The sequence below is a fragment of the Cupressus sempervirens genome, chromosome 9 (assembly GCF_028749045.1).
Source record: "Cupressus sempervirens isolate cs-2001-9-10 chromosome 9, ASM2874904v1, whole genome shotgun sequence".
Lineage (NCBI taxonomy): Eukaryota > Viridiplantae > Streptophyta > Pinopsida > Cupressales > Cupressaceae > Cupressus > Cupressus sempervirens.
Window position 1 is genome coordinate 451,662,010 of NC_143126.1, and position 144,179 is coordinate 451,806,188.

Genomic DNA, 144,179 nt, shown 5'->3' on the forward strand with positions numbered 1-144,179 from the left:
TTGATTATAACCATTTTTTTTTATAATTGAAAAATATGGTTTTTTAATATTTCATTGGTTAGGACAATGGGAAAATTACATTATTCAAAGAAAATTAAAAAAATTCAAATATCATAACAATACAAAAATTTAACAGCTTTATAAGAAATTATCCAGATATCTCTGGAAGGTAACCCCAGATAAGCTATGGGAGACCTAAAAAATGACCAAGGTTCTACATGTATTAATAAAATCTTCTGATATGTTTCTATTGATGTACCTAAAAATATTGCAAGCCATGAATCCATATTTTTAAGGTATGTACTATAATGATTTTTTTGTGCTTTGATGAACATCCATACCTTGTTTCAAAAACATCCATTTTGACTTAGGAAAAGAGGATGTTGGAAAATAATGTAGAATTTGGCTTTGCAACTAGCACTTGATTGTGATGGATTCTTCCTCAATTGGTCCAAATCCATAGGTTTGACCACATGTTATCTTTGTTATGGAAACTTTATTAGCATTATTAATTTCAAAAGGTTGCATTGTGATCACTTTAGGGGATGGAATTTATGTTTCTAGACATGAAAATTCCATACCATTAGATGGAGATGCACTTGGCCACTTGGTTGACAAATATTCATGTGTTTTTTAACTTTTCCTTTTTTCCATGCTAGTGCCTTCCCCTAAAACTCCACTTATATCATCTTCCACCAAAGGGCTCTCTATTTCCAAATATGAAATTGACCTGCCATTAGATGGAGTAGATGTCCTATATTATTCAGTTGACATATATTCAAGTGTTTTCTCTCTCTTTCCTTTTCCCATGCTATCAACTTCCCCCAAAAATCCATTAGGAATGTTCCTTAGTTTAATATGACATATTGTAATCTACATGCTTTATTTCCAATGTGTATGTGTACCAACCATCTTATATTTAAATTCCTCTATGCATACCCTTATGTCAAATGATTCTCCTTCATGTACTCGCACAACTTGTTTGCATTGCAAACCCATAAAATAGCAATAGTGATACAACTTCTGGATATCCAAGAAATCATCTCTTTGTGGATGATATTCAAGCATGACATATGCATAATTCTCAATTTGGTTAAAAGAAACCTTTATTAATTGAGTCCCATCAAGATGATAAAATCAAGCCACAACTCGACACCTATAAGGATGAGCTCAATGTAGTGAAACTACAAAATAAATACTAAAAACTATTTAACTTGACTACCTCACAAATCACACTCCCATGTTGAAATTCTTCCATCATAACACATAGTGTAATTGACAACACATTATAACTTGAATTCATACAAGGATATGTTGGTGTGAATATAGAAGCTAATTCATAATAGTTGTGAAGCTTAATTCAAAAGCTCTAGCTTGATTGAGAGAAACCCAAGGTACTAAGTATTGGAGAAAGTTCCACAGGTACACATTCAAACCAAACTTAAGGCACTAAGGATCCAACAAAGTCACGTAGGTAAACACTGCAAGTATATATTGAAGTAAATGTTTGCAATACAAGGAAATTTTAATGTGCTAGTACAAATAGTAAAAACCACAAAGAAAAAATGTAAATATTCATATAGGAAACTCTCAATTACAAAATATTAGTTAAAAGAAAAAATATAAATATTCATATAGGAAACTCTCAATTACAAAACATTAGTTAAATATATTTTTTTATGTTCAGAAGTACAAGACCATTATAATTTTATTTATTTTCTATTTACTTTCTTTGATAAAGGAATATAAATTATCTAGACATATTATTTTAATTATAATTTTTCAGATTTTTTTATTAATTTTAATTGTGAAGGAATATAAATTATTTAGTCATTTTATTAATAGTAGCATTGTTCCTTATGTTAAAGATTTAAATAATTTTGTATATGTGTAAATAAACCTTTATATTTTATATTTATTTTTTATGTAAATGAGTATAAATTATCTAGACAAATTATTACTAGACATATATTCTTGTAATATTTGCATTGTTCTGTTTGTTAAAGATTTAAATTTTATACAACGATTGTTTGAAATGATTGTTCAAAGAGAAATATATTAGAGAATTATTTTACTTTTTAAATTTCTCATTGTCTTTGATCTTTAAAGTTCATTTCCATTAAACTCCATTGATTTAACATCAATGTATAATAAATGAATGAAACCCACTCCTTATATTATTTTAATAGTGGCATTGTTCCATTTGTTAAAGATTTAAATTTTATAGAATGAGTAGTTAAAATGATTGTTCAAAGAGAAATATATTAAATAATTATTTTACATTTTAATATTCTCATTATCTTAATATTTGAAGTTCATTTCCATTGAATTTCATTGATTTATTCATATCAATGAATTGATTTATTAATATCAATGTATAATAAATGAATGAGACCCACTCAATTGTTAGAATGATTAGAATAATTGAAGGGGGGGGGAGGGGGGGTGAATCAGTTATCCTTAGGTCCAGATGTATTAATTCAACTATCAACAACTTCAAACAACTTAATCAAACTCTTAAATCCACTCAGCCAATATATAAATTCATTAGTTATCCAACGTATTCATCTCATCACTAGCTCTCTATTTAGTATATGTTGAATAACAAAAACACATAATAGTAAATAGTATGAAACGTGAAAAAAAGATTCACACAAGTATGATACTTAGATTCAAAGTGGAAACCCAATTTGGGAAAACCACCAAGTAACATGCTACCACTTTTCACTCTTCTAAAGTGAGCTCGATTAAGAACCAACCATGTTAAAGGTTACAAAACACAATGTTAGGTGTGACCCTGTTAAAGGATTTAATCACTCTGTTAGGAGTGGTCTTGTTAGAGGTCTTTAAAACATCTCATTATAATGTCATCTTTATTAAGGATTTACATTGATATGATTGTTAGGTCAACCATGATTAAATGATTTTAATGCCATAGTGATTAGAGTGTAAAAACTAAGTTGATCTTATTAAAAACAACTCACTTTGCAAGTTCAAATCTCTATTTGGCTCATTGATTGGACTTCATCACATTCTCCATCTCTCATCTACTTCACAATCCTTCAAGTAATCACTCTTTCACCAACTTCTCACTTGCCTCTACAACTCTATTCTTCACTTGTTCTCCACAAATTTTCTAGTCCAACAACCACAAATTATCTCTTATGCCTCCTTTAATAGACAGGTTTAATATTTTTCCACTTAAGCATTAACCTCAGATCTTAGGTTTTGATCAAATTCATTAAATTTGTTCACCATTTTATCCTTCTTCTTCTTTCTTGAAACTTCTAGAAGCTTCTCGTTAAATCCTCATCTTAGATTGCTTAACAAACTCAATTCATGCATTAAATACTCCAACTCATCAATCCTTATCTTTTACACATTTTAACCAATTCATAAATTCAACTATGTCACGCTAAAATCTTGATTCTTTCACAAACTATTAATTTGTTGATACTCAGTCATCACTATGTTCTTTAACTTGGTCATCACTAGGTAGCTCGGTCTCTATTGATATATCTCGCTCAACTTTCATTAGCTCACTCGGCTATTTCTAGGATCAGTCACTACTACAATTTCTCTTTATTTCACTTAGTCATTACCATCACTTGGCTAATACTATTTTATTTGGCTATAACTTAAGTTCCTTAATCTTCTTCTTGGTAATGTTTAACTTCTTCATTAACCTAGTAACTTATCACTTAGTCATGCTTAATGTTTTACTCAACTTCTTGTCCTCTATCAATCATCTCTTCTACACTTCAACTCATATTTCTTCTTCACTTATTACAATGATCAAACAACACATTATCTTTTCAAATACTAACTGATCAAGTGCCCATTATAATTCCATTATACTTACTCCTCTTCACTCAACAACTCTACAAGTTCATCTTGTTATCTCTATTTTCAAATCCTCTTCATCAATCAACTAATATGGTACTCTACACTATTATTTGATGTATAACTAGTAAGGTTTGACATCAATGACAACATAACAATTGTTCCAATTATAGTTTCCAATAATCTCCCTCTTTGGCATTGAGGGCAACACCTTTAGTTATCATGCAATGGAAAAAATTTCATGTGATTTTTACTATCAACTTCCTATATGTATCTTCTCCCTCTTTGATACTTGTTTCATATCTTCATTAATATCCTTAGTTTCATTATGATTCTCATCCATGAAATCTTTGATATACTCCTTATGTTTCTTTAGATTTTTCTCTTTATGATACCAATTGAGATTCTTCATTGTAATACCAATTTTATCAACTCCCTCTTTGACATATTTCTCATGATAGTGCATATATCACCCTTACACATCTTTAGATATTGGATGGTAATTTAGCACATATCTCCCTCTTTGACAACCATGCCAAAGACATCATCCACTATACACATCAGCTCCTTCTTTATCTTCTGAACTAACTCATATTTGAATATTCTCTCCCTCTTTCACCTTTGATTACTTTTAACTCTATCACCATGTGTCTACTTGCAGCTTCATCAACTAATACTATTTTCCTTCATTTCACAACTTTAGGTATCTCCTAAAGTGTGATCTCCAACATCAATCTATAAGATATTCTTATCATAACAATTGCTGCAATGCTACATCTCTTCTTAGTTTTCTTAAGATAGGGGAATGTCCCCTAACTTACCTCTTAGATACACAAATAAATCCTTAGGTAATGCCTTAGTGAATCTATCATCTATTCTCGTCTTTGTGTTCACGTACTCTAGTCTTACTTCTTTGTCTTGCAGTAGTTCCCTTGAGTAATGATAATTGAAATATGCTTGATCTTTATGTGCATCACAAGGTTCTTCGATATGTTTATATCATATATGTTATCACAATATATCACCATAGGTCCAGTAATCTCTTCCTTCATTCTTTCCAGTAGTTTCTTGATACACATTATGTTTGAGCAATCAACTGCTACTGCAACATATTTAGTTGCTGCTATGGATTGGAAAATACAAGTTTTCTTCTTACTTGTCCATGGAATCAGCATCTATGTAAACTTTCAGCTCAAACTTGTCATTCTTCTTGTACCATAAACCATAACCTTTCAGATATCTCAATATCCTTTTCACATCCATCATGTGATTCTCCTTAGAATTATAAGAAAAAAAATTTAAAATTCCAATAGCTAATGAAATTTCAAGTCTTTTATGAACAACATATTGCAATTTCCCAATCATTGATTTATACAATGTCTGATTTACTTCAGTAGAATCATTATTTCATTCCAACGGTTTTCAATATATCCTTGATATACTTTGATTGTGTAATGTATATACCTCCTTATATTTTATAAACTTACAAACCAACAAAGAATTTAATCTCTCCAAACATTGACATCTCAAACTCTTTCTTCATCTCATTAGAAAATGACTTGCACAATATATCATATCATCCAAATATGATATCATCAACAAATATTTTAGCTAACAATATCTTATTTTCATATTCATTTTTCAAATACAAATTTCTATTGTCATTAGTTCTTGCAAAACTAATTTTCACCAAATATGTGTCTAACATTTCATACCATGCTCTAGGAGCTTGTTTTAAACCATACAATGCTTTATGAAACTTACACACCTTGTTTTTCTTGCTAGGGTCAACAAATCCTTCAGGTTGTTCAATGTAGACTCCTTCCAAGATTCCATTCAAAAATGTAGATTTGACATCCATTTGATATACCTTGAAACCTTTGTAAGTAGCATAAGCAATTAATCTTCTTACTCCTTCCAACCTTGGAACTGTGGAAAATGTTTCTCCATATTCAATTCCTTCCTCTTGTGCATATCCCTTTCAAAATAATATTGTTTGTTTTCTTCAATCACATTCTTATCCTTTGGCCTTGGTACCAATGTCCATGTTTTATTTTTCTCTATTTGATCAATCTCCTTATTCATTTCTCTAATCCATTATTCATTCTCGAATGCATATTTAACTATTCTTGGCTCAAACTCACATAGTAAACATGTATCATTCTTGAACTTTTCCTTTTCATGACTCCTAAATCTTTCTCTCCAATGATTTGATCTGGTGTGTAGTGTCTTCTCACATATTTTTCTAAGACAAGTTCAAATCTTCTCTCTTTGCACTAGTTCACTTGGTCCAACTTTCTCATTTCATTGAGGTATCTCATATTGTAACTTGGATTTCTCTATCTAGTGTTCAGTCTCCTCTCTTTGTGACTCAGCTTTTATAGCCTAATGCTCAGTAGCTTGTTGATGCTTCGTAGATCTTCTCTATTATAACTTGATAGTGCCTATCTACTGATGCTTGATAAAATCTTTCTTTAGTTTAAGTAAGGCACTTATTTATCCTTCATATATGTATAACAAGTTTTTGTAGCCTTCAGGTTCCTTCTTGCATTCTTCTTCATTCTTTTCTGCAAATTCATCAACTGTAACATTTGCAATTTCCATAATTTTGTTAGTGTTAGTAATCAAACACTTGTATACCTTGATTTTAATAGAATATCCTAAGAATATACCCTCATCACTCTTTGCATTGAGTTTTCCTTTCCTTTCATCTTTCAATATGTAACACTTGCCTCCAAAAACTTTGAAATATTTGACATTAGGTGCATAGCCATGGCACAGTTCAAAAGTGGTTTTTTTGGTACCTTTCTTGACTTGAACTCAGTTCAGTATATAAATAGCAATACTTATAGCTTCTCTTCAATACTTTTGTGAAAAAATATTTTCCATCATCAATGTTCTTGCATAGTCCATGATTGATCTATTTCTTCTTTTAAATGTCCCATTTTGTGGTGGTGTCCTTAGTGTTGAAATGTATCTTTTGATTCCTTTGTCATTGAAGAATGTATTGAACTCCTCATCTATGAATTCACCTCCTCTATTTGATTTGAAGCATTTCAGACTTTTACATGTTTCATTTTCAACTCTACCCAAATACTACTTAAATATTTTAAAAGCATTAGATTTTTCTTTAAGAAACATTACAGTCATAATTCTAGAGAAATCATCAACAAATAGGATAACGTATTTCTCACCATAATAACTTTTCATTCTAATAGGACCACATAAATCAGTATGAACCAATTCCAAAATATCATCAAAAGGATAGGTCTTGCTCTTGAAACTAGATTGTGTCATTTTTCCCGTTTGACATTGTTTGCACATCATTTTATTAATTTTTCTCAATCTTGGCAATCTTCTTACTCTTTCCATCTTACTAATTCTTACCAAGTTATCAAATTTCACATGGCCTCTTATGTCACAACCAAACATCTTCAAATTGTGCAAATAAACATGTATCTTCCTAGAGGTCTAGATAGAACAAGTTACCTCTTGTTTGCTCTCCATTTCCAATCAATTCACTAGTTGCATCATAGATCATTGCCTTCTTGTTTTGAAATTCAACTTGGTAGCCTAATCTATTCAACTATGCCACACTCAACAAATTATATATTTCAAACCATCAACCCAATATGCATTATCACATATGATCTTGTCATTCAATATAATAGATCATTTACCTTTCACATAACATGAAGCATCTGAATGCCTATGAATGCCATCTTCATAATGTCCTCTCTGAATGCCATATTCATAAACTAGAATGGCAACTCTTTAGTTTGGGGAGATTCTTAAGGGCACCTTTACTCTGTGGCCTCTGGCTATCTATCCCTTGTGAGTAAAGAGGAGAAACCTATCTGGGCCAAAGCTTGGATCCTTGGGCTTATGCCTAAGATTAAAAAATTCTTTTGGCTCCTCTTACAAGATAAAATCCTCACCTAGGATAATTTAGCCAAGAGAGGCCAAATCTTACCTAATAGATGTTGCCTCTATAAGCAAGATCTGGAAATGGTTAATTATATGTTCATCCACTGCCCCTTCTCCTCCAAGGTGTGGAGCCATCTGACTACTAACCTAGACTTCAATTGGTGCCTTCCAGCTTGCATCCAAGATTTCTTTAGTTAGTGGAGAAGCCACCACCAAGGATTGAAATCTCAATTATTGAGCTCCTGGATCCTCCCACACTTTTTTTGGGGAATTTGGAAGGAGCGCAACAATAGGATATTCAGAGACAGAGAAGCTCTTGAGGTTATAATAGCTGAGAAAACTGAAAGCCTTATGACGGAGAACTATGACATAACTAGAGAAGGAGACATAAAGGTTAGAGGGAACAGTAAAGCCAAGAAAGAAGACAGGATCAAAAGAAGACAAGAGGCTATTTGGTCTTTTCCCCCTGAGAATTGGCATAAAGCCAATTTTTATGGGGTGGCCAAGGGGAATCCTAGTCCAACTGGATGCAGAGGTATCATAAGAAACAGTTCAAAAGGTGGCATTGCTGCTATCTCTTCCCCTATTGGCCACCAAATCAATCATCTAGCTGAAGCTAGTGCTGCTAGGTTCACTATTAAGTTAGCCCTAGCCTCAGGGATTGAGAAATTGTGGCTTTAAGGTGACTCCTTAAATATAATAAATTGCATTTAAGGAGTCACTAAACCCTCCTGGACCATCAAAAGCATTATTGAGGACCTAAAATCGGACTTAAGGAAATTTAAAAACTATCGCGTCAGCCACGTTTATCGTGAAGCAAACACGGTTGTTGACTAGTTCACCAATGAAGCGGTTGCTAGCAACTCGGTGATGATGTGGGGAAGCAACAATGATTTTTTGGTGATGGCGACTGATCTAATTTGAAAGGAGAAAATCCATGGCACCAACATAACTTCTTTTTAATGATGATAGGATTTGCAAAATCGTACTTCAAAAAGGGAATTATTTGGAGTTATGCAAAACCCCCTCCAATCCATAATCATGCGTATGAAAGACACAAGCAAAAGGAAGCCAGTAATAAACCCAAAAAAATGCACAATATTATTTTTTCTCTCAACACCTTTTGCTACTCTGAACTTGGCAATATTGCTAGTGGTTTAGGGTTAGTCGAGCCGAAAACTGCAATGGTGGGAGAAAGGATCAGAAGAGAGCCATGGGCCGAAGCGGAGAGATGGAAAGAGTAGAGGAAGGTCTAGAGAAAGCTCCAAAAGGGTGGTATAACTAGATTCATGGAGAAACTTCATGTATTTGATGCGGGGATTGCTAAAGCTATGGTTGATTCCTGGCAAAATGGCAAGGTCAAAATTGATGGTGTTTCCCACCAAATCACTGAGGCTCTTATTGCGGAGGTGACTGGCTTTTCTCAGGATGGCTTGAACTTCTACAGTGACAAGAAGATGTTTGCCAACGCTGTCAACAACTTTGTCAAGGATGATAAGGAGAAAAGAAAACTGGTCAAGATTGACACCTACTACGACATTGATTCCATCAAAAAATTTTGGAGGTATGTTCTCAGGATTATCATTGAATATGTCACTCTTGACCCCAGGTTTGATAGAATCAGGACTCATCATTTTGTTCTGTTAAATCACTTTAGACACAAAGTGAAAATTTCTTTTCCTTTTTACATTTTCACCTCCATGGCCAAGAATATAGAGGGGTTCAAGAAATGCCCTATCAAAAATCCTGCCCTCCATGAGGGTCTCTTGTTTCTGTTTTATGAGTTCTTGAAAACCCATACTAGAGGTAAAACCATTGGGGATTTGGGTAATGCCTTGGAGGACACTACCAATTCTTATTCTGGGGATGAGCTTGTAGTGAAATTAGAGAAAATTGACACCCCAAGCAAAGCTATCCAAGTTACCCGTGATCCCTGCATCCCTAGCAGGAAGAGTCCTAGATATCTTCCCCCTATCCCCCCCTCTCCTCATGCTAAGGAGGTAAAAGAGGCTAGTGATGATGATGTGGAGTCTGATATAGAGTTATGATGTGGAGTCTAATATAGAGTTAGAGGAGGAGGACTCAGAGACAGGGAAGGAAAGTGAGATGGAAGAAGATAAGGGGAGAGAAAATGACAAGGAGATGGTGACCCCTATGGACCCCAAGGTCAACCCCAAGAAAAGAAAAGTGAACCAGGCCCTACCCCAGGAACATCCTAGTGACCATGTCGATGTGCCCCCCAGCCCTACCTCACCCAATTCACCTTAGGAGGTTCCCATTTTCCTTCCAGAGGAGATGATTGAAATCATGGTTGAAAAAGGGGGGGAGGTAATCAGAAAAAACAAGAGGAGGGCCTGGAGGAACTTCTATGGGGACAAGGTTAGTTTGGGTATTGTTAGAGAACCTGCTAAAATCTAGGTGCCGGAGGACCTTGATAGAAGTACCCACTACGACAAGCTCATTGACTCGGCTCTTTTGGTTATCTTTGACAATGTGCATGAAATTGGCTTCAACTTCCTAAACAATGCAAAGAACGGTCTGATTGACAACTTTCGTTCCATCAAGTGGCTTTTTCAAGAAATTGAGGCTTTGAAGGACAGGAACAACTAGCCCAACAACCAAGGTACTAACAAGGACCAAGAAGCCAAAGGAAGCAATGACCAAGTGGGTAGCTAAGAGAAAGACAGAGGTCAGGTCTCCAGAGACCATCAGGATGACAAACTCACCCAGCTTGAGCAGAAGGTCTAAAGGTTGGATTTTGTCCACCAGATAATCACCAAATAGATACTGGACACCCTTCACACCTTGAATGAGAATATTTTCAATCTGGGGGACTATTTGACTACAACTGGCCTTGATAGGGATGCGGAGTAGAACACAGAGCAAGGATTCAATCGGGATGAATTTCAGAAAGAGGCCAGTGACCAGGTGAATCAGGGGAACCAGATGAACACTCCTACCAGGATTCAAGAGGGCATGGCCAGTCAGAAGGACAATGATGTTGTAGAAATCCTATAGGCCATGGACACTGATGGCCACTAGCCTATTTGCCTGACTTTTCTTTTTTGTCTCTGGCCTTTGTTCTTTGGGTTCGAGCCTTCTTTTGTCTCCAACTTTTTGTGGCAGTTTTTTGTTTGTTTAGTCTGTTTCATCTCACTCTTTTTGCTATAAAACTTTGGGTTTCAGGATCCCTGTAAAACCTATTTTACCTAATCAAAAACATGGAGCATCATTTCCAAACTTAACCCAACTTCCATTATAGAGTTCTAGCTTTTCAAACTTGCTTGTACCACTAGCCATATGATGTGAGAAAACACTGTTAATTATTCATTTATCATTTTTACTCACATGTGAAATAAGAGCATTTTTATCACACTTTTCATCTTCATCATATTCATCTTTCATTGCAACATAAACAACTTCTTCATCATGTTCATTAGAATCAATTTCAAAACCATCTTCTTCAGAAATGTAACAAGATTTATTACCTTTTCCTTTACATTAGTTATTTTTGTTGTCTCTCCTTCCTTGAGATTTGTTGTATTTCCTTTTCTCCTTTTCATCTCCATAAGGACATCTTGCAACAATACGACCAACTTTATTACATATAAAATAGATTATAGGAAGTTTACCTTTGTATTTTCATTTTCCTCTTAGTAGCCTTCTTGTCAATAATGCTTCTAAATCATCAAGGCCATCATCTAATTCACTATCACTATTCACGGGCTTACTCTTTGAGCTTTTCTTTCTTTTAGATCCATCAAGGGTTAGTTGAGACTTGAAATCACATTCAACAATAGAAGGTGTATAGTTATCAAAATTTGACAATTCAAATGCAGCAAGTCTACCAATTAGACTATCCAGGGTTAGATCATTACCAGGTGTACACCTCAGTTCTTTTATTATAGATAATCTAATGGCATAGATAGGAAGTAAGGTCCTCAACACCTTTTTGATCACAATTTCTTCATATATGTATACTCTAACACCTTTAATTGCATTCACCACCTCTTTGATTCGACCACAATACTATGCAACAATCTCTCCTTCTTTCATTTTCATGTCATCAAACTTGCCTCACAAAATTTCAATTTTATCTGTTAACATATTTTTGTCTCTTCCATGAATTTGTGCCAACTTTTCCCACATTTTCTTTGCAATAGTGTAATCCTTCACATCATCAAACTTAGCATAAGTTAGAGAAGATGCCAGATCTATCATCATTTCACTATGCTCCCGCTTCTCTTTTATTTTCTCAATTGTCATGGGTCTAGGTACTTCAATGTATTCATTGTCCATGTAGTATAGTGCAGAATATCCACCTCCAGATAGATGCTATCTCATCAGTCCTTGCCATGTTGGGAAATTCTCTTTATTCAGATTGGGTACCTCTCTTTTGTACATCTTGGTCTTTTTCTTTAAGTCCCTTCAAACTTTCCTCACAAGCACCAAAAAAATTCATGCCAATTTTTAGAATGATTACAATAATTGAGAGGGGGGTGAATTAGTTATCCTCAAGTCTAGATGTATGAATTAAACTTTTAACAACTTCAAACAACTTAATCAAACTCTTAAATCCACTTGACCAATATAGCAATTCATTAGTAATCCAACTTATTCATCTCATCACAAGCTCTTTGTTTAGTATATGCCAAATAACATAAACATATAATAGTAAATAGCATGAAACATGAAAAAAACATTCACACAAGTGTGGCACTAGGATTTACATGGAAACTCAATTTGGGAAAAACCACCAAGTAACATGCTACTACTTTTCACTCTTCTAAAGTGAGCTTGGTTAAAAGCCAAGCACATTAAAGGTTATAAAAGACACTGTTAGATGCGACCCTATTAAAGGATTTAATCACCTTGTTAGGAGTGACCTTGTTAGAGGTCTTTAAAACATGCCATTAGAATCTCACCTTGATTAAATAATTTACAATATGATTGTTACATCAATCTTGATTAAAGGGTTTTACTACCAAAATGGTTAGAAAGTAACAACTAAATTGATCTGATAAAATTTATCTAACTTTTCAATTTCAAATCTCCATTCAGCTCATTGATTGGACTTCATCACATTCTCCATCTTTTATCTATTGGCAACCCTTGGAGCAATCACTCTTTCACCAAATTCTCACTTTCCTCTACAATTTTGTTCTGCACTTGTTCTCCATAAATTCACTAGTCCAACAATAACATGTCATCTCTTATGCCTCCTTAAATAGATGAGTTTTATCTTTTCCCTCTTAAACATAATCGTAGATCTTAGGGTTTGATCAGATTCATTGAATTTGTTCATCATTTTGTCCTTCTTTCTTGAAACTTTTGGAAAATTCTCATTAAATCCTTGCCTTAGATCACTTAACAAACTCAATTCATGCATTAAATACTCCAGCTCATCAAACCTTATCTTTTATGTGTTTTGACCAATCCATAAATTCAACTCCATCAGCCTCAAATCTTGATTCTTTCACAAATTATTAATTTTTTGACACTTGGTCATCACTATGTTCTTCAGCTCAATCATCACTAGGTAGGTCAATCTCTACTGATTTGTATTGATCAACTTACACTAGCTCACTCAACTATTTCTATGCTCGCTCACTACTACAATTTCTCTTCATTTTGCTCAAGCATTACCATCACTTGGCCGATACTAATTTTTTCAGCTATAACTTAAGTTCCTTAATCTTTTTCTCCATAATGCTTAACTTCTTCATTGACCTAGTAACTTGTCACTTGGTCATGCTTAGTGTTTTACTTAACTTTTTGCCTTCTATTAATCATCTCTTCTACACTTCAACCCATATTTATACTTCACTTATTACAATGATCAAACAACACATTATCTTGTCAAATACTAATTGATTAAGTGCCCATTATAATTCCATCATATTTACTCCTCTTCACTCTACAACTCTACTAGTTCATCTTAGTTTTTTTTTTTTTTTAATTGTTGAATGTGTTCTAGTTTAATATATAGTTATCTAGTAATAATGATTAGTTTACAGTATTAAATATTTTGTTTATTTAAACTTAGCATAGTTTATATTAAAATTTAATATATTTTTTAATTGGGAGATTTTATATTTGAGGTAATCATATTTAAATCTTATTAAAATTCAAATAGGATTTTGAATATTTAAATATATTAATGTAAGAACATTATAACATTTATAATTGGTGATTATGTTTGATAATAGATTCTGGATATTTAGTCCTAGAGACACTATGTGATTTCAAAAACCTATCTGATATGATTCTTTAAAATGTCCTTATGGTCAACCCAAATTTTTGAAAACAAATGATTTTTTTTAACCATGTGATTTGGATATCTATGTTTTTCATTTTGTTTTACTTGAAGTCTCATGTCATCCTTTTCGTGACAATTGTCGTATGAGATGTTTAGCTAGCCAAACTAGGACGTGCACCAAAGGCTTTTTCTGATTTTTTCTATAAATTTATTTGTTTTGGATGTTATGATGAGCTTTATGATTTAAGTTTAAATTTGCATTTATGATATTTTCTTTGTGGTGCATTTATGTATATTTGAGTTGGGAGAACCAACTTATTGTTTGGTTTCCTATTAAGTAACTTGAATCGATCATTATGGGGGTTGTGGTATGGGACACAATTATGGTTTATGTGCCTAGGGGAGGTTGTCTAGGTACATGTCTTTGCAAGTGGCTTGCAATAGGGGACAGATCCCAAAGTGGATGTCATGGTAACTCATTGTAAGTTGTGTAACATGTTATAACATGGTAATTAAAATATCCTGCCTAACCCTTTCCTTGAGATAAATTAAATAGATTAGTTAGATATTTTGCCTCACTCATGCCTTGAATGATTGTATAGGCTAAAGATGGGAATGGGTTGATACCTTAAGAAGTATGACTAGTTTTCCTCTTCATCATGAGAGGGTATTCTAGTTCTGTATAGAGTTACTAGGGGGATGGGGTTCTAAGAGACTGCTAGGGTAACCTTAGAGTTGGCTCATGTGATGACACTCCCTAGTATGTAGCCTAAGTCTCCTCTATATATTTTGTATTTTCCTTTGGTAGTATTTTATTGGTGTTTTAATGTTGGATGTATTTATTGTTGATGATTTACTTTCATTGATGGCAATTGGTATTCTGTTGGTTATTGTTCTTTTGACATGTGGCTTTTGATTTGAAGTGGTTATCTTTAATTGATTTTATCTCTTAATTTTTGATACTCAATTTATAAATGATATATGTAGGTTGACTTGGTATGTGGTGTTGGTATTGGAATGAGTGTCCTTTCGATTTTGATTATCTTTTTTTTATTAGTACTTTTTTACTATTGAAGAAGATTTGGCTATCAAGATTCCTTTCCTAGGATTGTTTTATGGTTTTATTATCAGTATGGAGATCGTTCATTATCTTCCCTACACAATAGGAGTGGTAGCCTAACTAGGCAACCATGTGGTCAAGAGGTAGTGACTTCTTACCATTTGGGTTGCCCCTCAGATTTGATAGATGTTGGATGTTCATGGATGCACTTGTATCATTATCATTCTTATTATTATCTCAAAGACTTCTATTTAATTGATGTATATATGTTATCATATACCTTGTGTTTTGATGTGCAGTGGATTTTATTCATTAGATGTATTTCCTTGTATCAAATGTAATTCATTCATTTTCTTATGAGATTATGTATCTATCATTTACTCATGGTTATGGACTTATAATTAAGATTTAATCTAATTAATATAAACTACTTATATGTGACTCAACATGAAGGAACCTTTGAGGAATGAAATCTCTATTATATTTGCACATGTGTAATTGATGTGTATGAGTTTATTACTTCCACATTGTTACTTTGATATTGTTGAAACTCTAAAAAAATAGTTTAGTAAACATTGCATCCCGTTAGGTTTATCTGTCTTGGGTTCTCAAGTGAAACCAAAGATGTATTTACATAATCTATATTGGCATATTTGCCTCTATTCATGATATTTTTGTAAAAGCCACAATTTTACTAAGTTCAATATGAAACATTGGTGATCAACTATTTTTATTTTTCATGTCATCCTCAAAGAATTAATGCAATATAAAAGAGATTCTATTCACTTTCTTCCACTAATTCTCTAGAGGGAGAGTTGGACTTTGATATTTCTAGCAGGCCAAATTCTTTTTCATCTTTCACTCAAGAAAATAGTGATGGCAAGTTATATGAATCAATATAGTGAAAATTCTCTATAATCAATAGTATAAATTGTTTTCTTAGTGATGCTTTATTCTCTTTCTATTTTTCTAGATAAATTTTAGTGGTTCAAGCAACTTTATAATTGTGTAAAACTATTTTTTTATGGTTCAGTGGAGTTTAGTTTAAGTATCCCACCCTAATTAGAGGAAAAAATAACGTGAGAAAATATTGTCAAAGGTGGAGCAACTATCTTTGGTCACAACAAAATCTTAAAAGGGACAAAGTATCCTTAATTTTAAAATCTTATGGAGTCTAAACTTTAAACATGGGTATTAAGGCTAGAAAAAACCATGGTCCCAAGGATATAATACTTGGCTAAGGATTAGAGTAAAGGAAATTAATTTAAAACCTTAAAGGATAGTAGACATTTTAGGTGTGAATTTTTTTACCAAAGGCCAAAGATTTGAGTGATATAGAAATCTCCAAGAGAGATGCATAGACATTTGAGTATTGCTTATGCATCTTGTCTATTTCAACTAGCACTGCAACTGTCACTACTCCTTAATTGAGAAAATGTCATTGGGAAAAACTCGTGTGAATGAAAGAGTAGTTATTGTTGTTGAGTTCAGTAAGGTGCAAGTGAGGCATGCAATGAAAGGAATGACATGAGTATTTTATGCTAGTGACACTGCCTAATCATCTCCATTATTGACTTTATGTGTAGCTATGCTAACTCTGTTAATTTTGGTGATGAATATTGTTCCTTGCAGTCTGTCAAAAAATTGGAACATAAAGAAATGTACTAGATTTTTAGGGGAAATTAATTGTCAAGCTATTACTTGGAACCATTTAGTCAAGAAAAATGTATTCTGTGATCTTTAAAAAAAAGAGATCTCAAGGTTTGTTCATGCACATAATGTACATTTTTTATAAGAGGTAGTTGAAAATGACTATAGTGGAGATAGTTATGTGTATTCACACATAGGTGGGAAAAATTCCTAAACAAAATTTGGTCTCATAGAATGCCATGATTTTAGGATATGTAGAATATGGATTTGTTGGAAAGGCTTACAAAACTTCCAAGAAAATTCAATTGTCTATTGTAGAGATTGATCCCATGACCCTTTTTAAATGTCTCTTTATTCCAAAATGGGTAGATTATGAACTCATTATTGATATCCACCAAAGCATAATTAACGGGGGATTTGTGTCATATATTATAGTTGTAAATTCTCTTGTATAATTTTATGCAAAATTTGGAAGCATAGACAAGGAACATAAACTCTTTGATTGAATGCCTCAAATAAATGAGTCTCAATGGAGTACCATGACTATAGGATATACACATTAGATTTGTTGAAAAGGCTTTAGAAAATTTCAAAAAAATTCAATTGGCAAGTGTAAACCCACATTTCATAACATTTTCTAGCATCTCTACTACCTATGCCAAAATAATAGTGTTGGAAAAGTGTAGAGTACCAAATCACAAGGAGAGTGTCTACAGTGAACAACACATTTCTCGATAGATTTAAAAACCAAGAATAAATCATAAGGAGAAAATCCCTCAAAGAAATATTAATAGATCTTTGTGATATGTTAGTATAAGAAAATATATCTAAACACCACTATTTTTAGAAAGACATCATAAATAAGGATATTGTTAAATGATGACGAAAAACATATTCAAAAGATAGAACAACAATATGGAATCAAAACAATGATATTCAATACTCCAAGATCAGCATCATTGATGCACGAGCATCTTTGGTCTTTGCAAAATCTTGCATCAACCAAAAATATTCTTTTTTTTTGTACCAGTTTGTTGTTCACAAAGTAGCCATTGCTACTTTTGATTTCATGTTGTGCACAACTGATATCATGTCGAGGACTTGTTCTAGATCCTTGTTCTAAGTGCATGAGTTTTTATGTTTCATCTGATTCGAGTTCTATGTCATTATTTACAATTCATGTTTCCTAATATTTTCATCCAATGAAGTGTGTTGTTCTAATTGGCACAGTTTATTGTGATTATGTGGCATCTTATGCAGTTAGGAGTCAAATCCTAAAACATGTGTACCATTAAGTGTGCATGATTTTATGTTATTATTTTCTCAAGTTTTTGTTTACTCTTCCAAGTATGGACCTATATTGTAATTAAATGCTTGACTAGCTATTTGTGGCTTAGCTATCTATAAAAGAAGCTTGGATAGTTGTAGGAAGATATAGAGAATCAGGTAGAAGATAGAGGATGCAAGCCAAGGCTTTGAAATTTTATATTTCTTACTTTGTACAAGGTCACAACCTAGAAGGCCTCACAACTAGGCATGTTGTAGTTTCTTTATATGTGAAGTAAAATAATTATACCTATGAATATGCTACATCTATCCTTGTGTTCTCTATGGATTCCTTGAATTATATTTAGCTTCCATGTGCATCTTTGAGTAGGGTGGTATTGGAAGGTTTAAGTTTAGTTTATTCCACATGTTGTTCTTGAAACCGTGTCCCTCCCTACATCAGGTGGTATTAGAGAAAGTTCTTTCTTGAAACTTGGATTGTGGAGAACCTTATTGAATTTGGTTATAGGGTGGTAGATCTAAAATCTGACCTATAACTTGCAAAAGATTACAATCTTGCAGGAAATATTGTATAGATGGTTTGTGGTAGAGGAAATGTTGATAATGCTATTATGAACATGTTGAGGTAGATTGCAGCAAGGCTTGAACTTGTAGAGATAATGTAAAGAAGGGGTGTACATCTTGAAGATGTTAGTGATGATGAAGAGGTAGCACCAAATGTTAACCCTGGACTTGAGCTTGAACAAGATAAAAAAAGGCTTCTAAGAGTTTTGTCTAGGGCGAATGCTAGACCTATTGTTGAAGTTACTTGTTATGATGGAGAACTTGAGACTAATGTATTATTGGATTGGATTTCTGAGATGGATAGATACATTGAGTATGAAGATACTTATGATAACAAGAAGGTTAAAATAGCAATCATAAAGTTGAAGGGTCATGCTTCACTTTGGTGGGATCACTTGCAAACTGAGAGACAAAAAAGGGGGCAAAATAATATCAAGACATAGATGAAGATGGTTGGAAACATGAAGAAGAAGTTTCTCCTTGAAGATTACCAAGTTAATTTATTGAGGAAGATACAAAATTTGAGGCAAAAGGACATGAGTGGGAAGGATTATACTAAGGAATTCTACCAATTGTATATCATATCTGGACATGTGGATGATGAAGTTGAGAAGGTGGCTAGATACCTAAATGGTTTAACGATGTTAGTTATTTTAAGGTGGATAGTATAGAAGAAGCATATTAGTATGCTTTGAAGGCTAAAGAAAGATTAGCAAAGATACATGATTAGAGATTGAGAGGAAGAGGTTGCATATTTTAGAGAAGTGGAGGTAGAACATATATAGAAAGTAGTAGATCTAACAGTGCACCAAAATATAAAGGAAAATCATAATGGAAGGAAGAACATGCTGATAAAAGATGTAATTACACTAGAGGTAGATATATTGGTTACACTAGGATTAATAATGGTGGGAAAAGAGAAGAAATATCTTGGTTTAAAGTTACTTGGTATAAATGTGGTGAAGGACATAGAGCTTTTGAATGTAATCACTCTAGAAAGAAGAATGGAGGTAATAACAGAAGCACTTTGGCTTGTGAGAATGTTGTTGAAACACCTAATGAACCTAAAAATGGAGAAAATTTGATTTTAAGAAGGATCTTGTAGAAATAGGAAATTTATGGAGAACATATCTTGAGAAGAAATTTATTCATAACCAAATGTAGGATAGCTGGAAAATGCAATTCTAAAAGCATAAATTTTTTGTTTTCAAGGCACGTGATGGGGAGCTTCTTCAACTAACAAATTTCTAGCTCTTCTCAAGATACCCTTAGCCAATTTTAGGGTTTTCTCTCCCAAACCTAACCTAGAGGATCCTTCTACTATCCCCTTACCCAAGAAACTCTCCCAACAATTCAAAATTCAATGTCATTCCCCAAGTTCACCCATTATGCATTATTTGGCCTAGTCTGCCAAAACTTCACTAAAATGCACCAAGTGCTCCAAAAACAAGTTTTAACCCTCCCAATATGGTTCTTATCTCATTTCCCATCATTCTACACCATCCTTCCAAGGTTTTCTCTCACAATCCATCAATTGACTAGTTAGGCTTTGTAGCCCTAAGAGCCCCTTTTAGCCCTCCTAGAAATAAGGAAAGTGTTATAACTCACAAAATCCCTTAACAAGACACCTTTTTATATACTATAATTTTTTTTCACATGACCAACCCTTGAATATTTTTTATTTCTTGGCCTCCAGTAATGTATGTATAGTATGGATTCCAAAAACCCTGTCTTTAAGGGTTTTGGTAAAAATATTGGTGTTTCTCTCTTGCAAGCACCAAACTCCATACCCAAACTCTTCCTTTTTGTTTATTTTCCCTCACAAATTTCTTCTACCTTATAAATTCAATATTTACTAATGCCAATCATATGCTCCTCACAAGAACTCCTTACAAGCATCTTCTTGCACCTTGCCAAGCTTGCTAGCTTGCCTAGGGCTCGCTTGTAAATACAGAAGATGGCCTTCCACAAGCTCCACATGTCATATTTACAATATTTATAGAGGATATTTCTTATTCTCTAATAGCCATGGTGATTAGACCAATGACACTCAAGCTATAGCCCATTTCATGCTTGCTACTCAAAATTGGACAGTGGGATCAACAAAAACAAATAATTTTGTAAACCTTATTGAATTCTTACTTGAAACCAGAAAAATTGCACATAGAATTAAAACATGGAAACATGATCCTAATTCATTAGAACCATTCCTCTATCCAATACAAAATTTTAACCAAAAATTCCAAATTATGCTCAGATTGCTCAAAATTGTCTTGTTACTGGTGTTGTTTGTACACCCAACTATCCAACCCCCGGAACTAAGTTGAAAAAGACTTAAATATACTTCATAATTTATCCTTGTCTATATTTTTAACCATAACTACCCCAAATCATTGGTTTTTGAAACTGCCTAAAAAGTTGTCAAGCAATTTTGCAAGTTTGCAAAGTTATTAATGCAACTTTTTGACAACTTTTGCAATTTTGCTCCTAGACTCTCCAAACATGCAAAGAATGTTCCCAAACCTCCTAGGAAGACCTTAGAAGACCTAAGGGCCATCTTGACACAATCCTTGCCCTCTTTTTTGACATTTCACTTCATTTTTCCTTCTAGAGCAACTTTTACAATTTTCAACTATTAGAACTAATTGACCAAAATAGACTCCTAAACCAAAACCTAATAACTCAACACCTCCTAAGAAAACCTTTTGAATTTATCACTAGTCCTTATTATCCCATGTTTGGTTAGACCATCCACAAACCAAAAACTAGACCTTAGGGTTTGACCTTACCGTCGGTGCTCCTTCTCGTGTACCAGTACGTATGATGAGAAACATGCATTTGGGAGACAATCTAAGTTTAACAGGGTGTGTTGAGAAAAGGTTTTGAATGAAAGTAAGCAAAATTTTTAGAGGGAAGAAATAATAACAAGGGAATTCTTTTGATTTCATTTTGAAAATGTGATATCCCCATTAAAAAAGATCCATATAATTAAATAAATAAATAAATATAATATCAATAATAATATAGTATAATTTATTATTATATTATACACTACATATTATATTAATATGAAAATTAAATAACATATTAAGCAATAAACTGTTCTTTACTAATTTGAAAATTATTTTTCACTTATAGATTGTTGATTAAGGATGCATTACATCTTTGCTGCCTAAAGTCATCCCCACTAAGAAAAGTAAACTTTACCAAATAGCTGAATAATTTTTGGATTTTGGAGATCTCGTAGTTTCACATTCGAGGCTCAAGTCATTTGTTGATTAGAGTTGTATAGAGATCAGGAAATCAAATTCAAAGTTCTTCATTATTAAGGTGGTTCTTCTAATTACCTTTTTTACTTTAGAACATTTACTTCCTATATCTAGTGTTTTCATTTCATTTCATAGCTCTTTATACACTAGGGTTGTAAGAATTTTTTCATCCTTTCACTAATTCTATTACCACTAGACATTGGCTTGCATTAGTCGTCCTTTATCATGTGGTTAATACTATTCTTCCTAGATCTAGTTACCTTTGAATTAAGATTAAAAGGATCAACTTCTTTGATTCCCCTTTGAGTTTTTAGGGTTATGTGATGAACTTAGGTTTACTTTCATTCATTCTCATTTTCCCTAAACATTATTGATGAACCCAACGTGATACTTTTTCACTTCTGATTTAGTGTTAGATTCTATGTTGCATTATATTTAGATTCTTTGCATTTTAAAGTTATAATTGTTGAATGAAATTATACATCTTATTAAACATATCTATTACTTTTTTAATTGTATGCTTTGTGATTTAGTTCATACCTTAAGGTTGGATTCCTTTTGTGTCATATTTCCTCACTTGATCTATGAGCTTCATTACCTTAAGCCTTGCCTATAGTATTCCTATTAGGAAAAGTCATAAACTCATGGTTCCCTTTGATTTGGTATCCTTTTCTCTTCTCTTTAGGAACCTTAGTAATTATGTGGTTTCCCAAGATCCTAATCCTTCCATAGAGAATGACTCTTCTCATTCATCTCATTATGGAGATCAAGCTTTAAGGGTTCCTCCTAAACAAGTTCATAAGATTGCTACTGAGATTGAAAAATTGCATGATTGGTTTCTTCAAGAGAATCACAATACCAACACTATTATATTTTATATGCCCTTAAGAAAGTGATCTTTAATGATGAACATAATGTTAATATATTTTGTGGTCTTACTCACCTTGTCCATTCTCATGCTAAGCCTTTGTCTTAAGCCACATTGGAAATAGGAATGGTTCCTCATGTCAATGCTATTGAAACCTCCTTGCCTATTTCTACATCTATCTCTGGCATTCCTACCTAAGTTTCTTCTGTTTAAACTACTTATATTCAACCATCTAATCATCATATCATAAGTCTTTATATTCCTTTTCTACATGTAACTATTCCACCCACTTCATTTCCTACCTCACAACCTTCATACAATATTATTCCTTACACTTATCCCAATCCTCCTACTATGTTTCCTAGTGTTTTGCCCATAAAACTGTATATTTCATCCTATTAATACACTCTTCCTAGTGTGTCAAATGTGTCATTGCAACTATTTCTTGCAATGATTCCACTATGAATATTCTTGCTCAAACTATTCCCCCCTTGCAACAACAACTTGTTTCCCTTAATCCAAGTTCAATGTTCCTACATGTGATATGGATATTCCCTTGTCCTTTGATATTATATATACCACTTCTCCTCAACAAGTTGATATGCCTCACCTTGATACTCATAATGAAAAGGGTGACCGTGTGACTTATTAAAACCTATCAATACTTATTATACTCATGATTATAGGATTTTAGCTAAGTCATTTTCTCACACTTTTGATGACAAATATTTACAATGGTATTTCTTTTTTCCACCTTATTCTATTGATTCCTTCTACAAACTTGTTAATGCTTTTATCTGGCAATTTACTAATAATATTGTTCCTCAAGAATCTTTGATTGATTTCATGCATTATAAACAAGGTTGTAAGGAAGAAATGACTAATTTTATCTGTAGATTTAAGCATTTGCACGCTCAAATTTCTTTTCTTGTGCTTGATGTTGATATTCAACTTATGTTTATCGCTAATTTACAAAAAGACATTAGAAATAAGACTATTCTTACTTAATTTTATCCTTTTTCACAACTTTATACAACACTTCCTAATAAAAATCCACAAACCTCAAAACTATTTCAAGGTCAACAAATCCACAAATACAGTAGATGAACAAGTAATTGATGCATCCAAAAGTGATGTTTCTTGTTCCTTTGATTTTTGGATTAATCCTAAGTGTACTCCTCTTTCTAAGTCTTTGGACTTAATAATGGGAAGGTTATTTAGTGCTAATATTATTACACTCCCTCCTGTTTGACCACTTCTTCCTTCTACCACATCAAGTCCCCACTTTGATTCCAAAGCATTTTGTTAGTATTGTCATCAACATGGCCATGGTATAGAGGCATTTTATACTCTAATACATAAGATTCAAGACTTCACTGATTCAAATGCTTTATCTATTGATAGTCATGATAATATATACAAATCTATGGTGTTTCCTATAAAAAAAACTTCAAATCTACACCAATCATTTACCTTGACACACTACTAATACAATTTCTCAACCTTCTTCCCTCGATATGAACATCACTTATGATAACCTATGTGAAGAGAATGATCATATTGCTAACATTGTAGAATGTGTACCTCTACCTCTACCTCTACCTCTACCTCCACCGAAGAAGAAATTTCCATTTACATATCATTATCAACCTAAGCCTAAACCTAATCTTAAGCATGTTAGAGACCTTACTATTTCAATTGATGATTCAAACCTTTTTCATACTCATGATGCTCCTTATATTTCTACTAGGGTTTCTATGTATACTTTGTATGGTTATCTTGTTGATTCTACTTCCATGGTTAATGTTACCACTGGGGAATGTGTAGTTGCTAAGAAATTGTGTTGTGACTTATATGATTCAACTGATAGTTGGATTTAGACTTGTAATGATTTCTTGTATCCCCCTCATGGTTATGTTTCATTAACTATTGAAATATATGGTAAAGTTGTGAATAGTGTTACTACAACTGACATTGATACCCAAGGTGATATTGATGATGAACAAGGTTAGTAATCTAAGCACTAAAAGGAATGTAAGAGAATTGAATCAACTGTTATTTGGTCATTGATGTCAAGCCTATTAGACTAAAGGATATTAATGTTGATCTCTAAGCCTATGTTGTCAATTAGTGTCCAAACACTTAGTCCTTTACTAGGAAAGATTAGAAGGTCATCACTATGACTGAGTTATCTAGTAAAGGCCAAGCATACAATACTTATATTGAGCAGGATAGTGATTGTTGAGTATTCAGTAGTGACCAAGCAGATGAACAAGCCAAGAAATATAGTTGAGATTGAGCATGTCGACAAGTTACTAAGTGAAATAAAAAAAGGATTATAGAAGCCAAGTAACAACATGAAGAAGCTTACATGACCAAGCATCAGAGCATTCAAGTGTTGAGTAGTTCATTTTTGACATATAAGTTTGTAATGGCACAAAGACATATGTAAACCATTTTGGCTGACTTTTCTATGATATATTAATATTTGAAGACCCAGCTAAGGAGATGATTACATGTTATTATAGAAGGTAATGATCCCAAGGCATGCAATTTAACCAATTAGAAAATGGGATAGAAATGGCAAAAGATAATGAAGTGTAAACCATCGATCAAGATCTAGAACCTTCATAGGACATCTATTTAAGGAGTATTCTAACCCTATAATCAGAAGTGTGTAAGTATGAAGAATAAGGAAGAGAGGAAAAGTATCCTTATGTGCATGTGAAGGAGTAAAGAAGAAGTTCGAAGATAGAGAAAATAGAGGGCAATTAGAATAGTGAAGGACTAAACAAAGTTATCAAATTAGAAGATCAAATCAGAGATAGATAAAAGAGGAGCCCAAAGATCAGCTTGAAAAGAAAAATGAGGGTTGGGTATTAAATTAATTATTGTTAATTAAGATAGGGTAAATCTCTTAACATAGTGGTCGTCCTAACAGACCTACGTAAACCTCCTAAAAGAGTCCTTACTTCATTATGAGTATAAAATCCTTTAACAAGGTGAGACCTAATAGTCTCTTAAGATTTTAACAAGGAAGACCCCTCATAGGGTAGATCATATTTTATGATCAAACATTGTAACCCTAACAGGTTAACCTTATTATTGCAACAGTGAATATTTGTGGGTGTCACCCCCACCCCAGTTTTACCTTCATCTTGAAGTGTTTCTAGGTAACCAAATCATTATGTTATGTGTTGAATTCTTTATGGATATGATGTTTTCCATTTATGTTTCAACATTTCATTTTTAATGATATATCTATGAGCTGAATTGGGTGTGGATTTATGTTATTGGTTTTGGAGTCAAAATTTTAAGATCATGATTTACCCAACCACCCACCCCCCCTCGGTATCTTTTTTAGCATATACTTATTTCGGATATTAATTTATGTAAGTTTCCAAATTATTTGGAGGATGTGGTGTTGACTAAATAAATAGTTAAGTAAAGATAGAAGAAGAAATGATGAATTAATATTAAGTGTTTGAGCTTCAATGGGAACTTGATGAATCAGTCTTTGACAAGGTAATATTGGTTTGATTTTTTTACATGATTTGATGAAGTGTTATGGTGATACACAAGGATGTCACATTGGTCGATAATAAAGGAAGAATGTTGTGAGGTGAAAAGGGAAGGAACTAGTGTGTGCTGTTAAGCTCAAAATATTGGTTGGTAAGAAAAAGTTATTGTTTGGTAGAAGTGTACTAAGCAAAAATTTGAGAACAAAGTTTGTAAGTGTTATTGAGAAAGATAGTGTCAACAGAGTGAACAATGTTAACCAACTAGATGGGGTTATTTGGGAAAAGAACACAAGTTGGTAAAGAAGTATACTTTTGTTAAAATCAATTGTGGGATGACATCGAGTGTAATTATGGATTGTTTCAGAAGATTCTAAGGAAGATAAGAAGTTTTTTCTTAAGATCCATGGATAAGATTGGCTAGGTTAGATTAGATGGAATATATTCAAGGAAAGGTTCATGATCTAAGAAAATTTCAAGTTCCAAAGTGAATTACAACTAGCACGATGCATAAAATATTTTACCTAGTGGTAGATTCAATGAATGAAAGCTAAGATGTGATCAAAAAAATGAGATCAATTCAAGGAAACCCTAATGAACATGATTAAGTGGAGAAAATTGTCTATATAAGGGATGAACAAGAATACAAATTTTGTTGATAGCTAAACAAGAATAGAAGGTTGGTATTCCAAGAAGAGGAAAGTATGAATCAAGTGAAGGAAAGGGTGTTGAATGAAATGTGAGTTAATTGTCCAAGTAAAGAAGAGTGTGAAGAAGAGGATTGAGTACAAAGGAGATCTAAATAGGAAAAGGTAGTTTCTATATTTAGTAGTTATTTCATTGTTACTTTCTAACCATTGTAGTATAAAATATCTTAATCAAGTGGATCTAATAGTCATATTTTTAAATCCTTTGTAATGTGTCATTATAAATAATGTACTAAGCCCTCTAATTAGGATACTCATGAATAGAGTGAACAAATCTAGTTGATCTTTGGTGAAAGTCCCCTAACTGGATCACATTTAACAAATGTGTTTGTAACCTTTAACAGGGTTGGCTCTTAATTGAGCTATCTTCATACGAGTGAATTCATTTGTGGGTGATAATTTCCATGGTGGTTTTTACCCAAATTGGGTTCCCATGCTAAATATTGGTGTCAATGTGTAATTGGATTTTTTGCATGGTACTTCATGTGTTTATATGTATTAAGTTGTAAACTTTTGTTAGTCGGTTGAATTATTACTAAGTTGTTTTATGATAAGTATAAAAGGGTACAAATTAGTATAAAGGACCTATGATAACTTATTCATGCCCCCCCTCTCCCTCCCTCTTATTTATCCAACAATTGATATCACATCATTTGGTACTTTGAGGGAAAAGTGTAAAAGGCTTGAGATTAAGATATTAAGATGTATAAGAGAGAGGTACCTAATTTGAACAAGAAAAACTTCTTCTAATGGAAAATTAGGATGAGGTTGTATATGTCTAGAATGGGAGATTATGCATTGCACTACTTGGAGAATGACTACACTCCACCACCACTTAGACCTATGAAAGTTGAGAAAATGAAGGAAAAGCTAGAACACAAAACCTTGATGATTGAGATAGATTTTTCCCTAACTAATCTTGAATATGATGATATTGATATCAAAAATTATTCTAATGCAAAGGATATGTGGAAAAAAACTATAGTTGTTTATGAAGGTGAGCATAACATATTGAGAGTGAAGGCCAAGATTCATAGGAAAGTTTGATAACATGAAAATTAAAGAAGGTGAGAACATTGTATAATACTAAAACATAATCAAGGAAGTGGTTAGTGCTATGAGAGGATTTGGCAAAATCATAAGTGAAGAATATGTGGTAAGAATTTTTTTTAGATATCTCCTACCTTTATGTGTTATTAAAGTTGCTACTTTTCGGGAATTGAGATCCATACTTGGTAATATTCTTACTCTTGATACTTTGATAGGTAGACTAATTACATATGAGCTTACTAATTATGATAAAAGTGTACAGAAGATGGAAACTTCTTTTAAAACATCACTAACCATTGGTAATTCAAGAAAAGAGGGTGAAAGAATTTATCATAGTTATGGTGGAAGTAGCTATGATAGTTTGCTATTTGAGAAGTAAGAACAAGAAGAATTAGAAACACTATTAGCAAAGACATTATAGAGAGGAAAAGGAAAGTAAAAAGGTCAATTACCTATTAAATATTTTAATTGCAATAAAATTGGTCATATTGCATCTAGGTGTCCTAATAATGAAACGAATGATAAGAAGGACAAAAGTAAGAAAAGATAGCAAATGTTCAAAGATAACAAGGACAAAGGAAAGAAATCATGTTACTGAGCTGAGGAAGGCCAAATTGATGATGAATATGATGACTAAGAAGAATGTGAGGAATTTTTCTATTTTTCTATGAAGGATTTATAAGGGGAAAAAGGCATGAAGATGAAAAATCCCTTGTTTCTCAAGTTGATAAAACTTATACATGGATTATTAATAGTGGTTGTTCACATCATATGACTGGTGATGCTACCAATTATGAAAACATAGAAGAGTATGATGGAGGATCTGTTAGACTTCGTAATGATGCTCCATGTATTTTCAAAGGAAAATGATCTATTTTTTTAAATGAAAAGATTAAATTTGGTGATTCTCATTGAATTCAAGGAAAAGATACAATTTGTTGATTGTAGCACAACTAAACAACACTAACACCCGATAGAAATTTCTAAATCAAAAAGGTAAAAATCTATGATATTGTTGGAAAGTTGATTGGTGTTGGTGATTGATCTAAACATAACTCATTCTATCTGAATTATACTCTAATTATATGTCTTATTAGAAGAGGTGAAGTAACAAATAAAGATATTCGGTTATGGAATAAAAGGTTTTTTCATGTAAATTTTGATACCTGATTAGGGTTAGTAAGAATCAAAGGGTTAGAGGTTTATCAAGATTAAGAAATCCTAACAAAGTGATGTGTAAGGAATGTCAAATCAATAAGATGAATAAGTCAATTTTTTTCGAGCAAGTCCTATTCATCTAATGACATACTCAAGTTGTTTCATACTAATCTATGTGGTCCTATGAGATTATAAAGCTATTATGGTTATCTATATTTCATTTTGTTTATTGATGACTATTAAAGAATGATGTATGTGAAGTTTATAATAGATAAATTTGATTATTTTCAGGTGTTTAAATGATATAAGGAAAGAGTTGAGAATAAAATATGTAAGCAATTGAAGTGCTTAATATCTTATAGAGGAGGTGAATTTATCTTTGATGAATTTATTGTCTTCTACAATGAGAATGGAATCAAAAGAGAATTGTATGCACCGAGGACTTCACAACAGAATGGCATATCTAAAAGTTGATTGTGCTAGAACATTGTTGATTGAAAAGGGCATTGCACAGAATTCTAGAGATAAGCCATCACCACTTCCATTTACACCCTCAACCGAGTATGATTAAAGAAAGGTAAAAAGAAAGCTCCTTATGAAATTTGGTATGGGCTTACACCAAATGTTAGTTACTTTAAGATTTTTGGAAGTAGGTATTGCATACTAAAAGATGCTAGGAATAGAAAGTTTGATACTAAAGGAGATGAAGGCATATTCCTAGGATACTCCACAAAGAGAAAAGCTTATAAATGTTTGAATAAATCTGCTAAAAAAATTGTGCAAAGTGAAAATGTAAGTATTGATGAGTTTGTAAATAAAAATAAAGAAGATCGAAAGAAGGAACCTAAAGACTATCAAAGATTTTTATATGTTTAGGAAGGAGTTCCTAATACATTACCTGAGATACAACAAGAAGATCACATCAAGCAATTATTTGAACTTCCCATCAAGTGAAGAAATTTTTGAACAATAGAGAATTGAGCATGTCTTAGAAAAATATGTCAAAAGGAACCATTCACCGAATCAGATAATTGGAAATAAAGATGCAAGAGTTATTAGAGAGAATGCATGCTTTATTTATGAATTTAACCCTAGATCAGTCAAGGATGCACTAGATAATGAAGATTAGACTCAAGAAATGATATTATATTTGGAGGAAATGAGTTAATGTGCACTTCGTTTGTTGATGAAATAGGGAAGGAATTTGAAATGTCAATGGTAGGTGATCAATTTCTTCATTGGATTACAAGTTCAATATACTAAGGATGGTATATAAATTATACAATCAAATTATATTAAGGAGATCCCCAAAAAAATGGGATGGAGGACTCAAAACTGATTGGAACACTAATGATTCTAGATGAAAATTGTCAAAAGAAGATAACTCTACCAAGACATATCAATGATTGCTAAGCTATAGTATATGGTACATAGTAGACCTGATATTTCTCGTGTTGTTGGTATAGTGGAACTATTTTATTCTTGACTATTGTGAAGAGAATCATTAGATATCTAAAAGGAACCAAAAATTATGGCCTATGGTATAGAAAGAATGGAGATTTTGACTTGGAAGTATATACTAATGTTGATTGGGCAGGTAATGTGAATGATAGAAAAAGAACAAGTAGAGGATCTTTCTTCTTAGGAGAAATATTGGTGACATGGATAAGTAAAAAGAAAAGTTGCATTTCACAATCTACTGTTGAGGCTAAATACATTATTGTTGCAATCAATTGTTTAAACACTATGTGGATTAAATCGTTATTTGCAGGGTTACAAGAGGAAGTAAATGGCCATGTGATAATCTACTATGGTAGTTCTATAAACATATCAAAGAACCCTGTGATGCATTCCAAGACAAAGAACTTATCAATCAAGTATCACTGCTTATGAGAACAAGTTTGGGAGAAACAAGTAAACCTAGAATATGTGAAATCCAAAAAGAAAATTGCAAATATCTTCACCATACCATTACTTAGGGATATTTTTTAGTACCTAAGAGGTAAATTAGGGTTATTCCCCTATCCAATGTTCATTAGAGAAGGATGCATGTTGCATCAATTCATGCTTTATCATCTATATATATATATATATATATATATATATATATATATGAGTTGATGTTGATGTTGAAATTCCCTCTTTAGGACCATCCTAAAGTTTTGAAGAGGGTGAAAGTTGTAAGGAAACTAAAGTGATTAGTACAACCAAGGTAAAAGGTATAACTACACAAAAATAAGTTTCATTTTTTAGATACCTTTGGCATTGTTGTCAAAGGGGGAGAGAATAAAGAAAGGAGTATATATAGTAAAGGAGAAGAACATAAAACATGGGAGATGAGTACTAAAAGGGGGAGTGAAGTAGAGAAAAGGAAAGAGAATGAATAATGGAGAGAAATATTAATTGAGATGACTAGAGAATATAGTTAAGAGAAAAACATAATGAAGAAGGAGAAGCATAATCAAAGGGGGAGACTAAACCAATAAAGAAGATGAGTTGTGAAGGAAGAATACAACTAGTAAAGTTTATTGATATTGGTATTGGATGGTATATTTCATATGTACTTTCATCAATGTCAAAGGGGGCAATTGTTACTGCAATTGACATTGATGCCCATGGATGATGTTGATAATGAACAAGGTTAGTAAACAAGGAACTAAAATGAATGTATGAGAATTGGATCAGTTGTTATTTTTTCATTGATGTTAAGCCTATTAGACTAAAGGATACCATTCGGCTAATAAATTGGATATTGATTTATGTAAGTTGCCAAATCATCTAGAGGATGTTGTGTTGAGAAAAGAAATAGCTGGCTAAATATAGAAGAATAAATTATGAAGTAACATTAAGTGTTTGAGCTTAAATGGGCACTTGATGAAACAATATTTGACAAGGTAATATTGGTTTGATTGTTTTACATGATTTGATGAAGTTTTAAGATGATACAGAAGGATGTTACATTGGTTGGTAATAAAGGAAGAAAGTTTTGAAGTGAAAAGACAAGGAACTAGTGTGTACTACAAAGCTAGAAATGTTGGTCAATAAGAAAAGGTTATTGTTCATGGAAGTGTACCAAGCATAAATTTGAGAACACAATTGATGCAGGAGCATCCTAGGTTGCATTGCTATCCTGCATTTTTTTTCATGTTTCTCTATTGGTGTCAAGTTCCTCTTGGTGTCGAGTTCCTTGTTGCTGTCAAGTTCATGTTGGTGTTGAGTTCCTATTGGTGTTGAGTTCCTTGTTAGTGTTGAGTTCTTAGTGATGCCAAGAACCTTGTTAGTGTTGAATTGTATTATTTCTCATAACCTAGAAGGCCTCACAGCCAGGTATGTATGTTGATGATTTGATGAATTAATAAGTGTTTTTCTCTTCTATCTCCTTTGATTGTTGTTCTATGTTTTTTGTTTCTATTGTGTTTACTCTTGCAATGCCTTTGATAGTTGGGTGTGCCTTTGGCCCTAGTTTCCCATCGGCCTCCCTATGTTAGGTGGTATCAGATATTGAGGTTCTTCCTTGTGGAGATTGGATCATGTAGAACACTGAGTTGATTTGGGTGTAGGATAGCAGATCTAAGGATTTGACCTACAATTTGCAAAGGGTTATGATCTTGTAGGAATCTGATTGTAGAGATGGTTCAAGGTAGAGGGAATGCTAACAATGTCATATTGGATACATTGAGATAAATTGCATCCAGATTAGATGTTGTGGAGGCATCCTAGAGGAGAGGAGTGCATCTTGATGATGTGAGTGATGATGAAGCAATAGCACCAAACCCTAATCTAGAACCTGAAGAAGATCAAGATGAGGCAAGATTGTTGAGAGTATTATCTAGGGAACATTCAAAGTCTAATGTATAAGTTGTTCCTAATGATGGAAAATTGGACACTAATGTTGTGTTGTATTGGATCTCTTATATGGAGAAGTTCTTTGAGTATGAAAGCACACTTGATAATAGGAAAGTGAAAACTATAATTACTGAGTTGAAGTGTCATGCCTTACTATGGTGGGAGTATTTGCAAACTAATAGAAAAAGGAGAGGAAAGGAGAATTTCAGGACTTGGCTAAAAATGGTGAACAAGGTGAAGAACAAGTTCCTTCCTGCTGATTACCAAGTTAGCTTGTTGAGAAATATGCAAAATTTGAGACAAAGAGACATGGTTGTGAAGGAGTATATTGAGGAATTCTATAGAATATTGGACATCAAATATGGACATGTGGATGATGATGTGGAGAAAATTGCAAGGTACATAAATGGATTGAGATCTAGGATTCAAGATGAAATACATTTTCTCAAATTGAAAAGTGTGGAAGAATCATACCAATATGCCTTGAAAGCTGAGGAGATCTTGAGAAAGAAGCATGAATAAAGAGAAAGAGGTAGAGGTGGTAGATTCCAGAGAGGCAAAGGTAGATCTTATGGAGAAGGTGGTAGGTCTGACAATTTTGTGCAAGATAAGGAAAAATCTAAATGGAAGAATGATGACAAAGGCAAGATCAAGTGGAAAGGTGGTGATTCTTACCAAGGAGGTACTAGTTCTTAATGAGGAAGAGGTAATTCTTATTCTAGGGCTGGTTTTCGTGGTAATTATTTCTGATGTGGTAAAGAAGGGCATAGATCCTTTGAGTGTAGATCCTCTAAAAATGGGCAAGGTAACAAAAATGTTGTGATCCAAGGGGACATTGAGGGTTCACTAAGTGAACTTGAGGCTAGAGAAAATCTAATGGTGAGAAGAACCTTATGTAATAAGGGAAGTGATGAGGAACCTATCCTAGGGAGCAGTCTTTTCAAGACCAAATGTAAGATGGTTGGAAAATGTTGCAAGGTGATCATTGACAGTGGGAGTTCAACAAATTTGGAATTAGAAGAGTTGGTTACAAAGTTGCAATTGTAGAGGCTAAAGCATCCTAAACCCTATCTTGTCTCATAGAACAGAGGTGAGCATAAGATATTGGTAAGTGATTAATGTATTATGAAGTTCAAGATTCGACATATTTTGATGAAGTATTGTGTGATATTATTCTTATGAATTGTTGTCATATTTTTTTGGGTAGACCTTGGCAATATGATAGATATGCTATACATTATGGAAGCTTGAATCAATATACTATTTGGGTGAATGGAAGAAAGAAAATATTGTTGCCTTTGAGATGAGGTTAATTGTACTAGTATGAGAATTTTCATGGTTAATGGAAAGCAATTTGAAAAAGAAACCAAAAGGAACCAAGTTTGTTTTTCTATAATTCCTAGAGAATTGAGTTTTGGTAGTAATGATCAAGCAGCAGAAACTGGTAATTATTGAGTAGAAGAAGTTGGTAATGACTGAGTAACAATAGAAACTGTAGAAGCTGTAGAAGTAAAGTACTAGTAGAAATTGAAAAATTGTTGAATGAGTACAAAGATATTTTTACAGAAGATATACCTAATGCTTTTCTACTAGTAAGAAGTATAAATCATTGTATGGATCTGATTCCTAGAGCTAGTTTTCCAAATAAAGCACCATATTCATTGACACCTACAGTGAATGAAAAACTTATCAAACAAGTGCATGAGTTGTTACAAAAAGTTTTAATCAAAGAGAGTTTGATTCCATGTGTTGTACCTATTGTATTAGCACCTAAGAAGAATGGAGAATGTGTACTAATTCCAAAGTTATTAACAAGATCACAGTGAAATATAGGTTTCCTATGCCGAGGATGGATGACATAATGGATTGTTTGAGTGGAGAAATGTTTCTTACCAAGATTGATTTGAAGAGTGGTTATCATCATATCAGAATCAAAGAAAGTGATGAATGGAAGACTTATTTCAAGACAAAAGATGGTTTGTATGAATGGTTGGTTATGCATATTAGTTTGACTAATGTGCCTAATACTTTCATGAGGTTCTCAAGAATTTTTTGGGTAAGTTTTTTATTGTTTATTTGGATGATATTTTGATATTCAGTAAGACTAAAGAAGAACATCTTGGGCATATTAGGCAAGTATTGCCGAGATTGAAAGAGGAGAAGTTGATGATTAACTTGAAAAAGTGTTCTTTTATGCAAGAGGAGATTGTGTATTTGGGATTTTTTATTTCAACTAATGTTTTGAGAATGGATCCTAAGAAGGTTAAAGAAATTTTGGAATGGTCTACACCTGAGAAAGTGGGTGAGGTAAGATCATTTCATGGTTTGTCTAGTTTGTACAAGAAGTTTATAAAGAATTTCAATTCTATTTGTAATGCAATAACTGAGATAGAGAGAGGAGATAAAAAGGACTTCAAGTCAACACATGGAGCATATAAGAGTTTTGAGACTTTGAAACAAAAGGTTGTTGAGTTACCTGTATTAGCTTTGCCTGATTTCAATAAGGTATTTCAAGTTGAATGTGATGCAAGTAGCAATGCAATAGGACATGTATTGAGTCAAGAAGGTAAACCTGTTGCTTTCTTTAGTGAGAAGTTGAATGATGCTAGAAGGAAGCATTATGTGTATGATCGAGAGTTTTATGTAATTTTTCAAGCCTTGAAGAAGTGGAGACATTATTTGATTCCTAAGGATTTTACATGTATATTGATCATAAAGCTTTACAGTATTTGGGAAGTCAACATAAATTGAATTAGAGACATATGAAGTGACTTGAGTACTTGTAGAGTTTTACATTTGTGATTAAGCATAAGAGTAGAGTCACTCACTGAGTTGTTGATGCATTGAGTAGAAGAAGTTCTTTGTTGACCGAGATGAAGGTTGAAGTTATTGGTTTTGATGAGACGAAAGAGTTGTATGATACTGACCCTGATTTTTCTAAGGCATGGAGAGAGTGTAGAGCACCAAATCTATCAGATCACATGAGTTAGTATGATGATTATTTTATTCAAGAAGGTATGGTTTCAAAGGAATTTAGTTGTGTACACCAAGAAGTTCTATGAGAGTTTATTTGATTAAGGAAAAGCATAGTGATGGATTGGTTGGACATTTTGGAATTGATACGACATTGAGTTTGTTGAAGGACAAGTATTATTGGCTACAAATGTATAAGGATGTTCATAATTTTGTAAAGATTTGTAGAGTTTGTCAAGTTACAAAAAAAGTAAGTCAAAATACTAGTTTGTATACACTTATTTTTGTTCCTGAGAAACTTTGGAGTGACATTAGTATAGATTTTATTCTTGGATTACCTAAGATGGTAAAAAGGTATGATTCCATATTTATTTTTGTGGATAGATTTTCTATGATGGTACATTTCATACCATGTAAGAAGACATCAAATGATGATCATGTTGCTGAAACTTTCTTCAAATAGATTGTTAGATTGCATGGATTACCAAGAAGTATTATTTCTGACAAAGACAATAAGTTTGTTGGTTACTTTTGGAGGAATTTGTGGAAGAAGATGGTTACTAAGTTGAAGTTTTGTTCTACATTCCATCCATAGATAGAGATTGTGAATAGAAGCTTGGGTAATTCGTCGAGATGTTTAGTTGGAGATAAACCATATAATTAGGAGTTAGTGCTGGCACAAGATAAATTTGCATATTAATCCTGTGAATAGGAGTACAAGGAAAACACCTTTTGAGATTGCTACTAGAATGCAGCCTAGAGGAATATTAGATTTGAGGGATGTTGGTGAAGAAAAGAGATATGTTTCAAGGGAATAATTTTTTGATTTTATGGATTCTTTGCATAAGGAAGTGAAGTTGAGGTTGGAACAAAGTAATTAGAATTATAAGGAGAATGTTGATAAGTCTAGAAGACATCATGATTTTGAAGTTGGTGATGAGGTGATTGTTCATTTGAAGAAAGGTAGATTTCCTCGTGGAACATATAGTAAGTTGAATATGAAGAAGTTTGGACCTTGTAAGATCTTGAAGAAGTTTGACAATGGTAATGCTTATGAAGTTGAGTTACCAGATGACATGGATATATCTCCTATATTCAATGTTGCTGATTTGTGTAAGTATCATGAGTCAAATGATGAAGTTGTATCAGATGATTAGCCTAAGAAGCAGATTGAAGAGGTTGAACAGATATTGGGTCAAAGAATTGGTAAAAGCACAACAAGAAAAGATTACTATGAGTATTTGGTGAAGTAGAAGAATAGACCAGTTGAAGATGCTACAGGGATTTTCCCAGATGAGTTGGATTCATCTCAGGTTGTGAGAGTTCTATGATTCAGGAGAATCATTTCTTTCAACCCTGGTTGTCTGATGCAAGAACATTTTGGGTTGTATTAATATCCTTCATTTTTTTCGTGTTTCTCTATTGGTGTTGAGTTCTTGTTGGTTATGAGTTCCTTGTTGGTGTCGAGTTCTTGTTGGTGTCAAGTTCCTTATTGGTGCCAAGTTCTTGTTGATGTCAAGTTCCTTGTTGGTGTCGAGTTCTTGTTGATGTTGAGTTCCAGTTTATGTTGAGCATTGTCAAGTGCTAGTATTTGTCTTGGTCCTTCTTTGATCAAGTTGTTTGTGTCTGGTTCCAATTTGGGATGACTTTGCATGTATTTAATTTTGGTATTTGTAATTAATTATTGTTACTAGTCAACTTGTGGCTATGCATGCATTTAATGTAGGATTTAATTTTTGTGATAGGCTGACCTATGGTCACACAAGTATTTAAGAAGGTTTAGGATCAAGTTTTAGGGACCATGAAGGAAGTAGGAGTTAGAGAGAAGGGATAGTTTTGTTTGGAGAGTTAAAATGCGAAGATCATCATAAAAGATCAAAGTTTGATTTGTATTGTTGGTCGTAACCCGAAATGCCTCATAATCGAGTATCTATGTTGATGATTTGATGAATCAATAAGTAGTTTTATTTTCTATCTCCTTTGGTTTTTGTTCTTCATGTTGTTTTTCCATTGTGTTTATTCTTGCAATTGGCTTTGGTAGTTGGGTGTGTCATATCCCCATTTTAAGGTAGAATTTTAATAATAATAAGATAATACAATTTTATTAAATAAACAATGATAATAAAATTATATTAAAACTAATACTAAAATATAATTCTAGGAAATAATTATTATTTAATCAATATTATTAATGAAATAATATTTAGTATGATATTTTAAATAACTAAAAAATAATAAAATTTCAATGAGTAAATAAAGAAACTAAATTAAATACAAGAGACAATATTGTAGAAAGCATGTTAAATTTCTAAATAAAATTTAATAATAAATAATAATAATAAACATAAATAAGTAAGTAATTAAATAAGATAACATAGAATAATATAAATTAACTAAATCTAATGAAAATCAAGAGACACTTAACAAATAGACATGACTCCTTAAAATTAAGATATAAAAGGGAGGAGAGTTTATTTTAGAGAGGAAAAAAAAGAGAGGAGTTCAAAAAAGAAAAATGGAAGAGGGAAGTAATATGAAGAAAATAAGGAAGTGACTTTTTGAAAAGGTGTTAATGATATTGAAAGGATGTGAACCTTCGAAAGGGTCATAATTATGAATAGTTGTGATTCTTCAAAAATATTATGATTATAAAGTAGAGGGACTTTTCCAAAGGATTTTAGTTATGAAGTGTTGTGACTTTTTGAAAGTAATATAACTATGAAGTGTTGTGAATTTTCAAAGGATTTGTATTATGAAAGGGTGTGACTCTTGTATTAAGAAAGGTATGTTTATGACTTATATTTTTTAATTATGTTTATGAATTTATTTATATTAATGAACCATACTTGTGGATAATATTGTGTTAGCTCATGGGGTTAACACCATGGAGCATGTGAAATATTAAGATCTCTATTGTCTGCCATGGCCGAGAATCGATATTGAAGCATGGAGCATGGAGATATTAAGATCTCCATTATCTGCCATGGTCGATAATCGATGTGCCAGAATATTTTGATTTTGTCAAACATATGCATATGTCATTGGCCTTGGCCAAGAAGAATCTTAAGGGGTGTGCTCCTGGGATGGCAGTGAGGTAGCTATGAGCTAAGAAGCCTAATCTGGAGACGTCTTTAAGATTGGGGTTAACTTAGAGGGTAGACTAATATAATTAGTTTTATTATTATTTTGATTCTAACATTTATTTTGCAGGTATTACTTATCCCTAACTAGCCATATTAGTGGGGACATTACAGGGTGTGACTTTGGCCCTAGTTTTCCATTGGCCTCCCTGCAGAAAAAAGTTTGCAAGTGTTACTAATAAAGATAATGTCAACAGAGTGAATAATGTTAACTGAGTAGATAAGGTTACTAGGAAAAAGAACACAAGTTGGTAAAAAATAATAGTTTTGTTAGAATTAATTATGGGACAACATTAAGTGTGAATTTGGATTGGTCCAAAAAGTTCTAAGGAATACAAGATGTTTGTTAGTGAAATCTATGGATAAAATTGGTTAGGTAAGATCAGATGGAAGAGATTCAAAGAAAGGTTCGTGATTCAAGAAAATTTCAAGTTCCAAGGTGAATTATAGCTAGCCTGATGCATTAAAAAAATTCCTAGTGGAAGATTCAACGAATGAAAGCTGAGATGTAATCAAATGAATGAGAACAATTCAAGGAAACTATAATGAATGTGATTAAGAAGAAAAAATCATCTATATAAGGGATGGACATGAATAATGATGTTGCTAATAGTCAAAAAAGAACATAAGGATATACCAAATAGAGAAAAGTGTGAATCAAGTGAAGGAAAGTGTGTTGAATGAAGTGTGTGTTAATCATCTAAGAAAAAAAGAGTGTGAAGAAGAGGATTGAGTAGAAAGGAGATATTAACAGGAAAAGGTAATTTTTATATTTATAGATCATTTCATTGTTTATTTTTTAGCAATTGTAGCAGAAAATCTCTTAATCGAGTGGATCTAATAGTCCTATTTGTAAATCCTTTATAAGGTGGCATTCTAAATAATGTGTACTATGTCCTCTAATCAGGCCACTTATGAATAAGAGTGAACAAATCTAACTAACCTTTGGTGAAAATCCCCTAACAAGGTCACATTTAACAAATATGTTTGTAAACTTTAACAAAGGTTGGCTCTTAACCGAGATCACTTTAGAAGAGTGAATTTCTTTGAGTGTGACTATTGTCATGGTGGTTTTTACCCAAATTGGGTTTCCACATTAAATATTGGTGTTAATGTGTGATTAGATGTGTATCATCTTTTTGGCACCACAACTTGGTGCATTTGACCTGCTATTTCATGTTTTTATATGTATTAAGTTGTAAAGTTTTGTTAGTCAATTGAATGTTTTACCCAGTTATTTGTTGATAAGTATAAGAGGGTAAAAATTACTATAAAGGACCTGTGATAACTTATTCCAACCCCCCCTCCCCCAAAAAAAAAAATCCAAAAAACAGTACCTTTTTCATCATTCCTACTTGTGATCAATTCCAAGTGAAGCTTAGTTTACCTTGGTTAACTTATATGCAAGTCATTGCTTCTCCTATTCACCAGTGCAATAAATTTCCTTGTGATGGTTGGATTAAGATTATCAATCATAGTCTTTAGCATCCTTCTAGGCCTAGACATCATGCTACCCTTGATTTCTTTTGGCCTTCTATTTCAACTACACCTTGTACGTACCCTAATTATCTTTTCCAATCATGTCAACCTCATAAATGTCAAAATATTGATGAGTTGAGTATGCCTCAAGATATTACTCGTGGTCTTTTTCCTACACCTCTTTCTTCTAATTCTTCCATTTCTAATGGTCAACCATCACCTACATCTAATGCTCATTCTTGTATGATTCCTCCTTCTAGTTCTCAACCTAATGTTGTCCCTCCTATTAATCCATATAATGATGGTAAGGAACCTATGATTATTGATCCTTCTTCTCAAAAACTTTCTAGCAAGAATAAGCATAATCAATATGCTCGTGAATATTGAAAGAACCTTCAAGCTCGTGCTAAGGCCCATAAGCATGCTTCTCATTCTTCTTCTCCTTCCTTAGATCAACCTATGCCTGTAGAGGAATTTAATAATGTTAATGAGATATATAAATGTGATATTTGCATTATGGATTCTATAGCTATTTGTCATGTCCCCCAATAGGAACCCTAGTCATAATGTCCCTCCTAAGAGAAATATTTAACAAATAATAATAAATAGATAATACAAAATAATCTCAACATGGGATTTTATTAAATGTATTTAAGTCAAATATATATATATAATTAATTACTAATATAAAATATGATAACTTTAGTAATATAATAATTTTATAACAATACTATTGGCAATAAAATTAAAGTATTCACATTTATAATAATATCTAGAAAATAAATAATAATACAATTATATTGCCTACCTTAATTATATAATGGTGTAAAAATAAATAAAATATATAAAATAATGAATGGACTCAAGGAAATAATAAGAATATGTGTGTGTGTGTGTGTGTGTATATATATATATATATATATATATATATATATATATATATATATATATGTATATGTATGTATGTATGTATGTATGTATGTATGTATGTATGTATGTTGAAATTTTATATGAGATATAAGATGTATAAAGTATGAATTAATTAAATATTATTAAAATTTGATTTATTATTAATTGAAGGGATGTGGTCATTGGAATTCATTCACCAATATGAACCCTTATAAAATAAAAAGAAATAGAAGATCAGCAATATATTCTTATGTTTTAAGCAATATGCATAAATTTAGAGTATTGGACTTGGGGACATCACAAATGGTATCAGAGCACAATCTTGTTGTCCTGTGAATGAAAGTTGACCAAACTTACCAGAAAATGTAAATATAAAATGAAGAATATACACAAAGAAGTGAAATCAAAAAACAAATATTGCAGTCAACATAGTGTATAGTTAAGGCATGCTATATTGCATGAAAAAGTGCATAGTTTTGTACAACTAACCTAATCATGTTTTCCACAGTTGGAATGAGAGAGGTTACCTACTTCTAGTCAAAGTTTATAGGGTTACTATATGTTTTTTCTATCAACATCAACAACGAGGCAAAGTCTATTCAAGGGGAGTTAAAATATCACAATTGCACTTGGAAGTCTTTGATCATGACAACCTACAAGCCTAGGTTTTACATGCTTATTCAAGAGAGTAAGGTTGAACTGCAATGAGGCAAGGTCCATTCAAGGTGGAATTAAAATATCATAGTTGCACTTGGAAGTCTTTGATCATGAAAACCTACAAGCCTAGGTTTTACATGTTTATTCAAGAGAATAAGGTTGAAATACAACGAGTTTATCATATAGTTTCATTAAATCTAAATACTGAAATGGTGGAGACAATCTTATTGTGTTCTTATTTAAAAGAAACAGTGGAAAATTATAACCATGGGGCATCATTTTAGTAAAGAAATCTACCCACAATTTGTTAGCATTGTCAATCACAAGTAACTTTAACAATGAGATGAAGAGAAGACAAGGTAAAAGCTTTCAAATCCAAGATCGATGAGGCTGACAATAAATAAAGAAGAAGGTAGTATTCATCAAATAATTTCATGGACTTTGGAGTAATTCAATAGTCAAATAAATCTGTAGTGGATAAATTTCCATAATTGTTTACCTCTGTATCCATCTTCGGCCTAAAATGCAAGATGACAAGAAGTTGTAGAATGCATAGAATGACAGGTTTAGACACATGTAAAAGCATATTAGACGACATGTTTTTTTAAATGCTTATTCCCTTTATATAAGAGTTTTTATTTAAAATGTTTTATTTATTTTAAATATTTATACTTACTTTTACAGTCAAATTAATTATGTTTATTATGTTTTATTTCTTAAGAATGTTAAAATCTTTATTATTTTTTACTTTAAAAAAAATTAATAAATTGGAACTTTATTTATTAGATTCTGAATTAATTATATTTTAATATTTCAAACTTATTTTTATAAAGAAGTTAAATTGAAAAATGTTATTTATAGGGAAAAAAATATAGGCAATATTTAGAAATTATTATACAAATCACTCTATAATATTAAAAATAATGTACACTAAATAATTAAATCATTATTATTTAGACATAATAATATATGCTTCATTTTAAGTGAATTGAAGTCAAAACATATTTTGTTAAAAAATCATGTACTAATCAATCTTTTGATAGTAACGATTCTATTGTGGATTCTACTTATTGATGATAAGATGTTAAACTAAAAATGATATGTTATATATTGATAATAATTCAATCATATTGTAACGTCCCCATCTTTTTAGCATCTCAATGGAGTTCTTAGCCTTTACATTCTCTGAAGACTAAGTGGAGAAATAAGGAGAAATTGATTAAATTAATTTATTATAAAGTTATTAAATAAATTTAAATTAAAAGGTGACTTTATACTTTATTAATTTAATTGTTTAGAAGCACAACTAATTATTGTATTGGAAAAGGGGAAGCTTCTAGATAGTGCATTTTTTAGTACAACTAATTATTGCCTTGGAAAGGGGGAAGCTTCTAGAGAGTCTAATTAAATAATATTTTATTTCCTTCTAGAAGGGTCAAGAAAAAGAATAAATAGGGAGGCAACCTCATTGTTGAGCATCCTTCTGGATAGCTTGTGGAGCCAAGGGTTTTTGCAGTTGTCATATTGATCGTTGGGAACGAACACTCCCAATGATTTGCATAACTGAGGTGGTGAAATATCTTCCGAAGGGTTGTGACTATTGGAGAAGACAAATCAGTCTTTTCATTGTGCCAAATTTGTGGCCTAGGGCCAACTTTGTGGAGTAAGGAATAAGTTGGAATTTGCTACAGAAAAATTTATGTTTTTGGAGCAATTTCTAGGTTTTTATCTACTACATTTTGCATTGTTTGAGAGTAGATATTTAGGGCATTGGTAGGGTTTGTATAATCTATTGTAATCTGATTTATATCAAATTTTAATATCAGAATCTATTTCCCTAATTTCTTATTGATGTAGATGCATATTTTCCTATTTGTAATCAGTGTTATTCAAAAATAATTGCATCTTCATTGTTAGATGTTTGGTGTGTTCTTTGGAAGCATATTTATTAATGTTTGGCATTTAGAAAGCAATTAGAATTTACATATACAATATATCTCTTGCTTGCAAAGTGTTTGATAGAATGTCAAACAACTGAAGTATAAAATAATTTGGTGTTTGAAGAAGTTATAACCGGTTGGGGTTATTACATTGGTATCAGAGCTTGCTTGCAAAGTGTTTGACAAAATTTCAAATAACTAAATTTGAGAAGAATTTGGTGTTTCACAAAGTTATAACTAGTTGGGGTTATTACATTGGCATCAGAGCTAAATCCTGCTATCTTGAGGGTTTAGCAATCACATGCAGCCACCTAGGGTTGGATCTCACAGATTTTACACTTGCAGGCAAGCTTTGTTTGACAAGGAACAAGAATTTGATAGGTAGCCAGACATCTAACGAGAAAGAGAGTAGCCCACCAAGATACATAAGAATGAGGATCAAGAAACAAGAGAATTTTTTAGAGAAATGGTTACAAGACAAGAGTGGATGGCTTAGGCTTTACAGGCACTCACCACCATGGTTGAGCGCATGAACCCACAAGACAGACAGAATTAGGAACAAGGGGATAATAGGAGTGCAATGGGATCACCTAGAGCTCATAGAAATCTTTCTAGAATGGAAGACATGCCCACACATCCTATCTTTGTTAGAGAGGAACTAGTACAGGAGCTAGTAGAGGAAGCTGAGGATGCGATATTTGCAAATATCCTTATGGTTGCTAATGATGAATGGGAATTATTGGCACCACAGGTATGGGAGAGAATGATTTTTGAGATTTTTATGAACCAAAGAAGAGAACACTATTGTGCACTCAGACAGAATAGGAGACCTCATGGTGAGGATAATGAATTAAAGTGGGCTATAGGGAAGCTTTCCTTGACTACATTTGATAGGAGTAGCAGAATGATAGTGCAAGCTTGGATTCACAAGCTTGATACCTTATTAGCACTGAGACCTATGACAGAAGTGGAGGCAATAAAATATGCCACACTACATTAAGAGGGAGTTGCACATGATTGGTGGTACCATGGGATGGTTAACCTTTAGCATAACCAAGTGACTTCATATCAGGACTTCGTGGATAGGTTGGTAGAGAGGTTTGATAAGGATCTAGAAGTCTACTTCAAGAAGTTGGCACAGTTGAGACAGGTAGGTGGATTGGAGTATTTCATTAGTGATTTTCAGAGGCTATCTATTATGGTGCCAGATATATCAAATAGGAGATTGGTTGTTTTTTTCACTAAGGGATTATCAAAATCACTGAAGGGTTGGGTAAAATCCTTTGATCCATTCAATTTGCAAGAAGTGATTAAGAAGGCTAGAAGTATGGAACAAGCAGCCCTAGTAAATAAATTTTAGTCAAAGGGTGCATCATCTAGCAAAGACAAACCATTCTCCAAGAAACCTAAGAGGAATGAGACAAAGGTTGAAAATAAAGATAAATTATTTGCTCTTTTGGATAGAGAGACATTGAATGATTTAAGGAAGAAAAAACTTTGTTTTTATTGTAAAGGACCCTGTGACATGAACCATGACTGTCCTTTGAGGCCAAAGGGGAAAGCAAACAGGGTTATGTGAGCTTATTATGAGGATTCTAATTCTAAAAATTTAGACCAGCAATCTGAAAACAAGGAATCAATTGAAGAAAAGGAAGGCACAGATGATATTGGTGATGAGAAGACTGAGGGTAGACTTAAGGAGGTCTGTCTCACTAGTGTACAATAGGAGGGATCATCCAAGATGAGAGGGGTATTGGTTGGTCAACGAGTTATTACTTTTCTTGATACAAGTGCTACTCACAATTTTATTGATTCCAGATTGATTGAGGGGCATGGGATACAAATAGAGTAATTTCAGGGTCTAAGAGTGAGGGTAGTTGATGGCTATATCCTCAAATGTGACAAGAAGATTACAGGTCTGCCACTAAAGATCAACAATTTTGATTTCAAAGCAAATTTTTATGTTGTTAACATGGGTGATACATATTTGGTCTTGGGTATGACTTGGTTACATGACATAGGGGAGTTCACTCTCAATTTGAGAGATATGGAGATGAAGTTTCAGTCAGAGGGGAAGACCTGTATACTTAAGGTCATTCGTGACAATGGGTTTAGGATGATTTCTTGCAGATGCATGCAGAGCTTGTTGAGACATGACCAAGTTGAGTGGGCAGCTCATTGCACTTTAATGCCATCATAGGGGAAGCAAAAAATCAAAATATCACCCAAACATATAGGAATTGAGTATCAAGCACTACAAGGTTTTCAGTGAAATACCACCAGGTAGACCTCCAAATAGAGGTATTGAGCATATTATTGAGTTAGAGGAGGGTGTTAAACCCATCATGATCACACCCTATAGGCATCCAAAGAGATTGAAGGATGAGATCAAGAAAACCATCGAGGAACTACTTGCAATGGGGCACATTAGACCAAGTAAGTCGCCTTTTGCTTCTTCTGTGGTTTTGATGAAGAAGAAGGATGGAACTCTTAGGATGTGCATAGATTATAGGGTCTTGAACAAGAAGACTATAAAAAATAGGTACCCCATCCCACGGATTGATGAGTTATTAGATGAGCTACATGGAGCATGTTTCTTCTCCAAAATTGATTTGAGGTCAAGCTATCATCAAATCCAAGTTAAAGAGTAGGATATAGAGAAGACGGCATTTAGATGTCATTGTGGCCATTTTAAGTTTGTAGTTATGTCATTTGGGCTAACTAATGATCTAGCTACTTTTTAGTCCACAATGAACAGGGTTTTTTAGCATTAGTTGAGGAAATTTATGTTAGTCTTCTTTGATGACATTCTGGTGTATGGTAGGACATGGGATGAGCATGTGTGGCACTTAAACACTGTATTGAGCATTTTGAGTAGGCTTACTTGTATGCAAAGGAGTCCAAATGTGATTTGGGATTATCAGAGTTATTATATATGGGTCACATTATTAGTCCTCAAGGAGTACGCATAGATCCTGAAAAGATTTGTGCTATTATTGAGTGGCCTAGTCCAATGAACTTGACACATTTGAGAGGATTTTTGGGATTGTGTGGGTTCTATGGGAGGTTTTTTAGTGGATGTTCTAGGCATGCAGCACCCTTGATGGACTTGATGAGAAAGGGGGCTTTTTTATGGACTCTTGAGGCACAAAGTGTTTTGATAAATTCAAGGAGTTAATGATTTCTTGTATAGTACTGGCATTACCAAATTTTAGCAAACATTTTGAGTTGCACTGTGATGCATATGGTGAAGGTGTTGGAGCGATGCTTATGCAGGACAAGCACCCGATTTCTTATGAGAGTAGGAAGCTCAAGGGGCCTGAGAGGAGCTTCAACATTTATGACAAGGAAGTGTTGGCCATAATGCATGCTTTAGAAAAATTTAGGTAGTATTTAGTGGGTAGAAAATTCAACATAAAAATTGACCACAATAGCCTGAAACATTTCTTGGGGCGGCAAGATCTTAATGACAGGCAACAGAAATGGATAAATAAACTACAGGCATATGATTTTGATATTACCTATTTCAAGGGGACACAAAATGTAGTAGCAGATGCCTTGTCATGAAGACTCCACCTGAGCTTGATGACAGATATATTAGAGGATTAGAGACATTTGATCATTGTAGAGTATGCAAAGGATACATGGGCATTAGGATTCATAGATGGATTGATCCAAAATAGTGATTTCACCCTTGTGAATGAGATCATCATTTACAAAGGGCACATTTATTTGGTGTCAAGGTCAAAGGTGAAGAGGATGGTGTTGAGAGTTTATCATGACTCACCTATGGCAAGACATCCAAGTTTTTACAAAACCTATCAGTAGATTCGGAAGCATTTTTTGTGGAAAGGGCTCAAAAAATGAGGTGTTGCAATATGCTAGACAGTGTCCTACTTGCCAGCAAAATAAACAAAAGAACTCTTACCCAACCAGCTTACTTAAGCCACATTCAATTCTTGACAGGAAGTGGGAGTGTTTATCCATGGACTTCATCATAGGACTATCGAGAGCCTAGGGTAGAGACTGTATATATGTTGTTGTTGATCGGCTTATAAATTTTTCCCACTTCTTCCCAATAAACACTACATACACTACTACACATGTGGTAGATTTATTCTTCATAGAGGTATTTAGGTTGCATGTTTTACCTCAGAGCATTGTTAGTGACAGGGATAGCAGGTTTATGAGTCACTTCTGGCCAGAGTTGTTCAAATTGTGCGGGACAAAACTCACTCCAAGTACTATAGATGGTCAAATAGAGATAGTGAACAAATGGGTGGAGGGATACCTCAGGAATTACATAGCAAGGCAATAGAAGGATTGGGTTAAGTGAATATATCTATGTGAATATTGTTATAATTTTACTTATCACATGTCTATCCAGATGTCACCATTCATGGTATTTTATGGATATGAGGCACCCAGTTTCATGGATTTGTTGCTATCAAATAGTAGAGTGCCCAGTGTTGGAGACTTATTATAGGAGAGCTAGGACATTGTGAAGGCTCTTAAGGATAATATCACTAAGGCACAAAGTCAATAGAAGCAGTAGGTTGATCAAAAGAGGACTGGGCAAAATTTTGAGGTAGGTGATATGGTGTATTTGATGTTGCAGCCTTACCGCCAATCCGCTCTCAAGAAGAGTGGTGCCGAAAAACTTAAGCCACATTATTATGGGCCTTTTAGGGTGATCAGGAGAGTTGGAGAGGTGTCTTATGAGTTGGATTTGTTAACGGAGAGCAGAGTCCATAATATTTTTCATTTGTCACGTCTCAAAAAGGCATTAGGACACCATATTGTTCCTTCTACAGTGCTTCCACCCTTGGACAATGAAGGGAAATTAGTTTTAGTACCAGAGGCTATCATTGAGTTCAGGGAGAGGAATTTGAGGAGACATACTATCAGAGAGTACTTGGTGAAGTGCAAAGACCTGCTAGTAGAGGATGCCACTTGGGAGTGTGAAGAAATTTTGCAGCATCCAGAGTTGAGATTGCTTGGGGACAAGCAATTTCAAGAGGGGCAGACTGTAATGTCCCCATCTTTTTAGCATCTCAATGGAGTTCTTAGCCTTTACATTCTCTGAAGGTTAAGTGGAGAAATAAGAAGAAATTGATTAAATTAATTTCTTATAAAGTCATTAAATAAATTTAAATTTAAAGGTGACTTTATATTTAATTTTCTAGAAGCACAACTAATTATTGTAATGGAAAAAGGGAAGCTTCTAGAGAGTACATTTTCTAGAAGTACAACTAATTATTACCTTGGAAAGGGGGAAGCTTCTAGAGAGTCTAATTAAATAATATTTTATTTCTTTTTAGAAGGGTGAAGGAAAAGAATAAATAGGGAGGGAAGCCTCATTGTTGAGCATTGAATGTGTTGCCATCTACTCTTCTAGATAGCTTGTGGAGCCAAGGGTTTCTGCAATTATTATATTGATCGTTGGGAACAAACACTCCCATTGATTTGCATAACTAAGGTGGTGAAATATCTTTCGAAGGGTTGCAACTGTTGGAGAAGACAAATCAGTCTTTTCATTGTGCCAAATTTGTGGCCTATGGCCAACTTTGTGGAGTAAGGAATAAGTTGAAATTTTCTATAGTGATTTGCTATAGGAAAATTCATGTTTTTGGAGCAATTCTAGGTTTTTATCTACTACATTTTGCATTGTTTGAGAGTAGATATTTAGGGCATTGGTAGGGTTTGTAAAATCTGTTGTAATCTAATTTATATCAAAAAATTTTACCCTAATGTCTTATTGATGTAGATACATATTTTCCTATTTGTAATCAGTGTTATTCAAAAACAATTGCATTTTCATTGTTAGTTGTTTGGTGTGTTCTTTGGAAGCATATTTATTAAAGTTTAGCATTTAGAAAGCAATCAAAATTTGCATATGCAATATATCTCTTGCTTGCAAAGAGTTTGACGGAATGTCAAACAACTGAAGTATAAAAGAATTTGGTGTTTGAAGAAGTTATAACTGAATTATTGTATTGGAAAAGAGGAAGCTTCTAAAGAGTGCATTTTCTAGAAGTACAACTAATTATTGCCTTGGAAAGGGGAAAGCTTCTAGAGAGTCTAATTAAATAATATTTTATTTCCTTCTAGAAGGGTTAAGGAAAAGAATAAATAGGGAGGGCAGCCTCATTGTTGAGCATCGAATGTGTTGTCATCTACTCTTCTGGATAGCTTGTGGAGCCAAGGGTTTTTGCAGTTGTTATATTGATCGTTGGGAATGAACACTCCCATTGATTTGCATAACTAAGGTAGTGGAATATCTTCCAAGGGGTTGTGACTGTTGGAGAAGATAAATCAGTCTTTTCATTATGCCAAGTTTGTGGCCTAGCGCCAGCTTTGTGGAGTAAGGAATAAGTTAGAATTTGCTACAGTAATTTGCTACAGGAAAATTCATGTTTTTGAAGCAATTCTAAGTTTTTATCTACTACATTTTGTATTGTTTGAGAGTAGATATTTAGAGCATTGGTAGGGTTTGTAAAATCTATTGTAATATGATTTATATCAGAGTTTTATATCAAAATTTGTTGCCCTAATGTCTTATTGATGTAGATGCATATTTTCCTATTTGTAATTAGTGTTATTCAAAAACAATTGCATCTTCATTGTTAGTTGTTTGGTGTGTTCTTTGGAAGCATATTTATTAAAGTTTGGCATTTAGAAAGCAATTAAAATTTACATATGCAATATATCTCTTGCTTGGAAAGTGTTTGATGGAATGTCAAGCAACTGAAGTATAAAATAATTTGGTGTTTGAAGAAGTTATAACCGGTTGGGGTTATTACACATATGTTATATATTAATATCACATCAAGTAAAAAGGCATGTAAATCATAAAATATTTACTTTAAAATGATATATTAAAAATACTAGTAACATTGTGTAAATATATATAATAGTGATCTAAGTAAAATTTACAAAATTAGAGCATATGGTTAATATATTTATCTTATGTCCACAATCTATCCTTGGTATAAGTTAATTTTCAGTTAACTTAAATTGGTCGATCATGGATATATTAATATAAAGTTTGATAAACTTTAGTACTCAATCATTAATAAATTTATATAAAGTTTGATAAAATTTAGTAACTACTCAAAAAATATTCATTTTCAAAATTAAAGGATATTGAATTTCATTTCACAAATTGTTGAAGAGATCATTTAATTAAAAAAATTAAAATTCTATTATTGTTTACATCATAATTGAATTAATTGTCAATATATAACATATCATTTTTATTTTATGTTTTATTTAATTTTATCTTAACTTATTTGTTAATATTTAATTTAATAAAATATATTTAAAAAATTAAAAACAGTAATAAAAAATATTTTGATTTAAAAATATAATATAAATAACGCAAATGATTAAAACATTTTAAATGGTGTTTTTTAAATAAAAAATTAACATTTACAATTCACTCCTATCATACTTATCTCTTTTATCTCTTCCATTCTTAAAATAAAAATTCAAAACCTTTTTTTGGAATAACATCATTGAAGCATTTACTAAAAACATGCGGGTGATTTGACAAGTATTGTCTTGTCATGGCTGGATAGTTGTTGCCATCTGCATGGGTCAATTGCACTAAATTCAGTACAAACATACCCTCGCCTACAAATAATCTATGGCAGCCACCAATTGATTGTTGAAACAAAGCACTTTCGTACACATCATGGTATAAGGTAAATGAAGGGTATATTTCATTTAATAATCTATATGTTTATTAAGTATTATGCAATATACAATACCATTGATAATAATAAAATATAATACTATTATATATATTGAGATGAGATAATCATTTTATTTGAGAATAGAATGAACTACTAACCTTCTCATAACTTCGTGTATCATAAAAATAATTAAATATGATTATTAGAAGAAAAAGAAGAAGTCCAATATAATAATAATTATTGCTACTAATAATTTATGGATAAACCTATATGAACCATTGTGTTAATCACATAGTGGATAGGGAGTGTGTACAGGGGGAGAAGTAAATTGCCCGCGTTGGGTAAGAGAACCCCACGTAGGTCGTGTCCAAACTTAAGCAGTTGTAAATCTATCATCCATTACAGGATTTGATAATTAGGAACATTGACATTATCCATAATTACTAGCAATACTCAAAATCCTTTTGTGTTTAAATTCATGATGGATAGGGAATGTGCACAAGGGGAGGAGTAAATTGCTCACTTGGGACAAGAGAATCCCAAGTAGATCATGTCCAAACTCAAGCAATTCTAAATCTACCATCCATTACAGAATTAAGCACATACCGAGTGGGTAGGTAGTGGGGGGGTGGGGGGCAAGGGGCGAGTAAATCGCTCATGTCGGGGCATGAGAATCCTAATATGGGAACCCTACATAGATCGTGTCCAAACTCAAGTAGCTACAAATCTACCATCCACTACATAATTAGGCAAGTGGAGGAAAGTCTATAATGAGGGGAGAACTACTAGGGAACCCTATTGTAGCACTAACTAAAGAAAAGTTGCTAAAATATACATCTTCAAGAACTTTTGATTTCTAGATAGGGGAAAGGAGTGCAGCTTTTACAGTCAAAATTGGTAAAATATTTCCTTGACCTTTTCTTGTTTCAAATTGTAAAAAGGAAACTAACAATGGTTTAACATGTATATTCTATGTATATGTCGTATTTCATGCATTAATGTGTTTACATCATGTCTTCTTTGTGTTTCATGCATTCATGTGTCTACCTCGTGTTTGTATTGTGTCTTTATGCATTAATGTGTCTACTTTGTATATTCATTCATATGTTCTTGCATAGGTCAACATATACTAACATGTCTACTTTTTAAGTGTTTAACACATATGCAGGGAAGAGAATGAATTTGAACTATGGACTAATTAAAGATCAAATTAATTGCTTGAGGACAAGCAAATTCGAAAGAGAATGACTGTCATATCTCTCACTAGGAACCCTAGTTATAATGTTCCTCCTGAGAGCAATATTTTACAAATAATAATAAATAGATAATACAAAATAGTCTCAATATAGAATTTTATTAGATATTTTTATGTCCAATATATATTATTATTTACTAATATAAAAAGATGATAAATTTATTAATATAATAATTTTACAACAATACTAATGGTAATAAAATTAAAGTATGCACATTTATAATAATAACTAGAAAATAAATAATAATACAATTATATTACCTACCCATATATATATATATATTGGTGTAAAAATAAACAAAATATATAAAATAATGAACGGACCCCGAGGATATAATAAGAATACAAAAATATAAAATTATATATATATATATATATACATATATATATATATACATATACATATATATATATATACATATACATATATATATACATATACATATATATATATACATATACATATATATATATACATATACATATATATATATATACATATACATATATATATATATACATATACATATATATATATATACATATATGTGTATATATATATATATGTATGTATATATGTATATATATATATATATGTATATGTATATATATACATGTATACATATACATATGCATATGTATATGTATGTATACATATACATATGCATATATATATATATATATATATATATATGTATATGTATATATATATATATATATGTATATGTATATGTATATATATGTATATATATATGTATATGTATATATATATATATATGTATATATATATATATATATATATATATATATATATATATATGAGATATAGGATAATATAAAGTATGAATTAATTAAATATTAATAAAGTTAGATTTATTATTAATTAAAGGGATATGGTCATTGGCATTTATTCACCAATATGAACACTTATAAGATGAAGAAGAAATAGAAGATTTGGGATATATTCCTATGTTTTAAGAAATATGCACAAATTCATAGGATTAGACTTGGGGACATCACACTATTAATCTTGATAAAGGAGATATATTAGATGATGATGAACATGAGATTATTGATCTTTATGTTGACTTTTCTAACATGCTTTGTATGCAACTTTCACTTACATCTAGTATTGAGCATTGTGACTCTCATGGGGGTCCCTCTTCAAATGTAGTTGTTGTTTGTGTTGTATTGGATATAGCTCCTCTTGTAAGTTGTCCACCTTCTTTACATACTACTAACCAAGATTGAGGAGGAGAGAAACGCACTTGAGTGAGCACTCTATAATGGTAGATTTTGTGTGTTTTCCTATCATGATGTACTTCCCCCATACCACGCTTTCTATATGTTTGTTTAGATTTGTTTAGAGGACCCTTCTTTCTCTATTGGCGCAAAGTGATAAAGGAATCTAAATGTTGTATCATTCTTCAATTTGTATATCTCTTAGTTTATATGTTGTACATGTTTCAATGTTTGTAACTATATCCTTGTGTTTGTCTACTTAGATTTGTGACATGGTAGCACAAACTCTTTTGATCTCCATAATGGTAGTCCAAAAGGCTCTTTTTCATAAGTTGTACGTGTCTTTATTCCTTGGGTTGTAATTCTACTTCCTTTGGGGAATGATGATATTTCATACTTGATATAATAATTGCATATTATCATATGATCATACTAGCCCAAGTTAGGGTTGACCCAAGTTGACCTTGACCCTATGGTTTGTGGGGTCCAGATCCTGAAGAGCCTCGGGGGTTTTATTAATTTAATCTCGCTCTCCAATCGACCTGTATTGTTTTTCCACCCGAAAACTCAAATATAAGGAGACTTGGAGACTTTATTTTCACATCAAGAATTCACAAGACATCCACACTTAATGAGAAGACAAGCAAGTTGTACTTTGCATTAAAGGAGTTCAAGCATTCAAGAAAATCGAGCATTTTAGGCATTCAAGCAAGGGAGATTTCTATCAAGCAATTGAAGGATCATTTGTGGTCATTTCATCTTCAAAATCTAGTGTATTGTTGGCCATCAAGGGAGGAGATCTACATTGAAGCATTTATTATCTTCCACATTGATGCACACTTACATCCATGGTACTAAGATGGGATTATGATAGATTTATTGCAAATTGCAAAGATACCTTACATTCATATGTCGAAGTCAAAATCTTCAACACTGTACAAATTTTTGGATTATGGAAGAACAGCTTTTAGATTTCGTTTGTTTCATCATTTTATTTAGAGATCTACAGTCAGATATTTAGGAACTGACTTGGACTAACAATTTTTGGAGCTAAAACACATCTTCTACTACATATTTTAAGGTGTGTCCTTTATATTTTATTTCCTTTAATATATATATAGGGTGGGTTGTTTGTGTACATTTAGCACCTATATCTATATTATTTAATCAATTACTTGCAAGGGCCAAAGAGTGTATTTCCTTATATTGCATTCTTCCTTACAATCCAATTTTAGAATGAGCACCCTCTCTCTTTTGGCCCTTGGTAATCTAGAGTGGGTTAAAAATAGGAATCATATTTGGGGATTATCTCTTTCCCTTTATCCCATCCTTTTGAATGTTTTAGCTACCTAAAGTGGAGCTCTACATCCTATTAAAGCATCTCCCTAACATTCTTTATATTTTATGTGATTATTTCCCTTGATTTGTCTTCTTTTGGGGGCATTTCGTAGTGGAAATGTCCCTTAGTGGATGTGCATATACTTTGTTAAAGACATTGCTCCTATGAAAGTGTTCACAATGACTTTAACATGGGGGCATACACTCTTCTTATTTTATCATACAATCATGGAGTAGTAAAAACGAATTTTGGGTATGGCTTAGAGTACTTTAGCCTTGGACACTTGGTATGCTTTTTAAGATATCCTTAAATGTATGTGTTGTTGCTTTATTGCCTTTCTTGCACACATCTTGTGAATCCCTTTATGGATTATGCACAATCCTAAAGAAAGGATTCTCCATGTACACCTTTAATTTGGGAAGTGAGCATCCTTGAGATTGGGTATTTCTTTCTTTTTCACACATGTATGCTAAATCTCATATATGAGTAATGCATCCAAACATATATGCTAAATCTTATATATGGGTAATGCATAAGAACTTGTATAGGGATGCACACTCTAAACAATGTCTTATGAGATAGGGATGAGTCATTAATACATTTGTGAAAGAAAAGCATCACAAAAGGTGTGCTTTATCATGTTAAGATATATTTAGGGATCATTATGATGGTTTGGATGGAAGAAAATTATTCATGTTTGTGCTTGTATTTCAAGTATTAGAAAAAGAACTTAGTAGCTCCAACTCCATTGATCCAATTTAGTCTAATTTTGTCCTAAGCCCTTTTGCCATTATAGATTTTTAACAAATGGAACTAGTGTTCACATAGGCCACCAACTATTGCAAATATACATTCAAGTGGGTTCATAAAGAAGGTTTTTAGTCTTTCCAATCTCTCGTGTCTAAGAAATCATGTTGCCACAAGGGTTTAGAAAAGAGTATTGTATTCTCCCACCAACTATTGCAAATATACATTCAAGTGGGTTCATAAAGAAGGTTTTTAGTCTTTCCAATCTCTCGTGTCTAAGAAATCATGTTGCCACAAGGGTTTAGAAAAGAGTATTGTATTCTCCTACTGACCTCTTAAGAGTTTTTCTTGTCTCTCTATGTTTCCAAGAGGTTCTTTTGTCATACTCAGAAAATCATCATGCAACAAGACACAACATTCCTACAAAGTAGTTCATCCATATTCTAAGAATCGTGGTTCAACATTCCAAATGTTTATTCAAGCATCATTTCTATATATGAGAGTTCAATAAATTACTTATAATACCAAGAATTGTGGTTCATTATTTTGAATGATTATTTAGGCATCAATCTTATATTTAAGAAGTTTGATAATTTCCTCATAATGAACTATGAAATCCTACAAAGCAATTCATCTATATTCCAAGAATTATGGTCATGTTTATTTAAGCATCAATTCTATATTTAAGAAGTTTGATAATTTACTTTATGATCCCAAGAGTTATGGTTCCACATTCCAAATGGTTATTTAAACATCAATCATATATTTGAGATGTTTGATCATTTCCTTATAATGAACCATGAAATCCTTTCCATTCTATTTGTCAAATTCTTATTTTAAGTTTTTTAATCAGTCTTCCATATTTTTGTGACGTTACACTACTGTTTTTAAGTCAAAATATGTTAAATTTGGAGTGCATTTGGTCAATAAACTTTCCACAGGTGCTTCATGCGATCCTCCTTCCACTTGTCGTTTTTCAGCTATTTATTTACTATTAACTATTAATAACGCCTATGGCCACCTAATTGTGAAATGCTCCTAAATTTCTCTAAAATATGTATTGTAAAATTTTAAGTAGACCTCACCACGGGACCATAACTAAAAGCGCTTCAATTGACAATCAGTCCAATAATCAAGCAAGGGTCCTCAGTAATACAAAATAAAATCACGATCTGGGAAAAAGAACATCGAGCTGTGAAAGAAAGCCAAACTATTCTAGTTAGTTCAAGGATGATCATACAATTTCTACCGTATAGTATAGATGCTCTCGGCTCTACTTTTATTATAATCCAGGCATGAAAGCCAACAAAATCCAATTCCTGTGTACACAACAAAAAGCAACCATTAGGAAAAAAATATGAATCGACTAGTCTGTGCCATCAGGTTTCCGTCCTTAGAGAAGAGTTCATGAGATATCCTTGATTGGCACCGGAAGCTTGAATAACAGGGAATGCTTCACAAGCAGAATGAGCATTTGTATCTAGCTTGAGTCATATACAAACACTAGTCTATCAATAACTAATTTATGATATTCTAACCAAAGATCTTCTATACGTATGAGAAAAAATATATAATTGTGAGACGTTCTAATATCAAAGAACAAGTTTCATTTGCGCGAGTCAGAAAAACTTCCATAGATCAAAAATAAGGACACTGTACAGGCTGAAATGTCTTTCCAAAAACTACTTAAATGATAAATAAATAGACTGCCTTTGATGATCTGCTTAAGCCATTGTAGTAATAATGGCCCTCACTCATTTGAATTAAATTTCCTGTATTCATGAAATCCGAACTATTAGGATAAATTACAAAATATTACATGCACTTGGAAGTGGTCCCTGGATAAAGCAACAAACGGACTTCATAAACAGTCTCCTTCCAGTAGTGATACCCATGATAAATAAGGACTGTTAGGATGTAGCCTTCATCAAAACCCACCATCATGATCCTACATTGCAATACTTTTGGTCTTGTCTGAGACACTAGAAATGTGTAAATAAAGTAAATTAGTGCATCACAAGAGCTACTCATTATATATCCAAATTTTGCAAATCTCCATCTGGTCGAATACGTTTTGAAGGTGGTAATTCAGGCTCAAGTTCCAAATCCTGCGTGCTCTGATGATATTTCTTGTCAGAGCCTTCGATAAAGCTTGAATTTCCGAGCTCCACCGTTAGCTTCTTTCCATCTGCAGTAGTTTTCTTGGGAACACACAATTTTCCAAACTCTGTGTTATCTTCCTCTAGTGTACTTAAATTTGTTGTGGAACATCTTGCATTAAGTTCTTCCTCAAAAGAGCTTCTTGAGGAGCCCCCAGGAGAATCAATGCAACCACCTATGAATGGTACACGATTCATGATTAATCTGCCTGCTCTTTCTTGCTCCTCAAACATTTTCTTAAGGGACTTTCCTTGTTCTTCTATCCGCGATTGTAGATTCCTTTGGATCTGCACTATTGCAAGAAAACTTTACAAAACCATAAGAATGTTCATATGTGCATAAGCGCAAGACAAACTACTAATTTAAAAGATATTTAATACCTCTAGCTGTTCATGTAGCTGCTTTTGAACCTCCATCTGTAACTGTAAAGCTTCTGTAATCTGCATTCCACTATTTAGCAAGTACAGAATTTTATCAATTACGACTGCTTAGAATGCTTCCTTTGGAAAGGATAAAAACCATGCAACACACAAAATTGGTGACAAAATAATTCTCAACTCCACAAGTCGGAAAGAAAAAGAAGTTGCATGAAAAGCCATAGTAAACAGGAAGTAATAGATACAATGCAATTGAACATTGGGAAGAAGGGGCCGTATTAACAATCATGAAAGCAACTGCCAAACAATTGGAGGTGACTAAAGATAGTCATTTTACATGAGAGAGTCTGCAATTCATGTTAAGTCATTAACATATTGATATATATTATATTCAATATAGTTTTTTAAATCAAAGAATAATCATATAATATTTATTGAACTGTGGTGAATCAAGGATCACCTCATATAGTAATGCCCTCGTTAGTAGTAAGTGTGTTGTTTGTTATTTCATTCATATTGTTAATGTGAAAATTTTTTTTTTTCTCATGATCGACGGGTTAAAAGCTTAAGGATGACTTTTGTCTCATGTCAGAGCGCTGAAATACTGTAGGCATTCCACCCAATTTGTGATTGTGGGGTGATGTTACATATTGTTGCACTTGGTGTCAAACGAATGGAATTACATGAGCTCTCTCATTGGACTAGAGTGAAATATTGTACTTTCAATGCTTTGACATGTATTAGCTACAAATGTGAGAACCAACCAGCAATTTAACATCACCAACATTACTTGGAGAACCTAATAAATGAATGATACAACCTTCAAATGAGTTTCATTTGTTCATTCATAAATACACATTGTGGCTTCTGACCAATTATTTCAAATAAATTGGAAATCCAATGGACAACAGACTCAATTGTGTTATAGAAGCAATGAACTGGAACAAAGGAAATGAACACAACAGACACACATGATACTGTGACATCAGGAAGCTTTAAATTATTCTACATAATGAACACAATAAACACACATGATAGTGCAATATTAAAGAAGCTTTAAATTATTCTATGAAATGAAAACAACATACACACATGATATTGTCATGTAAATGAATTTTCAAATCTTGAATAATTAACAAGATGGTAGCAATCTATAAGATTGATATTGCAAAGTTTCTTACCAGATTTCAGTTCAATGGCAGACTGATGCACAGTTTTATTGCAGGTATAATCACTGTTGACAAAGGATGGATTCACTCCAGAATCTGAAGAAGTTAGTGCAGAGATAATATAATACTCTTGAACTCAGAATGTTCTTCTACCCTTTGATGTGCATGCATTAATAGATTTTGATGCCTCATTTACTCAGGCAGATCGGAGGTAACTAATCATTCACAATTTGTTACGGACTTAACCAGAGTATAACAATGTATTACCAAACATTAAGATCTGCGGCCCAATATAAAGGATAGATCGACAGTGATCTAAATATCAAAGGAATCAAAATTAATTTCGATCATGCCTTAAATGATCTCAGAAAATATATATATATCATCGGTTTCAACTGTGCATTGTTCACATACAGCAAATACGTATGCATATAACAGTATGTGCATCATACTGTTGAACATATATACATATATATATTATGCTGATCACAGTAAAATCAGACCGAAGCTACATGCATTAACACTCCCTCTTAGCTAGGGAAGACAAAGTGCATATATATAAGTTCTCCATATTTGAAAAGTAATATCCTTTAGATATATTTAAGAAAACAAAGTCTCATGATATTATTTCCAGATATGGTGTGTACACAAATATCAAGTTTCATGATATCCATCATAAAAGTTCATGGTATTTCCATAGATATTATGTCACATAATATCCACCATGAATTTTAACATATTGATCTTCAGCAAGTATCAAGTCACATGATATCTATCAACATGCTCTTTTAACCATCATGATTTTTTCATGAATATCAAGTCACATGATATTCATCATGATAGTAATCTAATAATTATAAAGTCTAATCACCTTATATTATTAGAGTCAACATTTCATTATAAAGATTGTCACCTTTTAATAATGTACATAGGGTAGGCCCATAAGTCATAGAGTCACACATGACAAAAGAGTTTACACTTTAAACATCTTTATTGAAATAATACAAATTTACAAAGTTGAGACTAAATCTCATAAACCTACATTTCAACCATACCAAGTTTCTTTCTGAAAAGATCAACCTTCACTTTAGGAAAAGCCTTAGTGAGAATGTCAGTTGTTTGATCACCTGTATTAATATATTCCAATTGAATAGCTCTTCTTTCCACCATGTCTCTTACATAGTGGTAAGGAATTTCTATACGCTTGGATCTATCATGAAATACCGGATTCACAGATAACTTGATAAACTTTGGCTATCACAGTGAATAGTGGTAGGTTTCATAGGCTCACAAAACAAGTTAGAAAGCAACTTCCGAAGCCACACTACTTCTCTAGCTCCCATTTCTACTGCAATATACTCTGCCTCGGTAGAACTCTAAGCAATTGAAGCTTGCTTTCTGCAAATCCAAGAGATCATAGTTGATACTAAGTTGAAACAACATCCCAATGTGTTTTTCCAGTCTTTTACACTTCTGGCAATCAGAATCAATATATCCATGTAACTCCAAGCTGGTATTATCATATTTAAGTTCATACCCAATAGTACCTTGGAGATACTTTAATATATGCTTCAAAGCAACAAGATGAATCTCATGAGGTTCACACATGAACTAACTTAATGCATTCATAGCATAGCAAATATCAAGTCGATTATTTACAAGATACATCAGGGACCCAATTATCTATCTGTATAAAGTGGGATCAACTACTCTGGATTTAGCACTTGCTTCCTTTAGCTTGTGTAAGTTGGTTTCCATAGGTGTAGACATAGGTCGAAAGTCCCACATTCCAAATCTTTTCAAAATATCAACAATATACTTATTTTGATGCAGAAAGATATTTCCAAACTTCTGACACACTTCCAAACCAAGAAAGTAATGAAGAATTCCTAAGTCCATTTCAAATTCAGAAGCCAAATCTTTCTTACACTGATTAATGAGATGTTCTTCCCCTATAATCAGAAGATCATCAACATAAAGAATTAGAATTAGCATATCACCTTTAGTTACCTTAAAGTAAAGATTTGGATCAGCCACATTCTTGGTGAATCTAAGACTTAGAAGGTATTTATCACTATAACCCGGGTGCGCGCACCCGGGTCAAAACCCTGACGCACCCAATGCGCGTAAGCACCTAGTGCAGGTGTGTTACGCACCCGAGCACCCCCGCCGGCAAAAATTTCACCACCGCACCTTGGCCGCACTGGTCAAGCACCCAAGTGGAACGTGGTGCTCGGGTGCGTGGCAGGTGCTTGGGTGCGAGGGTGCTCCCAGGTAGATGGCCGAAAAAGATACAAAAAAAAAATTAACATTTTTTTTAAAATTTGTTTTTTATCCATGCTAACCCTAATTGGGTGTGGGTCCCATGTGATCTATTTGAAGGTTTAATAAGACCAATAGACCTCATTTTCATTTCACCATTTTATTTCATTGTTTTGGAGCAACAAGGAGCTAAGTGGGCAAAAGAATTTGGAGGAGTTTGTGAGAGCTTCTTGGGTGATTTTGCAAGGGATTGCAAGATCAAGAGGAACAAGAGGAGCAAGAAGATTTGATTTGGCAAGTGTCCTCGAGTTCCAGGTAGGTTTTATTTATTTTACAACTTTTTTTGGTTTTAGAAATCAAGTTATAATTTTTAAATTTAGTATTTAGTTTTACTTTCAAGTTTCAACTTAAATTTTTTAATGTTTCATTCTTGAATATTGTTGAAAGTAGATAGTTACTAGTTCTATGATCATCGATTTTTTAATTTTTATTATCTATATTAATTTTTTCATTGTTCTTAAAATAAAAATATGGCAATATGGCATATGCTGAAACGTATTTAGTATTTAGTATTTAGCTTCCTTTTTTAATATTTTTAAATAGTAAATGCTAAAATTAAATAGTAAAGTTTTAACTTTTAAAGTTTTAAGTAGGCTGAAACTACTTTGTATAACTTATTTTTACTTGGGCTGAAATGTATCATGATCATTTTTATAATTTTATTTTTATTTTGTGAAATGCAATTTTATAAATGGCATCTAAATCCGGCCAAAGTGTAGAAGACATAGAAATTAATGAGGCAAGTGCATCTGATTATGAGCCTGAGCCCAAAGGAAGTGATCATGGGGCTGATGTAGATGGTCAATCTGAGGAAGAGCCTCCTTATGTTGCCCCAGGCGTGCCTTCTATTGATTGCCCTTCAGAGATTTTGACATAGTATGCTAGGGTTCCTTATGATCCAAAGTCCCCTCTACAACAGTTTGCTACGAAAATTACACGCCCTACACCTTCCGGTGGTGGCACATGTAAATGGAAGTGTAATATATGTGGCGTAGAATGGTTAGGCAGCATTACAAGAGTTAATTCACACTTTTTTTTGGAGTGGCTATGGCATGAACCCATGCATATTCTTGTCAAATCCTGAGAATGTGAAATACAAAATTGAAGTGAACAAACTATGGGGCATTCCTTATGATAGTGATGTTCCAGTGCCTAGATCTTTCTCTGCTAGGCAACAGGTACAGAATATATAGCAGTTACAGGGGCAGCAAGATACATCTACTCGTATCTTGCATCAAAGAGCAGGGACTGTGTCACCTACACCATCATTTTCTTCACCTACACACAATTCAGCAGGGGATAGTAGTAGGGGGAAACGAAAAGCAACTACAAGTCGTAGTGGTAGTAACCCCATTGCTCATTTGTTTAACATGCACGCAAGGGACCGGTTAGATGATATTGTTGGTGATTTCTTCTTTTCCAATGGCATCTCTACACATGTGGCTCGATCTCCCTATTTTGTGAGGATGATGTCCATGGCAGTGAACGAGGGAGAGCCATCATATGTGCCACCAGGTGACCACAAGTTGAGGACGACAGTGTTGGATAGAGCCTATGACAAGGTTGGGATCTTGATGGAGCAGATGAAAGCATGTTGGATGGATTCAGGTTGCAGCATTATCATGGATGGGTGGATGAACATTAGTCATCGTCCACTCATCAACATTATGGTTACATGCACCGAGGGCCCATAATTTTTGAAGGTAGCTGATTGTTTAGAGCATAATAAAGATGTTGAATTTCAATTTCATGTGCTTTGGGAAGCCATTGAGGAGGTTGGGCCACAAAATGTGGTCCAAGTTGTGACAGATGCAGCATGTGTGCAAAGCTACAGAGAGGCTTGTTGAGGCAGCCTATAGGCATATTTGATGGACTCCATGTTGTGTGCATGCCATGAACAATGCACTCAAAGACATGGAGAAAATAGAGTGGATTAGAAAAGTGGTTAATGATGGGAGAGAGGTGCAGATGTTTATCTGCAATCACCATAAATCACATGCACTTTTCAGGAGCTTCGCAAAGAAGCAATTTCTGAAACCAATTGAGACCAAGTACACATCATATTATATTCTCTTGGAGAGAATGATTGAGTTGCAAGAGCCATTGGAACTCATGGTTACGACACAAGAATGGAATCGATGGCCTGCGTCTAGAATAGAGCAAGGGAAGAGGGTAAAGGAGACAGTGAAGAGTGATCAGTTTTGGAGTGACACAAAATACATAGTCTCCATCATTACTTCAGTGTTTCAAGTGATCAGATATGGAGATGCAGATTCACCTAGCCTTGGAGAGGTTTATGAGTGCATTGATTCCATGCTTGGGCAGATGAGAGTAGCTGTGTGTGAGAGAGACCCCACTCTAGCATTCTATATGGAGCACATTGAGCCTATCATTCACCGTAGGTGGGAGAAGTTGAACACTCCTTTGCACATGGCTTCCTATGCATTGAACCTGAAGTGGTACATACCTAGGCCTGGTAGAGTCACACCACTTTGAGATGATGAGGTGAAGAATGGGTTCTTTTGATGCATTGCCAAGATGTATGATATTGAGACTACTAGTGAGATTCGCACCGAGTGGTCCGAATTTGCTAGTCTTTCAGGTAATCCTTTAATCTTGATTCAGTGCTCTAAACTCTTTATAATTATAAGTTCTTTTAATAATTAATTGTTACTTATAACTTTACTTAAGTTATTTTAATATTATGTTGTAAACTTTAAACTTGTAACTTGTAGGATACTCGGATATTGCAAAGGTGGATCTCAAAACCATGGCACAAAATAATCCCATTTTGTGGTGGAAATGTCATGGGTCACAAAAGTCAAAGATCACCTCACTGGCCATCCAACTGCTTTCTCAGGTTTGCAATACTAATTACTAATTCCAGCCCTTTATAATCTTAACTTTAAGAGTTTTACTTTACTAATTTTAATTTATGATTCATTGATTCAATAATCATTGATTTACCATCTATCATTTGTTACAAATTGTATGAGCATTTGTTTGTAACTTGTAAGTTGTAACTTTCAACTTTGTTATCTCAGGTGTCTAGCTCCTCAGCTGCAGAGAGGAACTGGTCCACCTATAGCTTCATTCACTTTGTTAACAGGAACAGACTCACCTCTAAGAGAGTGAAGAAGTTGGTTGTTGTATATGGTTACTTGCGGCTCAAAGATCGCAAGACATGCGAGTACAAGGAGAGCCTTGCAACACGATGGAATGTGAAGCCAGAGGATCCAATTCAGATTGATGAGAATGACAATGTAGCAGAAGCCAATGTAGGGCTAGTTGGTGTTTCTTTAGAGGAACAGGATCTTACCCACCAGGAGTCTAGTAGTTCCAGTGATGAGGACTTCAATATAGGGGATGATTAGAGAGCACTTGAGATGATTCCATTCTTATTATTAAGATTTTGTCATTTTCTTGATTGTACTCACTTTGATATGGCTATGATACATTATTATTATTTCACTGTTTCATGCTATTCAGTTCATTGTCATCATGAGCATCTTTATGATATATGATATTCATAGAATCATATTTGAACAATGAATTTTGAATCTTGCATCTTGAACTAAGTTAATTTGTTAAATGGTCATTGGTAATGGTTATGGAGTTTCAAGTTTCAAGTTTGAACTTATGGTTTGTGAATCGCATTTCAATTTTCTCTATTCATTGTATTCAACTATATTTGGTATGTTAATGTTATATAATATATTGAAGTATCATTTCATAATTAGCATTTTCAGTCATATATATTATATATATACTATGTAACCCCCTCCCCCCACTCGCCCCCCTCTCCCCCTCCTCCCCCACTCCGCTCCCTTGCCGCCGCACCCCCACTGTCCCCAAATTGAGGCCATTTTTTTCCCGCACCCAAAACTCGTCTTGACGTCCCCCCGCACCACCACACCCCCGCATCGGCGTAACACTAGTATTTATCAATCCTTTCATATCAGGCTCGAAGAGCCTGTTTCAGTCCATATAGAGCCCTCTTCAATTTGCATACATAAGAAGTAGCATCATGAGTCACAAATCCTTCTAGTTGTTCCAAGTATACTTCTTCCTCAATTATTCCATTTAGAAAAGCAATTCTTACATCCATTTGATAGTTTTTCCAACCTTTGGTTGCTGCAATGGCGCTATTACAGCTCTAACTGAGGTATACCTAGCAACTGGTGCAAAAGTTTCTTGAAAGTCTTTTGAGAAAACCCTCTAGCCACAAAATGAGCTTTATGTTTTTCAATGCAACCATTTGCAGCATACTTAACTTTGAAGAGCCATTTTGAAGAAACAACAAATTTTCCTTTAGGTCTAAGAACTATATCCCAAACATCATTTTTTAGTATCGACTGATATTCTTCTACCATTGCATCTTTCCAAGCTTGATGTTTAAATGCTTCTGAAACACTTGAAGGTTCAGTGTTTGGACTCTCACACATGAATGCATTGTATGTCAATTTTCTAGGTCTTTTGCTTTCTTAGAAAGTCCCTGAAGGTGTTGCAAATCCATCTCTTTCCTATATAATTTTCCTTGCCCAAAGTGGTCTTTTAGAATGATCAAAACTCTCTTCTTGAATCTCATGAAAGATCTCAGTTTCATTTGAAGTCTCTTTAGGGTAATCCCTCTGAATCTCAGAAGCAAGAGCCTCTTCTTGAGATAAGTCATATGTATCTAGTTCATCTAAAGATTTGGCTCTTTTGAAAGCAATATCTTCTTCAAAAATGACATCTCTACTAAGTTCTATTTGTTTCTATCCAGGTATGTAGACTCTGTATGCTTTTGTTGTTTCACTAAAATCAAAAAGAATTCATTTTCTTCTAGTAGGTTCTAATTTTGTCCTTTTCTCCTTAGGTACATGAACATACACAAGACATCCAAATATCCTTAAATGACTAATGTCAAGTTTCTTTCCTAAAAATGCTTCTTCAGGGGTCTTATTATTCAAATATGAGTGAGGACATCTATTCTGAATATAGATTGTTGTATTAGATGCTTCAGCCCGAAATGACATGCTCAAGTTTTGATCAAAAATCATAGCCCTAGCAGCATCTACAATAGTTTTGTTTTTCCTTTCAGCAACTCCATTTTGTTGAGAATTGTAAGGGACTGTGAACTCCCTCTTAACCCCAGCAAGTTTGCAAAACTCTTTAAATATTTCAAAAGTGTACTCTTTTTGTAATGTCCCCATCTTTTAACAACTAAGTGGAGTTCTTAATCTTCACGTTCTCCAAAGGCTAAGTGGAGCATAAGAGGAAATTAAATTAATTTCTTATAAAGTCATTAAATAAATTAAAAATTAAAAGGTGACTTTATATTTAATTATTGTATTACAAGGGAGAAGCTTCTAGAGTGTGTATTAATTATTGAAAAGAGGGAAGCCTCTAGTAATTTAATTTTCTAGAAGCACAATTAATTATTGTATTGCAAGGGAGGAGTTTCTAGAAAGTGCATTAATTATTGAAAGGGGGAAGCTTCTAGTACTTGCAATTAATCAATATTTGATTCCCTTCTAGAAGGATGTAGGGAAAGTATAAATAGAGGTGCGAGCTTGTTTAGCATCGGATTATTGTGAATTGCATTTGATAGGAACTTGGATGTACAGTTTTGTTCTTGGCACTAGAGGACATTCATCCTCTCTTGTGACATTCTAGACGTCATTCCCTTGGGGTTTGGCCTTTGGAATTCACTGCTATCAACTCATTAACAGGAAGCTTGGATACATTCCAGCCACAGGCCGATTGGATATAATTAGTGAGTTGAACAGTTTGTTATGTATTTGATGATGCTGGAGTAATTAGCGAGTTGCTATGTATTTAATTTTATTAGTTTGAGAACTAATAATATTTCAACAGTAGTCCAATTTTCCGTTATAATCTCTATTAGTAGTTGGTTCAGTTATTGGGCATTTCCAGGGTGTCATTTACAGTGGTATCGAAGCCCATTACAGTGGTATCAGAGCGTGGTGCCCATTACAGTGGTATCAGAGCCAATTATCAGAGCCATTATAGTGGTATCAAAGCCGTTTCTAGGGTATCTATTACAGTGGTATTAGAGTTGCCCATTACAGTGGTATCAGAGTCATTTCTAGGGTATCCATTACAGTGGTATCAGAGCTTGCTTGCAAAGTGTTTGACAAGAAGTTATAACCAGTTGGGGTCATTAAAGTGGTATCAGAGCTATAAGTCCTGCTATCCTGTGGAGGTCTTATACGGAATTTGGGATAGCTGGATAGAGGGAAAAGTGTTTGACAAAATGTATATCAGTCCAGATCAGGAAAATGTAATGTTCAGATTACTAGGTACATTAGAGGAGGGGCAACGTATGCAACAAGAGCAGAATAGGCGAATGGATATGATGCAACAGGAGCAGAATAGGCAAATGGATATGATGTTGCAGCTTATGGCTAGACAGATGGGCATCAATATTGACGATTTGTATGTTGCTCCAGTGCGAGAGGTAGTTGATTCCTCAAGTGGGATCGAGACATGCATAGAGCCACCCAGCTATGATGTTGGTGATGTGGGCATTTCAGTGGAGTCATTAAATGTTGGTTTACGCTCTAGTATTATTGATTCGCAATCTGGTGTTGAGACATGTGTGCAAAGTCAGGAGTCCACATATGAAGCTTTGTCAAGGGATGGCGATGCAGCAATAGTGGGATTAGGAGAATGCGAGGATAATGTCATATTAGCAGCCACTTTTGTGTCAGTTGAACCATCCAATGAGGAGTTTAGTACTATGCATGCAGTTATTGATGTGTGTTCTAATGATGGCACACATGTTGATAATTATGAGTTTTCATCAATTACAGATCCGGTTCAATTTTCTTTTGCGACAGTTAGTGTTGTTCCTATGTCCATATATTTTGATATGGCTACACCTATTGTTGATACAGTTGGCATGAGTGCATATGATTCACCTGTAGCTACATCTTTTTCAATGCATGTTGGTGATGATCAGGATTCCAGTCCAATGTATATTATGTGGGTGGATACAAAGAAGAAAAGGTTACAAAGATCTTCTACAGAGTTGCCTTCTGGTGACATTTTGACTTTGACATCATCGACACAAGTTTTGGGTGCTAGGCTGCAGGACATGTGGTTGGTCCTGATGATGCTGGTTTGCAGTTGGTTTAATGTCCACAAGGATCATATCACATACTACTTCATTTGGGATCCAGGTGGAGGTTGGAGTTCATTGTGTTGCTGGATTGCTTGAGGACAAGCAATTTCAAGGAGAGCGGACTGTAATGTCCCCATCTTTTAGCAACTAAATGGAGTTCTTAGTCTTCATGTTCTCCAAAGGCTAAGTGGAGCATAAGAGAAAATTAAATTAATTTCTTATAAAGTCATTAAATAAATTAAAAATTAAAAGGTGACTTTATATTTAATTATTTTATTACAAGGGAGAAGCTTCTAGAGCGTGTATTAATTATTGGAAAGGGGGAAGCCTCTAGTAATTTAATTTTCTAAAAGTACAATTAATTATTGTATTGCAAGGGAGGAGTTTCTAGAAAGTGCATTAATTATTGGAAGGGGGAAGCTTCTAGTACTTGCAATTAATTAAATATTTGATTTCCTTCTAGAAAGGTGTAGGGAAAGTATAAATAGAGGTGGGAGCTTTATTGTTTAGCATCAGATGATGGTGAATTGCATTTGATAGGAACTTGAATGTACAGTTTGTTTTTGACATTAGAGGACGTTCATCCTCTCTTGTGACATTCTAGAGGTCATTCCCTTGGGGTTTGGCTTTTGGAATCCATTGCTATGTATTTGATTTTATCAGTTTGAAAACTAATATTGTTTCAGCAATGGTGCAATCTTCAGTTTGCATAAATTCCTCCTCGTTCAATTATGTGGTTTAAATCTATGCAAAGACATCACAATCTCTTTCAGCAATTTGGTTTAGTTCTTGGGCATTTCTAGGGTGCCCATTATCTGTTCTCAGAACTTTAATTTTCTTTCCTGAGAAGTTTTCAGTGATTGTTTTGAATTCTTCAAACTTAGAAAGAATCTCTAGATTCTTTGCACTTAAGGAAGTATATCCATGTCTTCCTTGAAAAATCATCAACAAATATCACAGTATAGAAACTCTCCTATGGATGGTAAGGACATGGGTCCACATAGGTCTGAGTGCACTAGTTCCAACACATCTTTAATTTTGCTCAAACTATGAGGAAATGATTTTTTAGTGTTCTTACCCAAGGCACAACCTTTGCATGATTCATTGTGATTATGGCTTCATTTGGGCATTCCAGTTGTTGGCCTGGTTTTTTCACCCTTTATGATAATTTGTTCCTCACAGTGAAAAACCCTAGGGTTGTAATCTGAAAATTTGTATTAATTGTTAAAACCCTAAGTCAGATTTCTAAAGGTCTTATAAACCCTCGTTTGTGTGCACTAGCCTTCAAAAAGTTTTTATATATAATTTTCAAATAAATGGCGCGGGGCGCACTTGTCCTAAGTTTTCGTTTCCCAAAGTTATTTTATTCTTTCTCGTGAAAATTAACCCTTTCGAAATGCTCAATGTCTCCTAACCAGGGTTACCTTTCCTTATGCCTTTTTACACATCATCTTAACTGTGATATCTTGTTTTGATTAGCCGTTGATCTTCCCAAGATCAACGGTAGGCGCATACCCGCAAGACAGATCTGTTCAGACTTTAAATAAAGCAGGCAAGTGCCTATGTGACACGTAGCATCTAGTGACGTGGGTTATGACTGCACCACAAAAGACTGAAGTTCGTCAAAGTTTGTCAGTACTTCGTCAGACCTTTTTCGGAATTGTCAGTGCATGTTCTATTTTCTTGCAATATTATTGGTTAAGCCAAATGTTGAGGTTGTTTTTCACTAGCATATCATTGAGCCATTGATCTTGGGAAGATCAACAGCGGGCTCATTACCGTTTCAAGGAGATGCGAGGATTCTAACCAAAGCGGGCAAGCATCCCTAATGACATTACAAAGGGTATCTCACGCAGTTCAAAAGACACAAGTTGTATATCGTTGATCTTGGATAGATCAACCGACAACACATTACCACTATGTAAAAGTGCTCGACATTTAAATAATGCGGGCAAGCACCAACAGGACATGTGGCATATGGTGATGTCATGGACACAATTTTTAAAGGGTACTGCATAGTCTGTACTATTGGCAGAGTTATCAGACACATAGGCAGAAATGTCATGCATTCATTGGCTAGTGACGCTGACTCAACGCCAAAAAGAATAATTTTACCGCACCATTGATCTTGGATAGATCAACAGATGGCACTTAACCGCAATACCAAGATGATTGAATTTTACGAAAAGCGGGGAAGCGTCAGCGCGCCACGTGACATGGTGGGGCCTATTGCAAACAAGATTGTCTGAGTTAGGCCAGGCTGGAAAAGGTGATGAGATGGAGCAAAGTAATTGGCCGGATAAATAAGTACTTGCCAAGTTTGAGATGAGTGTGCCAGTGGGACCACTTTTTTTAAAAAGATCTTATCACAAAGTATGGTGATTTTCCATGACCATCGATCTTTGGGAGATCGATGATTAGCGCTTTACCGCATCACAAAAAATGCTCAAGCTTTAAGCAAAGCGAGGAAGCGCCTGCTTGACGTGTGGCAAGGATTTCAAACTTTAAAGCAACCTTTTTATTTTCAAATAAAGTCGTCCGCTACTATGTGATCAACGGATGAAATTTAAACCTAAGGCGTGACATGAAAATTAACAGTTAAAGACATTAATGTTGTGCAGGGCCACTTCGTGCGAGCTTAATGCTGCAGTATAACTTGCAAATTCGCCAATACTGAGCTGCACAATTGCAAATTTCTCAGAGCACAAAGGTTTCCAAAGCTAGGGCACGAGATTCTACGAGGTTTTCAGTGATTTGAAAAGCAATTCACGGAGAAAAAGAAGCAGAAATCAGCAGGCAAGTGGTCTGTAACTCTTGAAAAGTTTTAAAATTATAATTGTGCTAAGCTGAATTAAAGATGCCTCCCCGAAAGGAATTTTCTGGCCTGACAGATTACCTAAAAAGATCTATTCATGACGATTTTCTTAAACAAATGCCTCTGTCTGTGAATGAATTGACAAAAGGTAGAGAACTCATCCCTAAAAACCCTACGTTGGTTGTAGGTGAGGGTTTCTATGACAGGGCCAATTGGGTAAGAGATGCACAAGTTTCAGTGGGGGGTTTGGAATTGTTTAAAAAATGGTTTTCAGAACGTAATTTAGACACCCCATTGAGCAATGTATGGAAGTTTTACATTGGCAAATTGGTTGTTCCTGGGGTATTCTTTGACAGTGACTTGCTAATTGACATGGCCAAGAAATACGACCCCATTACTAGAATTGTAAAAAACCATGCAGGAGACAACCTCTTTAGGGTTTCACCTGCCCTAATTAGTGAAGTATTTAAGCTCAACCCCAACCAGGCAGTCCATGAAAAGATTGACATGGAGGAATTCCAGGCAAGGTATGATGCACAGAGGGTACACTTGAGGACAGGACCATTGCAACAACATATTGTTAAAATTTGGTCACTTCCTTTGGTTACACCAAACACCCCAGAGCCCTTGATGAAGAAATATTTTAATCCCAGGGCACAAGCCTTATATTTTTCTTTATGCAAAATATTTGGAATAGATGAGCAGGATTATATTCAAGGCTCCATTGTACTTATCATAGGTCAAACCTACAGTTTGGAATGAGCTCAATTCTTGATTTTGCCACCTACCTAGCTAAGGAAATTCACAATGGTTTGATTGGAATAGCTCAAGGTAAGGTGAATAGGCCTTTCTGTTGGTATTCTTTTTTGATGTACATATGCCTTTACAAGGGAGTAACTTTCTTCTCCAAAGAAATGAAGTTGGAATTGGAAAGAGATGGGGAAAAGCTCCCAATTCATTTATGGAGCGCTGACATGACATGGTAAATCTCAGATGCCAGTTATGTTAGATTTGATAGATACCTTGCTTCAAGGCTCAGATTGCTTTTGAAAGGGGATAGTCCAAGAATCCAACAGCCTTTGTTAGAATTGATAAGACCCAAGGACCATGCCAAGGGGTTGTTGGTTACTCATAATTGGGGGGATATAATCCCATACCCTATTTCCACTATGATCAGAGTTTATCGCTTTTTGGGAAAACCCCATGTACTACCTTTTCATGTGCCTTTGAAGATAGGAATTGCAGAGTTACTATGGCAGATTGGGTCAGTTCAGGAAAGGGATATACTGGGAAAAGGTAAAGGCACATTCTTCCATGTTGTTATTGTTATGCATGATTTTGTTTTTGTTAAAAAAGGATGGAGAAATTTGAGCCTATTTTTTGATGGATATCAAATAGCACAATCCCATGCTCGCTACATTGACCCAAAGGGATTTTACGAGCTCCTTAGGGAGAGAACTAAAGCTAAGGTTCTTGTACAGACTGTATACTGCCCGAAGGATATCATTAGAAATGTATTTTCATTACAAGAACAAGAGGTTAGAAAAGAAAAATGGATAGTTTTTAGTAAAGCTTTGGAATTTATTAATGCTTTTGAGCCCAACTATAACCCCCTAGCAGATAAGAAATATTGGGGAGCCAAAATGAATGCTCTGATGAACAATTTTTCTGTGATAATGCAAACCTTGAACGAGAAAAAGGATATCTTAGCTAAAGCATATCCAGATAAATCTACTAAGGTGGAAAGAAGAATAAGTAGCAGAATGGTTGTGACTCCAGGCCAGCACACACTGTAGAGGAGGGTTGGATACATTGTGGCTCAAAATATACAGCACATTCCCCCTTACAAAAGGCCAAAATTAGAGAGTCCATCTGACACAGGTGCCCCTAAGAGACAAAAGTTAAAACAGGGATCCTCCTCTCAAGCAAGAGACTATTCACCATCCCAGACCCCACTCAAAATAGATAATGAAGCATCTCTGAGAGAGCAGTTGAGGCAAATTCGAGGGGAGGGAGATATAATTGTCGCTACTGCTGATATAGAAAGGGGAGTGCCTGAGGAGCCTCCTATGCCATCCTTTGACTTCACTGTTGCTGATTACAGAGGTAAGGAGATAGATCCCATCATTACACAAGCATCTCAAAAGTTTATAGATGATGAAAATTTTGTTAAATCTAGGGCCTTTGCACAATTTTTGTGGAGGAAAAATATAGTCAATTTTGAAGCAAAGTGTAAAACAATAAAAGTAGAGCAACCAAACAAATTGGACTCTGAAATTGAGGAAGAGGTAAAAGCCAAATTTTTGGAGGACTTTGCCCAATTAACACCCGAGGCTGGGAGACAATTAGTTAAAGAGTCAAGAGGTTTGGTCCTGCCTGAATGGAACATAGCTAATGCTATGATTTTTTATTCCATTAGAAAGGAGAAGGATATGCAGGTATAAAACTGAAGAAGAAATATTACAAGCACATAAAGGGGTGAAATTCAGCAATGGTCACCAAGCTTTGGTGATTTGGTCCATTGAAAAGAGAAATAAGACCAGAATACAAGAGATTTCAAGTGCTGAGCATACTGGTACTCTTACAGTATACAAAGCTGACGAAGTGGATAGTGAGGAAGCCACCCAGATGACTAAAGAAGTGGTGGATTTCACCTCAGTGGTTGTGGGGAAAGAAAAACGTAAATTCCTAGAACTCAATGCAAAATTTGAAGAAGTATTGAAAGCATATGAGGAAAGAGGAAACAAAATACAGCTGCTGGAAAATCAGATATCCCAGTTGGATAAACAGCTCAAAAAGAGGAAAGTGGGAGAGTCCATCAGACCAAGGATTGTATATCCTCGCCCCCCAATTGAACCATTCAAGTCTACTCCAATTGTTGAATTGCCTAATACCCCACAGAGACCTGAGTTTTACACTGCAGAGGAATTTGAAGAAGAAAAGAATAAACTGTGGGAGTTACAAGTTGAGCTAAATAATCAATATGAAGAGAAACTCAGGAAGACAATCTTATAATTAGTGGATAAGATTGATTGGCCAACATTTTATGACCAGTTGGCAAGAATCTTAGAAATGTGGAATGAAATAAGGAAAGATGAAGATACATTAAAGCCCATAGTGCAGAAATGGAGCGAAAGAGATAATGATGTTACTTCTATGTGTATCTCTGTCATCACCTTATTATGTGATCAAATAGAGAAAAATTTTGATATAGTTAATGATCTGAAAGAATTTGATGAAAAAAGGATTTCTATTCAAAAGAAAATAATGATTTGTCTTTCTAAGTATATAGCAGAAAAGTTTGATCTCTTTTCCAATGCACTTAAAAAGATTGACAAAATAAAAGAAAAGGAAGAATGGGGTTAGGAATTAGATGATTTGTTGTGTCATAGAATGAATGAGGTCATAAATGAAAAGGGGCATGTACTATGGGCAATGACTAATGAAGAATTTGTCAAAGTACAATTGTTTTATAATACTATTAGAAAAGATTTTGTTGAAATAGAACAAATAGGAAGCTTTGTATTAAAAAAGCAGCGGGAGATCTTAAATTTTGATTGGCCTGATGATACTGATTTCAACAAGTGGAAGGAAGAACTTTTGTCTTCAGAATGGATGGAAACAGAAGAAAGGGGTGAGGGCCAGGAAGAAGATCAAACAGATGACACCTCAGTGATGGAAACAGAACAACCAATCACAACTGTTAGCCCAGAAAAGCAAGCTGATGATGTGGCAGTCGAGGACTCAAAAAGTAATTGTTGCTTTAACAGTTCATGACGATGAAGATGGAGAGCCTCGAGTTGGAGTGAAGATACATGAAACAGAGCCAAATACATCGTTAGCAAGCCTAATGGCCACATATTTCGAGGAATCAGAATAATGAAAGAGAAAATCATGGAATTTGTAGCATCTGAAAGTGTAACAGAAAATGGGCCCACTAAAAGAATATTTTGATATGAAGTTTTTTCTATTGCATAAATTTTTGTTTTTTGTGACAACAATAAATGTAAATATCTTTTATATAAAAGACAGCTATCAATTCTCTATGCCTGAAGCTTGTTGCATCTCACATTATATAAGTGAGATTCCAGGGCTAGAGAAAAGGATCCAAATCATTGTATAATTTTAGTTTTTACTAAGTTGTTCGGTCCAATCTATTGATGCAACTTTTGTGATTTATTATACAATTTTCAAAGGAAATTAATACAAAGATGAATTGTCCCTATCTGTTCTTGCTGAGTCTTGTCTCTATTTTTATTACCCAGTTATTTTGAAGTTGTATGAGCAAAGCTTGTCCAATTGAATGCTAATAAATCAAGTTGTATGTCAATTCACTATTGCTTTTAATTCAAGGAATTAAGTAAATGCTTCAGTGAGATTGATAGGGTCGCCATGCTAATAAGAAGGATATCTATAAGAATGATTTTCAGTAAGAATTGCTAATAATATTGATTGTAATGCAATCAATTAGATCTAGAAATTGAATGGACTTTGAATCCCAATGGATGAGGCACTGATCTATTGATTCAGTATACAAATGAAAGATCATGAACAAGCATCACGTTTAAATTCAAAATCCATTTTACTTTACTGTTTGAAGAATACCAATGTTGGTCAGCACTTGTTTGCATTGAATCTCTGAGTCTTAGCTAGCTACTATTGCCAGAAATACTTGTAAACCTGAGAAGAAATGTGACCAAATCTGCTCTAAAGGGATATGTGTCATGGTAAATTGTCATGGAATGAACAAAAAATGTATATGGTATTAGATTGAAAATCTTCCATCCCTTATAGGTATACCCACCTTTATTTTGCAAAGCCTAAAGAGTAGAAAATATGTTTGATTTTGTTGAAGTTGGATCCAAATATAAGACACATACAATTGTTTATGGGAAGTAGCTGATCCTTAGATTGTTGTGGTATTAAGTATTTTATTGCTTAATAGTTGAAAAACACCAACACCAGTCACTAACTTTTCCATAGATGTTAGGGCACAAAAGTTGATATGACCTAATCTTCTATGTCATATTTCATTTGAATCTGAAGTCTCATGCACAAGTGCAAAGTTTGACTTAGTGCATAGCTCATATAATAGTCCTTGTCGTACTCCTATTGTTAGAGCCTTTTTTATGGTTGAATTCTTAGGCCAAGCTAGTACCTTACCTTCCATGAATGCAATTCTATAACCATCATCTTCAAGTGCAGATGTAGATATTAAATTCCTTTTAATACCTGGTACATAAAGAACTCCAAAAAGCTGAATAGAATTCCCAAATTTCAATTTGATGGTGCAGGTCCCAATTTTTTTTTACAGAATGTGCAGAATCATCACCAATTGTAACTTCTTCACTTGTTTCTATTTGCATGCTTTCTAGGTTATCCTAATATCCAGTGATGTGTCTTGAAGATCCGCTGTCAACTATCCAAGTGTTTGATTTGGTTGATATCCTAATATGGGACATGTCTATTCGATAATCAGATAATTAATATAATAATAAACTTTAATCATAGTAATATATATAAACTTATATCATATATGATGAACACACATACATAAAGGATAAAGACATCCAAATTAACGAAAACTTTAACACTCCCTCTTTGTCAAGAAGGATAAATACATTTTGATAATCAAAGGTAAAGGATGATTAGTACTTTGAATAACCCAAAGATAATCAATGCGATGATATCTAAGCTCTTAGTTATTAAAATACCTAGTATGCATTTATACAAGCAAACCAAAGATAATCAATTTAATGATTTCTAAGCTCTTAGTTGTTAGTCTCACAAAATGCATACTTACCTCATACCCAATATGCATCTAAACAAACAACTCAAAGACAATCAATTAAATGACATCTAAGCACTCAGTTGTAAGTCTCACAAGATGCATATTCTCATGATTTAAGTACAAATCTTACTCAAAATGTATAACATAGAGTTTTAGCAAACTTAAGTTCCCACACATCAACACTCCTCTGCATCTTCCTCTAGAGAGATGTCTTTAGTCCCTCAACGAACCATCACTTTTTGAGTTCGTCCACTGGTGCACACTCCATCTTGCCAAGGAGTTCTTTTAGTCGTCTTCAGTATGCTCTGACAGACTCACTTTTCCCTTGCTTGGTGCCATATATTTCTACGAATATCTCATTGTCATCTCGTAGTAATTTGAATTCCATCTGAAATTCCTTTTTCTAGTGAGCCCAAGTTAGATTGGTCTTGTCTATGCCTAAGTACTAATCGCTGGTTGCTTCCCTCAATGTAGTGGGGAACTGTCTCACCCATTCGTCCTGGTCGGTGACCCTATTGGCAGTCCAAATAGTTTCACATGTCAGGTAGTTGTGTATCGGATCTTCTTTAGCTTGACCCATGAATTTGGGCAACTTTTGTTTGTTCGCAACCATGGTTGTTGATTGTACCACCAGTTGAACTACTAGTTGTGTTCGTTATGTCAGGATCTGTGTCTACGCTTGCACCTGCGCACCCACGTTACTCTGTGGTGTGAAAACAGGTTTCGGCTACCAAACTATACTTGCTCATTCGATGTGTGGGGAAAGAACGGAATGTGGTTACTCCATGCTCATGCCGCTTCGGCACCTCTAGCCACATTGGTTCCCTCTTCACTCTAGCATCGATTCTCCATCCGTGGTGTGCGAGACAAGTTAATGAACTCCTCCCTTGTTTCCTCAATCCAACTTAATCTTTGTCATGTCTCTTCTATCGAATCCACTACTTCTCACCCGCCAATGGTGAGGCAAACCGTGCTCTATGTCAACCAATGCACCTCCCGTGTATCGAGATGCCTAAGCCTTTACCTCCGTTTGGCTTGTTGCACGAGGATTAAAGCCTGATGTGCGGTGTATACTTCATTTTGCACTTTTCTATTTCTATCTTTATTTAGTTGGTTTAGCATCAATTCAAATCATCATTAAAAAAAACTAACACTTCTTATTTATTTATTGTCTTTGTACAACATGTGTCATCTATGCGACTGTTACAGAGTTACAAGTGCTCTTTTCCTTCAACATTCCCAAGGCCTAAGGCTCATGGATTGGGACCTCCGTCGAGTCTCGTCTCAGTCCTCTTCTTCCCGACAGTTCCATTCAACAAAGTTCCGAAGAGTTTGTTGCCAACATTGCTCCCTCTTAGTCTCCTCCCTTTGCCCCGCCTGTGCAAGGAATGCTTGTGCAAATAGTTGGGGAAACTAGTGCAAAAGTCGGTTTGTCGTGGGGCTTATGTTCAAGGCACCCCAAATGGTGTCTTCAGGAACCTCTATGCATACGGCTTCTCTCCATACAAATGTTTCAATTATTGCTTGAAACAATATTTGGAAGTTTTTTGTGAGTGTGTGTTCGCCTTCGAACAACTCGATCACTCCGTCTTCATTCGTCCTAATATTCTCCAATACAGGTATTCCCATTTATTCCAAGTGTGCCATTTGTTGTGTCTCTTCCCAGATTCAGCTGGCCACGGCGCCAAATGTTTTCCCTCTCAGGGTTAACAAGAACTAATGCATAGAGACAAAATAAGATATTGAACACAGGAGTTATAAAGAACTCAAAAGCAACTTATGTATTCATTCATTATCAAATGCAAGATTACATTTCCAATGCATAACATGTCTTTACTTGTGATGGAGACTAGTACATGTAGTAGCTGAGGGACACGAGGTGAACCGTCGCATCGGTAACTGCCCTTGGTTACACAAAACTGTCTAACTACCCAATTACCTGACAGGCTGACAATACTAATAGCATAAGATCTAAGAAATAATGTATTACAATATTCCCCAAAAATAACCCCCCCCAACCTACTTATCAGAATCCCTGCACAAGTTCAGAAAATTTGTAACTCTATCCAAGCATTTAATTGACCCCTTTGATCAAAGCATGAACAAAAAATTACATATCTCACAACAAGACACTAAATGAGACAAACCCTTGATTCATTTCATTTAAAACTTGACAGAATTTGTACACTGGAGAGAGTTAAAACAGAACTTTATTTCTATAAAAATCCATTGCTACCTCTAATATACAACAGTTACACAACTTGATCACTCAAAACCTGCAAAACCTCAACATAGATTCATCAATAATGCTCTATATATGACTTTTTACAGTTGCTCATACCCATCTAAGCTTACTACTGGAACCATAGAAGTTGGAACCCTTACAAATGAGAAGAAAGAGAAAATATAGAGAAGCGAACTCCAGATTTAATCAGCATATGACATGTGTCCCACTCAATCTGGCTGAAACTGGAAGAAAAAAAATTCCTCTTCACCCTGCAACAAACTAACTTGCTGCTGCTCTGTCTCACTACCTCTGTCTTTACCCTTTTAATCCCATTCTATTATGCTGCTCTCACATATTGTTTTGCCTTTGAAAATGACCTCTTCCCTTGGACTTCATTTTGCACTTTTCTCTCTTATTCTACTTTATATCCTACATGAATACACTTCTCCATAATATTTAAACTTTTCTTCATTTCACTTGAAATTTCATTTTCTGCACTTATCTGATTTGCACACTTGGCAACTTGAACAACTCCAGCACTTCCCACTATTTGAAAAGATCCCCCTCATTTAAACCCCTTAAATCATCATGTCCCTCTCGTGAATGAATTTACAAATCATTAGCTCTTTTACAATGACATTTCACACAACTATTTTTACTCACAGTTTCCCTGTGTCTTTAATAATAAAAACAATTCCACTCTCTTTGCATCCAAATTGGTCTATTTCATTTCTGGGTAACAACCTCTTCACCTTCAGTGAAAACATTCTATGGCACATAATCCCTTTGATGAAAGCAAAATCCCTAACAAAAGCCATGGGTCTTTCCTTTAATATATTCTGGAAAAAAAAAACTCACATTACTGAACAAGATTACCTTTTTGTAAACCTTTTCACCCGACTTTCACCTCTATTGTAGAAGAAATCCACTCCTGCAGCTTCTTTTCACCTTTGTGAAAACCATTACTCTCTCATTACTTGCTCTAAATTTTGCTTCAATGATATTATTGAACATATCATATGTTCACCTGTAGACACCACATCAAATTGGCACCTATAGATATAATATCCAGACCACCATTCATCATTTCCCTTTGATACAGTTGTGTAAGAAAAATTGCCCTCTTTGTCATTTTTACTGTGACACCTGAAGCTTACACTATCATTACTTGCTCTAAATTTTTGCTTCAATGATATTATTGAACACATTATATGTTCACCTGTAGACACCACATCAAATTGGCACCCATAGACATAATACCAGACCACCATTCATCATTTCCCTTTGGTAAAAGTAAATTAGTTTACGATTGCTTTTAATTCAGTTATTGCTTTTAATTCAGTTGTGTAAAAACAATTCCCCTCTTTGTCATTTTTACTGTGACACCTGAAGTTTACACTTCCCCTTTACCTGTATTGCTATTCACTGTCATCAGTGTGAAACTACTTCCGTGTGAAAATAGTTTAGGTCCCCATTCTGAGAAGTCACTTGTCACAGCATCTTACATTTCCTTAAATTTTGTTATTTAGGTGAGAACCACTTTACTTTACAACTACACCATAACTTATAGATGTTCATCACTTTCATGGCAAAATATTTGGTTAAAAATTCAATTCATTGACAAAATAAAATATCTTGCATTAATATTTGTAAAACATTTTTTGCTTGAACACTTCATCTCTGAGATAAAACATTACCCTTGTTGGTTGCAGTTTTCACCCTTGTCTTTAGCACAGATTAATTTCCACTTGTAATTATGCTTGCAAATTCCTTTCACCCTTTACACTTAAGTGAAAATATCTCACCCCTTTAACCCCACATTTAATCTGACCTTTCATCTGTGTTTTCCCTCATGGCTCAGAGGTTGATCATATTCCTATAGCTGAAATGCCAAATTGTTGTGCCTATGACTTTGATGTGGAGTAACTATTTCACTTTAAACTGAAGATAATTCCTTTGAGTAAAACTGCATTTTTACTCTTGTATCCATATTTTCTACATAACGAAAAGAAATTAATCTCCAAATTGAAAAACAAATGATCATAAAATTAATTTGCTTCATTTGTCCCTTGTCACCACATCAAATACTCAGATTAAAGAAGCTATTCTATAGCAACTCTGCATACTTTTGCCAAGGTTTAGTTGTCCCTTCTTCTATTGATTGAAGTATTTGGTTAGATTGAGAATGTGAACAAATGAGGTATGTCTAAGTGTGTCTTGGGTAACTTACTTCTCATTTTTCCCGAGCCATCTAGTTTCTTCCATCGTGGCTTTCCTGTTTATCCGGTGCACGCGGGATTTAGGTGATCTAGTAGTTAGTGGTTTGTACTTTGGCATCTTCTCGATGAGAAGTAAGTTGTTCTTCACCTCATTATCAAGTACCTAATCCTAACATTTCATATTCCACGGCTTCGGAGATCTCGAGCAACTTTTCCCCTTCAAGAGAACCACATCAAGTGCGGATCCGGAGAACAAAGCCATGGCAATTGCTGATAAGTCTCAAATGTGATTCTGTCAAAATCAGAGGCTTGCGAGGTTATGGACTGAAGCAAATGCAAAGATCATTAAAGGTAATGAGAAATAAAACTTAAGTGTATCGAGTATTACGAGTTTATGGTTGATCTACTGCACATTGATGGAAATGAAGCTGCTAGTCTCTACTTCCGATGCCACATGAATTTAAAATAAAAGTCTGCCCCAATGATCGATGGACTGTATAAAGACTTGCAATTGTTAAGATGTGATCAAAAACTAAGCATCAAGGCCTTCACAAAGAAATAAAGGTAAAAGGCTGCTTGCTAGGTCTCAAATCGAGACGTGCGGTCGTAAAGCGTATTTTCTGCCTCAAGGTAACAAAAGAAGCCATTTTTCCGAAGAGTGTGAAAAGAGCAAAGTAAGGATGCCCTAAAATACGAATATTCCTCAAAGACTCCCATTAGATGCTTCCGGAAAAATCAATAATAGAAGGCAACCCCGATACAAAGAGGAAGCAGTACTAAAAGCTTTCGGTGGGAAGAAGAATGAAGTGCATGCACTACCAAAGGATTACTGCCCATGCTGTATTTTCGGATAAAGGGAAACCAACTTGTGGAAAATTTAAGTGCATCTCTCTCTCCCACATATGTTAACACCATTATATATTTGTGCGTTCCGGACTTTGATGGAAAGTAGGGCACTTCCCGTAAAGATAAAACACTAATGCAAAGTCATATCACTCTAGTAAAGTAATAGTGCTTCTGGAAATGTTATATTTGATGTGCAAGTAAACGGAAAGTTTAAATAGCCATTACTCAAAGAATTAAATGCAAATCTTTCCATTATGAACATTGGCTGAACTTAATTTCGTTCGTGTGGCGCCAACATTTGAATTCATTTACCTATTTCACTAGGACTGTTGGTATTTCCCTTAATCAAGTATATTTAAAACGGCTATTTATCGAAACTTGCATCCTATGTAATCATTTGGCGAATGGCAACCAAAGATTCTAGTTACGAGAAACTTATTGGCCTAGAGAGTGAGCTAAAAGAGTTGTCAAACACATCCTTCAAATTCTACAATTTGGGTGATCTTCACAGAAGGCTTAATTCTCAACCTCTTCACTCAATCACTCAGAAGCTCAAAGATAGTGGACTGGTCGAGGCAGCTGGATTTCCTATGGTTGTACATGCACCTGAGCTTGTTCAAGAGTGCACAGAACGATATGACCCAGAAAACAAAGCAGATTTTGTTTCCCGACTAGTCTATTCTCCTATCTATCAACAAGGCACTGATGCAGTCTGCGTTCGGCATCCCAGTGAAGGAACAGTATTGTGACATAGATTTCATGTCTTTCGCATCCATGTTCAATGAAAAGAAGACTCTCGGGCCGGAGGACATGCAGAAGACCTGGATCCAGACTACCCACTCGAAGAAGAGCAAGATGCCAAAAACTCAGTTCGGCACAAATCTGAAGCGAGGAATTGTAGACATCCTTGCACTTCTCCTCGAGCTAAAAGGAAAAGAAGAGATATTGGAGTTTGTCGAGCATCATTTCTTTCTAGTGCAAGGAATTTGTGCAGAATCTATGCATATAGATTGGGCACAGATCATCTACCATGAACTCTCGACATGGTTAAATTCAGCTAGAGGCTTTAAGTAGTTCTACATGTCTTCTTATTTGATTTATGCCCTAGCAACTCACCATAGGTGGCCCGGCCTCCCTAGCATTCAAGATTACAATGAGAACACTAAAGTCTATGAGTTTTACCCATATCTGCAACTACAGAGAAGTTACGAGGACTATGTGGCAGTTAATGATGCCTTCACAATGAGGCTATGTCATGAATTGCAAGGATGCCTAGAGAGGAGATTCTCACCTCAGGCGATTTCGGCAATAAGTCAATTCGGATGTTCATTCATCCAGTTCCTGAGTTTCTCCTATTTTCGGATAGGAGCTTATGACGTATTTCCTAAGAAATTGCCAAGGTATCCGGACGACAAAGTGGTGCTAGTCTAGCTGTGTCGACAAATCCTAGAAGTAAACACTCTCTGTTCTAATGTAAAGAAGATTGTCAGAATTTCATTTCCTATAGTGGTTGGCCCGTATTCTTGTGCCTCCAGATCGGATGCCTGAAATATGGTGAAAAGCTTTTAAGGCAAGATCAAGTTGCTAGATTATGAGGTGCTCAGGCCTCAGTATGATCCAGTTGATTTTGTAAAGGATCATTTGAAATTGGGATATGCCTGCAGGCATGTCCCGGACATTGAAGATTATTGGTCTAGGTGTCTCAATGAGTACCAAACTCGAGAGAGATTTTGGTCACGGCTAACTGTTGATCAAATTAAAGTATATAACAATTTTGTTGATGTTTCTAACCTTGCAAATGACGGAGGCTTCATGCATCCCACATCATATGAAAAGATCAAGAACATCCCGATTCTGTCCACCCCATATGCTAGCCCAGTTATTGATAACATGGAGGTCCTGATGCGAGGGATCATTAAAAGAACTGATAAATGGGTTGAATGGACTTGAGCAACGAAGAAAAGAACTAGAAGTACTGGTTCCACAAGAGGAGTTTCATCTGGGGCCGCTCAGTCCGCCACAGCAACAAACACCACAGTTACTACTTCAAGTGTTGCAGGTCCTACTCAATCCATTGGGCAGGGAGGAGATCAGCCTTCGGAGAAAAACGTGTCAATTACTCCTACGTATGGAAGTGGCTCTCTTCTAGACACTAGAAATGTTGGAGAAAAGCAAGATGACAAAGATAAGGGGAAGGAGCAAGAAAAATCAGTGACTAAACCTTTCTCCCCCATTCAAGTCATCAATTTGGACGGTGACACCAATCCTATGGATGGCTAGGAGCAAGATGTATCCCAACAAGGAGATACCTTAGCCCTTTCGGTAACTAAGGTAGTTGCTTTCCCCATTGCTTCCCAGGACAACATAACTCCTTTAATGCCAACGAAGTTGTTCGACCCCACTGCTTTGCAGTCAGCTGTCAATGTACTATCTACAGAGTCATGGCTTGAGAAGACTATTGACAGAAAGAAGAGGAGATACGAGGATGCTACTCCATCAAAGGACTTGGTCACACAAGTTACCTCTTCTCAGCCATCCAAAAAGACGAAGAAGCAAAAGACAATTGCTACGTTGGCTACAGATTCCTCCACTGGTCACATGCTGATCGAAATTGCTAAGCCATAGAAAGACAGGAAATTTCACAAGCCATCAATAGATGATTTCCAAATCAAAACACTGGATCTTAGTATCCCTATTCACGATTCCATGGTAAACATCTAGAAATCTACCAATGAGAAAATAGAGGACAAGTTGGAAGAGCTTAGAGCAAAGAAAGAAGTGTTGAAGGCTTCAAACAAGGAGCTAGTGGAACGCATCAAGTCTGCCCTTGGAAACACGTCCCTAGGTCAATTTGACCCAAATACAAAAGAAAACAAGAACTTGCTGACAAAGTTGCAAAATGAAAGGCAGTTCGAGCAAGTTGGAAGGGCATGGATAGACCAATTGAAGATTCAAGGTAACCTACTGGAGGAAAATTTGGGAAACTTGGTGTTAGACGCACACAAGCTCAGAGAGGTAACCTCAGACCATAAGAAGACTAGACAGAAGGCGGCTGATGGACTGACAGAGCAATTAGCCCTTCTACAAGTGGTAATTGACATGAAGACTAATGTGGCAATTACTCACGGGATCCTCAAGACGGGCACATAGCCATTATTTCATTGGAGACAATCTTTAGAATTTGTCATAGAAAGCTCCGCAAGGTCCGCAAATAAGCTAGGTGATGTATGTGACCTGGTGCAAAAAGTTATTGACAAATGCTTTCACGACCTGAAAATATTGCACACAGAGTCTTTTGTATCCACCAATGGTAAGCTTGTGGATATTGAGAGAATGAGGTCAAAGTTCTTGACATTTGTCAATGAAGCCATTGACCCTCTCAATTTCCAAGTGTCTAAAACCCAAGAGCTCTCAGCAGCAAATGCGGTCATAATTAGAGAAACAAAGAAGTATAAATCTAGACTGGCCAGAATGGATGAGTTAACAGACATGCATGACTACTGGATGGTCCAAGCTGACAACATTATCATTCCAAATGCCAAAGAGCTGAACAATGTAACGAAAGTTATGAAAGCATATAAAGCTAAATTGGTTACCCTGAAGAAGACATAATTGTCTTAGACATCTGTCATTCTTCTTTCTTCTCTTTCTTTCTTTAGCCACTCTTGGCATTTTGTTAATCTCTGTAACAGGCAAATGATTTAAGCTTGTTCTATTATTAGTATTTCCATTCAGAGATGCTCTGCAAAGCAATCATCCAATGTAACTGGCCATTTTGAAAAGGCCTATTTATGTAATCTTTCAAGAAGTTAATAGCATTGGCAAAATTTACTTTGGGCAAACCCCTATAGCTGTGACTATTGTGTGAGACTCTGAGTTCATATTAGATTTTGTTGTTCATTTAGATTAAGAGGAATTGGTGGAATGAATGTGTTAGTGCTAAAAATTGAATGAGTGTGAATGAACTTGGTTTTATTCCCTTTATTTAATGAATGGTGTGCTTTACTCTATTCAACATAAACATGTCTTCTATTATTTCTGCTGGTCCATGTCTTTAGTAATTCATTGCATTTGGAAGTCGGAATCTAACCATTGGAGTGGTTGAAGGATAGATAATCTGGGTATTATCAAAGCATCAGCTAAGTTTCGTAATCCGGGAATTACTTATTTCATGGTCTTTTCCTCTCTTCTTAACGTTTTAGCTATTGCTGCATGTTTTTCTTCATCTGCATTGTCAATTAAAGTAGGGTGCATTTAGTGAGTTCTTCTCCTTTTCTAGCCTGGGTTGTTTAAAGTTTTAAGCAACTTGGTTTATGCCTCTTCTACTCTCAAGTTAACAGCATACCCCCATAAACCCCATAAACAAATTCATTGCATATCTTGCACTTCCAAAGGAGTTGTACCTTTCAATTCAAGGGTCTTTGAATAGATTACTACATTGACCCATTTTGTTGTTAACTTTGTGTTTTCCATAAGCCATAGGGCAAATAAAGAGTCCAGGTACAAACCAATATATTAAGGAAGACAAACTGTTAACGGACAATTTTTGGCGACTCTACTAGGGACGGATCACATGTTCTAGGTTTTCTCAAGTAAGTCGGTCTATGGCTTTACTGAGAAACCTGGAAATCATCTCTACGACACTCAATTAGTTGAATCATGTATAAATGCTCTTATGGAGAGATGGTGTTGCCTCATGAGGACTAATCCCAATAGTGCAACCTAACATTGGCTTTCAGGACGAGCAAGAAGACATAATAAATCAATTGAATACTCTCGCCTGGAAAAGTCGAAGATCCCTTGACCAATATAGAAGAGTAAGCTTCGCCCTCGAAAGAGAGGAAGCCAATGTCGAATATTGGGAAGGAGTATTGCCAGAAAGAAGATTAAGAGAAGCGCGCCCATTGTACGCTGAGCTAGTTCACCCTGGATTCTGCATATACCCGCAGCGCTCGTGATAAAGGGCAAGTTGATCCTGTGTTTGAAGAGTTGCAAAAGGCTAACTTCCCAATATTAGAAGATCCTATAGCAAGAGGGAGGTTACGCTCTCCGGACCAAGAATATCAAGGTATCTGTGGTGCTCTTTTTCTGCCACCTCACCCTTCTTCTCTAATACGTAGTCATTCCTCCTCACCGCCTATTTTCCGCACTGCAATCTCACCTTTTTGCAACACCCTCACTTTTCACAGAGTAGCCACCCCTTCTACGATTGCATTCCAGCTTGTCCCTGTTATCCTTCCTGCCTCCATGGCTGTTCCACGGGGTAATGTCATTGGCCCACTTTAACTAGCAAACAATCATGCCCTGCCAAAAGCCTCTTGAAAGAATTTCCCCAAGTTCACTGGTGATGGGAAAACCTCTGCTAACAAGCACATAGCAGCTTTCTTTGTTGCATGCAGTATTGTTTGTCCTCAGCATAAGGATGTAGCAGTAAGGATGTTTGTAGAGACTCTGGTTGAGAACGTTGCTGATTGGTTTCAGCACCTACCTGTGGGATGTATAACGACTTGGAATGATATGCGTACTCGCTTTGAGGCACGATACAAGAGTACAAAGGATGAACATACTCTCCTTACTCAGCTTACCCAAATAAAGAAGGAACCATGTGTTCCTATGAGGGATTTCATTGCTAAATTCAACAAACCGGTTAGTAGGATCCCCACTACAAGCAGACCTATTGCCAACAACCTGAAGATGTTCTTTATCAGTTCCATACCACCTAACATATGTTTTCAAATCAGACATGCGCAAGTGGCTAATCTGTTGGCTGCTCAGAACTTGGCAATTGGGCTGGAGTATGATCTGATTGCAGCAGGGAAATGGAAAAGGGAGATTCAAAATGGAGCATCTTCAAGCTCTGTCCCTGGTGTGATTAACAATACTGAAGTCATGCATCAGAAGCTATCTAATGAAATGATTGCCATGAAGAGGCAAATAGGGAAAATTGGTCCTTCGCTCTAACAACCATATCAAGATTTCCCTCGAAGGCAATAGGAAGGTAAACAATTACAGTTACTGTCTACTCAGCAGAGGCTTGCTATTGAACCACCTCCGAGGAAATAAAACATGTGCATTTTTCATCTACGAGCTGATCATGATGGTGATTCCTGCCCGGAAATGAACAGATATAGGCAGCTCATTACCTCAAATGAGCTAACCATTGAATATCCGGAAAGTGAAGACAATTCTGCTCCCCATGGCGACTCTGGAACTTCCTTTTTGGAGTATGAATTGGATTCGGAAGTTGGAGGCCAGTGCTTCACAACATTAGATGGGATTCAGATGACTGTGGCTACAAGAAGTCAGAGAGAAAAGAAGCCTGTGAATTCTACCCGTTCCCGGAACATAGCAGTTGGTCCCTCGACAGTTGCAGCCGGAGCATCTACTTCATCCTGGAGGAAAGAGCAGTCAAAATTTGAACCAATGGTAAGTCCCCTTCCCCATTTGACATAATACAGTATTGTAAGGATGCTCGTATTCAAGTGTCTCCCCTAGAGTATCTTAAAACTCACCCAGCTGAATTACAAAAAGGGTTCATCGGATCAACAATTAGGAACTGGGCTAAGACCACAACAGATTGGGTAGGCTTGCTCCATGAATAAACACTTTCGATAATAAATGAAAATAACACCACTAACATTGGCTTTGAGGGGGGACAAGGACTAACAGGTCACAGCGAATCCAGAATCGCATGGCAATGCCTTATTCATTGGGTGACTAAGGAAAAGGAACACGCGAAGCGACAAACACACAAAATAAAACAAAAACAAAGACTATGTACGAGAGGGAACAAAAGGGACTTGATTAAACAGATTTCAATTCTTGCCCATTATAGGCAAGAGGCAAAGGAGTGTCATCCAGATATTCTAGCAGAAAAGAGTTATTACTTAGCACCCTTTGGATTTTGAAGGGACCTCTCTATAGAGAATCAAACTTCTTATGTAACCCTCTAGATTCTCTTCTCTTATCCCACAAAAGCACCATATCTCCAATAGAAGTCCCTCTGTCAAGCTCTTTTATCAAATATTTTCTTAATAGTTCTCTGATGCTTTTCGATTGTGTCCACCATCTTTTCTCTTTTTTCTTCTAACTAATGCAAGTACATGATTCTCTTTTCAACGCCATACTGAAACTGCTCATCCTCTATTGCCTTCTGCAAGTTTAAGGCATTAAGTTCCAAAGTTAGAGGAATGGCAGCATCAACTCTGTACACCAACTGAAAAGGAGATAGGACAATAGCTCAAAGAGCGTAATACAAATTCTTATGCCAATCCCTCTGGTTCTCATCAACCAACTTGTTTACAACATTCACCAAGTTTTTATTGGTAGACTCTGTCTGACCATTCCCTTGAGGATAGTAATTGGATGAATGGCTGAGGCTAATATTATTCTCATAACAAAACATGGTGATTTTCTCAAAAGAAAAGTAGCAAGCATTATCAGCAATTAACTTTTTAGGCACCCCAAATCTTACCAAAATATTATGTTTCAAAAATGTATACACAACCTTAGAAGTGGTTTTCTTCGTAGGGATGGCCTCAACACATTTAGCGAACCTGTGGCAGTCAGGATGTAGGCATGTCCAGCAATTAAGGTAGGGTTAATAGGGCAGATGAAGTCCAAACCCATTGTTGGAAAGGTTCATCAATAACCACAGGTCTCAATGGTAAGGTAGCTAGCTGATGCCTACCAGTGAAAAGTTTGCATTTCTCACACTTGGCCACCCATTCATAAGTATCCTTGAACATTCTTGGCTAGTAGAACTTCTGATGGAGGATCTTGAAAGCAGTCACGAAGGCTGAGAAATAATAATCTGACATATATATACATATAGTAAGAGAGATTATATTTGTACATGTTAATAATGTAATTATAATTATATGTGTGTGTGTGTGTTTTACATATGAATATACAATAGTTTAGAACTTATTACTTAATATCTTGGCCCGAGAAGAAAGGAGCTAAAATCTTTCCGAGGGGCTCGAATAAAACAAAGCAATGGATCTTTGTCCCAAGATAGGGTGGTGGTCAGCGCTCCATAAGCCTTCATGATATGGACTTGGCCCTATAAACTTTGAGGAAATCCATTTATAGTGGTATATAGGCCGACTTGGATAACATCAACTCCTTCCATCTTTGAGCTGAATTAGAAAGAAGGTTGGACGTGAAGGTTAAAGACATCTTAAATGAGTAAATCTAATGAGAAGCATGACTAATCCCAACCCTTAATTAAGAAATTTCAGATAAATTAAGTAAAGTCCCAACAGTGGACATTACAACATCCTTAAGGCACTTAAGGATGATCTTTAGAGTGTACAAAATCAACAAAAGATATATGCAGTGAGGCACAAAGTTGGGAGAAGTTTTGAGGTGGGTGATTTACTTTTCTTGCATCTTCATCCCTACAAGCAGTCTTCCTTGATGAAAAGTGGAACAGAGAAATTATAGAATTGTTCCCACGACTTCTACAAGATTTTTTGGAATTGATGAAGTAGCTTAAGTGCTAGAGCTACCGGAGAATACAAGGATTCATAATGTGTTTCATGTTTCTTGTCTCAATAAGGCACTTAAGTAGCATATTGCATCATCGCTTGAGCTTCCAACATTGGTGAGGGCAGACTGGTTTTGGGTCCTATTGAGAATCTGAATATCAGGGAGAGGAGATTGAGGAGCAAAGTAATCAAGGAGTATCTTATTAGATGGAGAGACTTGCCCATTGAGGATGCCACATGGAAAGGCATCCTAAATTGTAATTGTTTAAGGGTGAGCAATTTCAAGTAGGAAGACTGTAATGTCCATTTTCAAAGAGTGGTCAAAGAGACTATTTAACCTTATTTATTCCCGTTGGCTAAAGTCTAGCAATGAGGGGTTAATTTAATTAATTACTTAATGTTATCCAATGAAATACATTTTGAGTAATGTTATTTGATTAAGATTTCGAGTAATAAAGCAACATAAACTGACCTAAGTGAAATATTCAAAGGTAAATATTAAAGTCACTTTATTATCTGAATTTATTATTTTATTTAAAGTGGGAATTGTAAAAGAGTTTTTGAGAATGCTCCTTGGGTTGTTATAAATATGAAAGAGCATTGTGGAGCTCATTTTCACTATACTTGGTTTCTTTCTTCTGCTTCGATTTTGGAGAGCTTCTTGAGAAGTAGTAACACTAGGACGAAAACCCTGATATCGGCTTTGCTAGTGCAAAGTTCTACTATAGCTGATTGCAGGAGAGATCACTCAAATTTCTCATTGGGATGCAACAATGGAGACTTACGGAAATTTGTTGAGTTTTTGTTGAAGACAAATTTGAAATTTCAGATATACTGAAGAAGATAAATGCCAAGAAGAAAGGTATTGAATAATCTCATATTTGTTGAAGCATGTATTGTGTTCGGCCATGGCAGATATATTTGTACTTGGGCATGAGACTTTGCTAGGTCAATAGTCTCATATTATACCCGTGAAATGGCATCATAACTGTCCCATGCTAGGCTTGAACACTACCCAAAAACTAGGCACAGGTCTGGACGTTGAATCCATGAGTTTTTATGACATTAAAGTGGCTAGGGGACTGTATATGAGCAAATACGAAGGCGTAAAACATTCCAGTAAGGTAATGGGTCCCGTAACAAGGACTATTGTGGTGTCACGATTATATATTCAGCAAAGAACGGAAGCATGTTCACTAACATGGTTGCGAGAGGTATAGAAGAACCACAGTAACACCGAGAAACAGTTTGCACACCTTTGGAAAGTGCAAAAATTTTAAAAACTATATCAATCAGATTCCAAACCTTAAAAAGTATAAAATAGCTACAGAAACACTCAGAATATAGTTGCAAGCCTATATGTGACTTTTGAAGGCATTGAAGGGGTCATTACACGTGTAGGAGCAGACATCATTGCTTCATGATCATTGTGAGTGTCAAAATTAACCTACTGCCTGGGATTTGGCTACTTTATGAGGTCAAAAGTATTTATGATTTGCATTGTAATCTGTTCTGAAGGATTGTAATAAGGAAATCAATTTTCATTCACACTTTGTCACTTGTTTGAGTTCATCTTTCGAATGTTGAAGTGAATATAATTATATACTTGTGCATTGAACATCAAGATAGCAATATAAAACGGTATATCCACAGTCTGAAACAAGATACTAGCATGCAATCAAAATGTTTGATGTAATGTCAATGAGCTGAGTTGGAAGGAAAAGTGGAAAAATTTGTTACACAATAGGCACATAATCTTATAGAAAGATAGATGGTATAACTCTTGAGAAATGCATAGCCATGTTAAGTACCCATGTACATTGAAGCCCCTCAAACTATAAGGAGGAGAAATCCTATATATCAAAACTACTCTCCAAAGAAAGGTAAAAGAAGAAGAGAAACTATGTAGCTCACACCACCACTGCCGCTGCCCCACCCCCCACCCCTCCATTGTGCTACAAATAATGTAATATCTTACACTGTCAATAGATGCACAGTATTAGTGCTTAAGGTGATCCAAAAATGCCTAAGCTACACTGAGTTCCAGGGACAAGGACGATCAGACATGTGAAGCTACCTCTTTATGCAAGTCAAAATACCAAAATAATGAATCTACCTCTTTATGGAGGAGTAAATAATGAAACTACCTCTTATGTAAGTCAAGACTCAAAATAGTAAAATACCAAAATAGCCACAAACAGAAACAACAGTTATGAAACTGCCATGCAAACTACAAAACCACCATGAACACTTAACGCAAAATCATCACTTCAAGCAATTACAAAATCAACCAAGTGGTTGTGAAAACATCATTTAGCTATTCCAATTCCTTCAACTTGTGGAATCCGTAACTTTCCCAGGCAGGCATGAGATCAGGTGTCATATTTTGAAAGTGAGAAACTATTCGAGAGGAACTCGAATATGCAATTATATTACACAGTAAATCTCTCTCCTACACTTTTTTCCCCTGAGACAAACCTGCATTTTATGAGGTTTTAACATGCTGTAAACATTACCAATAATCAATTAACTCCACTAACTTTGACATTCATAACATGATTTCAGAACAAGAAGCCAAGAGAAGTGCAGAAGATAATGAAATGAAATCTACAGAGCTGTCCATATTTCTATTTCTAACCTCAGGATTTTGTTCGTGTGTTTTCATTCAACAAACATCAGCTCTTTGTTTGGGGGGGGAATTAAAGCTTTAGATTTTATCCATTTATTACAAGGGTTAATATAATATAAATCTGTTGGTTTCTTGTTGATACACTGGAATACAGTTGCTGAAATAGTATGGTTCTTATGCTGGCAGTGTAGGTTTCTGCTCAAGGGGTTTCTAGTCTTAGAACCATTTTTTGTAAGGCTTAAATTAAGCTTTGTAAGTTTTCATTTGGAGCTCGTGTGTTTTTGTTTCAAAATTCTGTTACGTATATGACTGATGATGGCTATTTCCCCTTCAAATAACTAAAAATGTTTTAATCCTGCTGCATTGTGTTCCCTCAACTAGATAAAATTGAATATTAATGAAAGCAGAAGGAAAATGATATGTAAAAGTTAAACAAATGGCATCAAAGTATTGTGATCAAATGGAAAGGCCAAAGGCTTCTCATGACGGAGATCCAGGTTCAAATCCTCCAAAGTGAGATCCCAATATCCAAGCATGTTATAATAGTATCCAGGCAGTTGGAGGTGTCGCACTGCTATTGTTATGCCCATGTTGGAGCAGTGAAGTCCAACAGTGGATATGTGGTCCTCAGTGGAATATCTTACAGGGTGTGGGCCCCAAAACTAAACCCTCGTTTATTTATAATTGAAGGAAAACAATAAGAAGTTAAATATATAGTAGTACACAGAAGAGACTCAGAAATAAGGTTGTAACCTATGTTGCTGGTTTGGTTTCGGATTGGGTGGTTCACCAATTTTTAATTTGTAATTCAGTATGGCTGCATTTAACTATACTATATAATAAATATGTATAATTTGCACAAAATTTACAAAATCAAATACATTAAACAGCTGATAATTTATAATTCAAAATCAAATGTAATCAGGTCACTTTTAGCATTACATTAGGTCTATTTTTTATACAGCCTTTAAAAAAGTGATCTAGGTTTTCAGGGCAGGCTGAGCTCAAGGCTTGTGGATCTACTGAATACTGGGGATGGCCACATATGTCAGAACCCTGAGTAATCCCAACATGTATAGAAGAAGGGAACTGTACCGGATATAAACTGGTCCAAGTTGAAGCTGGGTTTCGAAGAAATCCAGTAACATAGGTTCTAACTAATACAACTAAAGCATTGATTACATCTGTAGAACAAAAACTTACGTTTTCAACTCCAAAGATGAGATGTCATGTGCGTTTCTCGCCTTCTCCATATTTCCTGTCGCAAGATTAAACCATTCAGACAAAACATAAAATGGATATTGTTTTAATATTATCAAAGAAAAAATTCAACACTTCGGTTACAACTAAACCAAATTAAAAATGTCCACTGGGTGATGTTTTACAACTAAACACAACACCACAGTTTTTTTATATATATAGAAGTTACTTCTAAGTTCAAACATCCAATAAAATAGTAAGCCCACTTTCAATTATCATGAAAGATGAAGTTTTTTATAACATCTATTTGGAAACAATTGTGTTTTATCCACTTTGCTATCTGCTGTTTCAAGATAGTCTATAAAATGAGAACCAGTGGAAATATCCAGATGCTCTGACAATAAAGTTAGTTCAATATTCAAATGCATCTCTTAACTATCAAAAAAGGTATAGCATGTTTTACTGCTATATCATGACTTAGGCTACATTTCTCCTACCTGACTCTCAACAATTTCAGTCTAACAAATTTTGTATATAATCTAATACAGCCTTGACAAAGAATGCACTTTAATAACTACGTTTAACTACAAAAGAAAGTTTGCAACCACTTATGAATGCACTCTAAGTTGTCGATTTGGGTTCGGGGATGGATTGTTCGTGGGTTCGGGTGATAAAAAATTCCATTGGGGTTCATGGGTGGGTTCGTGAATAAATATATATATATATATATGTATGTAGATATACATACATGTATGTAGACATGTATATGTACATGTATGTGTATGCATGTATGTATGTATATATATAGTATACACGTGTGTATGTATGTATGTATATATAGATACATATATATATGTATGTATGTATATATATCTATACATACATGTACACATACATATATACATACATGTATATACCTATATGCATACATGTATATGTATGCATATATATACATAGATAAATATATATGCCTTATATATACAAAAAAATAAGAGAATGTGCACAATTGTAAAACTAAGTCATTTCATAGTATGAATATACGTTGCTCGATCATTGATCAATGCCAAATGTCAAAGATAAACATTAAATACTCACTCATTAATCTATGTTGATGATTGTAAAGAAAATCATACATTAAATTACTAAATTGCAAAATGAAATTTTAAAATATAGACTAGTTCATCAGATAATAAAGTTTGAAACATAATGACAAATGACAAATGCTTAATAGTTTCTCAGTGATCAATGATCATAGCATCAAATGCCCTTCAAGGGTCAAATGGGTCATCAAAAAATGAGGGATCAATGGCTTCATCCCCGGCTGCAATCTAGATCCTCATCATTGGAACCCAAACTGGTTCCACTAGGCCTAGATGTTCCTATATCCTTCTCCTCCTCAATATCTAGCAAGGTAATTATAGCTAGATACTGGCTGGTCATATCCAAGTCAGCAGACTCAAGTAATACATCCCACAACTTCTCTGGCCTCTTCTTGTATTTTGGATCCTTGCGTGACAGGAGGCACAAGTTGTTGCGAATATATACCAAGTCCTCTGCTTTCTTGGGACCCAATCAATTACGCTTTACTAAGTGATTAAAGGAGTATGTACTCCAATTCCACTCGGTAGCAAAAGAGCTCGCAACCTAGTGAGACAACTAACAAAAAAAATTTAAATTATAAATTAGAAATTGTAATACAATAGGAATTTAAGAGTGCTATTTCTACAAGCTAAGTGGCCATAAAAAAGGAGAAAAAATCTTAAAAACTTACTTCTAACAGGATCTTAATAGCAAGAGGAACCTAGTGAGACAACCAACAAAAATTTTTAAAATTATAAGTTGTAATTTGTAATACAATAGGAATTTAAGAGTGCTAACTCTACAAGCTAAGTGGTCATAAAAAGTGGGAAAAAATCTTTAAAATTTACTTGTGACAGGATCTTAATGGCAAGAGGAACCTAGTGAGACAACCAACAAAATTTTTTTAAATTATAAATTATAAATTGTAATACAATAGGAATTTTAGAGTGCTAATTATAAAAGCTAAGTGGCCATAAAAAAGGGGAAAAAATCTTAAAAACTTACTTGTGACAGGGTCTTAATGGCAAGAGAATGGAGGTACATATAATGTTTCCCATGTAAGTACCACCATCCAATGGCATCCATTCTACTTTGGTCATTGATTGCATTAGGGTCTGCATTCTTTCCTGAGACAGACTCTGCAAGCTCTCTCCTAACATTCGATGCCACCTCATGATCACTAAAGAGCATGCTCAATGCCTTCTTATACCCACTAGCAAGCTCAGAATCCCTATATAGTGGCACTCTACTAGAAATAGAAAGTGTCTCACCGCTATAATACTTGGAGAAAGTGCATATGCCAAGAGGTGTAAAGGTGTAGTCATCTTGTTCCAGCGACGTAGAACAATTGCCTCCACCTTTTTGTACAAGGTGTCCTCAAGATCCTACTCTCTCCTATGAATGACCTTGGATGTCAAATGATGTTCATTTAAGTTATCTTTATGTAGTGTTAATTAAAACTAACAATCAAAATCTCTCAATACAAAAGGATAAAGCATTGTATTAAAATTTAAAAATTCTCTCCTAGCATGGAGTCTATGGCATCATATATGTCCCCCAAACAAGGCTCATCAGTGGCAGCAAACTAAAGCATAGACATGATGGGCTCGGTGAATTCTAATACATAATCTACACTACCCCACCAATCATCATCCAAGATCATTGTCTTTACCTTTTGAGCCTTTGTTGTATTGGATTGCTTCAATACACTCCGTTGGTTGCTAATAACCATTTGGGACAATGCATCTTTCCCCCTCACGAGTTGTCTAAGGATGATTGTCTGTGAAGCAAACCTTGTTTCAGCAACCTATTACCATGTTAATTGTAAGTTAATAACACATTTCAATAGTAAACAACACAAAAAACATTTTATTCAATTATGTAAAGTATGACACAAAATGATAAATGAAACTAAATAAAGTTTAAAATTTACCTTCAATAATTCCAAGTGGGAGAAAGTTCTGAAAATTGCTTGCGACATATGGTGATTTGTCACAAACATTTGGATCTCGTTACCCTTGTACACTTTTTTCACCCATTCAGTTTTGGCACCGATTGATTTCATCACCAAGTACAAGGAGTAGATGGTGCATAGTGTCCAAAAGATATGACCATATTGTGCTTCTACCAAAGCACCCGTGGCCCTACAAACTTTAGCATTGTCCGTCATTTCTTGGACAACATTGTCAACTCCCACAGACGCTTTGGAGTTAATGAGAATTTGGGAAATAAAACCTGCATCCTTTGCCTATATTTCACAATCAACTGCCTTCAAAAACATTGCCCCTTTGGGGGAGACAGCAATCACATTTATTAATGGACGTTTTTTGCAATCTTTCCATCCATCAGAGACAATACTCACTCCTGTTTGGATCCAAGAATCTCTTATTGGTTTGAGGAGGGTTTCTGCATTCTTTCTCTCACTATGCAATATGGTGGTTCTCAACTTTTCATATCCAAGGCCTCAATAACCACAAGGTTCTTCATTTATTGCTTCCACCATCTCTCTCCAATAAGATGATCTTACTAGATTGAATGGAAGACCATTCATAAAGAGGAAACGCCCTACCTTTATGTCAACAATTTCTCTCAATTCATTTTGAAATGCCCTATCTAATAGGCCTTTCTTGCAAGTGGTGGATTGGGGTGTTTCTACTTCTTCATCCATGGAAGGGATAGGTAGGAAGGGATGTTGCCTAGTGGTTGTTTGAGAGGATGGTGTTGGTGGTTTGTGCTTTGTTTTTTCTTGTTTCCCCCTTGACACTAACCTATCAACCTCTTGTTGTTATTTTAACATGGCTGCTATTTGAGCAGTCAACAATCCCTTCTTATCTCCATCTGGGCCCTCACACATAGTGATCCCTTTACCCCCATGGCCTATTAAATGATGTTTAACTCAGTTATAGGAGCTTCTATATTGGGTTTTGCAAAAATTGTATTTCTATATATACCCCCCGCCCCGTAGCACATTGTTCAATTCTTGTTGTATACTTCCACAAAGAAGAACTTTTATCAATTTTAAATCTTTGGGATCCCTTCCTACCCACTAAACTTTGGCTACTCATTCTTGAAATTTATAACAAAATTAAAATTATATATTTCAAAACTTATACAAAAACTTGATAAATTTTAGAACAATCAAAAACTTATAACAAACTATCAAAGAAGCAAAAGGAAGGATTAAATGCATACCTGGAACACTCAACACTGATTATTGGAAGGATTTGAGACTCCACAAACAATCTCTACAACCTTCTCCTCAAACTTGCAAAATGGGCACACCAAAAAGAAAGAGCAAAATGAGAAAGCAAATGAGAAATTAGATGAGTGAAATGTTTTTTATTAGGCTCTTTTTAGGGTTCCCAAAAAAAACTATTAAAAAATGCAATCTTTTAAGTTTTTTTTTTTCGTATTGGTCCCACTACCGCGGGCCCTTCCTGAGTCTGTCGAGGTCTGTTCGGATTCACCCGGGTTCACGGTGGGTCCGGCCAAGGTCCGGATTTCAGACTGTGGGTCCGAAATCTTTTTGACGTCAATACAAACTTCATTATTGCTGCTAGCTATCTATACTTGTGAAAACTTTTCTGTTTTTATTTTTCTTTATTTTTGCTAAAAACGTGTTAAATGGTAATTTTGTCTATTCTATGCCAGATGTTATAAATGTGTCATCCTTAGAAAATCTACGTTGACTGCATTAAGGACTTCATTACTATAGCTAGCTAGCCATCTATTTGACCATATTCGCATATTATAGGTGAAGTTTTTTCTGTTTATATTTATCTTTATTGTTTGTTGGTGACATGTTAATTCTGTCATTTCAAGCTAGATGTAGCTTACAGTCCCATTGCCCTATTTGGTTATATGTGGATATATATAATTTCCTTTCTTTGATTAATTCTTCTTTCTTTATTCTCTCTTTTTTGTGTCAATTTTGTGTACCTGGAATAACATTTTCTGGCCAACCTGATCAATAAGACAATTATTAAAATATGATGAAGAGGAAAATTGGCCATTTACAATGAGCAAATTGGTCTTAAGCTCATATTTTGTAATATAGTCACAACTATATATTGTAGATATCTAATCATTATATGCATTTTAAATACACGTTTATAGGGCAGTAGGTGTTAACAAGTGAAGCAAGCAACCTGCTGCAACAAACGAGAATTTCCCCCTATGTAATAATTTATTTTTCATAGCAATATGCCATCTGTTTGGAGTAGTGTTCCCTCCATTTTCTCCTAGATTTGCACATGCGATCCTTTTTTTTTTTAGTGAACAGGTGCCCCTAGTACTCAGTATTTCTGTAATTGTACTTTACAGTATACATGTATGCTTTGCTGAGTACAAAATCACGTGAATATGAGTCGAATGCTGATTGAGACCATAATAACCTTGAAGAAACATGGACAAGCAAACATAGGTTTGGGATTTCGTGCATTATACATAGTTATTTCATTCAACAATAAATACACTCCAAGAAATTTCTAAGCTCTTCTAGCACTTATATGAATACCAAGAAACTTGAGAAGATATGAAACTGGTGAAGGGCTATTGCTACGAATTAAGTTTAACATCAATGGGCAATGAAAGAAAGCAGCACAACTATAATTGTATTTTAAATAAGTATCCAATTCATTTTAAACACATGCTCTATATGAAGATTAATAGCAGAGAAGGCATACACATATTAAAAGTTAAGAAGCCAAGCAGCTAAATCAATTAATGAGCTGAAGGCTTGTATTTATGTACGTGTATTACAAATCAAGATAGATAAATAAAATATTTGAGCTTTCTTGTATTTTCAAGAAGTTAATGCACAGTTGGATGCCAGTTAGCACACAAACAAGGTGGCAACTAGGTTAAGTTGTCGCATCGGGAAATGTTGAAGGGCACTGTATTTATTGTTACAATGTTGATTTAAACGCTGATTAGTGAAGACGGAAAAAGCAGGCTCAGGTCTTCAGTGAAATCCTGAAGGCTGTGCAAGGCCATTCATTGTTCATATGGTTTTGCCAATTTGTGGAATAACGGTCTTGTGAAGCTTAATGATTTCACAAACCTAATAGAATATATTAACCATTTCATGTTGAAAGTTGAAGAGAGAACAAAAGAAAGAGACTCGCATAAACTTACATTTTAAACAAATGAGCAACTTCTTTTAAAACGTGAACTCTATACAAAGATGAGAACCAGAGAAAGAATTCACAAATTAAAAGGTGAGAAGCTAAGATTCTAAACCAATTAAATAGCATAAGGCTCATCCTTGTGCAAATTTTAAAATCAAGTTGAATGGATAAAGTATTGGGCTTTATTGTAGTTTCAAGAAGTTAATGGACACTACTAGCGCATGCATGAGGTGGCAACTAGGGTTATGATATTGGAATCAGGAAATATTGAGTGGCATTGTGTTGGTTGTCACAATGTCCATAAGTGTGAATTTGTGAGTTTGGGAAAAGCAGGCTCAACAACGCCTTGGCACTTGTGCATAATATAGCAAAATATTGAAGGGTGATACCATTAATATTGTTTTGCCAATTTGTGGAGTGAAACTTCTATGGAGCTTAATAATTTTGTAAATATGTGCACTAACAGAAACCACAAACCCCTTGGCCTTGAAGTTTTTGGGGGAGGAAAGAGGTAGAAGGAAACCCAGGAAAAGGGAGAATCTCTTATAAACATCAGCCTTAGTATAGGTCATCTGCAGGTAAAAACGAGCAGCCCAAAGGCCAGAACATAAACTGACCAGCGAATATTAAATGTGATTTTGGCATTACCTGCAAAAAAGCACGATAATCAACCAAATATGAAAATTGATTCAACACTCTATGTTTAAAAATTAAATTAAGTGCAGGCCCTATGACCTTAAACCATACATGTAATGCATACGAGAAATTTTGGGACCATCAATAGCTTACGTGCATGGACAGTGCCCCAAATGAAACCTTGTATTGACTCCTTAGAGAACACAATGAATCTCAAATGTTAATGATACTCGACTGAAGAGGTTGATGAACCACTTCCTTTAGTGAGCATTTGCGATCTCTTTAATCTTCGACTCCTCCAAGCAGGGATGCCCTTAATTTTCTCTTATAATGCCCCTCACATTTTCTCTTATTCATATCTTCTTTTTCAGGAGGGGACCTTTCAAATTCCTTGATGACTTGACTCTTAATCCAATTTGGCCCTTTCTTAATTGAAAATTTTTAACTGCCCTGAAAACTTAAAAATATGATATGCTGGGTGAGCATTTAAGAGCATTACTGTGGACTTGATAGTGCTGCATATTAGGACTATAACAACTGCACAAGATTCCCTGCCCACAATAAGGATCAATTCCCTAAAAAATGTTTCAAAACCCCTGCAACTTATTAAAGATGCTCACTGAGTTAGTTTCTTGAGTCATTCCAACAGGATTTACTTAATTTCAAAACTCTTTTCTCCATGATTTCATAGGCACAAGAGTCAAAAAGGTTTTCTTTCCAACTTCTCATACATTCATTTCCAACTCTTTTGTCCATGGTTTTCAAGGCCGAAGTCTCAAAGGTTCTCTTTTCAACATCTCGTACACTCATTTCCAACTCTTTTGTCCATGGATTCATAGGCCCAAGTCCCAAAGGTTCTCTTTTCAAATTCTCAAACAATCATGTATGTTCCGTAAGAGATTATAAAATGACAAAAGAGTCCATTTAAGAAACATTACAAAGGACAATATGCATCATTGCAATTGCCTCATCTATTGAAAATGAAAACCTCTCATGACACATTACCAAGTATGATGCATTAGAGCTGGGTGACCCATGGAAACCATAAACAAACTTAAGGAAAAGATTATGTCAAGAATACTCAAAAACAAGAAGCCTGCTGGGCTAAGAATACTTACCACGAGTTTTCTCTCTTTCAAACATCGTCATTTTATCTTGAAGATGGACTCGCCATTGAGAATGGAAAATGCTTAGACATGAACCTATGCTATCAACTTCAATTTTAGTTGATACATAAACATCATGTGGCATCAACCATCTCCAATGGAATATGTTATAAGATTGCGTTCATGATTACACATTCATTGCCAATTGGTAAAACACTAAGAACATATACCCCAAAAAACTAGGTCAACAGACTAATAAAAATCAACAAGTTGAAGGCCCAAGAGCGAAGCCTCCATTTGCTTTTCCGCAACCTTAGCCCAAGTGACAAATGCCTATTAAAGCAAAGAGACCTAAAAAGTCCATACTGCCACTTTAAAAGATAACCTAAAAATATCCATACTGCCAATTTGAAATATAACCTATAGGTAATCAATGTAGAAAGTGAGAACCTAACAATAAAGCAACAAGTTAACATTTTTCCACTCCAACAACCGGGACATGTATTGGAGAATAGCCAACTCCTTATGTGAAGCATCCTAGCTTTCTCGCCTTCTAATCCCCCAAACCCTTCTTCAAATACCTTTCAAAGGAGATAAACATTATTAGATTGGAAGATTCAAGTATGAATCCAATACTCAAACACAACATCCTAAATACAATCTCCCAATCTATTCATAAAATCCTTAGAAATAGATGCTCTAGTCCAGTGTTGTCATGTCCCTTTTTCTTAAAATTACGCTAACCAAAAATAGTAAGTTTTTTTTGTTGTCCAAAAATAGTAAGTTGAAGGCTTCAGGATACATTGGAATATATCATTTATTTAACATTTATATTGTGCTAATACAAATTACAAATTTCTGGCAAATAAATAAATACTAAATTAAATATTGTGTTTTCATGAGAATGGATTTTGGAGGTTTCCTTTGGCATTTTGTGGGCATCTTTAGTTGTTGTGAACTTGTGAAGGTTATATGGGTCATTGGTTGCTAATGGTAGTTCTTTATGACAGTTTCCAAAAATATTATTCTTTCTGTCACATTCAAGTTTCCTCAATTTTGAGTTAGTGGAATTTGGGTGCCCAATTTGAATTTTGAAATGGATTTCAAAATATATTATTTCTGTTTCGTTTTGGATCATTCTTGTTTTGGTATATTCGATAGAGTTTTGGCTTGTTTCTTCAGAAGCTGATAAACCTCGGGATGATCTAAGATTGGGAGGATGAAGGTTGGCGAAAGTAATCTCATCCAGAGGTTACCATTGTGCTTAAGGATTCAGCGGTTTCAACAGGTTTTAAAGTTTGGTTTACAGGCTTGAAGTGGCAATTTGGGGCTTGAATGCTTTATTTGCTGCAGATGTTTATGGAAGCATTGTGAGCATGGGTTTTCTGCCATATCATTGTATTTTCTGTTATTTTATTATAATAAACCTTGGTGTAGAGTTTGGAGTGTTTTCTTGCAAATTGGGTAAAGTTAAGTCTGTATCTTTGGGTTTCATTTTGCTTCATTTTGAAAGAAGTTGCAGCAGATGTAATTTTATTTTTTGCAGCAATATAAGACAGAAATAATAATATATCCTCACGTAGCAAATCTGTATTATTTATTATAAATCAATTGCATTAAGATTTGTTGTCGTGTCAATGTGAACATGGTGTATTACCTAACTCGTTCTGTATTAAGTCCTATGCACACTTACATACTTCTGAAACTTAGGCACAGGACAGATTAAGCTCCAAGAAAATGATTCTTTCCTCAACATTCAAGTTTCCTCAATTTTGAGTTAGTGGGATTTGGATGCCCAATTTGAATTTTGAAATGGATCTCATAATATATTATTTCAGCTTCATTTTTTATCATTCTTGTTTTGGTATATTTGATAGAGTTTTTGCTTGTTGCTTCAGAAGCTGATAAACCTCAGGATGATCTAAGGTTGGGAGGATGAAGGTCGCCAAGAGTAATCTCATCCAGAGGTTACCATTGCGCTTAAGGATTCAATGGTTTCAACAGCTTTAGAGTTTGGTTTACAGGCTTGAAGTGGCAATTTGGGGTTTGAATGCTTTATTTGCCGCAGATATTTATGGAAGCATTGTAAGCATGGGTTTGCTGCTATATCATTATATTTTCTGTTATTTTATTATAATAAACTTGGTGTAGAGTTTGGAGTGTTTTTTTGCAAATTGGGTGAAGTTAAGTCTGTATTTTTGAGTTTCATTTTGCTTCATTTTGAAAGAAGTTGAATCAAATGTAATTTTATTTTTTGCAGCAATATAAGACAAATAATAATATATTCTCACGTTGCAAATCTGTATTATTTATTATAAATCAATTGCATTAAAGTTTGTTGTGGTGTTAATGTGAACATGGTGTATTACCTAACTCATTCCGTATTAAGTCCTGTGCACACTTACATACTTAAGCTTGATTAGGTCATTTACTTTTTGTGTCTCATATCACAGGATTAAGAAACTTGTCATGATTTTACCCTATCTTAGTGTTGCATCCATATACTTATAACAAGGGTGTCTTCACTTATAACAAGGGTGTCTTCACTGTATATTGTGCCAATTTCATTTAATTATTGGCTTCACACCATTTCCATTGTTTCTATCTTGTGTGGAAGGTTGTTTTGGTTGCAGGTGATCCTTGGGTTATCATGGAGTTGATCAACAACTCTTATAATTGCTTCTTGAAATTTACATCCTATAGCAAGAGCCATTTTAAGACTCTCCCACAGCACTAAGAAAACCAATTCATTATTGCCTGCCTCTTGTAAATAAACCTATAAAGGAACATGCCACATTCGAAAACTAATAGAACCATGTTTATCCCTCAAGACCCACTCAAAATTCAAATTGAAGAAACCCACTCTCAATGAATTCCAATAAACATTACATTTATGTCTATTCTCAATCACACTGTTAACAATGGAATGTTCTCATATATAATGATGCGGCCATTAAATGAATTTTGATGATTTCCTCTCCAAAAAAAATATTGCTCGATGCCTATGTCATAACTTGACATTGTACTGCTTAGTGCTTATTAAGTGGAGATATTAACAATGAAGGATGCCCATTGAGATTTATCAATTTCTGTGCAGTCAAGATAGGTAGAGTAACAAAAACATTTATAATACAAAATAATTTGTTTTAAAACAAAAACAAAAATGGTTCATGCAAGGGAAATAGAAATTTACCATTTGTGTAATCTGAAATATACTTTGCGATCCGATACTTCTGCAACTTAGGCACAAGACAGATTAAGCAAAGAATGTACACCCACAAGACAAACAATCTCTATGCACCTAAAGTAAGAGGAGATAGTAGAAGATGACAGGCAAAACCTCTACTTGCAAAGGTTTTTCACATGATATATTGTCTAAAGGGAATGGAAATGACTTCACCTGCAAATGGCTTTTCACATGATAGATTGCCAAACCCTCTACATTCATCAGCTTTAAAATGCCTTTCGGAGTCGCTCCTGCATGGCCATCACACTGTCATAATCAGCATACCCTGGAAAGCTTGCTAGAATAGAAAAAGGAAAAGTCGATCAATCTAATTTTTCATTATCTAGATTCTACACATTACTTGTTATCGTCATGCTTAGCTTATTAATGACAAATTTTATCCACGCACAAAAACTGAACCTCAGACATGTTTAAGCTGCAGGGCACTCACTCTCAGGACCACCAAGTTTGTTACTCGCTTCCACAAACTTCTCATGGAGCTCTGGTGTCCATCTCAGTCGTGGCTTACTAGAAGCCCCTACCCCAGGTGGACTGCAACTTGCAATTAAATGATTTCTCATTGAAGAAGGCAAGGATTGCTGGTGTAACTGCAGCACAGGTGAAACAGCAGACTCTGTAGTTGCAGGCTTTGGAATCTGACATATCGTGTATTTAGTATCAAAAATAAGTCAATGACTAACAAAAATCTCAAATCAATTTGTTGGAAAAGACAGTAAACGACAATTATCCAGAAAAATGCCTACAAAAAGGACTAATTAGACTTTTCAACGTATAGTTACAAGTTCCTGACTCTAGCGTATTGCAAATATTGTGACTTTGGCCATTTAACAGAGAAATCAGTCGTTGAATTCCAACAGTTAAATTTCCTTAGATCTTTAAGCATCCATTTATAGTTCCTAAAGTCTCAAACAGATAGCTAAGAATGTGCACAAATTAGAGCCCCCCGTGATCTGAATATTAATGGTTCCTAGTAACTTTAGGAAACCAACTTCATATTCCCAAGATCCAAACAAAGCAATTTTTTCCTTCATATAACAAAGATAAGATCTCTTTCAATTGTAAGCTACATATAGGTAGTTTTAAGTTCAGTTTAACCAGGATTCCCTCTGATGTTTCTTATCTCCAAATTTCATATCTATACTTAAAATTTTGTTGGGTGCAAACAGAAGTTTAACTTATTCATGCTCTCAAATAGTATATAGAGGAATTGAACAACACAAAGATTTCTCAGACCCTCAATGAACTGAATTGATAATAGTTTACAAAATGGATACAATATTTATAGACTGCTAAGTTAAAATAAGATGAAATTGCACTACAAATAGTGAGTTAAGGGATTCAATAGTAAGATTTTCTTCAACAACCATCAAGATTTTGTCTATAAATATCAAAAGTTTGTCAATCATAGGGATAAATTTTAGCATTCTATGATCTAAATATCACAATTTCTGGATGCTCCAAATCCTAAAAATCAATTTCTCAATACCCCAAATAAGCAGATTTCCTTTTCGGTGGTGATTTAATTAACATGAATGATGTATAATGATGCACGGTTAACAAATAAATTTCTAGATTTATCTTCAGGAAAGTTGAAGAGGGGCCTATTAACACAAAAATGGTAGGCACGATGTTTCCTCAAAAAAAAAATCTTAAAAAGTAGAGATTAAGATCAACACCAAGCCACACACCAATTTGGGGCATAAGAAACTCTTATGAAAGTCCACAAAGAGCGTTATTTCTCATTTACCTTTTACATTGTTTGAATTTTACCGCTAGGTTTTGACATCTATGGCTATGCTCGGTTGAAAACTCAATATATAAAAATAAATGTAAGAGTACAAGAACACCTACATTCATAACCGAATTCCCAACGAGGAGGTCGCTCCAATCGTCACCAACCAACTGCTCTGTCCATTCCGGCCATTCAGTTTGTCTGGTTTGCAAACAAGGTAGATTATTTTCCGTGACACTTTTGCCCCACATTGGCTCCACATTCTGATAGGAAACGGAAACAGGAGCACGAGCAAAAGGAAAAACAAGAGGAGAATCCATGGCTGTTCCTTCATGAGGTGCAAGTTCAGCCTCCGAGTTATTGTTCATTGAACTCAAAAGACCCTTCTTTCTAGCCTTACTTCAATTTCATAATTAATCTATGCCCCCCATCTTTGACCAGGCTAGACTTCTACGGGGAATTATAAATCAGAATTAACTTTAGCAGGGCGTCCTCCAAAGTAAATTGATTCTTGATTGGTTTTTTTGGGTTCCGAGACGACACCGTGCTCTTCAACGTTACTAAAATCATCTCAGCGATAAAGCAGAAGTGAATTTCTGACCTCCATGTAATTACATAAGTTATTTGGCTTAAAATCTCCTCCTCACACACTGGATTGAACAGAGAGAAACTTAGGGTACAACAGAGGACAATTGCAGGGTGTCAAAAGAAGAGAGTTAAGTGGTCCGTAAAAGAAGACGAATGAAGAATTGTTCTGCAATCCACTGCAAATTATTCTTGACCTTGACAAGACATAATTGGTGGGGCTGAAGAGGCTGATAAGTGGAGGAGCTTGATCAGCAGCGGCGTAAGCGCACTCACTAGGACACCTTTACTCCACAAGGAGAATCCTGAAACTTGCCGCACCTCATTTGAACAATTTCTTTCTAAAACAAAACAACTCCATAAGATAGATATCATCATCCTTTTCTAGTTTTGGATAATTGTATGTGATAGTGATCATTGACTAAACGGTCTATCATTTAAAACTATATTGACTTGTATGAGATTACAAAACTTCATTATCTATTATAAAAGTTGTTCTTCGTATAACACATATCATAGCACTTTATTGTATGTATTTGCATTATAGTTCTAATATTTAATATAATTTAATTTAAAACAAATTTAGTAAAATTAATAAATTAATATTAAAACAAACTAATTTTTTATGTAGTAATTTTAGTAAATTTATTATATTTTATAAAAGATAATTATGTAAAAAAATTAATTATATATTTATATTAAATTGTAATATTATCAAATAACTACTTATTAAATTAATAAATATTCCATTCGAATATGCTATGTTCTATGAAAACAACGAACATGGCGAATTACTCGAGGAAAGCAGGAAAAAAGAACCATGTCAAAAACCAAACCTCTCCCAAGTCAAATACAGTCGAAGGGGGGCAACACTCTCCAAGTTAGAAATCAATTTGAAATACTCACAATGATCCAAGAAAATCAACAAATCTGCAAAACTCCAAAAAAGTCGAAAGGCTTCGAAACCCTAATCCGACTTCACAAAGAACGCAACACTGACATTCAAAAGAATTAGTATGGCATAAATGAATATGAATGGAAGACAATTGTAAATAGACAGAAGTCTAGATAAAAAGGCAAAAGACTGAATACAAAACCACACCAAAGGATCGAAGGTTTAAACCAGTGACTAGAGAATCAAGAGGTCTTTTAAAAAAAAACCAAGTATTTTAGTGGTGAAAAACAAAAATCTCCGCTAAGGCAATGCCAACACAATAAGCGATCAAGTCAGTCCATCCTATTATCTGAGCCGAATAATATACCCTTAGGCCCTTCCCGTCACAAATTAGGGCTCCAACAGAAAAATAGGAATCATATGTCTCTATACTAAAAAACCATCCAGGAAAATCGATTCAGAAGGAAGCCAAAACATCATCCTTGTCAGCATAAATTCCACCCCATCAGAAGAAGCAAAATCTATCAAGCAATCCTAGTGAAGGAAGACACTCTAAACAAAGCAATTCAGCTGATAGAGACAATGTCGACACCATAATCATTAGTGACATATACACCGAGGCAAAATGGTAGGAATGCCCTGAAAAAGGTATTTATGCATATTGGAACGGTCCAACCAAATTCAAAATCAATCTGGAACGAAACCTAGCCAAAATCTACGAAGCAATGGTAAGTACCATAATATCCCATACAAAGCATTATTGGTTTCTACAATGTCAAGATATAGAATCTAGAAATGAACTATTAGAATTATCAAATTGTTTTTACAAAGGGCATCACATAGATTTTATAGCATGGCAGCCAAATTTCAGTGAAAACTATAACAACCATAAATAGGCAATCAAATGGATGGAATGTGAAAACATACCATCTCAATTAAATGACAAACACATTATAAAAAGAATAGGTCAATCTTTGGGAACTCTAATTGGATTTGAAGCTAGTAAATATAAAACAAACAAAATAAGATTCTTAATAAAAACTTAACAAAGCAATTCCATAGACAAGAAAATTATAACAAATAGATCAATCTACAAACTAACCTTTACTAAATATACAAGAGAAATTAATAACATTATAGGAACAGACTTTAACAGCATTAATATCAAAAATAACATTAAGAAAATACAAAGGGCAAGCAGGAAAAGGATAAAAAAATAGAGGAAAACAAGGCAAAAGGAAGTACAAAGAAGGAAAGAAATAAAGACATGGAGAAAATAGAGATAGACCAACAGACTCAAACAGAGAATTCGGTAAGAAAAGAAGAGGCAGAATATGGATGGATGACAAACATAGATTATCAACACTCACTAGAAAATTTTAGAAAATGTAAAGAATGCAGAACAAAGGACTCAATAGATGAGATGGAAATCAATGTTAACAAATTAAAGATGCTCACTTATGAGATATTGCTATTACAGAATGATCTGGAAGACCAATATATCATAGCAAACGCTAATCATACAATACACAAAGGTAAGGAAATTTTGAAGATAGACGCAGAGGAGGAAGCACCAAATAGAGGTAATACACAATTAAAACCAATAGAAGAAAAGATAATAGTGGAACAAAAAAGGAAGAATTGTAATAACTAGTTAGAAACAGGGATTTTGAGAGAAACTAAATTAGAGCAAGAAGTAAATCAAGAACTAGATCAAACAATAGGGAAGAAAGAATAGTATCTATATATCTCGCCAACAGAATCAGCCCAATGGAGTAATGTAACTATTAGGAAAAAAGCAAAAAAGAAGAGTTATAAATTATGGTAGGCACCAAGCAATGGGAAGGATATGTTTAGCCAGAAAACAAAGGAATTAGGGAGGGAGACAGGTACAGAAAAAGCTGCATCAGACATAGAACAGATTGATAAGCGAATAAGTATGCAAGAAGAAAAGCGGGAAAATCAAGAAGAGGTAATATGGGAGGATTATGGATCTATGGTAGAAAGTACTAATAGGTAGGATGGAACAAAAGAAAAAAGATTGGAGGAAGAAGGGCAAGCCCTAGAAATAGAAGAGGACCAAATAAACAACCAACTTATCAAAGAAATCTTAGCAGAGGACAAACCGATAATAGAAGAATCTGAAATTGCAGAAAGAGCAATCAACCAAATAAATTTGGAAAAATTGAGTATAGCTATGAATCAAGAAGGTCTAAAGACACCTATATGTGGAAAACTAAAATAGAAATGAGGACGAAAATCATTAAAAGAGTTAAGGGAAGCAGCAGGATAGGCAAAGGAACAAACCAAGATTATAGGAACTCTACAAGGCAGGAAGGGGAAGAACCTTCCCAAGGAACAATGAAAATCACTACATGGAATGCTAGGGGCCTAAACGCCCTGGCAAGAAACACTTATTGAAGTGTAATCTAACACTATTTGATACAAAGATTCTAGTAATCCAAGAAACAAAATTAAGTAAAGAAGAAGGTCTAACATTAGGACAGAAATTAGGAACATGGAAATTAGAATTTAACCCATCACAGGGAGCCTCAGGAGGAATGGGTATTATTTGGAATAACTAGAAAGTCAATATAGAAGACAGTATCTCCCACTCCAATTGGATGGGAAGCAAAGTTTCTAGCACTAAAACTAATCTACAGATGATAGTAATAAATGTCTATGGACCTACACAAACTACAGACAAATTAACAGTTTGGAGCGAGATCAATACCTTTCTTAGTACATTTCAGAATGAGAACATCATTATTGGGGGAGATTTTAATGCAATCTTAAATAGAGATGAAAAATATGGTGGGACAAAAACAATGTCTAGAGCTACAGAAGATTTTAGAGAATGGACAGAAAGGAACTCTCTCATTGACATCCCAACAAAAAATGGAGTGTATACTTGGAATAATAGAAAAATATATTTTAGCTACATAGCAGAAAGATTGGACAAAAAAAATTTCGAAGGAGAATTAAGCAACCTAAACAGAGAAATCAGGGTAGAAATTCTAGCTATGGCAAGATCAGATCATTTTTCGGTCAAAATTGAAATCAATGTACAGATTAAGCCCAGTAGAAATCCATTCAAATGTGAAAAGATGCGGTTTATGGACAAAAACTTTATGAATAATATAAAAATATAGTGGCAAGAAAAACAATTTCAAGGATCTAAAATGTTTTGTTTTGTTTCTAAACTAAAAAGTATAAAAGAAAAGATACTAAAATGGAATAAAACACAATTCAAAAACATGTTCAAAGAAAAGTTGGATATAGAGGAGAAACTGGAAAAACTAAACAAAGAAGTTATTAAAAAAGGAATGAATAATGAAACTTACCAACTAGAAATTTTTTTTACTAAAACAAGAAGAAATATTAGCTAAAGAAGAAGTGTACTAGAAGCAAAAATCCAGAGAAAAATGGCTAGTAGAAGGAGATTGTAACACAAACTTCTTTCATAACAACACCCTATACCATAGAGACCGGACTAATATAACAAAAGTCAAAAACAAGCAAGGCGAACCAACAGAAAATCTAGATGAAATAGCAAAAAAAATTGTGTAATACTTTAAAAATATTCTCAATAACTATGACACTTCCAAAAAGAAGAAATTTTGAAAACTATACCCAAGGTAATCTCACCTAACAAGAATAAAATACTCAATAAACCATTTACGTTACAAGAAATCAAAACGACTCTTTAATATCAATCCAGATAAATCACCCGGACCTAATGGATTTCAAGCTTTCTTCTTCCAACAATGTTGGGAGATAATAGGTGAAGATCTATGGAAAGCATTGGAAATGTCTAGGAACGGAGGAACCTTATTAACAAAAATCAACCACACCTTCTTGACTCTCATACCTAAGAAAAACAAGTGTGAAGAATTAGGAGACTTTAAACCTATAGCTCTTTGCAACACTATCTACAAAGTATTCTCTAAAACCTAACCGACTTAAAACATTCCTCCCTAAGTTAATATCAAAAGAACAAATAGGTTTTGTACTTGGGAGATCTATCCTAGATGGTATCTCAATCATTCAAGAAACAATTCATCGAGCAAACAAAAATAATGAAGCATATATGTTATTAAAATTAGATATACAAAAAACTTACAACAAAGTCGACTGGAGATTCCTATGCAAAACTCTTGAAGCTTTCAGTTTCTCGAAACAATGGATTAACATTATCTTTCAATGCATCTCCACCCCTAAAATTTCACTTCTCATCAATGGAACCCCAGAAGGTTTTTTTAGTATATCTAGGAGGCTCAAACAAGGTGATCCTATTTCCCCTTTCCTTTTCATCATCATGGCAGAATCCTTTAGAAGGGTGACCAAAGCTGCACAACTTCAAAATAAAATTAAAAGAGTAAAGGTCACCAAAAATGTGGAAAATATCACTCATCAACAATTTTTTGATGACACAATTCTTGATGGAGTTGTTGATGACACAATTCTTGCTAGAGTTAAGCACTAAGAAAGAAACATACCATTTTGAATCTATTCTGAACAATTACATTAAAGCCTCTAGTCAAAAAATCAATGCAGAAAAATCAAAAATCTTTTTCTTAAATACTATAGTAGACAGAGAAGATTATATCTGCAACAAACTAGGATTCAAAAAGGGCACATTCCCCTTTAAGTACCTAGGAATATATCTAGAAAAAGGAAACAAAAAGAATCAAGGTTGGGAACAAACTATGGAAAGAATAGACAACCAGACAGAAGCTTGGAAAGGGAAATGGCTAACTAAGGTTGGGAAAGCAACAAAAATCAAAGTTGCGTTATCAACTATACCTATCTGTCAACTCTCGTGCTTACAACTTCCCAAGAACACAAATCAAAAAATTGAAAAGAAGTTAAGAGATTTCTTCTGGAATGACCTAGAAGACAAAAAGAAAGCAACATTAATCAGATGGGAAAAAATATGTAGGCCTAAAGAAGTAGGAGGTTTAGGAATCAAAAACCTAGAATGGTAGAATGAAGTGCTAGGAGCAAAACAAGTATGGAAAATGTACCAAGAAAAAGATAGTAAATGGGCCAAGATTCTATATAATAAATATCTTAATGCATCTAATAACACCTCACTATTTAGAACTAGGAATCCTCCTAGAGACTCGATAGCTTGGAATTTCTTAATGAAGTATCATCCCCTCATAACCAAATATACGACATGGGATATTGGGGCAAGGGATAAAGCATTATTATGGGAAGATTCCTGGAATGGTTACCCCCCCTTGAACTCTCAAATTTGACCCAAAATGCCAAAACTCACTTAAAAACTATTTGGGGCTCTAAAGTTAAAGATTATATCAAAGTAATCCAAAACAACGAAGAAACCCTTTGGGAATGGAAATCCCTAGCCGACTGTGGCCTTAACTAGGCAGATCATGAAACCCTAGAAAACATCTTGAAAGATTGATCAATCAAAGTCAAAAATAGGGAGGACAAACTTATTTGGGTAGCATCTAAAGACAGAAAGTATAAAGTAAAAGAAGGATACAAACAAATTACTAATTCACAGAGATTGGAAACACTAAACATCCCAATGGATTTATGATGGGATCCAATGGGGCTTCCCAAAGTTGGCATCTTTCTCTGGGCAGCCACCCAAAAAAGAATCCTCACAATGGATAGAATTAAAAAAATAGGATTTGAAGGTCCATCAAGATGTATTCTCTATAAAGAAGAATTAGAAATAACAGAGCATCTTTTATATCAATGTAAATTTGCGAAGGAGTGCTGGATGTGGCTCAAATCAAAACTTAATTGGATTGCCCTCCTACTAGAAAAATGGCAAGATCACTTAAGTGGATGGCCAATTAACATAGACAAGAAAGTATATGGAAAACTCTGGAACATTAATCCAACAATTCTAGCCTAGGAGATATGGAAAGAGAGAAACAGACAAATCTTTCAAGACAAAGAATTAAACACAATATTGCTCTACGATAAAATTGAGGCTAATATAGTGGAGGTAATAAATAGCGATATAAGGAGAAAGATGATAGAAGAAGGATAATTTTTAGAGTGGGATGCTAAAATTAAAAAACATTGGAAATATCTAATTAATCCACCCCTAACATACAAGAGGAACAATAGTGCAGTTAGAAAAGATTGCAAATGGGAACCACCACCGAAAGGCTGGAAGAAACTCAACTTCGATGGGGTCTGCAGAGGCAATCCTGGCAAGGCAGGAATAGGGTGCATAGTCAAGGAAGAAATGGAGAACTTGCTAGCAAAGGAAGCAAAACCTTTGGGAGTTACTACAAATAACATGGAAAAATTAGAAGCAATAGAAGAAGGACTAAAAATTTGTATCAATTTAAGAATTAAGAAAATTATAATTGAAGAAGACTCACAGATAGTCCTCACTTAGAAAAGGAACAACCCCAAACTGGATATTAAACTCTCAATTGGAAGTACCATTAAAATTATTGGAAGGATTTGAAGAAGTTAGATTCTCTCATATATTTAGAGAAGGCAATACTGAAGTAGATTACCTAGCAAATAAAGGCACGGATGGAGAACACATCGTAACATTTAATCATAGCTAGATGACGAATATTTAACTTAGTCTTGTTCACAAATTTCATTCCCTTCGACACTTGGTTTCATGATTTCTCAAATTGGCACAAATATGGCTCACGTATCTACGAATGCATAAAATCGGCCTCGTAGGGATATCATGAAACAAAGTAACACTTTAATTATGACTATGTGAGGAAAATCATCACCCAAAAGCATATGGATGGCAACACCTTGTTTCGTTCTAGATCCTTCCATTTTAATCTTATATTAACTCAGACCGGATTTCAGTCTCTTCATTTTGACCCCCTTTTACTCTCCTAATTGGCTTAGTAGTGCCTTAGTAGTGCCTCCCCATTATGGATACCAACATCTACCTATATCATGCCTTCAAAAACAAAACTATGGCTTTTTGTGGTCTCATTAAGCCGAAAATATGGAACTAGTTGTTCTAACCCATCAATGATATGAGTAGAGTTGTAGTCAATAGGGTCTTGGGGGAAGGGGTTTTTAACTATGAATACTCGTGGCAAACCAATAGTAATATCCTGGGGTTATGGATAGGTGCCTAGCTAGGACTGGAGTAGAAAAGTGGGATATTATCAGACTGAGCCTTAACATTTTTTACCCAAGCTAGCTGATAGGTCTGGAGGAAGCAGTTCTCAACATTGAAGATAAACTCAGGATCCCTGTACTTGAGGCTTACATGGAGTTTCAATTAGGCAGCCCTAAATTAGCAAGAAGCCCTAAGCGCCCCAGCATGGTTATTAGAGACTACATCCTCTTCTTTAGAGAATGGTCGAGAATGGAGGCTAGCGTGCAATTCTTACTACATTGGAGAGCCATAAAAAAAGATCCAACAAGAGAATGGCTCACAAATTACTTGTAGGCTTTCGATGCCTACATACACCCGGATGTGGATTTCACTGACCTAGAAGATATTGAATTCTACCTACCCAACTATGATAGATCAAGTAGGATGAGGAACACCTACGAATTCACATCGGGTTCTAGGGCGAAAAACCTCCATGAAGCCACCGAGATCATTATGGTCTTTAAGAAGCGGAACTAGAAAGTAAAATTAGGATCTCAGGTGAAACCCTCATCTTCACTCTGGTTTTTTCTCACGTCCCCTATAAAGCTTCAATTTGATATTACTGTAGTTAGCTTAAGGTTTTTTTAGGCGTGGCTTGGCTACATTTTCCCTTGACAACGTATAAAATATATAAAGATTAGTTGTAAGGTTAAAGTTGACTTGCTGCATTTTACTTAGGCAGCTAGAAAAGATATAAAATTAGTGCCACTTTAGCACCTGTCTCGATTGGTAAGATGTAACTTTATCAATATATATTATCCTTATTTAGTTTATCTTGATGCGCATTTAAATTTATCTAGTTTGGCTCCTGGATGGTTTTGTATTTTTGCTCAATATGGGCTTGTGAATTTGTTAGTTGTTTCGTCTTGTTGCCCAATCTGGGCATGTGAATTTGTTAATTTTTCAGTTACTTAGTAATCAATTCCCATCTTTCATATCAATGATTATTTTCACTCTTCAAATCCTAATTTTGAATATTACAAGGACAAATTTGGCATGGTCAGATAAGATTATTTAACAATACACAAAGATTTCAGAGGCTAAAATGGAAATTAGGGAAGCATTTTAACAAAACTAACATTAGCAAAACAATTACTAGTAAGAATACTGATCAAAATTTAAACAAAAATTATAATCACACAACCCTTAATTAATTGCAATATATTATTCAAACCTTTGAGATTGGCTCATTACTTCATCTTTTGACATTCTAAAATTACAAATTCAGGATTATATATCGGATTCCCTTTAAAGATTTGTCCAAACTTGGATTCTAAATATTATCTTATTTGATTAATGATTAACATGGTTTGGTGGTTAGTTTGTGTTGTTTTCTATTTAAATAGGTCTCTTTCTCATAACCAAATGTTGCATTCCATAGAGTGCTTATGGATTATTCATACTAAAAACTATCTACAGCATAAATTTATGCAAATTGCCATTAGGATTCTTTGATCAATGTTTTCTTACTGGGGTATGCCCCTTTTATTTCTTGTATAATAAAGGACTTCGGTCCCGAGCTAGATTGGAGGTTTTCTTACTCTATTCTTTCCTACTAGTGCCTGTCAGAACGGAGAAACTTATGATTATTTATTATCTTATTTAATAAAATATAAGGCTTCAGCCATTTACGATTTTAAAAAAAAACAAAAAACTATTTATTAAATTAATTGAACTATTAAATAAAATTGGTATATATTTGAGAGCCAAATATTATAAAAAATATTAAATAGTATAAATATTAGTTATTAAAGCTTAGTAAATTTTATAACAAAATATAATGTAAAAAATATGATTTATGTAAATTTTATATTTTTGAATTTTATTTTCAATTTTAACAATTTTAATTTATATAGAAATTAACATTGTTCAGTGTTAAGTTAAATAGTAATATAATAAATATTTTTAATTTCTGCATAAAAAATATACTTATTGTAAAATATCAAAGGAGTGGTTGGTTAGGAATAGGTTGTAGACATAATTAAAATGAAAATGATAAGTATAAGCAAAGATTAAATTAATTAAGAATTAATTTCTATAAAAAAATTTGTTTAAGATCTCTAATCTATTAGCTAATTAAATGAAAACTCATTACAATAGTATGTAGCATGTTGGCAAATACCCTAAAAAGATTATCTTTTGAGGGCAGGGAGAAAGGGAGGTTGGGCAATTTAGAAGTGGAGAGACTAAGGGCCTGTTTGGCAAGGGGAATACAGCTAGAATAGGCATCTGTCTATTCTTGAAATCTCTAAATTCTCTATTTGGGCGTAGCAGCTAGGAATTGGGAATAGGCATACAATAGGAATACATATTCCATTTATGCCCAAAAAAATGAGTATCTCAATTCCACCTAAATAGGTGGAATTGGAATACTTATTCCTATTCCACTTTTTTACTTTGTTAAAAAAAAAAAAAAATCGGGTCTCTGAAACAATTGGCCGCTCATATTTGGCATTCAAGCTTCTGCTCATTTTTTGTCAAACTCAAGCTTCCATGAATTTTCAAGCATTTTACAGATGGACAGTGTAGGTTCGACTTTTGAGCAGGTGGTAGTAACAAGTGCAGGTTCAACTTTTGATCAGGTATATACATCTTATTTCTCATTTTTTTCGTTGCAGGGTTTTATTTCATTGGATGGTTAAGGAACCCTGCAACATAGGAACTCTAAGCTTGAGTTGTTGTACTAAAAATTCACTACTTTAGGTAGTAACAACCATTTATTAAGCTTCACCCCTTGACAACAATGTGCATCTTACATAGTTAGAGTAGCTTCAAGGAATCAAGTTAGATATGGTTGTTGTGGTCTCACTCTAGCAATGCTCTCACTTATGCAAATGCTCTCCTTCTTCATTTCCCTCCACCAATTTAGAGGCTCCCAAATTTTGTGAGGTTGATTTTGATGAGACCCAATTTTAGAAACTTAAACAGGGAAGGTAGAATGAAGATTGTGATTTGCACCATCTAGCTTATCTAGTCTTGTAGTTTTCTACTTCTGTTTCTATGAACCAAATAGAGAATAGGAATACATATTCTCATTTTGTATTCTCAGATTAACAAATCCAAAATACATATTCATATTCCTGTAGCCAAACAGATCCCAAGGGAAGTGGGAATATTGCTAATCACTAAGAAGTAAAAGTAATAATTATATCAATTATGCAATAAGTTGATAGATATTACATGTATTTTGTTGATATGATAGATATAGGTTGTGGAATAAGTATAAATCTTATTTGTATTATTAAATAGTGTAGTATTGAGCAAGCAAATGGGCTATACACATAGAAAAAATAGTTTGCTCTATCAATTTTACTCTTACTATAGGAAAATGCCATAAAATTAAGGTGATTAATTCATTAATTTGGGGAGGAATATATAATGTATTGGGCAATTTTTTTAGCTTTTGAAGGAAAATGTATATAATGCGTGAGGCAATTTTTTTGTTTTGCAAGAAAAATATATATAATGTACGAGGTGAATGTTTTGCCCACAATTGAAGGGAAAAAAATGTTTTGGCCAATATTATCTATTAATAACCACTTTTTAATATTTGTTAGTTGTCATGTGGGTCAATTCCAAATGGCAATTGATTTGAAACATCACTATGCACAATGTTATTGATAAGTGTAACCACTATGACATGTACCTAACATTCATCTATCGTTTAATGATTATAGATCAACTATTGAAGATTAAATTTTGGGTTGAATGTCTTAAAGGAAACCGCAATCTTTTGCAAGCCTCCAAAATGGTGACACATCTCCCTTCACTCGGTTCCACTTGTAATGGGCATTATATAAATGTCTTGTGATTGTGCATGATATTCTCTATATTCAATCTACTCCGCACAAATGACTTCTAAGTCGATACTGACAATAGTACCAATAAACCAATATACCCATCTCACAATTGTGGATTTATAGAAAAGATTTACAAAGATTTAATCATTTTAAAAAATTGGAACTGGAAGGACAAAGTTATAAATAGGGTTAGAGAAGGAATTGTGAGGAAGTTGAGGCTATTTCTAGACAATCTAACTTCTTTCTTCCTCAATTCATCTTTGGTAGATAAATTGTGGCAGTTGGCTCTAGTTTAGGTCATTAGTCTTTAGCTAACTACTCTGGTTTAGGTCTATAATTTGTAGCTAATTTGATTTGTCATTTTATAAAGATTTAGATGAACACTCCTATTAGACTTAAATACACATCTGACAAGGCCCAAAGGGCCTTTTTAGTCTTCTTCTCAGATGAACCCTGGAGTCAATTTGTAGGGAGGGTGGACCTTTTATAATTGAGGTTGCAAAAATGGTGTTGGGTAGAGAGTTTATGCAGAATGAAGACATGCATTGAGTCAACATGGACATTACGTCCCAGTTTTTGGCATATCTTCTTAACCTTAGAGGAGAAAAGATGGACATGTTGATGTTGTTGAGGAAGGTTTTCAAAGAAGTATACTTGGAGGATGGCGTTGATTGTGTTGTGTTTGTGGAAATAGGAGTGGGGATCCCTTGGGCAAGTGAAATACCCAAGATCCTCCTTTGAGACTAGAATGTGGCCAAGCAACCTTTTCGAATGGCTTGAATTTTGGCGGTTGAAGCGTGATAGGAAATTGATGCTAGTTATCATGAATTTTATTCCTAAGTGGTTTTTGCTCAATGAAATGGATGTAGGCCAATATAACTCACTCGGTGAATTCTCACACTAGAGAATTATACTTAGATGAAGGGGAAATCACTAGTGTTTCCTACAGCCCAACACCCCTCATTTTTTTTGTTTCTTTTTTATACTTTTACAATATTTTCTTTTGTCATGGCACATATCCATGATGTAATTTTTGGAAGAAAGTAATGAAAATTTTGCAAGTTCCTTTCAATTTGGGTTTCACAGATACAAAAAATGACTCTTAAACTTCTCTATGATTATAATTTTTTAATTAGTAGCTTTATTTGTGTATTATAAATTTAAAGTATGTTTCAGTACAAATAAGGAAGCAATAGTATTTCCATTTTTTAATATAAATATTGTGATTCATTCCTTTACGATTACCATCCATTTTTTGTAATGCCTACCCCTAGTTGACTTTTCTTGTTATATTTTTGGATTCTTTTAGACTAGTTTTATGATTATGTTATATGGATAGAGCTACTTGGTACTGGGTTTGTAGACACCTAAATTTGATTACACGGCTTTGGTAATCCTATTTAGCTATCTCTAAAGACATCATTAATTAAATTCCTATTTAATTAATCCTTTGCCATCCCCTAGCTGATTAATTTAATTAATAATCTATAGTCCTAATTGATAAATCAAATAACCCATCATTTATCAATTAAATCCTATTCTCTTATCTAATTCCAAAACCCTCATTTATTAAATAAGTCTATTTGATAAATAAAGCCCTCAAATCTAATAGCCCCTAACCTATCCTTAATCCTCCATTTAGCCTAATCCACCCCATCCACCCATACTAACTAAGCTTAGCCACTAACTCACCCACCCTCATCAATACCATCCACTTGCACATCTCTAACATCCCTAATCTAATTCTAACCCAAGCCTAACCTGTCCCCTAATCATTTGCACAATCCTAAATGAGATTAAGACTTTCCTAAACCAAGCCAGAGTCTCCCCTCAAAATATCCCAACCACCAAGCCATAAAAGCTCTTACAAAGCCATGAATGACTCTTACAAGCCCATTCATTGCTCTTACAAGCCATTATGAGGGTCTTTATGAGCTTTGAGCCTCCTTTGTTGACCCCTCAACCCCTTTTGCTCTAACCAATGACCCTGTGACATGTGTCACTCCCTTATTGGCTATAAAGAAGCACAATCCATGTGCTCTCCTCTCATTCAATCTGAGCCCTCCATAAATTTTCTCCTTTCCTTCCATCCTAGTCATTGATCCCTCAAGCCCTTTGCCTATTTAAGGAATCCCCTCCCAAGCCATTTTAGACACAATCCATCAAGTAAAGTTATAATGCCAGTTTGAGAACAAGTTTTACATCTACATCCATTATCCACATCCAAAATCTAAGAATCTCCATTGAAGCATTTTGAAGCTTGAGCATACATCCCAAATCCATATCAAAGGACACCTCCATACATCAAGTGATCATCCTCATTGATAGAGCCTATCCATGGCTCATATTCTCATTTGAGGACCTCACTTTGTCTCATCTAAAGTTTATATTAATTTTGTTAGTTAATGCTTTGGTTTTTAAATAGATTAGTGTTTCTCGCTAACATATTAGTGTACACAGGATTGACTAGGTGTTATTTTATACTCAGTTGATTTATGTGATGAGTTACTTAGTTATTCCATGTGTTCAAGATTATTTCTATGATGATACATGTATGTTCATATGGTGATTTCACTTATCTCATGATGATATATAGATGAATGATTTATATGCAGTTCTATGGTTACTTACCCCATACTTGCATGTGTATGGTGTACTTGTTTATTTTATTTTATGATTGACGTTCTTGATGTGGTTGAGGGAGGGAGTCATAGTCACATGCTAGTCAAGATCTACACGACGCACCACTCCCTACCATTGCCTATTTGGTTTAGAATTATATGTCCATGTACATGCTTAGATCTTATGCAGATTGCATGTATCGAGCATCGACTTCCTTGAATTGCTAGGATGAGTGTGCCCTATCGCAGTATCTCAATGATATAAGTGGAGAGATAATTCTTGAGTTAAAATCCTAAACCCTAAGCCAATTGTCCTAGAAATTAGGACAAGTATCTAAGTTGTTTACCTTTTTCAATTCATCAAGTGATGTGAATTCGTGATTTTGACCCTAAAGTTTCAATCTGTGCATTGTTCTTTATGATGAGTTTTTGTATTTAGTTTTGTGGTTCTTGGTGATTTTCAGTTAAAATTAAATCAAATTAAACGAGTATTTAATGATTTAATTTAATGGGATTTTATAAAGAAAATTCAATATTTAATTATATTTAATTAATTGAGAAATTAATTAAATAAAAAATAAAATTTAAAATATTTTATTAAAGTTATAATTGTGGCGTATTTATATTTAATTAATTTAATGATAATTATTTAGGAGTTTTATTTTAATAATAAACTTTTAATAATGTTATTTGTTAAATTAATAAATATATTATTAAAAAAGTCTCGTGAATTAATTAAACAGAGAAAGGAATTGATTTAATAAAGATATTTTAATTAAATTGCAAAAAGGTTGCACATGAAAATCAAAATATAATAAAGTAATTAAGGAAAAAGGGATTTCGTGTGATTGCAAAATCGAAGCCCTAATTTGGGGAAAGCTCTTTATTAGGAAATTAGAGTTCGTTTTTTGATACAAAGGTTTGGAGGAGCCATTTTCCAAGAAGAGGGTTTCGAAGGAAAAAGGAATTGCTTGCGAGTTCTATGCATTTGGTTGTTTAGCATCAGATCCAAGTAGGATCTCATGAGTTTTGCACAGTAGTTTCTTTTGTGAAATTATTTTGTCTTCTTCATGATTGATGGATCTATTTTAGAGAATTGTATTTTACTATGGGTAGGGTTTGGAAAAAAAAAAAATCAAAATTTGGGATGTGAAATTCAATTGGTTCTTCATAATTTTCCTATCAGATCTATATTAGAAATTTATTGAAAAAAATTATAAAATAATATAATTACCACATTAATTGGTAATTATTGTGGTAATTACATTATTAAATAATATATTTAAAAAAGAATTTTAATATGGGCATGGTTGTGGTTTATTTATTTTAGGTTTTTTTTAATAATATTTTTAAGTATATTAAATTTAATTAATTTATATTTTAATAAATATTTAGATTATAGTTTTAGATTGATGTTAATTGATTTAATTAATATTGTTTTTAATTATTGTTAATTATTAAATCAATATCATTTGTTATTTAATAAACTTAAATAAATGTTTGTTATATTATTATTTAATGATTATGGTTATTGATAATTGTATTATTTTATTAATAAATTGATAATTATTATTTTAATAATTTAATATTTAATATTTAAATTATTTAAATGAGGCGTTAGTTTTAGAAGTCAGTGGCAACTGTGTTTTCTGATTTAAAAGGGAAAATGGGTTCAATTATATGGGAAAATTATACACTATCAAGTCAAAAATCTATAACATAATGTAAACTTGAACCCTACTTTTAAATCAAAATCGGATGTTTTCAAACCAAACAAAATCTATGAAACTACACTACTTGGATGTATGTTTTCTAACAAAATCTATGAAACTACACTACTTGGATGTATGTTTTCTTTTGTATTGGGTTTGGGGTTGACTTAGATTGTTGACCAATTTTGGATGTCTACCAGAGGTCGGGAGTTACTATTTTGGTGATGTCATGTGATGTCATGATGATGTTATGTATATGATCTTTTATACCCGACCATGGTGATGTGTCACATGTTTATTATGAGTTTGATCATATGTTTGTGGTGCTTTCTAGTTTCTTGTGTAGAACTAAGGTGGATGATGTGAGTTTTCTGCTATAACCTTTGAGTCTTTGATCATTTATCTATTGATGCTTCCTAGTTGTTTGTATAGACTGAGGTGAATATTGTGTTTTATCTTTTGGTGCTTTCCAGTTGCTTGTATAGGACTAAGGTGATATTGAGATTGGTCTTTAGGTGCTTTTTAGTTGCTTGTAAAGGACTGAGGTGAAAATTGTGATTCTATGACTTGTACTTTTATGAGCCTAGCGTAGGTAATCTATGTGTATGTTGGAAAGTGGCTTACAATGGAGGCCAGAGCCCTAAGTGGTTGCCTGGGTAACCCATTGTAAGTTGTTTTAATAAGTGATAACATTTCATTAAATGGGTTTAAAATGAACTAATAAGAGTCAAAGTTTTTCCTCGCCCATGCCTTAAGTGCTAGTACAGGATAGGATGGGAGTAGAGAGGATGCTTGGTTATGACCTTGCTTTGTTAGTATGTCTTGTTTATACGAAAGGATACTAGTGCCACATTGAGATACTAGGGGATCAGAGTCCAAAGGGGCTACCAAGGTAACCTTAGAGTTGGCTCATGAAATGATACTTGCCCACTTACATAGTAGATTTCCTATGTGTACGTGTTGCCTCTGGGATTAGATGATACTTGTGTCTTGGTACTCTTTGAGATAGTTTGCTTTCAGGTATTTCCTTGACCTAGATGTTGGTTATGACTTGTGGATTGTTATTTGTTTGGGACTTGAGACTATCTCCTCAGCACAGTGGGAGTGGGCCTTTTAGGTTCCACGAGGTTGGGTGGTAGTGCATTTTTCTTATACCATTGAGATCTGATCATTGGATGTCGTTGCTAGATGTGTTTGTGCAGATGATCATTTCCTTCTGATCTTATATTTCTATTGGATGATTATGTTTTGTTGTACTGTACTTGATTTTCAAAGATCTTATGAGATGTTTTATATTATTGATGAAGTATATTCTTTGAGCTTATCATATCCTATGACTTGTACATTGGATGATTATGCATTGTGATTATTTCCAAATGACATCCTATAATTGTATATTATTTTAATGGATTTGTATTTATGATTATTCTTTGATGTGGATTTTTTATGTATCAGATTTAGTATTAATTAAAAACTTAAATGTGATTCAATGTCATGGGACCCTTAAGAGATGCAATCTATTTTGATGGTTGTATGTGTGTGAGTTACTGCTTCTGCTATGTTATCTATTGATGTTATTATCTTTATAAAAAAATTGATAAACTTACTAAAACTTTAGGTTAATTTCTTTTGGGTTCCTTGGTAGGGTGTTACATTTTTAAAATGATTAGGTTTTATTTACAATCCAGAGACAAAACAAGTTGCAATTTTTAACATCTATAAAAATTTACATGTTTATTATTGTTTAGTAATTAATTGATTGGTCATATTAATTTAGAAACTATTTCATGGTTTTATCTCTATTACAACATCTCTCTGTTAATGGCAGAGTGAGGGGGGATTTTTTGAATGGGATTTCAGGTGAGAATATTGCAAAGCTGGGGCAAGGTAACCAGTCTATGGGCCTCGAGTAGGACAAGGATGAGGGAAAGGGGGATGCAACAGAAGCTAGGGACCCCCGTGCCCTATAGCCACACCTAGGAGAAAAGGGTATCTCTATTCCAAAACCAAGGACACCAGGAGGAGGGGCCCCAGGGGCCTAGGGGTGATGGACCAATATGTTTGGAGTCAAACCATCAAGTAAATCCTCCTTCCCTAAGATCATTGATAAATCTGATAAGGAAAAGGGGATTTTTGCCTTAGAAGTTCCCACAGAGATCATAGATCATAATATTTTGGGCATGGCTGCCACCCTGGTGAGTATGTTCATTGGCCCCTGACCAAATATTGATCTGGTGCAAATTTTTGCAAGAAACAAGTGGGAGTTGAAGGGTCAAGTTGAAGTAATGGCTATGACAAAAGGTTTTATGTCTTTTGAGTTCTCTTTCCCAGAAGATTACTCCAGGATTCTTTGTGCGGGCAACTAGTTGATGGGGAACTCTACTCTTATACTACAAAAGTGGACATCCAACCTTGACCTCAATAATGATTTCCTAACCCAAGCCCCAGTTTGGATTAGATTGTTAGAGCTTCCCTTAGAATACTAGCATGGAGATGGTTTTTACAGCATCGCCAACTCTTCTGGGGAACTGTTCTCTATTGATCCTATCACTGCAGCCAAGAAAAGACTCATGTATGCTAGAATCAGCTTTGGAGTAGTAGAAGGCTAGGATATGCCTCAAGTGATCGATATTCAATCTCATCTAGGAAGATGGGTGCAGCAGATTGATTATGAGAATGTTCCTTTTGCCTACTTCCATTACAAAAAGGCAAGACATAAAGCAAAGGCTTGCCCAATATTTAGAGAGAAGGAAAAGGTTCAAAAAGCTCAAAATAAACAAGTGAAGAGCAAGGATAACTAGCACAAATCCTTGAACCAAGTTGAAGCACCGAAAAAGATGTGGAAGGAGAAAGCTATAGAAGGAAAGGCCCCGGGTGGGAAGCTCTTGGAGAAAGTGACAAGATAGAACCTCCACTGGAACATAACACTTTTGAAGGAAACAAACAATTTGAGGAGGCACAACACAAGGTTTCATTAACTAATAGCAACAAGGTCTTGATAGATGTTGAGTCAAATCCCAAAATCATCTCACAGGTGGGAGGAGTAGATAATGTGGTTGGTAATACAGAGGATGCAATGATCATAAGGAAGAATACCAACGAGGTAACCACAGTGGTGGAAACCAATGAAACATCATGTATTCTTGACTCTCAGGATGGGGCTCTTGTGGAGGTGTTGAGACAACCTCTTTCATAGGAATCCAACTCTAACACAAGAAAAGGGGTTTCCCCTTCAATGGTCAATCGATTCCTCGAGATGGTTTCGACCACCACTTTTGGCCACATTTCCCAGATGGAGGCCCTCTTTGATAGGTGTAAGGAAGCAAATAAAGGACCATGGATATCAGTCAAGCATAAGAAAAAGAAAAATAGTAGGGACCCCTCACTGGTCTCGTCGACAGCCACAAGGAGTAGGGTAAAAGTTGATACTAGAAGCAAATCTAATACTCCAAGCAGGAAGAACAAGAATCAAATCAGAAAGGAAGAAACAAGGAGGAATATTTTGGATGGTACCCAAAGAACCATCCAAGAAACATGCAACCAAAACAAAGCATGAATATCATTTCCTGGAACATTTGTGGACTCAATGGAATCCACAAACAGGAAATTGTTAGGAATATGATTAGGGATCATAGGCCAGATTTATTTTTAATACAGGAAACTAAAATGAAGAGGGAGAAAGCTGAAAATATTTTTCAGTAAAGGAATGAAGAACATAGCTACTGACTTTGATGGGGCTTCAGGTGGCCTGTTAATAATTTGGAAGGAAGCCTTTGAAGATGACATCACCTTTGATGAAGGTAATATTTTTCTCATGCAATTTTTTAATCCTAAGGCTCAGGTTAGCTAGTTTCTTATGAACATCTATGCCCCTAATACTAAGAATAGAAGAAGAATTTTTTGGAAAAAAAATTGTGATTTGGTGGCCCATATGGGTAAACTAAAGGGCATTATAATAGGAGACTTCAATACCCCTCTCTTGGCCTCGGAGAAGTTAGGTGGGCTTCCACCTGATGTGGATAGTAGGCAACATTTGGCTGACATGATAAGGGACCTGGCCCTTCTAGATGTTGATCTTGGGGGAAGAAAATTTACCTAGTCCAACATGAGAGTGAGATTGGATAGGGCCCTCATAATAACTTCGGAACCTCATAACTTTGGAATGGATGAGACACTTTCAGTGCAAGATCTTTTCTATGGTGCGTCTTAGATTAGATCATTCCCCTATCTTTCTTACCCTTGATAGTGTTAATAGAAAGAAGGCTTTCCCTTTTAGATTTGAGAAGATGTGGTCTACACACCCTAGCCTATTTGACAAAATTAAGGAGTGGTGGGGTATAGAGGTTGAAGGAATTGCCATGTATAAGGTAGCCAAGAAACTTAGATTCATTAAGTTAGAGATTCAAAAATGGAACAAAATGGACTTTGGAAATATTTTTCAAGCTAAAGAGAAGATTTTGGAGGACCTTGTTGAGGTGCAGGAAGAGATTCAAACCTAGGGTTATGATGAAATGAGACGGATATCCTTGCTAAGCTTCACAACATTGTAGGGAAAGAGGAATTTTTTTGGAGGCAGAGGTCTAGGTCAGTCTGGCTTAAGGAAGGGGACAAAATCTCAAGATTCTTCCACCTCTCCACTATGAAACATAGGGCTACCAACAAAATTTGTGAGATAAAAAAGGGGAATGAAACTATCAGGGAAGATAATGAGATAGTGGAGGAAGCTATCGGGTACTTTTCTCCTATCTTTATGAAAGACCTTAACTTGGAAGAAGTGGACCAGAATGTTATTCTTAACACCATTCCCAGTGTTATCAGTGATGCTCAGAATTGGGCCTTAGTGGCCATCCCAAAACATGAAGAAATTAAGGAGGAGGGTTTTGCCCTACCAGCTGAGAAGGCCCCTAGCCCTAATGGTTTCCCCACTTTTTTCTTCCAGTTGTATTGGAAATTATTCAATTTGATCTTGTCAAAGTTGTTTAGGAATTTTTTGGTGCTAGGAATCTGCTTAAAGAAATCAATGCTACTTTTTTGTTATTGATCCCTAAAGTCACTAGTATGGATTCTTTTGAAACTTTTAGAGTGATTAGCCTCTACAACTATTTTTATAATATTTTTGCGAAGGTCTTAACTAATAGAGTTATCAAATTACTTCTAAAGATTATTGCACCTCAGCAATCTGGTTTTGTCCCTGGTAGACAAACCCTGAACTCCATAATTGAGGTTCATGAAGTAATTCATTCCCTTGAAGTTGGAAAATAGGAGGGCTTTCTTCTCAAACTTGATCTTTATAAGGCATATGATAGGGTGGACTAGGGTTCTTGGACAAAATTATTGAAGCTTTTGGCTTCAATGCCAGAGTGAGAAAGATAATCTCTCAATTGGTATCTACCCCTTCCTTTGTGGTCATGGTTAATGGGACCCCCTTTGACTTCTTCAATTCCTCTAGGGGATTTTAGTAGGGATATTCTCTCTCTCCTATCCTTTTCATCATCCTCGCTAAAGGCCTAGGCAACCTCATACATTTCAAAAGGAGTAGAAGGGACTTAGTGGGCCTGAAACCTTCCTCTGGTCCCTTGGTCTTCACCCACAAAAAATCCATGGATGATACCATCTTGGGGGGTGAGGCCTCAGTGACAGAAGCTAGGATTGTGAAAAGCATCCTCAATATTTATTCTAAGTCTTCAAGGCAACTCATCAACTAGGACAAGAGTTTGATGTTCTTTTTTAACACCCCACTAAGCAAACAGAGGAAAATTGCTGGCATTCTGGGTTGCAATTTTGGTGTCCTCTTCCATTTATTTGGGCCTCCCCTTGGGGAACAAACCTCCTAATAGCTTTTGGGACAATCTCATTGACAAATTCAATAGGAAGCTAGCGGGATGCAAAGACATCACTCTAAATCAGGCTGGCAAAGTGATGCCGATTAAATTCACCTTGCAGAATTTACCCACTTATGCTCTTAGCCTCTTCTCTATCCCTTCTAAGGTGGTTGACCATCTGGAAGCAATCTAGAGGAATTTCATATGGACTAGCACAAATGACAACAAGAAATACCCTTTGGTGGCTTGGGAGAACATATGTAGATCAAAGAAGCAGGGGGAACTGGGGATTAGAAAGTTGAAACAATTCAACTGTGCCCTCCAAGTGAAATAGATTTGAAGGCTTTTCAAAACCAATGGGGAATGGAGAGATATTTTGAAGCTTAAGTATGTTTCTAACCTCAATTTCAAACAATTCATTAGTAGGGATCCTAACCCTAGGGGCTCTAACATCTAGAATGGCCTTTTGAGAACAAAGAGCTTAGCTTTTGAGAAAGCGAAATGAAAATTGGATAATGGTGAAGATATCAATTTCTAGCATGATGATTGGCTTAAATATGGGCCTCTATGGGACATAGAGCCTTTTAACAAATGGGATAATGTTTGTATGGAAAGATATGGGAGTAGGGTGAGTGACTACAAAATCCATAATGAGTGGATTGATTTGGCTAAGATGTCCTCGAAGCTCAAGCCATTAATGGACATGGTCAGGCATATTCCCTTGTCCCATAACAAAGATTCCATAATCTAGGGGAAGACTGTGAATGGTATTTACACTGTGACCTTTGGCTATGAGACTTTGCAAAACATTGGCCTTGCTCTTGTTTGGGCCAAAGCCTGGTTTCTAGGGCTCATCCCAAAAATTAACATTTTTTTTTTGGATTATGCTCCAAAACCACGTTCTTATGATGGACAACCTCACCAAGAGGGGGAATATGATGCAAAACAGATGCATTCTATGCAAAAATCATTATGAGAGTGTTGGGCATATTTTTATCCATTGTCATTTCATCAGAACTATCTGGTCTCTTTTCCTGTCTTTTTTCAACATGTCCTGGTGCTTCCCTTCCAACATTTTGGGGCTCTTTGAGCAATGACACCATGGGCTGTTAGGGAGTGATACTATGGTTATGTGGAATTGGACCTTACCCCATGTGTGTTGGGGGGTTTTGAAAGAGAAGAACAACATGATTTTTTAGGGAGAAGGAAACAAAGGTAGACATTGTCTTCTAGAAGTGCCTTAATGCTTTGATTGAAAATTACACCAAAATCAAAGGTCCCATGCCCTCTCTTTGCACAAAGGGTGGGGACAAAAACAAGAGGGATGGTTGTAGATGGACTCTTCTGCTTGAGGGATGGCATAAAGCTAATTTTGATGGGGTGGCCAAAGGCAACCTGAGAAAGGTTGGGGTGGGAGGAATCATTAAAAATGCTTTTGGTAAAGGGATTGTTGCAGTTTCTTCCCCCTTTGGTATACAAACTAATCATCATGCGGAGGCAATTGTGGCTCACCAAACTATCAAACTAGCAAGAGAAACGAGAGTCAAAAAATATTATAGATTGTCTTAATAGGAAGAACAAGCCCACATAGAAGACTGCAATTATCATAGATCATGAATGCATTCAACATCTCAAAACCTTCGAAAAAACCTATGTGGCTCATGAGTAATGAGAAGCCAGTCAAGTGGTGGGCAGGTTGGCTAATTGGGGAGCCAAGTACAATGAAGTGGCTAAGTGGATGGATGGGTATAAATTCCCATATGATATTAATGAGTTTTTCAAAAGGGAAAGGATCCTGGGTAGATTGGGAATAATAAAAAGTCCATTATGATTGATTATGAGTTGTGGGGAATGGTTAGAAATATGATGTGTACATTTATTATCATTGTTAATGAGTTATGGGGAATGTGTAGAAATACGATGTGTAAGTATGATAGCACTTGTACTTCTCACATCAATAATATCCATCAATTCACTTCAAGGATTGATTTTGGGCAGAAAGTTCACAAGGCAAAAAGAAATTCTAAGAAAATGAGGAGCGCCAAAGATATTCTAGCTTCGAAGGGCATCTACATGGGATATAAAGCTTACATAGAGGAAGACATCATGGTGGGGGAAAGATATGGGAGGGAACCAAAGGACAAAGCTCAAAAGTGGCATAGATGCTCCAAGGTGTGGAGCATTTTGAAAAAAGGGGAAATCACGAATTTCATGGAACATCTCCATGGTTGGAAACCCTCCACTACTAGGAGTATGGTAAAGAGATGGAATGAGGGAATTGTTAAAATTGATGAGGTGGATTTCAAAATGATAAAGGATATTATCTCTACTGTGACCAACATTCCCATTATTGAGAAGAAATTCTACAAAGACAGAAAGATTTCAGGGCAAGTGGTGGTTGAATTCACCAAGGATTTAGAGGAAAAGAAGGTGTTGGTGAAGAAAGGAACTTACTATCTCCTGAGCTCCATTAAGCCACTGTGGAGGTTCATACTATAGGTTGCTATCAAGTACATCTCCCTCGACACCATATTTGACTGCCTTTGCACCCACCATTTCATGCTTCTCAACCATTTTAGGTATGGGGCAAAGATTTCTATTCCTTGCTACCTCTAATCTTCTATGAATGAGAATATCAATGATTATAAGGAGAAGCATACTAGCAACCCGACACTCCATGAGGGGCTTTTGCTGTTAATCTACAATTTTTTTAAGGCTAGGTCTTTGGAGAAACATATTAAGAATAAGGAGGGAAAGAAGGGCAAAGGGGACTCTGAAGAGTCGAGAGTGGACTATATGCCTTCTGATATTGAGGATAGCCTTGAGATGCATGCAAACTTAGAGGAGGATGAGTCCCCACAGCACGACTCTGGTAAAAGAATCATCAAAATGGAAAGGAAGGAGAAAAAAGCTTTTATTGAACCTAAACAGGGCCTTGACACGTCTTCGAACAGGGACTATAATGAAAGGGTTGAATGCATGGATATGGGGGAAGATAGTGTTGAAGGTGAGGAGGATCTTAGAGAAGGGGAGAGCATGGAGAGGAAGAGGGGCAAGAGAAACATCGCCATCAAAATGCCGACAAGCAAAGAGGACAATGTCACAACCTCCTAGGGCCAGAAAAGAGGGAAAGCCTCTAATTCCAAAGAGGAAAAATTAGGGGATGGGGAAGGAGGGGGTAAAAGGGGACATTAATCAGAGTGAAAGGGAGGAGCAAGAGCAGGGCTATGAGGAATTTGGAACTAGCAAATATAGATGCTCGATTACGGGCAAGGATAGGAATGTGGTGTGTAGAAATTTTGACACTTCTGCTAAAATGAGGATCAATAGAGAAATGATCAAAACTCTTATCAAATAGAATGAAGAGGAAAAAATCCAAATGAAAGAGCTAATTGACCCAACCCTTGTGATTTTTAGCAACACCACTAAGGAAAATCCTCAAATGAATGTCCTCAACAATGCCAAAAATAGTGCGGTGGACAGCTTTTGCACCATTACCACTAAATGGATTTTTCATGAAATCCAAGAGCTCAAATATAGAGTGAGCACTTGGAGAGGGAGAACTACAACTTGAAGAACATGATAATAGAGGAAGAAAATAGCATGGACAATAGAGTGGAGGATGCGAGGAACAGGGTCCAAACGATGGAGAGCTCAATGCATATTATAGTGGAAAAAAGCTATAATATTCTCAAAGAGGCTAATGAGAATATTAAGCTACTCATTAACAAAGTGGAGGAGCATAGAACCAACAAGGAGGAGGACCCTGCTCCCCACAACGGCAAGGATAGGACACTCGATGATAGCTCAAGGAAGCAGCCAGCATGAAGAAGAAGGACATCCTGGAACCTGACTAGGATCTCTCAGAAATGAAGGAGGCAACTAGTAGATTGTCAAAGCTAGAAATTAATGTAGCATAAATTCTGAGAGAAATCACTTGAGCGTCCTAGCTTTTTTGGCTAGCCCTAGTTTTTTTCCCTACCCCCCTTGCTTTTTATAGGTTTATTCCTTTTTTGTGGGAGGTTATTTTAGTTGGTTGCTTTTAGTTTACTATGTTACTTTAAGCATTCCTTTTTGTTAGTTCTTTGTTATGTAAGGGTTTTAGGGCCCCATTAAAACCTATTTTCCTTAATCAAAAACATATTTCATCTTTTAGAAAATGAAATCTCTCGACTTATCTTTTAATAAATTGTCAAAGCAGATTATGTTTTAACTTTAAAAATACCTAATAATTATTTTGTATTAACTAATGTGCATAATAAAAATGAGAAAAGTGTAATTAGCGTTTGGTTAGAATGCTTGAAGATCAACGACTTAAGATCCATTTCAGGTCGAAGTTGTAAGGGTTAAAAAATTCTGCATCCATCATTTGGAAAAGTGGCATGTGTCATGTGAACATCTACATGTCAATGTTGAGGGACCTACATCAATTACCAAAGGATACCTATTATCGTCGAGTTGTCTATTGGATTAGAATAGATCAACAATGTATGTTGTATTCTAGGCAAAATATAGATACAATACACATTTTTTCCAAACTTCATCTTGAAATGAAATCCATGTCGTTTATAAACATTTAATTAATTATAATTAACTTTATTTTGAGGAGAGGTTGTAAATAATTAAATTCTTAAAAACATTCCAAAATAGTGAAATTTGTGGTGGACAATAAACGATAAACTTTTACTTAAAACTTAGAGTGTAGCTAAAATATAAATTTGGTGAAACATTTAAATAAGCACGTTGTATAATAAATATTGTATTAAATGTAATAAGCTATCAATATCTATTTTGGGTAGTAGTTGTAGAGGATTAAAAAGTCTTCAAGAATATTCCAAAAAAGTGACATGTGTCACGTGTGATGTGTCATATGTCAATCTTTACAAAGAAGCCAATAGTAATTAATAATAATTTATGAACTTCTAACACAGTTGTACAATTTTTCCATTTAGGTTTTGAGCTTTCATCGAGTATTTTATTGATGAAAAATTAATAAATGCATAGAAAAATAATAATTCCTTGCTACAAATGAATAGAAAAGAAGACTATAAACTTTGTAAGCTTTATTTTATTAAAAAAGAATCATAAGATACATGGTATATGATGAATTATTTTTTGATACATCCTTGTTATTAGTAGTTGTAAATTCAGGGTCTGTGAAACAACCTTGTTGTTTTCCCTATTGTTTTGAGACCAAATTTGTTTTCCATGGTTCAAGGAGAGGAAAATATTCCCAAAATCCAATAGACAAAGCACTCGAAGAAGATATGTAGTCTTCTTATTCATCTGAAAGAGAACATTGAAAAATATATCAAGGGGTGCAAAATGCTCCTAGTCATCTTACTCTTACACTTTTAATTCTTTCTAATTATGTCCATTCTAACTTGATAGCATTTACAATAACCTTAAGAATACAATAGATGCATGGCTTCAACCCCCATACTTATTAACCTAATGGATAATTATAAGAGTTGAGAACACTCATAATAGAGAAATGAAAATTATAAGAATCAACCCCAATGTTCATAAACCTAGTAGATAAGTATACGAAAACAACAAAAATTACCCATTCTTGATGCCTTTATATAGAATTATCAAACACGTATTTTGTCATTCACTCATTAGTTAAATGACCAGAAAAAGTGAAGTGACATGTGTCATATGTCAATCTTTAGAAAGAACTAGAAGAAAATGGTAATTAATAGTAATTTTTAAACTTCTAATATGATAGTACATTTTTTTCCCTTTAGCTATAGATATTTTCAAGGGTTTTGAATTTGTTTAGTGGTGAAATGGAAGGTAATGAATTTAAAAATATAAAATATGTGAGATGAATTCATTAACTAACCACTTCCACATGAACATTCAAAATACAAGAGGAAGAGAGGCTTCCAAACATAACTCTCAATATAATCCAAGTTAGATTAACAATACCCATACGAACAAAGGGATGCCAATAGTAAACCCAAATTCTATCAAGGAAGTATGCAATAAATTCTTCTTTTATGCAATGTAATTTTGATTAAAGATATGCAATATAAATGTAAAATTGGACTAATTTATTAAATGGGAAGTGTAAGATAGGTATAGGTGCTAAATATATGCAATTAACCCAATTAAGATATGAAAATAGGTCTAGACTAAAAAGTGAAATGAATGATAAAGTGCTTACCTCAAAATGTGCAAGGGAATATGCCTTTTCACTTTGAAAACTTTAGATCTGAACCTGTGACAGAACTTCCAACTGCAAATTCCCAATCACAATAGAAAAACCCACAAAATATTAATTTTCTTGGATCTCTAGGAAGAGGTTGACTTGGTGGTAAAGTGTCTAGACAATTTATGAAAATATTGATATATTCCTATGAAATAGTATAAAATTTGACCCAACTTCTTTGGAAAGGTTTCAACGAGTAGTTTTTAGATCTCAAAACACAATTTGACTATCCTACTTTTGCACATAGTAAAATTTGATTTTGGTTTTGGTTCAATGAGGAATTATGTTGGTCAATACCTATATTGAAGAATCAAGCTAAAAATTGAAATGTAAAACATAAAAGGAAGCAAAGATAAATGTAAATATTCATCTTGCTTGGAGCAACCCTTTTCAATAAGTATTTTACAATGCTTGTGTGTTATAAATGTTGAATTTGTAATGAAGGATGTAGCAAATCTCCACAAATGTAATTGATCTACCAAAACCACATCATGGAGTCATGGATTTAAATGTGCATGAATGAATAATATGATGAATTCCTCAATGTAGATCTCTTCCCTTGAAGGCCAACAAAGTACTAGATCTTGAAGAGAAAATGCTCACAAAGGATCCTTGAATCTTGAATGCTTGATAAAAATCTTCTTTCTTGAATACTTGAGTGTTGGAACTTGCATTCGTAATTTTTATAATGATGGTGGATGTGAAAATGAGATTCCTAAGATTCCTTTAATACTAGTTTTTGGTCATGAAAATAAAGCAAGCCAATTAGGCCACTTGATTTCCCATTTTGCAACCCTAAGACTAAACTGGCCTAGGGACCTAAAGTCCTGGGGCAATAGGTTGCCATATTCTAGAATAGGTTGACCTGTGTTGACCTATTCAAGAAAATGTTGACTTGAGTTGACCTATTCCAGGGTTGGCCAACAAGGAGATCATCCTAAGGTATGAAAAACTATATAGAAAAAAATTACAAGATGTAGGATAAAATAGAAGAAAGAGCTAATTAAGTGTGAATCCATCCATGGTCCATAAGTTCACTAAAGGGAAAGAGTTAAGAGGTCTTAAATGTTGTGCTTATATTTTAAGGTGATACATTTATCCTCCACTTTAGTGAGAGTATAAGTTTCCTCAAACTCTTCGTAAAGTAGATCAAAAGCAAAATCTAATGTCATCATGCCTAAGGAGACAAAGAAAAAATCAAGCCCCCAATATACTTTAGTCATAATCATGTCTAAAATCATAACAAGAGAGATGTCACTAACAAGAGAAATGCATAAATAACTCATCCAATAAGATTTGTGTTTCTTCTTTTAAACTACATGAAAAAGGGAAGGTGTTTTGCACCAAAATATGACATTGAATGGTCTAGCAAGTGTTAGAAAGTAAAGTCCACAAAGATAACTGAGGCAGGGGGAGCGAGGGGAAGGTGAACCAGTTATGTATCCAAAACAAATCTCAGTATATTTATTAATTCTGAAACATGTAAATAGTAGATTCAATAACCATAGAAAGATAATCATACCCAATAACACCATATATGTTAACTAGGGAAACCCTTGGTTAGAGGGAAAACCCTAGTGGGAATAATGCTCACAAGATGATATACTAATATAAATGTTCCTTATGAAAGGATAGACTCTGTTAGGAGCTAATGAAATGCATTAATACATGTGAATCCCTTTTAGGAGACTTTGGATCCTTGTTAGAAGATTCCAACCATGTTAGGAGTTGTGATAGCCTTGTTAGGAGTTGAAAGGAGGACAACCAAACCCATTGTTCAAATAGCCTTGGACTGTTTTCACCTAACAATCTTTAGGATAGTCTATCCAAGTTATGAACTGACCAAACAACAACTTCTTTTTCAAAAAAAATCCTTTGAAGATGATATTACATCCTTTATCTCAATCTCTACTCTGATCAAATACAATTTGTATCCAAGTTTGCATAACCAACACAAATGATATCACTGGTCAACACCACGCTCTACCACAAAGAAATGACATTTCCTTTATACCAAGACCTAAAATAAGTATTGATTTCAATTTCCAATGAATAATATAGGACATCATTATGATATTACAATAAATGTTACATTTTAATTTGCACTTCTTATAATAATTTTAACAATAGTCGACTCATATGAAACAACACACTGAACATACTTCATAAGTTGGCTCAAACTACATATCTTATTTCTTTATCTGGAACATAGCATTTTGAACATGTCTCTAACCTTCCTCTAAGATTGCTTAATCAATTTCCATCTGAAGAATATAACTAATTTACTATTACTCGCTTTCCAGAAACTCTCTCTGAAAGCTACCTCCAAAAAACATTGCATAACTCTATCTAATCTTCCTATTTCCTTTTATGCACATGAATGTAGCATTTGTACATGTTAATGAATATATTCCCAATTGCACATAACCTTGTTGAAAATTTGTCTAGGTTAGAGATTATGATGTTTTCATTTATGGCAACATATTAGTCATGTGAAGTGAGTAGAGCATGAAGACAAAGTTCTGACAGTTAGACTTAATAAATTGTCTTAAGTGTTATGCAGTTTATCTGGCATAAAAGTTAGAGTTTTGATTGGCAAGATTCATATTCATATTATGGAAATGTGTGGAGTTAGGTATGGCTAATAAAAGCTATGATGACGATGTATGCAATTTCCCAGGACAATACGATTAGTATAGACAGAGTTATAATATTTTTACCAGTTGCAGTATTGTATAGGCTGAACAGAGCATGATAAAGAAATAAGTATTTTGGGTTAAGGAATTATTTTTTTACCAAAATAAGTACTTAACTAATTAGGGATGACATCCTAGATGTTAACCCTAAGTGGGAAAGATTTAAATTTGTATATTTATAAGTGTAATAAAGGTATGAAGGTCAACAAAGTAGATATTTGTGAAATAGCAAGGTATAAAGGAAAGATTGAAAATGTGAAGTTAAGTGTAATGTAATTGTGATCGAATGAAATTGTGTATGATGTGAATTCTTATGTATGATCAGAGGAATGTGAATTTTTGATCATTTTTTGTAAAGAGCAACAGTGCAAAGGCTTTTGTATATATCTTTTATATTGATGTCATACCCAAAATATAAGGGCAAAACACACACACAATTTTTTTTTTTTAAATAATAATAATAAGGTTCACAAAGGTTTAAGAGTTTGATTCACAAGTGAAGGAATAAGCTTACAACATCATCTAATGTTTATAGTCATGCAGGGGAATACATCGTTGAAGCTAAATTCTCGTTATTCAATTGGTATCAACATTTGGTTCGTTATTACATTAATATTGCAATAGTGTATTAAAATTATTCTAATATCGATCGATGGGGTATAAGTCCAACTATTGCATAGCATAGACATCAAGGAACTAATTACTAAGATAACATGAAATAATTGCCTAACTACAATCAAACTCAATTCTAAAACTAAATATAATTGAATTTATGATCTATAATAATAATAATAATATAGCTAAAAATTGAATTAACTAGAATCTAAACTAAAATTTACTAAGATAATTTATATTCACAACATAATCATTAACTTTCTTTATCAATGAAAACTAGAGTTGCACTAAATAAACTTTTACTAACCATTTAATTTTAAATCTAAATTTATTAGAACTAACATCTAATAAAAAATAAATGAAGGAGACGTTACGGCTATACTTACCACAATTTACAATATTAACAAGCACTATTAAAATTCGCATACTAATTTTCATTTATACTAACTCAAGATTTAAACTAACTTATATAAAAGAAAAAAACTAACTAATTAGCCTAAGAACTTAATTTAAAACATAGACAATATTTAACCCCTACTAACATCAATCCTTCTAACCTAAAACTAAAAACATGCTAACACAATTACTCTAATACATTTATTAAAATAAAAATAAACTATAACACTAACATCTAACATAACTAAACCTAATACTAACATAATAAACGACCTTAACACTAACCCAAACTAAGTTTAATATAAACTATCACTAACTTAACTACCTAGCTCAAGCCCACCCCAACCTAACACCCTAAACTCCCTTGGCCACTTGGCCACTAGGCTTTCCCCGCTACCTCATGCCCCAAGGAGATCTTGGCGGATCTCGAGACAACCTTGCGTTGTCCCAAGTCTGCACTGCGCAGACCCTATCTCCCCTCCTCTGTCATGTGAAGATCTTCCAAGGGAATGTGCATAATGAAGGAGTGGGTGGGAAAAAAGAGTGGAGTATAATTTGCTAAAGCCCCCTCCCAATTTGATTGGACATGCTATGAGTGCAAAGGATAGATGGGCGCGAGTTTCCATTCGCAGGGTCTCCCTAACATGCATGAAAAGCCTCCAAAAGTGAGCGCTTGGGAAGGAGGAAATGAAGATTTCAAAAGTTTATATTGGAAACAAATGTGTTTACATGAAGACGAATGGCCATCTCACCCACTTCCTTGCCACCCACATGGTCCATGCGAAGCTGGGGGGGGTACAAGGCCATGTCGCCTTTAATTTTGTGGGCTATGGAAAGATGAGTGGGGGTGGTGGGTTAGAGACTTAGGATAGGGGGGTGGGGATTAAATGTAAAAAGTTATTTAGGTGAGTTTTAGGATAAATATATATATATATATATATATATATATATATATATATATATATATATATATATATATATATATATATATATATATATATATATAGTTTGTTTCTAACACCAAGATTATTTATTTTTATATCTAAAGGATTTGATAAATAGATTTAAACAAAGAATTAATATGGAATATGCTCTGTTGCTTAATGAATTAAATTTTTGTCTCTCATACAAATTCCAGAGAGCAAAATGCTCCTAGGTGCGTGTACATTTTTTGAGTGTAGAATATTTTCTAAAATGCATAATTTCTCCAAGGCATATTTTTTTTGTGTGTCTTAAGGATTTTTATACAAGGAGATTTATGTATTCTTCCTCTTCAAATTGAATTCACCAATTATTTTGTTAACAAGAGGGTTAAATAAATTTTGTTTATCAACTATGTGGGGTTTGTTTTATCTCCTAATAAGCATGAGTCAAATTGAAATATTTCAACATAACAAAATTTCTTCCTTAACATAATGGAAACTTGAAAATTGCATAGTTTGAAACATCAACATTTGGACTATTCCTCCGCACACATTTACATGAATTGAAATAACACATGATACAATAAAAGGAGTTTTTCTCAATCATTCCTCTTTATTAATTAACCTGGTTCAAGGCTCCATCGGGAAAGAACCAGTAAGAAAACCTGACATCTTTGCCAAATATATCAAAATTTAAATACATTTTTACATAATGTCACAATTCAATTGAATTATCTTCTAGGTCTTTCACAAGAGGTCTTTTCCAACATCTTCAATGCACCAAGGAAACCATGGGAGAGACAAGAACCAACACGAAGGTAAAACAACATAATATGATGAACAATTCAAGCATGCATTCCCAACCCAGTTTTGTACAATAGGTTCAACATTGAACCAAAATAGGGGGGAGGTGGATTTTCTCAATAGGAGACGTCAATCACCATACCATAACATAGCCCTTTCAGGGCTAAAATTCAAGAACTTTCGTTCTTCTACAAATGCCCTTTCGAGGCCAATGCAACAAGGATTTTAATTGCTTCCCTTCTACAAGAATTCAAATTTTCATACAAGGTATGTGATGACAAGTAGGGGCCCATACACCCTACCCTCTTTCCCTCTTCTCACCATGAGAGGAGACTCTACACTATTGAGGTCCAACTAAGGCCCTTCCCCCATACTTGGCCCCTTCTTCCCTATCCAAGGGTGAGTAATGCCAAAACAATCCCCATGAAATCCCCTCAAAATTTCAAAGAAAAGTATAAAAATGACATCCAAGAACAAGTTAAGATTTCTCCCAAAACACCCTCAACACACATACAAGCAATACAAAGATCATCGCAATGCCTTATGCATGAATCAAGCATGAACAATAAGAAGAAACATGATCGAAAGAGTGAAGAATCCTACCTTCACAAAAAGTTATTGTAAAATGAAAAGTTGAGAAGAGATTATCCTTCCTTTCCTTCAATCTTCAACATTTCTCTAAAAACTAGAGATTGGGTAACAACCCCAAAACTTCTCCAAAATTTCCCAAAATATGATCCTAAATCAACTAGACTTTAGGTAACCCCAAGGTGGAGTTAAGTCACCAACTCATGAAGGAGACAAATCAATTTTTGTAATCAACCAAAAGTAGGGTTTTTGAGTGACCCTAAAAGTCAACGTAAGAGGCTAAGGGGGTGGAAAGTACTCCCAACCCATACCCTTACCCCTAGGATACTTAAATTTAATGTTTTTAGGCCTTAAAGACTTACTAGAACCCAAACAAAAGGCTAGGAGAATTTTAAGACTATATAACAATCTTCAAAGAAAGATAATGCAAAACTAGCACAAATTAACAAGGCGTTCAGTTCCTTATTTTCCATTAGGTTTCCCGGACTAACTATCCTGCACACTCATTACACACATCAGTAGTTCAAGAAATCACATGCATATATGTAAATTACGTATAAAAAAAAAAAACAAATTAAAAACATCCATTTTTCTAAAAATCAATTGTTTATCTCATTCTGCTCATATTTTCGACCACTAAAATTGCATAATCAAAGTGTTAGTTCTGCATTCATTTACTTCAT

The 144,179-nt window shown here is 34.5% G+C and overlaps 1 protein-coding gene across 8 annotated transcripts; it reads right to left on the bottom strand.

Moving 5' to 3' along the window:
* Window positions 1–57,988: 57,988 nt before the first annotated feature.
* On the bottom strand, window positions 57,989–109,628 carry LOC149539264 (myb family transcription factor PHL7-like). Of its 8 annotated transcripts, none has more exons than XM_089800592.1 (7): window positions 108,810–109,628; window positions 107,389–107,545; window positions 107,112–107,188; window positions 106,905–106,944; window positions 95,764–95,818; window positions 58,925–58,994; window positions 57,989–58,831 (listed from the first exon to the last, which is right to left on the bottom strand). In XM_089800592.1, exons 1-7 carry the CDS (start codon window positions 109,056–109,058, stop codon window positions 58,415–58,417), a joined length of 1,065 nt encoding a protein of 354 aa, XP_089656718.1. In that variant the 5' UTR covers window positions 109,059–109,628; the 3' UTR covers window positions 57,989–58,414. The 8 variants fall into 8 exon arrangements, with proteins under 8 accessions (XP_089656718.1, XP_089656716.1, XP_089656722.1 ...); XM_089800590.1 differs by having other exon boundaries at window positions 107,389–107,593; XM_089800596.1 differs by having other exon boundaries at window positions 57,989–58,836; window positions 107,389–107,593.
* Window positions 109,629–144,179: the final 34,551 nt, after the last annotated feature.

Excerpts from the sequence above, each read along its gene's own strand:
- LOC149539264 (XM_089800589.1), bottom strand. The coding sequence starts at position 109,058 with ATGAACAATAACTCGGAGGCTGAACTTGCACCTCATGAAGGAACAGCC. Across the intron at positions 107,189-107,388 it reads CAAACTTGGTGGTCCTGAGA|GAGCGACTCCGAAAGGCATT; the intron begins GTGAGTGCCCTG and ends ATGGCCATGCAG. Across the intron at positions 58,995-95,763 it reads TCATCTTTGGAGTTGAAAAC|TGGAATGCAGATTACAGAAG; the intron begins GTAAGTTTTTGT and ends CTTGCTAAATAG.